At 39.2% G+C, this 144,179-nt stretch overlaps 4 protein-coding genes and 2 long non-coding RNA genes across 32 annotated transcripts in view; 5 read left to right on the top strand and 1 right to left on the bottom strand.

Moving 5' to 3' along the window:
• Positions 1 to 20,472, top strand: part of LOC129763392 (guanine nucleotide-releasing factor 2) — a 117,267-nt gene extending 96,795 nt beyond the window's left edge. For 5 of the 12 annotated variants that reach the window (XM_055762412.1, XM_055762404.1, XM_055762403.1 and 2 more), the window contains 11 exons: positions 4,236 to 4,259; positions 4,949 to 5,147; positions 5,232 to 6,093; positions 6,301 to 6,469; positions 6,785 to 6,808; positions 18,274 to 18,442; positions 18,510 to 18,878; positions 18,938 to 19,090; positions 19,156 to 19,281; positions 19,349 to 19,480; positions 19,554 to 20,472. In XM_055762412.1, coding sequence (XP_055618387.1) covers positions 4,236 to 4,259; positions 4,949 to 5,147; positions 5,232 to 6,093; positions 6,301 to 6,469; positions 6,785 to 6,808; positions 18,274 to 18,442; positions 18,510 to 18,878; positions 18,938 to 19,090; positions 19,156 to 19,281; positions 19,349 to 19,480; positions 19,554 to 19,698 — 2,372 coding nt within the window. In that variant the 3' untranslated portion in view covers positions 19,699 to 20,472. The remainder of the gene's footprint in view (positions 1 to 4,235; positions 4,260 to 4,948; positions 5,148 to 5,231; positions 6,094 to 6,300; positions 6,470 to 6,784; positions 6,809 to 18,273; positions 18,443 to 18,509; positions 18,879 to 18,937; positions 19,091 to 19,155; positions 19,282 to 19,348; positions 19,481 to 19,553) is intronic. The other 7 variants (XM_055762406.1, XM_055762408.1, XM_055762413.1 and 4 more) reach the window with 6 other exon arrangements.
• Positions 20,473 to 34,958: 14,486 nt separating this feature from the next.
• Positions 34,959 to 35,610, top strand: LOC129761907 (UPF0729 protein AAEL015238). Its single transcript, XM_055759751.1, has one exon. It carries the CDS (start codon positions 35,072 to 35,074, stop codon positions 35,366 to 35,368), a length of 297 nt encoding a protein of 98 aa, XP_055615726.1. The 5' UTR covers positions 34,959 to 35,071; the 3' UTR covers positions 35,369 to 35,610.
• Positions 35,611 to 45,178: 9,568 nt separating this feature from the next.
• LOC129763485 (uncharacterized) lies at positions 45,179 to 45,820 on the bottom strand. The gene is made up of 3 exons (XR_008740939.1): positions 45,645 to 45,820; positions 45,419 to 45,592; positions 45,179 to 45,347 (listed from the first exon to the last, which is right to left on the bottom strand). It is a non-coding gene; the product is annotated as an uncharacterized LOC129763485 (long non-coding RNA).
• A 6,110-nt stretch (positions 45,821 to 51,930) lies between these two features.
• Positions 51,931 to 97,887, top strand: LOC129763483 (coronin-7). Of its 13 annotated transcripts, none has more exons than XM_055762594.1 (13): positions 51,931 to 52,097; positions 69,863 to 70,092; positions 80,980 to 81,540; positions 81,611 to 82,164; positions 82,225 to 82,377; positions 82,583 to 83,083; positions 86,697 to 86,990; positions 87,083 to 87,100; positions 87,170 to 87,351; positions 87,416 to 88,327; positions 88,388 to 88,869; positions 88,937 to 89,073; positions 96,168 to 97,887. In XM_055762594.1, exons 3-13 carry the CDS (start codon positions 81,045 to 81,047, stop codon positions 96,258 to 96,260), a joined length of 3,822 nt encoding a protein of 1,273 aa, XP_055618569.1. In that variant the 5' UTR covers positions 51,931 to 52,097; positions 69,863 to 70,092; positions 80,980 to 81,044; the 3' UTR covers positions 96,261 to 97,887. The 13 variants fall into 13 exon arrangements, with proteins under 13 accessions (XP_055618569.1, XP_055618568.1, XP_055618566.1 ...); XM_055762593.1 differs by having other exon boundaries at positions 69,767 to 70,092; XM_055762591.1 differs by having other exon boundaries at positions 69,697 to 70,092.
• Positions 97,888 to 100,302: 2,415 nt separating this feature from the next.
• Positions 100,303 to 102,807, top strand: LOC129761934 (uncharacterized). Of its 4 annotated transcripts, none has more exons than XR_008740509.1 (8): positions 100,303 to 100,435; positions 100,516 to 100,670; positions 100,926 to 100,948; positions 101,006 to 101,253; positions 101,322 to 101,403; positions 101,580 to 101,759; positions 101,832 to 102,101; positions 102,170 to 102,807. It is a non-coding gene; the product is annotated as an uncharacterized LOC129761934 (long non-coding RNA). The 4 variants fall into 4 exon arrangements; XR_008740508.1 differs by having other exon boundaries at positions 101,322 to 101,525; XR_008740510.1 differs by having other exon boundaries at positions 101,322 to 101,759; positions 102,170 to 102,340; positions 102,408 to 102,807.
• A 10,986-nt stretch (positions 102,808 to 113,793) lies between these two features.
• On the top strand, positions 113,794 to 134,281 carry LOC129762373 (protein cramped). Its single transcript, XM_055760599.1, has 6 exons — positions 113,794 to 114,038; positions 127,731 to 129,314; positions 129,376 to 130,200; positions 130,264 to 130,371; positions 133,019 to 133,642; positions 133,708 to 134,281. The coding sequence occupies exons 2-6, from the start codon at positions 127,731 to 127,733 to the stop codon at positions 133,816 to 133,818; spliced, it is 3,252 nt and encodes a 1,083-aa protein (XP_055616574.1). The 5' UTR covers positions 113,794 to 114,038; the 3' UTR covers positions 133,819 to 134,281.
• The last annotated feature ends 9,898 nt before the right edge of the window (positions 134,282 to 144,179 follow it).

Below are 144,179 nucleotides of genomic sequence, written 5' to 3'. Positions count from 1 at the left end.
CGACAATTGACTATGTGATCAAATACAAAATACCTCCAGCCAGGTATGCTCCTTCACCGATCAAAAAGCTCTGATAGTGGGAAATTGTCTCATCACGACCGAGCGCAAGGTTGAAGTCGAGGAAAAAGGGAGAACATGGAAGAGCTTGAAATCCGGTGGCGATTCTAGACTCGTCAGCGAGGAAGTTTCAGCAGCTGAATGACATGGTGGCAATTCGTTTCTTTTAATATGCATAATAAGGAAATTGCTGCGATGCTTTGAAGCAATCGAACAACACGTGCATGAATACTTCAGGGGACTCTACCTGGCGAACTACGTTTCAATGGCAGGAATAAACACTGAAGATATTTATAAATCGATAAGCAACAGCAGTGACAGCGATGGGATGGAGCGAATGATCTACTGACTGAATTTCACAAGAGAACTTTTGATGTAATCCACAGAGAGCTGAATCTGAACGATTTGCGTCTGAGCTGCTGATTATCGGTCATTCTAATCAAGTTTTACCATTGCATGATAAGAGTTGTTATCACAAAAATGGCTCTAAAAAGAATAGTTTTTCATTTTTTTTTGCACTCAAAAAATCAGGCATGTTGCTGTTGCTATCAAAACTAGTTACCACATAAGGCCAGAAGTGATAATTTATTGTTAAAGAAGAGAAAAAAAATCGTTGGTGGCAATATACAGGGTGGGCCATTTAAAGTGGAAGGATTTGTTTTTGCAATAGCAAAGTAAAGAAGTGGAATTTTGATTTTTTTTTTTTGAAATTCATTTATTTTGGTCCAAGGAGATTTGTTCTAGCTACTTTTTGATTATGATATCTCGTAAATGACCGCCTCTGGCCTTGACCGCAAAATGTGCCCTTTTTTCGGCATTTTCCATCACTTTGCCCAATGTTTCGGCCGATATGGCAGCAATTTCTTGTCTTTCAGCGCAGCCAGGGTCCTTGATTTACCAGTGTATACCTTGGATTTTAAATATCCCCATAAAAAAAAGTCAGGAGGCGTCAAATCAGGTGATCTCGGTGGCCAGTCATAATCGCCGTTTTTCGATATTAATCTTCCGGGGAACATTTCGCGCAATAATTTGGTCGTGGCAGCCGCTGTACGGCATGTAGCGCCGTCCTGTTGGAACCAGTAATTGTCCAATTCATTTTCACGAACAAATGGCAATAAAAAATCGGTTATCATTGTCCGATAACGCTCCCAATTCACGGTTACTGTTGCTCCATTTTCGTTTTCAAAGAAGTACGGGCCGATGACTTTATCGGCATAAATGCCACACCACACAGTAACTTTTTGGTCGTAAAGAGGTTGCGTTTCGATGAATTGAGGGTTTTCAGTAGCATAAAACCGACAATTTTGTTTATTCACTCCTCCATTCAAGTTGAATTGCGCCTCATCAGACATTATGATTTTTTGCCAAAAGCCACGTTCATTTTTGGCCATTTCGATGGTCCATTTCGCAAAATCAAGTCGACGTGGTAAGTCAGATGGGTTAAGTTGTTGAGCCATTTGAATTTTATACGGAAACATTTTCAAATCAACACGAATTATGCGTCGGAGAGTGGTTCGAGCGATGCCTAACTCTTGCGAACGATGGCGACCTGATGTCGATGGAGTCTCTGCAACACTGGCTCGAATGGCATCAATATTCTCGTCGAAACGTCTTGATCGTTGTCTGGACAGATGACTGGCATTGCCAACACTACCAGACGATATAAATTTGGCATATAATCGACGTATAGTGTTGTCTCCAGGCGATGTTTTAACTTTATTTTTATTTTTCCACGCACGTTTAGTTAACACAATTGAGAAGTTATTTTGAATGTACAGCTGAACAATTTCAGCGCGTTGTTTAGGTGTGTATTGTTCCATGGTTAAAATTGTACTGAAATGACGCTTCCAACGCGGTATGACATTTGTTAATCTGACATCTCTGTCAAAAGTTATGGGGTTGCCAGATGCTTCCACTTTAAATGGCCCACCCTGTAGTTGTCACTACCCGCAAAAGGGGTAATTGTAACGCTATCAATGCGCGAATCGGTTCGTGGGATTGGACGGAACTTCTTGACTTCTCCGATATTGATGCAGCCGTATTTGAGGGGTTTAGAATGAAAGGGGTGTAAGTGATTCGATCGATTTCTCTACATCGACTCTCTCTTTTGGTCATAACTTAGCTGCAAACTCATTCCCGGCTGTATTTGACAATGTGGAAGGTAGTTCAGAACCTCATATACCGGATTCTATAAAAAACTCAAATTGGAACACTTTGGTAGTTGAGTTATTAATCACAGAAAAAGTTGACGAAGAGAAATCGATCAAGTCACTTACACCCCTTGCATTCTAAGCCCCTCATTTGTCTTCTGATAATCCAAGCTATCCAAGTTACCGTTCTCGTTAAGAGACGTAAGCCTTCTCCAACCTTCACCCAGCCATTGTGAAATTCACAACTACGTAATCTCCGTAACTGTCTGCGATTAGCTCGAAACGTGGTTTCTGCTCCAAAATAGCTGCGAATACGTTCGTTGTGCAGTGAGCCTAAGCCTAGTGCGATGTATTACATGAAATTCGTTTTCGACAGTACATTGACAATTTGCGAGCATTTTCGAGGAAAATCCATAATTTTTTGGGATTTCGTAAGTTCTTAGGAAGACTCAGGTCGTTTTCCAGTGAACACACACACTGTAGCCAAAGCTCTTCTGACGTTGCTACCTTTGCCCATTTCCGGATCGATTTTCTCCTTCTTTCATTAAAAATTACTCCGATCTTCAAGGCTAGCAACATTCACAGCGTGGAAAATTATCGTCCACTCTCGATACCGAACTGTTTGGCGAAAATTCTAGAGAGCTTACCTCACGATGAACTGGTCTCGGCAGTCCGACCGTTTATCTCGGAGTTTCGGTACGGGTTTATAAGGAAACGCCCCACCATCACCCATCTAAGAACCTTCACTAAGACTCCGGTTCGTTCAGTCGAGAAGCGTCTACAAGTTGATGCCGTGTACATCGAATTCCCCAAGGCGTTTGATAATGCTTTCGTACAAAGTTCGTGAACTGTTCGCTAGATAGACTCCCACCTTGTGAATGTGCAGGAGGATGCGTTTGTTCTACCGTCCGGGGTTCTCCAGGGTATTCCTTTGACCTCGGTTCTATCATCTTCACTCTGTCGATAAATGATGTGTGCAATCGTCTAAGCTGCTGCAAGCTTTTGTCTGCAGATGATTTAATAGAGTTTCAAATTATCATATCGGTTGTTGATTGCCACGCTCTGCAAGCTGATATTGAACGGCTGTCATCGTGGTCTAAAATAAATAGAATAATGGCAAGATGTAAGGAAAAATGCAAGATAATAAGATTTAGCTGAAGGAAATCATCAGTCCGAGTATTCGATGAATGAATCACCGCTTGTAAGAGTAAGGTCTAAAAAGGACCTTGGACAGCTTTTACACAGGAAAGTAAGATATCGGTGACAAACGTTGAAGCAAACCCTGTGCTTGACTTCCTACCCTATATTACGGTAATTTGATAACGTACGTGTCGTCGTGTGTTTGTCGATGTATGAAGTCACTGCACTGCTCTCTCGTTCGCAGTGTAGTGGAGTATGGAGCGCAAATTTGGGCTTCGTGTCATGGTGTGTACGTAACATGTATAGATAGTTGAAGTCCAAAAACGTTTGGTGAAAAATACGTTGTAGCGGCTCTCATAGGCAAACCTCGACAATCCATTGCCTTACGAACATCGTTGCGCGCTCATCGGACTTAATACTTTTTCGAGCCGGAGTAGCTTCCTGCAGAGACTGTTCATCTATGTCGTCCTGAGTAGCAACATCGATTGCAGTAATGCATCACATACGGATATAAGAAATCTCTAGAAAAAAGAATTGTGGAGATTATTTGAAAAATAACAAAAACATCGAGAAAATACAGAAAAATCCGACGGGAGATATTCAATTCTATGATTTTTTTTTATATATTGAACATTTGACATCTGTGGAAGTTCTCCATCATGCTATTCATACCAATTGCACGTCCCATTCGAAGATGAAAATACATGTTTAACACCCATACGAAATGGTAGAAGGATCGAAAATTCACAAACGCATGATTATCTTTCATTATACCATCATAAATCACCTAGCGAATCCAACCGTTACCGTAAAACACATTCTAAATCCTCCTTTAGAAAAGATTCCCTGAACAGCTTCTAATCTAGTTTTATATGTTACACACTTCAGTGTTTCAAAGTGTGGCCTATTCAGGTAAGTTACCCGAGTATCAGTCGGTCGACCGGACAGGAGCAGCTCTGTTGGCTGTCGCTGTGGCGGTCTGTGTTGTTCTTTGAAATCTGTGTTGTTTCGTTTGTTTGTTTTCCTCTCTTAGTGATGGAATTGAATCTATCAACTCAGTGACATCTTTTGCTACAAAACAGACGACGCACATTATTCCCACAGTCTGTAACGCCACAAACAACACAGATGCGTGCACACATACACCGTACCCAACAACACAATGATTGTTTGCCTTTGATTATGGATTGAATCTCTCTATCCAGTAGATGACGATGATGATGATTTTGCTTGAACAATTATGTCCCCATAGTTTCTGAACTGATACAAAACTATAATTCGGCCACACTCGATCATCCAACCAAAAAAGAAGCTTCTCTAAACTAACCTAAACACACTCCAACCTTTGTATTTTTCCCTGAATATAATGTACCTATCTCCGGTAGAGTTATATTGTTTAATTTCATTCATATCGCTGTGGCTATTTTAGTTTCCAACGCTTCTCAAGAGCTTCCAAATTCAATGTTTTCTTTGTACGCAATCTGCCGTTTTGATTTTCGGTTTCCAGTTTTTGGGTTTCTCTGAGTGATTCTTGCCAATATGGTTGAGTTCTATCTAGTAAAAGTTTTTTTCCGTCTTGTATCTGTCCTTAATCTCTCCAGTTATGGCTTACATGGAGATCTTCGGAAGCGCTACCCAGAACCAGTCGGAGTTTATGCGACATTCGGTGCACACGTACAATCTGTCACATCACTCCAGTGAACAGCAGCACCACCAGTTTCACCAGCAGCAACATCATCAGGCGGTATCGATGACGAGCGGAGCCAGCAGCAACAGTATCACCCACAGTCAGACTATGAGGTACGCATACAAATGATCTATCCCGGCTAACCAGAAGTGTCCAACGATTTGTTTTTTTTTTCATCTTGCTTTTCTAACGCACAGTTTGTCACCCTCCCGTATTGGGCCACCCCCCGTGTCACCGCCAAGCTCGCCCTGTTTGAACGTGAAACCGCCAGCATTACCACCGAAGCGCCAGCGCATCAACAGCAAGACCCCGAGTATAACCTCCACGCCGCCACCTAGTCCGAAAATATTTGGCACCGATCAGCCATCCCAATCGTCACCATCACCCTCGCAGCATCACAGCTGTTCGTCCCCGTCGCCATCGTCATCCTCCGTGGGCACGCTACTACCAACGCCTCCGCCAAAGAATCAAACCGCCCTAAATTCCGCCGCTAACAGCACGTCCCCGACTAACAACCATTACGAGAGCCAGCAGCCGTCTGCAGCCGTGACCAAAATCAAGGTATCCCCGGTTTCTGGGGACGATCAGCTTTTAGCTTCTAACTCTAGTACTATCCCGAACACTACCACTTCTCCAACCCTCCTGCATCACGTGCAGTATAACAGTTTCAATAATCTTAACCACAACAACAACAACAACAACAGCAGCAGCAGCAGTAATACTAAGTTAGCTTGCAATAACATCGGCACTGGTAAGCCATCCGAAGGGGAATACCTCCACCTGTGCGATTCCGTGTCGAACTCCCTGCCACACTATCAAAACATGCACTCCTTAGCGGATATCAGTGGCATGACATCAGCGATGACGATGACGAATCTCAATAGTTCTATCGATAATAACCTTCTAGTCAACAAAAGCAACAACAACAACAACAACAACAACAACAACAATAATCGTAACCCAGATACCGAAGTGGCGGCCGCCGACGTCCGGGAGGCCAACTTCACCAGCCAGCCGGAGGACGACGAGGTTGAGGTGGTACTTAGGCGCAATAACAAGGTGCTTAGCACAATTCTTGATCTCTCTAACACATATCGGCGTGATGGGTTCCACTAATCATATCTTCAGCTTAGCTTAGATTTTATTTTCTTTCAAACCGTAGCTCTCAGCTCTGTGAGAATCATAGCATTTGTGCCACGTTTTTGTTCCATCGATGATTCCTGATGGCCACTGAAACATTAACCATTTTCCTCCGTGTGTTCACAGAACGGAATCACACTGATCGAGCAACAGCAGCCCGCCCATTTGATGGACGAACTGGATGTTAGCAATTATCTGGTGTTCAAGAAGGACAACGAGGACGGTCCGGACGTGAAGGGGGGTCATCCGGATGCGCTCATCATACACGCAACCAAAGTGCAGAAGATTTCCGATGGTAAGTGCGCCCCGCGCCGCTTGAGCGCAGCTCAACAGTTCTTGTGATCTAATTTTACGTCAATAATCCACAAAGTTGAAGCACAATAGTTTGATAGATTTCGTTTTCTCAAATGTGTTTTTTTTCTGTCTCATTTCTTCTACCTTCGCTCACTCGCTAACCACCGATAACGGTTGATTTGCACACAAACGCGTGCACTGTTTTTCTCTGTTGGTTTTGAACAATGGGCACCATTGTTTACATACTAATAACACGATGTCACCAACATTTTGCTCACGTTAAATGATTCACCCACTGTTTCATCAACATAAATAGTCACTGATGAGTTTTTAGAGGATGGTAAGCGATCCCTTTCACAGGAATAAACTCATTAATGGAGAAGAACTATGAAAAAATAGCCTGTAGAGAGTAGATGTGTGGTCGTCTGTTATATTAATTTCGAAGAAGTTTGCACATAATGGATGCATGCGAATTTAGATTTTGTTATGAAACGTTTTGATTTTTCTCTTGCATTATTGCTTGTTATTATGTTTTGAAACAAAAAAATCTACTATCCTTGCTCAACGTAACCGAAATTAATAGTATCACAATTTAAATACAGCGTGCGTTCAAAGAGTTTCATGACTGTATTCTTCTGAGTAGAAGAGCGCGCGTTGACTCGTTCCACCTTCAGAAAGAAGTTGTGGAAATCGCTAGTGGAGTAGGATGTGTTTTTTTTGTGATAAATCAACTGCTATTGATTTATCTATCTCCTCACACAACTTCTCCTCCCAGTTACCCTGGAAGGTCCTTGTTGATTTTACCTGTGAACCGCTGTCCAACACTTGAGGATTTTGATATATCACTTTTTGATATCGGTCATAAACACATTCCCGGAATTAGCGGTTCGCCTGGTAAAAAAAACAGTTTCTTGGTAGGCACTCGAAGTGCAGACAACGATAAGATCGCATCGCAGAAAACTTTTAACTCTTCAAAAATTGGCACAGATAGAGGGAATGAACTCAACAGCTCAGTCAGAGTTTAAAGCTGCTGAATCGTATGAATATTTATGGAGACTTATGTGTTGTGCAGTGTTTGACGCTTGACCGTTTCACTGAATAATTCGCTCTCGTTTGTTCAAATATGATTTCACAAAAATCATGTCCCACAGTGGCATTCTTTTGATTCTACGTGTTACGAATCATGGCACAAAAGAGAACCAGACAACTCTGCTTCGGTTCGCCCATCATGATACACGAGCAAGCAATCCAAAACCGTCATGAACGGTTTCGTTACAGAAAGTTTATATTCTTCTTTGCCTCTAATTCATTACATGTCGAACCTCTCCATGCATCATGAAGCAGCAGGATCATGCGGACTATGCAAAGCGTATGATTCATACTCAATTAATGCATGAGTGTAAGAGAGCGCAAACTATGTGAATATTCAGCTAGATAGACGCTCAGTGAAGGCTAGTCAAATTATATTTTTCATTTTTAACCTATTTATTTTAACCTTTAAGCTATGCCTTGCAAAATATATATACAGTCAATCGCAAAATTAAATATACACCCGTTGTTCTAGTTACAATACTCAAGTGAATTTATATCAGTGTTCCCACACAATGTAACCATCTTGATTCCACCCAAATTCAAATCATTTTACTCTAAGTGTATGAAACAGAAATAAATCAGTTAATGTTTGAAAGCTCACGCGTACGGTTGTTTATTTGTTCACGCTGAGCCAAATTTCGGTTATACAGTCCACTCTCTCGGAGCTACAAGTTTGGTCCTTCGAGCCGGATTTGTGGCTGAACTCGAAAAATCGAATCGATCGTATTTCCTAGCGTGGAAATTGCGAAATCGGAATGTATTTTCGGACAAATTTTGAATTGAAAAAGAACGCCATTGAATCGGCGTATTCGTTTGATTGTTTCTCGGAACAAAAGGTACAAAAGTGGAGACAAAATGGCGCCTACTGCACATACTCCAAAGAGCGGCAAAAAGAAGGGAAAAAAGAGGGTTCGGTACCCACGCTTACCGTTGGTGAACAATTACTGCAACAGAAGTTAAAGGAATCGAACTGACAAAAGAAAGAGGAATTCGACGTGTTGCTAAAGAAAAAAGAATCGGTGGCAAGGAAGTTGACTCGCATACAAGTTTCGTTGGAAGAACCTGAGACAGCAGATAAACATTATTTGCAACTCCAGTTGAAAATGTTGGATTGTGCTTACAATGAATACTGTGATTTACAGAATCGCATATACGACCTAAACACAAGTGACGAAATACAGTGTGCGGAAGAAATGCGATTTATTGAGTTTGAACAGCTGTACAGTGCACTCTATGTACAGTTAATGAAAAAATTTGAAGCATCAGTAAAAAGTGAGATGAAACCAGTGGTAGTGCAACCCGTTCACAGTCAGTCGTCTGTTCCTCCTTTGAAGGTTCCGTTGCCAACATTCGACGGGAATTTCGAGAATTGGTTCGCGTTCAAAAATATGTTTGAGAACGTGATGGCACGCTATGACAATGAATCCCCGGCCATCAAGTTGTATCATTTGCGCAATTCATTAATTGGCGCAGCTGCCGGAGTGATAGACCAGGACATCATAAATAATAATGATTATGATGCTGCCTGGAAGACGCTACGTGAGCGTTTCGAAGATAAACAAGTGATCATTGATAAACATATCGATGCAATGTTCAACATACAAGCAATGACAAAGGAAAGCGCAGTAGGTCTTCGGAAGCTTATTGACACAGTTTCGAAAAACGTCGACGCTTTAAAGAATCTGGATTTGCCGGTGGAAGGATTGGGCGAAATGATGCTCTTGAACGTGCTTGTGAAAAAATTCGACCTTGAGACACGTAAAGCGTGGGGATTAAATCAAAGGGACAATGAGTTAGCGGATTATAATTCCACAATGGAATTTCTCAAAGAAAGGTATAAGGTGTATGAAAAAATAAGTCGTAGTAGCAAGGTGACAACAGAAGTGGTGAAACAATTACGTACCGCTGGAAAAACGGACACAAAGGTACACAGCCTTGTTACTACCAGTGAGAAGTGTTCGCACTGTAAGGGAGATCATGAAATCTGGAGGTGTGAAGTTTTTAAGAAAATACCAGTGAATGAAAAATACAATTCTCTACGCAAGAGTGGTTCCTGTTTCAACTGTTTGGAGAAGGGACTCGTCGTAGGAAAGTGTAAATTGGAGCGGTCGTGCAAGCAGTGTGGCAAACGTCATCATACGTGTGGTTTTTGAAGCTGCGTATCCATTTGCCAACGTTGGGATAGACTTTGCCGGGCCGTTTACGCTGAAAGCAGTTTCGACTATCAAAAAAAGTGTCACGACCAAAGGATATGTGTGTGTTTTCATTTGTATGGCTACACGGGCTATTCATTTGGAAGCAGTATCAAATCTCTCTACGGATGCATTTCTGGCTGCCCTTCAACGGTTCGTTAGTCGGAGGGGTCTACCAACGAGGATATTTTCAGACAATGCCACCAATTTTGTTGGTGCAAATAATGAACTAGTGAAACTTGCCAATCTATTTGAAACCGAGATGCACAAGAATAAGTTGAATGGATTCTGCGTTCAAAGAAATATTGACTGGTCCTTCATTCCTCCACGTAGTCCCCATTTTGGTGGAATATGGGATGCCGGAGTGAAGTCTGCCAAATTTCACCTACGCCCAATTTTAGCGGACCACAGACTCTCGTATGAGGAACTGACGACAGTGTTGGCACACATAGAGGCCATTTTGAATTCCCGCCCGTTGATTCCGTGTTCTGACGATCCCAATGATATGACAGCTATTAGGCCGGCTCATTTTTTGGTGGGCAGAGAGTTTCAAGCAGTTCTCGAACCATCGTATGAGCACATCAAACCCGGAAGGCTGGCCAGATGGCAGGTACTACAGGACCTGAAGCAGAAGTATTTGCGTACCTGGTCAGTAGATTATCTTCAAGAACTACAACGACGTCAACGGGATTTCAATATAACCAGATTCAAGGTGGGTGCATTAGTGCTCATCGTTGATGACAATCTTCCTCCACTTCAGTGAAGTCTTGCGCGTATTAAGGAGTTACACCCCGGGAGCGATGGCCACGTGAGAGTGGTAACATTGAAGACGAAGGATTCTATCATCAAACGAGCGATAAAGTACTTGTGTTTGTTGCCACTTGACGAGGAGGAGTCAACATCTGACGTTTGAAATGAGGCCATTTCAACGGCCGGGAGGATGTTCTAGTTACAATACTCAAGTGAATTTATATCAGTGTTCCCACACAATGTAACCATCTTGATTCCACCCAAATTCAAATCATTTTACTCTAAGTGTATGAAACAGAAATAAATCAGTTAATGTTTGAAAGCTCACGCGTACGGTTGTTTATTTGTTCACGCTGAGCCAAATTTCGGTTATACAGTCCACTCTCTCGGAGCTACACCCGTGTTGGCTTGTCATTTTTGAGTTTCTTCACTCGCGTACGATGAGATCAGTTTGCTCCGGGTCATTATCCTGTTGAAAGTAGTGATCACGGAAGAGACCCAATTTCTGCACGAGACACTGAAAGTTACGTTTCAGGATGTTCAATGAAGCCATCTTGTCCATCGCCGAATCGATAAACTCCATGGTTCCAGTTCCAGAAGTCGCCATCGTACCATACACCATCTGACCGTCGCCACCGTGTTTTACCGTAGGAACCAAATGCTGAATCTGGAGCACCGATCCTGGTTTTCTTCACACCATCTGTCCTCCATCCGATTTGAAGAGATTGGTTTTCATTTCATCTGTATAAAAGACCTTGTTCCAGAACTCCTTAGGTCTGTTAACATATGCCCAAGCAAACTGTAGTGGTTTTTTCATATTCACCATTGAGATGAAAGGCTTTACACGGCCAACACGACCTCTCAGATTGTTCCTGTATGCTCCTCTCCAGACAGTGCCTGTGCAGACAAGTCTTCCAATGGTGCCGGCTTCCTCTAACTTGCCATTTTGATAAAAACTTTTTCAAACATCAATAAAAAATAAAAACCAACACTGCCCAAGCAGTGGTTAAGTGTTGACACCAATCACTGACGAAAAATAAAATACGCTAATTCGCAATGATCTTACTTACAAGGCTAATTTGTTCGGAAAAATTTAAGGTGTACACCAATGTCCTGGAAAAAAAGGTAATGAAGATGGTCGGGTTTCAAGCGACATAGCATGCGCTGCCATAACTATTTCGCAAATAGTAACGTCAGTCGTTGTGTTTATCTTTGATTGCTCACCGCATCCATGTGAAAATGCTATTTTCAGGAAGTAATTTATCAATTAAAAACGTTCATTTTTGTAGAGCTCCCGCTGACTATGAGGCTAATGTGATAGCGTGGAGTGAATATTAGTGAAATCACGTCGAAAGAGACGGATAAAAGTGATATTTCCATGCGGCATTTTCACTCCCCCACCTTCATAGAAACAAACGAAGATTCATTATTTTACCGTGATGAAGTTGATTTTTCGAAGGCTCTCAGTGACGGTGTGTATGTTGTTAGATAATAATCGCCAACCAATCAAAATTTCACCGAAAATGTTACTGTTTTCGAGAACTAAGCATACGACTGCTCTCTCGACCCTTTTACCACATGAATAATCGAAATAAGACACGATATAATTGCCATCTGTTAAAAAAACAACCAGTTGAATAATTTCATGAGAATTTTGATTCAAATTGTCATGCAACCGTGAGTACTTTCAACATTGTTTTGTTTCTTTCATGCTATGCCTAGAATAGAGATTGTTTTTAATTTTTAAAGAATAAACAATTAGCAGGAAACTTTTCGCGGAATTTTATTGTAAGTACAGTTAGCTAAATGTGTGAGTAATTAATATGCATCAAAAGAATCGATGTATTCAAAATATTTTATACCAAATAAATAGAAAGTATCGTCGAGTAGCATTTGTACACTCAATTTTGTGATTTTGTGATTCATTTGGCGCAACAAAAGTCAATACTGTTATTCGGCCAAGTATTTGAATCATCTATCCATGTTACGGTTACGGTGGATTTAGGGATATATTCATGTGAAGAAATATGATGAGATTTATAGAAACCGCATCAACTGTTTACACTAGCCCGAACTTATATAATGAATATGTTCATATTTTCGGCGAATTTATTCGCCTGAAGTAGAACTGCATCCAACTTGAGTGATTTCTCACCAGTGAGAAATTCACAGTAATTCTATGTACCTCTAAGAAGTGTATCATAAATATTCTAACCCGTTTACATCTATTTTCGCGTCAATAAATCCATCTATAACTATAGATCTCCATAATGTAAACCCGCCTTTAGGTTATATATTCGTGAATGGTTACTTGCATGACATATTGTGTATATTTCAATATTTACAGATCTCCAAACACTGGTGTTGAATCATTTAGGAACATCATAAAATGGACATTCAATCGACGGTTGAACTAAAAATGTCATATGACATCTCGACATTTTTTCGTCAAATGACATTCAAACAACAACGAGAGACAGAGCGAGTGAGAGCGAGAGACAGCGAAAGAGAAAAAAACAAGAAAGAGAGCGCGAGAGAGAAAATGAAAGAGAGCGAGAGAGAGAGAATGAAAGAGAGCGAGAGAGAGAATGAAAGAGAACGAGAAAAAGAATGAAAGAGAGCGAGAGAGAAAGAACAAGAAAGAGAACGCGAGAGAGAGAATGAAAGAGAGCAAGAGAAAGTGGGCGAGAGAGAAAGATGAGACAGAGGGAGAGAGAGGGAGAAAGAGGAAAGAGAAAGAGAGAAAGAGGAGAGAGAGATAGAGAAAAAGGAGAGAGAGAGAGAGAGAAAGAGAAGAGAGAGAGGACAGAGAGAGAGCGAGACTTTCACAACGTTACGGAAAAAAAAACCCCTAGGTTTCGAATAACATCTTATAAAAGCAGCTGCATCGGTCAACCCGCCAGTTGTGACATGGAAAACTTACTTTTGTTGAATTTGACCAAGCTGTAAAAATTATTTTTCAACAAAAGCCATTGATGTACTTTTGATTATTGGCGTTACCGAAACCCCCAATCTTCAAGATTTTTTTCCGTTCTTCCGTTTTCCGGAAAATGTCAAAAAATCGAAAAAAAAAACATTGACAAAACCTCGTTTTGTACCTGTAGGAGGTTCAATTCAATGGTTCTTTCCTACATCACAATGTGTGATCTTTTATCAAAGTAATATTGTAGAAAAGTTTACATTTTTTGAACCTCACATAACCTAACAAAAACAAAGCCTTATTTTGTTAGGTTATGTGAGGTTATATACTTTTCGCATATAGTTGCTTTTAACCGAATTTATTGCCCCATAAAGTCATACAAAATTGAATGAAATCGAAAGTGAGTGCTAGCTAATAGACTAAGCTATCATTTAATGCCAAACCCCTACCATATGGTTACTTTCCAAAGCCATGAAAAATTATCAAAGTTGCTGTTCGATTTTTCGAAAATCCACGTAAAAAAACTCGTAAAAAACAGCGTTAAAAAACGCATAAAAATGGGTATACATCTCATTTGAACCCAAAAAAAGCATAAGCCAATTTCAAAGTAATACTCCTAATAAACTGACGCGGAAAATGCAGAGAAACCATTGAACAAATTAGATTTTCTTCATTCAAAACATTAAACCCAATAAGTAGAGAAGAGGTTGAAGAATCATTTTTTTCTAATATCTATAATGGCATTTTTTAAGTGCATCTGTAAAATTGGTTCTCAGCGTCTTCATTATCCATTATTCAAAGAAGACGGAACACAAATTAGGGCGTCTTTGTAGTCAAATTTTGTGCGAGTCCGCTCACAAAGCGAATGATCGTGGGACCCTCCAAAATTTTCAAACTTTAAAGTTCATCAGTCTCAAGACTAGAGACTGATTAATTTCAAAGTTCATAGTCCCTTCAATAAAAAACTATTAGAACATTGAGTTTGACTCCCAATCTAACTTGGAGTTATCGACGCGAATCCGTAGATTAGACTCTTGCCAAATTAAACAGTTTTGTTCGCATGGCTGCAACTAACGTTTGCATTAAAAAAATGCACTTTTTTCGGATGGTGGGTTTAGGATGCAGATAATTGAGGTTGATAAATTTCCCATGGAACTTAATTATATTAGCTTACAGTCAGCCGGAAAATTCGCCATGGCGGACGAAAACATGCGTGTAGGCATGTTTTTGAGTTCTTTATTCGTTTTTATTTATCAATTCCTTCTTAGTCTCAGCTTATCAGGGTTCGCCGACTTGGGTACCAAATCGATATTCAGCCGCTCCATCTCCTCTAACGATCGCTTCGAGCAGTGGGTCGACGCCAGATCCGGCCAGAACACCGCGTTTTCGCCCTTATAGTATTTCTTGATGAATAACGCAATTTCCGGCAGGCACTTCGTACTATAAATTTCCCCATTCACGGCCAGCCCGGAGCTGAAGAAGAGCGGCTTTGACACCCCCTTCTCGCTGATTGTCAGTCACAGCAGCACCTTCCTGGGGGACTTGGTGTGTGAAATAAACACTCACTTTCTTCGTGGGGGGAGTAAAATACGTAGTTCCCTGCCAGTCGTTGCCATCCAGTGTGAGATACGTCTCGTCGTCCATCACCACGTCACGATTCGCCGGGAAAATCGACTTGACCATCCTATCCAGCTGCTGCCGCTGTGTCATTGCCTGTAGCTCCGAGACCAGTGGACGGGACTTCCGTTTCCTGACATGTATGTCCATGTTCGTCAGGTACTTTTTCACTGTTTGGCCGGTTGCACCGACCTCCCGGGCAAGTGCACGCAGCGTTGTAACCACTTTTCCCTCGATCAGTCGCACTTTCTTTCGATGCTTTGATTGCTGTCCAATAGTGCCAAGATGTTATAGATACCGGAACGGGTGTATCCGGCGTCCACAAAGTGCCGCACGATGTCCGTTTTTGACGCGGCGGGGTACCGTTCTGTTCGACTGAGTTCGACCGATAGAGCTGTCAAATATTTTCTACTGACTCATGGGTTAGTAACGGCGAATTCGTTTTTGTTCAGTTTCAACCCCAGTGCCGCACTAACTGCTGTCAAAACGTTTTTTTATTCACTCAGTTTCGCACTCAGTGTCGCACTAGTTCGCCCCGAAAACTGTTAGTTTCGCACTGAGATGTTTCACGGGTTAGCACTCGGGTTCACCAATACAACTATACTGAACTGTCAAGTTCCGAATATTATTTTGGAAAATCTAAAAATAAAGACTAAAGGGTGTGTCACATCAAATTGCATCACGGAAAAAACGCTGTAGAAATCCGCCCAGTAGACCGATCCTTTTGAAAATTTTAGACAGTAAAATAAAAACTATTAAACAACTTTTGGCATTTTCTTTTTATTCATACTTCGAGCCCAAGCCCGTATGCTCGCACCTTCCTCTTTACCCCGTCCATAAGGTTCTGTACAACGTCAGGTTGTAGTTTTTTTTTGAACAGAAATCCATTTTCTCTTGAAGTCCGCCTCCGATTTGACAACTTTTGGGTTCTTCCGGAGGGCCTGCTTCATAATCGCCCAATATTTCTCTATTGGGCGAAGCTCCGGCGCGCTGGGAGGGTTCATTTCCTTTGGCACAAAGGTGACCCCGTTGGCTTCGTACCACTCCAACACGTCCTTTGAATAGTGGCACGAAGCGAGATCCGTGCTGCTTCAATAGTGGTAGTAAGCGCTTCTGTAGGCACTCCTTATGGTAAACCTGCCCGTTTACCGTGCCGGTCATCACGAAGGGGGCGCTCCGCTTTCCGCAAGAGCAGATCGCTTGCCACACCATGTACTTTTTGGCAAACTTGGATAGTTTCTGCTTGCGAATCTCCTCCGGAACGCTGATTTTGTCCTCTGCGGAGAAGAACAACAGGCCCGGCAGCTGACGAAAGTCCGCTTTGACGTAGGTTTCGTCGTCCATTACCAGGCAATGCGGCTTCGTCGGCATTTCGGTGTACAGCTTCCGGGCTCGCGTCTTCCCCACCATGTTTTGCCTTTCGTCGCGGTTAGGAGCCTTCTGAACCTTGTATGAACGCAGGCCCTCCCGCTGCTTGGTCCGCTGGACGAATGAACTTGACAAATTCAGCTTATTGGCGACATCCCGGACCGAAATTCTCGGATCACGTCTAAACTGCTTAACTACGCGCTTGTGATCTTTTTCACTGACGGAGCATCCATTTCGGCCGTTCTTCACCTTCCGGTCGATGGTTAGGTTCTCGAAGTATCGTTTTAGTACTCTGCTGACCGTGGATTGGACGATTCCCAGCATCTTACCGATGTCCCGATGTGACAACTCCGGATTCTCGAAATGAGTGCGCAGGATTAATTCACGACGTTCTTTTTCGTTCGACGACATTTTTCCAAATTTACGAAAAATTGACAGTGAAGCATGGCCAACGTGATCTATACACTCTTATCTGATTATAAGCGAAAGCTGAAGATATAATTCCTAAAAATTAAATTTCTACAGCGTTTTTTCCGTGATGCAATTTGATGTGACACACCCTTTATGAAAATGGAAAACCTGCTGCTTTTGCTTTTGTATTATTGGAAGCGTAATCCAATTCGGATTCTGATTTTGAAGAGTATATTCGAGTAGACGGTATTAAGCTACGTGTGCTTTCATTGGGAGGTGAAAATAATGATGGATATTCAGGTGGAATAAATTTCAAAATCAAAATTATGAATGAAAATTTACTTTAACGTATCGAATATTTATTTTATGTGATTAAATAAGAGGATTTTTCCGATATCGCAGAAACATATTGAACGAAAACTGTGTCTAATGATGATTTTATATTATAATAGTAATTATTTGTGGAACAAACAGGAAATGCATCGACAAATGGTTAAGTGAGTGTCAGAACTACATGTGTTAGGTAATCGAACAATATGAAGTACAAATTTTCATTCAAACTTTTATATGTTTACACTGCACTTGGCCCCTTGGAGAACAATTTACCTCCCAAGCACTAATATCACCACCAGACGTCGACACTGTACATTTGCCGTCGTAAATATAAACAAATCAGACTATATAACGTACACCAACAAAACAACGCATTCGTGAAACTGAAAACGTTTTTTTATTACAGAGTCAGTTTGGCACTGACTCAGTTTTAAAAACGAATTCGCTATATGATTGATACTGCATGGGTAGTTTCGTCAGTGCGTGTGAAGGTAAACACACGAAAAATCGGCAATTTTTGTCCATTTTTTTTATGCAAACGTTAGTAAAAGTCACGTACAGTGAAAACTTGCTGCTTAAGAACGCATCGCTGTGTGTGACGTGTTTCATTCACATCCTATTTTAGAGCCGGCACTGCCACGGTTACCGTACGAGCCAAAACCGTCAAGTCTGCCATAGTCTCTGATCTGTACATGTATTGACCATGGATTAAATTTTGTTAAGTTAAGACGGTATGACTATTTTGGTGATTTATTTTTGTTATCAATATTTAAAAGGATTTGAAATTCATTGTAGTGTATTACTCAGTTTAGAAGCATGAAAAAAGTTAGCTATATCTGTCATTTAATTTTGCACGCCATTCAACCAAAAATTAGCATGTGTAACTGCCCAATGACCTTCGAAAATATTGCGCCTGTTATATTCCGACGATTAAGACAAGATTCGGTACCCCTAGTTGGGTTGGAATTAGTGCAGATGACAACTAGGGACAATCACAATATAAGTTATTGACTCAGTGTGATTAGCTTTTCGATAATCGATTGAAATTTTCCCATTTCCGCATTATTTTCTTCGTATCTGATACTAACACTTGTTCATTCTATTCTATCCGGAAACCCTTAGCCTACGGAGAAGCATTTATCACAACGTTCCGTACCTTCATCTCTCCGTTGGAGCTGATCCAAAAACTAACCAGCCGGTACTCGCTGTTTCACTGTCAGATGATTGATGCGAAGCAGAAAGCCGCCAAAGAGTCCTTCTCACTTCTGGTACGAGTCGTCAACGACCTAACGTAAGTAGTTGACCCCCGGTCGAAAATCACCAGACAGATTGTAGCATATGTCCCCAACTACTTGTAGATGCCCTGATCTATCCCGCCGGCTGCTGGAGATCCTGATGAACTTCGTCTACCAGCTGGTCTGCGCTGGCCACCTCACGATGGCCAAGCTACTGCGGGTGAAGCTCATCGAGAAGGTGTCCCTCTACAAGCAGAAACAACCCAAGGAACCAAGTTCGCTGGCCCTATCGTTCCGAGCAGTCATGACCTCCCCGCCGACTCTGCTGGATCTGAAATCGGCAGAAATAGCCGAGCAGATGACCCTGCTCGACGCGGAGCTGTTCCACAAGATCGAAATCCCCGAGGTGTTGATCTGGGCCCAGGAACAGAACGAGGAACGTTCGCCCAACCTGACGACGTTCACCGAGCATTTCAACAAGATGTCCTACTGGTAAGGGAAAGCTTTCAAGCATGAAGCTTGGCGTGAGCGTTAATTTTATATATTTGCAGGGCACGTTCGCAAATTCTTAGACAAGAAGATGCCAAAGATAGGGAAAAACATGTGATTAAGTTTATTAAGATAATGAAACATTTGCGGAAGATTAACAATTACAACTCGTACTTGGCGTTGCTGTCGGCGCTCGATTCCGCACCAATCAGACGGTAAGAAGCAAATCTGGATCTGTAATGCTAGAATCAAATATGAATATGAATTGCCTCTTTTGTAGACTCGAATGGCATCGCACTATTACCGAGGGACTGAAAGAGTATTGCGCGTTGATCGATTCGAGTTCCAGTTTTCGAGCCTATCGCCAGGCGCTAGCCGAAACGAATCCTCCCTGCATACCTTACATGTAAGTGAAAAAAAAATCCTCCGCAGATTATTTTCCGTTACTAATTTTTTATGTTTATTTTGGACAGCGGTCTAGTTCTACAGGATCTCACCTTCGTGCACATCGGCAATCCGGATCTGCTCGCGGATGGCTCCATAAATTTCTCCAAACGCTGGCAACAGTACCACATTGTGGTAAACATGAAGCGTTTCAAGAAAGGGTAAGTTTCCAACGAAATTCCGCGCAACACGAGATAACACACCCAACTTGTTTTTTGTTTGTTTTATTTTCAGCAGATCGTATCAGTTCAAGAAAAACGAGAAAATTATCGGCTTTTTCGATAACTTCGAGAACTACCTGGACGAGGACGCCATGTGGCAGATTTCGGAAAGCATCAAGCCGCGGGGCGGACGAAAGCCGAACACTACCAGCAATTAGTATAAGCTGAACTGTCTCAAGGGCAGCGATGAACACGAGCAGCAGATGGTGGCGGTAGCGCAGCAGCGGAAATCCCAACAACAATCCCCGGCAGTGGTAGCGGTGGTAACGGACCAACAGCGCCAAGGTGGCGCCCGGTAAAATGTGCATCCCATACCACATTTGAGTTCCAATGATTCGTTTGGAGGGGGGAGGTATCGTTTCAAATGCCAAAAATGCTTTTTACGTGTATAAGTTAGTTGTTTTTTTTGTATTATTTTCAAACTGTTCGCAAATCCCTTTTGACGAAGCGATCAGACAGCATTTGGTTCGCATTTTGTTTTTCCTGTAAACCAAAATGCTCTTTCTTATGTGGCAAATGTGTTATTTTAGTTCTTACGTCGTATTTTTTTAATACTATCAGAGATTAAAAGTTCGTCCCTAGTTTATTCTTGTAAGGCACACATACCCAAACACAGACAAACACAGCAAAGGAAGAAAAGATAATTTTATTTATATTCAACACCCTATTCTCTAGCATAGTGTGGCTTCGGCGGGCTGAATCTAGCGAGGCAAATTGTAAATAAAACTATGTGTTATATGGTAGCGAGCGCCATAGGAAGCAAACACTACATTATGAAACAAACAGAAACACTAGAACGAACACAGACAAACACACAAACTGTAATGTTAAATCTCTCCAAGCGCAAACAAAAATATACAGTCCTACACATACACTACCGAATAACCACACAAAGAATCTGAATAAATTTTCATTCAACCTATTTAATTTCATTCAGTTGGGATTACTTTCATTTCAAATCTGAAACTTCCCTATTATTGGTATGGTTTGTTGTTGATTTTCGTTCTCACAATATGAAGCTACGACAATTACACAACGTTAAACTTAACTTGCGACATATACAAGTAAATAAATACCAACATTAAACCGTATCTGTGCAATGAACATCTCAAACAACGAATCAAACATTAAACGTATGCAACAGTAGTAACAACCGACTACTACTAGTTAATGAAAGCAAAACAAAACAACATAACAAAAAAAACACATTCGCACATACTGTTTTAATCGAAATAATCGTTACAATAACACACCATCAATAGTGATATAGATGTTATAACCAATCAACAAATTTCAGCTGTATTACTTAAACTGGGTGTCAACAACAACAACAACAAAAAATGTCCTTCTACGGCGTTAACAGTTACTCAAACACTTCTACTGCTAATAGTCGAGAAACAATCTGCCGTGTGTACCGTGAAGCTCCCTTATATCAGCCAGTGCATAATTCCACCCACTTTACATGAAATACTGTTTTTCACACTAGCTATCTTATTTCTTCTGATAAAATGTTTTTGTGTATACTTGCAAAACTATAACTATATGAAAAATTGGCAACAAAGTACTATTGATTAAGCTTAACGATATAAATTTCAGCTAATATCGTTCGTCGACCTGTAATCCGCCATTTTTGTTGTTTTCCTTAGTAAAGTGGCTAAGAGCATTGTCCACAGTTGTTATCAATTTACAAAGTGTAAACGATTGAAAATCTCCGGAAAGTAATAAAAACTGAACAATACAGGTTCGCTGCATTGATTTATTAGTTTTTTTCACATCTTTTCGTTGCAAATTCGATCGGTTATCTCCAAAACAAACATGGTTGGAACAAGGACACCCCTATTTCTACTTGTTTTTTATTTCGCACAACAGATTTCATTTACTATAATGCGATGAGTACAACGAACGCCAGTCAGAAACGCAAGCAATAGGATAGGTCGAAAATAGCGACGCTGTGAAAATGGCGAGAACCGGATTTCCCTTTCGAAAGCACGGAATTCCGTATCCAACACTGCGCGAGAAGGTCTTGGGAAAGTATTTCAGACCACGCCCTGGAAAAGCAACCGTTCTCGATGTCACAGAAGGATGAATAGTTGAATGGCTGTTAGTCAAAGCAAAAGCTGGATTCCCCGTGAACACAAAGAGATTACTGTTAAGCATAGCATATTAAGTGAGAAAATCAGTACGTTCCAATCCATTTAAAAACGGGATACCGGCTCGTAAATGGATCAATGGGCTCATTAAATGGCATCCAGGAATATTGAAACGGGTGCCAAGCGTATTGTCAAAGCATCATGCAGCTATTTCCAAGCAACAAATCAGGAGCTGGTTTCACGAAATCCATGAGTATTTCGAAGAAGAAGCGCTGGCCAATATGTTGAAATTTTCAGAACAGATGTTCAATTTGGATGAAACAGCAGTACGTACAATACCTACAAAGAAGCTGATTCCGGCAAAAAAAAAAAACGTCCAGGCAAAGGTAGCTAACACCGATCGAGAATCTTACACTGCTTTGTGGAAACGCAGCCGTGCAGTTAGCGGCAACGTTGCTTTTATATCCGTACAAATTTAGGATGCCAAAAGAAATCTGTCAAAGCTTGGCCGCAGCAAGAACGGGATCGGGTTGGATGTCCCGGATCGTTCCTGTTTCTCAAGGATGTTTTTTACCCTTGGCTTGTCCAGCAGAAAATATTGTTCCCAAAGTTGACATAGGTCACATGTCTCTTATGAGACTGCTATGCACGGAGAAGAAGCATAATCCTGGTTTACCTTCCACAAAATTCCACTCAAATCATTTAGCTGCTGGACGTCAGCTTTTTCAGAACACTCAAAAGCTGTGGATAGAAGGACGAACCTACAATCGACATTGATCAACGGTTTCCGGCGATGTGGATTGTATACGTTAGATCCTGGTGCTGTTAATTTCTCAGGTCTTATTGGAAAATCCAGTAAAGCATCTCCATCACAAGCTGTGTTGCCAATACGTAATATGCCAAACGACATATTACTACTGTAATTCATTCGATTATTGATTTCCATTTAGGACCAAAAGGTGCAAAATATTTTCCATCATTACGGCAACGCTCTCATCCGTATGTTTATCAGTAGTGGAACAAATACCAGGCAAGTAGCACATTTAAGAACATTATATACGCGTAAGTAGTAATTTTTAGAGTACACCAACTTAGCTGAGCTTCACGGTACCCATTATCGGGAAATTCATGGAGAGTATATGTTCGCGAAGGGAGACAAACTTTTCGACGAAATTGTCAAGATGAAACTTGAAATATTTTGAACCCGGAATCATTGTACATTTTATGGCAACGGTCGTAGTAGGCGTATCTGAAATCTTTGGTAGCAAATTGTTTGGGAAACTTGTATATTTTAACGGTAAAAATTTCACGTTGATTCGTTTTGTTTTGAAAAAGTTGTGCAGTATGGAATCCGAGAGAAGAAATTTAATTTTGGACACCCACAATGAAAATCCGGTGTTTCGGTACTTAAATCGCAAAATCGCTGAAAGTGGCTAAATCGACCAAGTACATATGATGTGTTGAAACTTTTCCGCGAACGTACAACTGTACTGTTCGAACGCCTCGCAAGGACGCGTCGTAGTGGAACTTACGAGCGGTAGCTGAGTTGGAAGGTATTGAGAACAATTAAGGCCAACCAGGGACTCTCGGACTACGACATCGTCAAAACTCAACTCTCACCAAAGTACCATCCGGAGAATCCGTATGCGAAAAGGTTATCGCAATTCTCGTATTGCAAGCAACCAAACAGAATGCTGAAGCGAAATCTATTGGTTTGCAGCAAATGCTCTGATTTGGGCGCGGAAGCATATCTGTAGAACGCTTCAAAAACGTAGGATTTAAGGGAAATTTGTTCTATTGAATTGATTTATGTAGATTTTTCATTCGCCATCCGAAATTAGTGCATGTTAATGTTCAAAGTCAAGCCCTACATTCGGAAGAATATCCACTTCAACTTCTTCCGGAGCATCCAGTTTAACCAACGCACCACGTAATACTTTAGCGAAAAATGAAAAACTAAAGTAAAAACAAACAATTTCTAACTTTTCATGGCTGCTGTCTAAGACACAACCGCATTGTTGTCGTATAACAACGAAATTATTCTTATACATTTCTTTTTTTATCACTTCGGATACTATGTTATATTATATGAGCGCATCTATAGTACTTTGATGCAATCACCGAGTAACTATTTTAGATTTTGAATAACTTCTTCTTTAATGTTTTATGAAAAGTGGAACCATTTGCGACATTTGGCTGAGCGCCATGCTACTGTACAATGTTTTCAAAACTCTGTGCAAAGTAATCCTTGATTTAACACAAGAGAAGATCGACGCGACTCTCCGGCGGCATTATGCTGATTTCCATGACGAAAAATCTTGTGTACTCTTCTGGAGTAAGTCAATAAATTCCGAAAGCCCCTCTATTCGAAAGTCATTGACTATGCAAAAGCTTATGACCGATGATGTTATTAGTTGCAAATTAACTACATAATAATACATTAAAAAGTTTATTATCAGGACTTCATGAATATTTTGCAGGCTGCAAAATATTAATAATTTTGTTATACCTTCCAATGTAGATTAAATTTTATACCATTTTCGGATATACTCTCCATGAATCCCCATCGAAAAACCTTTTCTACCAAACCATAATCCATATAGTATACCCCAACTAAACGAACAACGACTTCACAATATACTACTTTCCACGCTTATACCACACGCTACATAAACGATCGAACTCCACTGTCGAATCCAGGAACACTAGACAACGCTGGACCAAATCTATCAATGTTTACCGAGAAATATTAGTGGAATCAGAAACGACGAGCAAAACTGGGTGTGGTGATCCTTAATTTCTCTGCTGCGCTAAGTAAACTGCAATTTTAAACATTTAGAATTGGAAAGCAACACATGCGAAGGATCAACTAACATTAACATATATACACACACATATCAACCGGATCTATGCTATCGAGTGTGGTGCCCTAACTGAAATTTAAAGCCAAAAGGAGCTAAACGGGAATAAGAAATGAAACCATTAGGAGTGTCTTCGCGGAGCGAAGGTTTGTAGACTAGACAGCGAGTGCTAGTTTTTTTTAATAAAAACGCTATAACGAAACTGCTTTCTTACTCGTAAATGTGCTGAAAACATTAACTGAAAATAATCATCTAGCTGAAGGAAAATAGACTAGAGCAAAATAAATAAATAAATAAATAAATAAGAGGAGGGCGCGAATGAGCGCCCTCCCTTCAAATCAGTGAGATTGAACGCAATTATCTATTTGAAAAGTAGAGTTAAGATACAATGGCTTGAAAGAAGGTGAACAACAATAAGAAATGCACAAGCAAAGAAGAAATATTTTACATAAAAAAAACAGAAAAATGGTGATGTTGGCACAACTTATACACAGAGATGTGAGAAGCGAGAAAGCGAACTATACAGAGCAACTAAATGTGTGATCATGATCTATAGTCGCGAAAAGATTGCTATTCAGAGGATCTGTGCTTGGGAAAGTGGTGCAACGGTGTAATACGGTATATCAATATTAATACTGACATTATTACTATTTGAAAGGAAGCAAAAATAACAAATATTACCAAAAACAACAACAACAACTAAACAATATATTACATAAGAAATAATGGTGAATAAAAATTGATGTGATACAATACTTTTACTGTAAAACGATATTTAGCAAATATTAAACAAATAAATCTTAATAGTTGCGTAATAAAACTAATATTTTAAAATGGTATTCCTATGTTATTCCCTTTACAATATACAGGGTGTAATAGTGAAAATGACACATTGTATTCATATCACAAAGGTAAAACAGATAAACATTTTTCCTCTTGTTCTTTTCTATTACAATAGTAAAATACTGAAGCTACAGCGGAATTGGTTCAGCTCAAATCTTTCGCCTTTGTATTCGATTACGGCCCGTAAACGCTCACAAGCTGCACGACTTCGATTGGCATTTCGTCCAAGATCTAATATTCCTGGCATGTCTGAAGCCCAGTAAATTTGAATCGAGAACGCTGCGGATGATCCAGATGTGCTGATGCACATCCATGGTTGGCAGCGAAACGTGGTTTTCAAATAGCCTTTGTCGAGGCCAAGAGACCAAATTTCAAATTGGTCCTTCTCAAGGCTAGAGGCGAATGAGCTGAAAAAGTCCAAAGTCTCTATGAGTCAAGACGAAAGAACCGCATGATTTTTTATCTCCGTGAACAAAGAAAAGAAGACGAACAATCTATCTTACAGCAATTTTTCATTGCAATATTTCTGAATAATCAATGTGCTGTGACTCTTCTCTTTATTGAAAGTTCCATTTCTGTGTAGCAATAAAACAATTATGTTCAAGGAGTTTTACACGTATATATATAGATTTATTTCACGGAACTCTTTCCTGTGTCGATCACTTCGTCACACCCACTCTAACTGACTGTCCTTCCTGTCCACACTCAGGGATATTAATATTAATTATAAGATAGGTTCAGCTCCGTATCCAGGGGAAAACCCTACAACCCCCCTTTTACAATATTTATTTTATGAGTGCTCAATGAGGTAGATAATCCTTGAACTTAGATGGTACAACACGGTTTCGTTTTTCCATAATGTTACTATCCTGCTCTGGCTGGGGCTGCATCCTCGTTAAAGTAGTTCTTGTAGATGATTCAATATCACAGCTGTTTGTTGGAATTGTTCCCGTTGTCTTCTCCGGTTCAGAATCTCCTGCGTTCGCTGGTTTGTCGATACCGTCTAGTAACTTCTTCAGATGAGCAACATTTCTGCGATACTCTTTTCCATTGGTAAGTGATTTTATTGTTACATCAGCACCAGCTTTCCTGGTTACCTCGAATTCCTCAGGTTCATAATTCGTACTCAACTTGTTCTCTTTCCGCATCCGTTTAACAATAACGCGATCTCCTACTGTGATTTCACTAAACCGGGCTTTGCGCTTCGCATCAGTATACTCCTTTCCCTTTTCTTTTTGAAGTTTGTCGTGATCTCGGTGTTCTTCATTGACTCGAGTGATTGTTGGTACTTCAGGTAGCTTTGTCCTGATTCTTCGACCGAACATAAGTTCTGACGGCGCACGCCCAGTTGTAGGATGAGTTGTGGCATGATACGATAGAAGAAATTGTGATAAAACTTTTCTCCAATCCTGTCCAAGTTGTTGTGCTATCTTCAATCTTTTTAGAATTGAACGGTTCTGTCGTTCAACCTCCCCATTTTGTTGCGGCCAGTAGGGAATTGTGTTTATCAGCTGTACTCCTAGATCATCACAAAATGCTTGAAATTATTCACAATTCGCATTGAATTGAGGTCCATTATCAGCACGTAATGTTAACGGAACGCCATATCGACTGAATATCGTTGACAACTGGTTGATTGTTTCTTTAGACGTAGTATAATTCATTTCGCAGACTTCGATATATCGACTGTAGTAATCTACCACAACTAACAAAGTTTGTCCGTCTGGTAAAGGCCCAAGGAAATCAATGGCAATTTCTTGCCAGGCCCCATTCGGCATCTCTTTGCGTACCATAGGTTCTGGAGGTTCCGGCGCAGCGACCAAAATACATCCACGACACCTTTTAACAAAAGATTCCACCGCCGCATCCATTTTCGGCCACCAGACCGAACTGCGAAGATGCATTTTCATCATTCGAATTCCAATGTGGCCTTCGTGTGCAATCTGAAGCACTTTTTCTCGTAAAGATTGTGGGATAACAATTCGGTCTGTTCGCAATAAAATATCCTCACATCGACACAGTTCATTTGCCACGATGCGAAATTGCAACGGCAAATCATGAGACTTTCCGTTTTCCAGACATTTGAGAACTTGTTGAATTTCTACATCTTTCTGAGACTCCCGTACAATATCATCCCATTTTAAAACTGCGGTGGTGGCAGAGCACAAAGCGATACTTTTGATTACAAGTTCCTCGTTGGAATCGAACGGTACAGCAGGTAGAGTTGTGAGGCGGGACAAGACATCCGCAAGATTTTTATTACCAGGAATGTGGATAACACGATAGTCGAAGGCTTGAAGCCGAAGAACCCATCGTTCAATTCTGGCACAAGGTCTCGAACGATCAGTGAAAAGGAATTCTAAAGCTTTGCAATCTGTCAAAATATTGAATATACTACCATATAGATACGCTTGAAATCGCTCTACACTCCATACCACAGCCAAAGCTTCCTTCTCTGTTTGACAGTAACGCTTTTCGGTATCTGTCAAAGACTTAGACGCACAACTCACCACTCGACATTCACCTTTTTTTATCAGTCTGGATCAATAAGGCTCCTAACCCAAATGGGCTAGCATCAGCCATCACCGAGGTTAAGTCACGTTTATTGAAAAACCCTAGCTCTTGGGCTTCAGCTATAGCTTTTTTTATGTTTTCAAACGATTTCTGTTGATCTTCGGTCCATTTAAAATCAGAATCTTTCCTTAGCAGCGTACGCAAAGGTTCATCAAGTGTTGCTAGATTCGGTATGAATTTGTTGAGGTAATTCGCCAGCCCCAAAAAACTACGTATTTCTGCTTCATTTTCTGGTCGCCGGAACGACATGATTGAGCCCCTTTTGGACTCAGATGGATAGATACCTTTATCTGTTATTTTGTGACCCAAAAATTCAACCTCACTAACATGGAATACGCATTTTTCCCAATTCAATTCAACTTTCCGCTGCTTGAATCTCTTTAGTACCTAAGATAAATGAAAAAAAAAGTTTTTTTTTTTTTTTTTAAATATGGCAAAGAATTCGCACATGTTATATTTATTCTTTATGTATCATCATCATCAAAATGTTAAGCTTTTACAATCATACCTCTTCCAAACGGTTATCATGTTCTTTACGGTCACGACCTTCAATGATAACATCGTCTAAGTACCAGTAGGTTCCTTGACACCCAGCCAAAATTTGATCCATGACCTTTTGAAACAATTCCGGAGCAGTTACAAGGCCGAACGGAAGGCGTTTGAATCTGTAGAGTCCCTTGCTGCTGATAAAAGTAGTGACATTTCTAGACTCGGGTGCGAGCTCGATTTGTAAGAACGCCTCCTTGATGTCTAATTTGCTCCAGAATCTTCCTTCCCCTAACCTAGCCAGGTAATCGTCCACAGTGGGCATTGGATGTCGTTCTCTGAGAACTGCTTCGTTGACACGACGCAAATCAAGGCATATTCTCGGTTCTCCGTTCGTTTTTCCCACCACTACCAGCGGAGATACCCATGATGCAGGTCCTTCTTTCACCTCAATAATGTCCCTTAGCAAGAGCTGCTCCAATTTTCTGTTTACCGCATCTTCTAGCGGCATGGGAACCCTTCTAAGGGGCTGGAATACAGGTTTAATAGCAGGATCCATGTGTATTTGAACCTGGATGTCTTTGATCTTTGAGAACGTTGTCACTTGAGTAGTAATATTCTGAATTTCTAAGCCAACCTTCAAAACTCCTAGATCTTTAGAGGTTTGATCGCCTAAAAGACAACGCTGGCCTCCCTTGATTACGTAGAACAACGCTCGAGTGGAAAGTTTCCCTAGTTTTACGTCTGCAACGAATGTTCCCATTATTGGCAGTGAGATGTCACTAGCGTATCCCTTCAGCACTCTAGAGCTTCCTTTTGTACTTTGATGAACTACTATTTCACCTTTCTTTAATGTTTCCCACGCTTGATCTGTGATAAGATTGGCATCTGATCCGGAATCTATCAACATATCTAGTCTTACTCCACCGATTTCACATACAACAACGTTTGTTTCGTTCCCAGAATAAAAGGCATAGTAAGTCTTTCCTGACTCCGATTCAACTCCAGTATCATTGAATGTTTCCGAATTCGATTGAGTATTACGGTGTTCAATCATTCGAACCTTATTAGAACTCTTCTCTTGGAATTTCCGGAATCTACATCGCGATCCAAAATGACCCACTCGTCTACAGGAATAGCAGATTTTACCTTTTGCTGGACATACGTCGTTATTAGTTTGATGATCCCGATGACCACAGTTCAGACAAACAAGAGATCTTTGTTCGGATGTAAATGGTTTCTTACCGGTGAATTTCTTCAGAGATAGGTCATTTCGCTTGTTGAATTTGAACACAGGTTTACTGCTGACTTCGAGAACTTTGTGATCACCAATTTGATCTTTAGATTTCACTCCGAAATCCTGTACTTGAGTTTCGACACTTTCGAGAGCTGCACCTAATGATTCAATTTCACTAAGTGAACAATCTTTCTGGAGGATACGTCGCCGAAGCTCCGAAGACAAACATCCCTCTATAATTACGTCTATGATAAAGATTTCAGTAAGGACAGCCCTGGTTTCATCTGAATATTTATCAAAACCGCAGTCGGTGGCTTGTTGACGGAGGCGAAGTACGAAGTCAGCAAACCTTTCCCCCTCCTTTTGCCTCTTTCTCAAACCTATTCCTCAAACGGTGTCTCTCAAGACAGTCTTGCTTGCAAGGTTGAAAGAATTCATCCAACGCGTTTATCGCAACATCGTACCACTGCTTCTCGGTAGATACCAATGGAAACTTCTCACAATCCGGAAGATTTTGGAACACTCGTTGCAATTGCGGTCCACCCAAGTGCAAGAGTTTGGCCCTTTTCGTTTTTTGATCCACCACATCGAATGCATCAAAAAAAACATTGAAGTGCCCCTTTCCAAATTCGCCACTCTTTGTACAGCTTGTTTCTCTCTATGTCATCGCATCGAAACTGAGAAACAGGACGGCTATCTTCCATCTATAAAAAAAATGAAGAAATTTCCAAATGAAAATTAAAAAAAAAAAAAAAACACGTGCGACATTGAGGTTTATAATAACAGTATTTAAATACAAGTATAATACACTCATCTCGCTTCCCATATCTTAATTAAATGTATTTTCTAATTCGATACGTCAAATCATACCGTGAACAATCAATACTAAATTATCGGTTTGATCGCTTATATACAGTGTTTTTCATCAGTAATCCATTCTCATCAATAGGTTTTAGTTTAGGCTCATCATAATCATACAATATTTGCTTGTAATTAATACAAATTTTTATGGAACAATCCACGTTCATGTTTACGTTATGTAATCCATACATGACGTTTTTGCTCAATAATAACTATTATTATCATAGTCACATGCAATATTTACATCCTACAATCAAACAGGTGAACAATCCATGTTCATTTATTTTTGTTTACGTTCTGTAATCCATACAGAAAATTTTCGTGAGCAATCCATGCTTACACGCTGTAATCCATACAGGTGAACAATCCATGTTCATTTTTGTTCACGTTCTGTAATCCATACAGAATATTTTCGTTAGCAATCCATACTTACACCCTGTAATCCATACAGGTGAACAATCCATGTTCATTTTTTTCACGTTCTGTAATCCATACAGAATATTTTCGTTAGCAATCCATGCTTACACCCTGTAATCCATATAGGTGAACAATCCATGTTAATTTTTGTTCACGTTCTGTAATCCATACAGAATATTTTCGCAAGCAATCCATGCTTTCAACCTGTAATTCATACAGATAATAACCTATGTTCATTTATTTTTATTTACGATCTGTAATCCATACAGATAGTTTTCGTGAGCAATCCATGCTACACCCTGTAATCCATACAGGTGAACAACTCATGCTCATTATTTTTGTTTATCTGTTTTCATTTCCAAGCATTCAAGTTTAATCTTTCCTTCTCGCTTCCCCACGGAGAAGGGTATCGTTCTCACCAACACCAATATAAGCTGTATGACGAAGCGTTACGAATTTTTCTCTACAGATTCAACTCACAAGACCGCCATATTTTTTTTCAATTTGGAGAACTAAATATCGCCAAAAAAAAAACTCCAATTTTCCTCATTTTTCCAATTGAAATTTTGACTCACCTCGAATGTTTACCCTCGTCGCCAGATTTGTAGCAATAAAACAATTATGTTCAAGGAGTTTTACACGTATATATATAGATTTATTTCACGGAACTCTTTCCTGTGTCGATCACTTCGTCACACCCACTCTAACTGACTGTCCTTCCTGTCCACACTACAGGGCCACACTCAGGGATATTAATATTAATTATAAGATAGGTTCAGCTCCGTATCCAGGGGAAAACCCTACATTCTGAGGTTCTTTGTTAATATGTTCTGCATACAGTTATGTTCATACTCATATGCGCCATTTTTCTTACCGAACGGCCATGAATTCGCCGGATGTGTTCCTTGGCCGCTGCAGTCTGCAAACTTCGTTTTTATGTGGTTTCTATTTAGGAACAACTGTGCCAGTCACCTTGAAACGTTACTACAACAGAGAAGGCGGCAATATGGAGTTGTCACAAGAAGCCGGAATCGATTGAGTGCCGGGAAATTTCGGACATCATCTCCCGGCAACAATGAAGTAGCACTAGCTAGTTTTAGTAATGCTGATTGGGCGTTGGAAGTGATGGATCGAGAACTTGTGAGAGATACAGTAAGTTACATTTAATACAGTAAAACCTGTTTTTGTGTGATTTTCTGTTCTGTGCGGTTTTTTTGTGCGATTTTTTCTGTGCGGTGTATGAAAAGAAGCATATTTGACGAAGTTATCGTCCATTTAGTTTCGATGGTTTATATGCATTTCAGTGCGAAAAAAGCATAATTGCGTCTCAATTATCCACTTCTGAAATCATTCCCCTCCTCTCATCAAATGCTCTAAGTTTTTCTAAGTTTTTGCATTACATGATTTCTAACAGCAACACATTTCGACATGCAACTAAAAGCACAAAACAGCCTCCAATGCGACACTGAGTGGTGCCTCGGCATTTCGCATTGAATCTAAATTACTATATTACCTTCGTCCAGTGAAACTGACAGTCTCAAGCACAGTTACATTTGAAGGACAGTGGCTGGAAGGAAATTGAAAAATTGGACAAAGATCGTTATGAAAGATTTGATTGTTATTTTTGAGACAATCAAGGCTACTTCGCGAAGACCAAAAATACTGAACGCAAACGTGTAAAGCATATGGACATCAAGCATCATTCTATAAGAGATCACATCAACAACATAAAAATACACTAAATAGTAAACTGAACATATCAGGATAACTGATCATTTAGCAGGTATTTTCACAAAAGGATTAGGATTGACCAATTAAAATAGCCGATCCGGTGAAACTATTCATGGGAAACGTTACCAAAAATAGTTGATCGAATTGAACCGTGTTCTGCGCCAAAAACGATCGGAATATCAGAAAAGACAATACAAAATTATTTCCCATGATGACAATGCCCCATCACACCGGGCAAGACCGACCAAAGAAACGGTTGAGCTATTGTAATCAACTAGGGGAAATCAGGGTAAAACCGACACCCCCTGATTTTTCCAGTTAGAAGCAATTTGTAGCAAATTTCCCGATGTCACCTGTACACACCTGTCATTTCTTACGTTCCGAGTCACTCTGCAGCTGCGGAAGTCGCTTTGCCGTTAAACTAAACAACAAAACAGGATCGGTCAGCAAACAGGAGTTAGTCCGTGTAAAATTTCGGTAAAGGAATTTAAGTGCTTTTGTCGGAAAATTTTGGAAAATTCGCTACTTTTGGGAGCCTAATTCATCTTAGATCATTGTTCAGCGTATTTAGTGAGACGGTGGGTGGTTTCGTTGCTTATCGATGCTCGAAAATTTTGATTAACAATTTCGAGTCTGTTCGGGGTAACACCGACACCTTCAGTCAGGCTAGAACCAACACCAGGGTATGTGTCTCACTGACAGGAAAAGTTCGCCCTTACTTTTAGTAGAGCCTGTAGATTCCTTGTGTTATATTTGGAAGACAAAACAAAGAGCTGGACTGATAAATAGCCAAAGAATGAATGTATGAATCGGGTATGTCATCAAAAAAGCCAGGCAGAGCTTCAACGCTCATCAGCACATCTCCCGTGGATGCTCCCCCTAGCTCGGACATGAAGCTGGCTGAGATTTCTAAACCGGAATCCGAACATTCATTCCGCAAACCTAAGACTGCATCAGCGGCGAGAGCTTTGGGGTTCGACCGCAGTTGTAATATATGAATTTGTTTGATTTTTTACTATTCGAAATGTGAGCAATTTGTAACTATCTACCCTCTTCTCTCTTGAAGTGTCCAAATAGTATATAGATAGTTTCTTGATATTTTGAAATTATTGTAAACATTCGTTTCTCTAAAGATGTCGGTTTTACCCGACAGGGTGTCGATCTTTTTTTCACCTGAAAACATCAATTTTTATATTCTACCAAAATTCGAGTTCTACTAAAAAAATGATAATCAGATACTGTAGAATGGTTCGTGCGTAGTTGAAGAGAAGTTCTGTAACCAAATGAAGTCGAAGAAACATGAGATGTCTTTGAAATATATGGAAATCCTAGGGTGTCGGTTCTACCCTGATTTCCTCTACCGCATGCGGCTCATTCACCAATCTTGGCACCTTCTATTTTCTTTTCTTCTATTTTTTGAAAATATACGTAAATGGCTCGATTGTTGGTTTTGCTCAGAGTTTTTTTGCGGTGCATTCATGAACTCCCTGAAAGGTGGGAAAGATGTGCTGTTTCTAATGTTCATTGCTTTGAATATTGAGCTATTGTTCTGAATCATATTTCGGACGCTTAAGGCATATGATGCAGAGAACAGATCTAAACTTAATGTACAGGTATTATTTGGTTGATATTTTTAATAAATTAGTTCAATATGCTTTTAAGCTTCCTACTTTGGTACCTATTTGATTAAAAACATCATCAAAAACATCAAAAATCATCGAATAAAATGCCTTTCAATTGAAGCGAATAAGAATCAACGGGTAAATTCTACGTGCTCACACTAAGGAAACGTCAAACACAAACGATTATGAGTAGTGTTGTAAGAATTCTGCCGATTATGTTATAATTTAAATGTAGTTCTCAATTGAAATGATAGTGAAACCAAGGGATTACTCTAAAGAAACAATTGTGATATTAATTTGATAGTTATATCATCAGTACATTAAGCATTTAAAGATATTAGAACAAAGTGTCTGAAATATGATTCAGAACGGTATTCTAGAACAATAAATGCGTATGTTTAATGAAATCTTCAGTTTTATATTCACACTCCTGACAAATGGTGATATATTGTGCTGCAACGCTTACACAAATGTTTTTAACTAGTTGTAGTGGCATTTGATCTTAATTATTAAAAAAAGATGAGTCTAACAAACTTTTGAACTAATAAAACTTATATAAAAAAATATTTTCATTTTGGTACACTTTTACCCCCATTTACGGCAGAATGACAACAATATTCATTTTGCTCACGCAAGGTTCATCGTGTTCATCATAATTTTTTTTCGTTGTAAATATTTACCTACATTCAACTGACAGTTCTCAAAGTCCGAACACCGAACCATCTCTGCTATCGCAATTATCAATTCCAAAGTAATCCACCAAAAAATTTGACCTCGCCGAGAGAACACATCCCAATCCATCGCCCGAAATGGTTTGCGTTCCGTGTTTCATCATTCCGGTGCTGCTGTTTCTGTGGCACAAATTCGTCCAGCCGATCGTGCTGCGCTTCTGGAATCCGTGGGAGAAAAAGGACAAGGACGGTAAAGTGATCAAAGCTGGCCCCGAGTTTCCCTTCGAGTGCAAAGGTGGCGTGTGTCCGTTCCCTGGAAAGGATAAGAACAAAACTGAGGCAGGAGCTAATACAATTGGGACGACGGCTGCAGAAAGCGGAATAGCTACTGGTGCTCCGGTGATAGCAGGAGAGGAAAGCAAAAAAAGTCAATAGGTAAATCTAGAAGGACGTTATGGAATTCAGTCTGATTTGTGCTGCTATGAATTGAAAGAAATAGTATTGTAGGAAGGCGGTATTATTTTATTTTCAAAAGATTTTTTTGAAACAATACGGACGAAATCAATGTACACGCTCCATGCTATGAAAAAAATATAGATTCATGAGTTGCTTAAAGAATATCTTATTTTTCAACTAACAAATAAACGATAAAAAACAAATTTACAGAATTCTTCATACTTCAATCATTTCATTTTCATTCATTTTGTTTTTTGACGAATTGTTCACTTTAAAATCAAATTTGTACGTTTTTTTTATTACAGGAAGAAAGTAATTGAGCAAATCGGTTGAGCCAGTTTTATCATTTACCTTATATTGAAATATACAAAGTGGATAGAGGTTTTAGAAAATTGCGAAAAGTCCTGAGCAAAGCAGAATTTAGCAGTCTTCCTCTGGATATGAACCTTATTGTATATTCAAAAAAACAAGGCCACCGTTTAATTAAAAGATTCTTTTATATGAGTGGTCATTAATAATTCGAAAAATAGATTGGAGTACGGAACTAATTATGGACAAAAGGTTGTTACTCCCCTCTAATGAGTTAGAGGCAAATGAACTGCAAAGTTTGAAGCCTCCTAGAACAAAGAAAAAGACCTTCCTCTGCCTTCATACTGATTAATCCATAAAGCGCACTGTTGAATTTAACTCTGGTACGTTGGCACACTTGTTGAGAAAGTACGAAACTCCCAGTTGGTCAGCTTGACCTTCATTCCTCCATCTCTGCAGCATCTTCTATTACATTGGCACTCTTTCTCAGCTTCCGTTTAACATTTGCTATTTATTTCTTGATTGGCTGAAATTAAGGACAATTGTATGAGTTGGGGTCTTTTCGGAGGAATTGGCATGATCATGAACGCCATTTCACGTGAAAACTTTTTGTACATTTCATTTCGTTTTCACCGTGGAGTGGGGTTCGTGATGATTAACTCCGTTGTCGTGGTACCACCGAAGTTTACAGCAACTTTTGAGGAATCTTGTGTGCTTTTATGTACGGAAACACGCGTTTTCCAGGCACTCTACTTACAAATGTTGGAGCGTATAGACTGATTTGTAAGCTGTGAGCTAAAGATGGAAGGAGAAACAGTTCCCTTTCGCTGGCATTAATTACATCTGTTATGAAAATGCACCTGTTGCGCTTCATATTTATTATGGGCTTCCTTGCACTTCAAATTATATTATGATTCCATTGCCGGCCCTGGTTACTAAGCTGGGTCCGTAACACGAACTTTAAATAGTCAATAATGACGCTGTTCACGTCCTTACATTCACCATTCCCCTGGTGAATGTTAACATGACATTCACGGTCAGAAGGATCGTCTCCATAGCTTGGTTCCCTTGCGTTTATAATGGAAGGAAAAATTGTTAGTGGGAATGGGTAAGAAGGATCAGGATCCACAGTGGTGAGTGAAGTGATTCTAAAAACGCGAACTCTCTTCCGTTCGGCGAAACGAGATTTCGAAAACAACATCCATTCCAAACGGTACGGTACATTTCGTTATTCATCGTGCGTAGAACGTATGTATTTTTTCTGACCTGAGAAAACTCCTTCAAAAACTCTCAAAATATGTATATTTTTATTCATCACTCGTATTACATTTCAAAATATTATTTTTGGCAACCTGAGATGGTGGCCGTGAAATTTGTTTAATATTCCTCGAATAGACGATATCTTTTTCAACCTGAAAAGGGTACAGATGAAATTCCTGGCTTAGGAGTTTATCGATTTCTTTCTTTACATAATAACCATGGGTAACAGCCATTGCAACAATCCTTCCTAGGTGCTTTGGACTCACTGTTCTGGTTCTCAATAGTATCAGGATCTTTTTCGGACATACTACTATAAAAATTCGTCATTCACAGGCGTAGTTGTCTAATTCTGCTTGCTTGACACAAAATACTCTATTTCACACTATTCAGTTGATTTCTTCCGGTAAATTATTTTTGCGCAAAACTATAGCGATTCGAAAAATTGTCAAAATTGAGAACAGTATTTTATGTCATAAAAAACGAAATTTGGCACTGATTGGATAAGGGAGCATTATGGTATTTCTTTCGTGTTAGTGAGGTTTCCTGGAGGTACGAAAAATATGAATGAGCTCCTGTTTGCCAAAAAAGACTACTACAAACTTATTTCTTGGACTTACCTTGCCGACGTTGACGTTTTTTTTTTCATCCAAAATATATATTTTTATTAAGGCTCATATGGCGTCAACCTGACGGGGCCGGGAGTTCAATATTTCGACAATGTTTGCCTTATAACTATGTTAGTAATATGTAACCGATTACTCGCGGTTGGCTCGAGGTTAGTATTACAAGTGTTTTCGTAATTGTGATGTTGCTGTCTCCAATGCTCTGTACCTGTGCCCGACACGGGATACTTCCGTTTGGGATGCAGTTGACCATTAATCAGCAACGCCCCCTTAGTCTGTACCCCATATCTAGCGTGGTGCGTCTTCTCGACTCGAAGAATCCCACGACGTTGACGTTGTCGTTGATGGTTTTTGTGAATGCGGTTTCCTCCACGGAAAAATATTTAATGCTACTTTTTTCTGTATTATAGTGACTTTCAACACTTTTAGCCGGTACGCCACTTTACTTCCATTTTTGAAGGAATGTCGGGAGTGATAACTGAACTCGTTACCCTTAGCGTGAGAGTTATGGCGGGTTTACATTAGGGAGATCTATAGCTATAGATGGATTTATTCACGTGAAATAGGTGTAAACGGGTGAGAATAAATATGATACACTTATTCGAGGTATATATAACTTGAATAAATTCAGCATATGTAAACGCTTGTGAATTTCTCACTGGTGAGAAATCACTAAAGTTGGATGCAGTTCTACTCCAGGTGAATAAATTCACCGAAGATATGAATATATTCATTATAGAAGTTCACACTAGTGTAAACGGTTGATGCGATTTCTATAAATCTCATCATATTTCTTCATTTGAATATATCACTAGTCTAAACCCACCCTTACGAATGTTACCACTACACTCAAAATTAATTTTAAGCGCATATTTTGGCATCCCAATTACATAGCACCAGTGGCTATGTGGCTAACGTGGTCCTGTAAAACAGCCTTGCATTCCAGCCGGCCTTGGTTCCTGATGTGTCCATTTGGAAGCATGATCTACTTTGGAACATAGTAAGGAAGCATAGAAAACTGTCAATTTTTGCACGAATATGATCTAATTTATATGAATGACTTCATCAGAGTTGGAATTTCAACATTTTTCAATGGCAAACAGAAGCAGTTTCAGCTGCTCCCATGGACTAGAATTAGCGTGATGTTTACCAATATGAGGACTTTGAATTCGATTTCCATTCTGGTCAGAAAATATTTCCTCAAAAATCCTTTGCCGGCTTTTATTGGTGTTGAAAAAATTACAAAAAGTAACAAATCCTGATAAAACATTGTGATTTTGCACTCTGTCTTGTCTGGGTAAGCGTTTTCATGACAATGGTGAAATAGCACACCTGCAATAAATGACTAACACTTTGGCACTAGATGAAATTTGGTCAATCCAGTACCTCATCTCAAAATTCACTGTCCGCAAAGACAAATGTACAGTGTTGACATCTGGTGACAACATTCGTTTCTGTGACACAAATTACTCATTATCAAGGAACGTGAAGTGGAAGGTAAAACGTAATGTCAGAATTGCCGTTCGGACGTATCCCGTAAGTTTGAACTTATTTGTTGGATACCATTCATCCAAACAACACTAAACATTGACTACAGTTTCGCCGGCACGGTTGATTGCCGTTATGAACCAGCACAAAAAACAAAGCTGCAAATTATGCGCTAGTGGCGGTACCACGATCGAAGCATTCCCTGAATCACATTAGCCGAGCCAGCTGGCGGAAGCATATGCATAAAGGTTGCTAGGTTACTATTTTCAACGACAACTGTTTATTTATTATACTGCTTCAAATACCTTCGACGAAATCAAATGTAACCATACCAACGTAAGTAATAACATAAACAAATCCAAACTTTTCGTCTTGCCATTCCTCATACGTCTTTTCTAAATAGTGTAAATTACGAGCCACCTGTTAACTTCACCATCTTGCTCTTTATCAGATTGGCGATCTAATACCATGGACAGACATACAACTGTACTAGCGCTGTACGTGTACAGCGTTGTACAGGTACCACGATAGCATGACACACATACTTTGGTTGTACATTGTACCGCATGTCAGACTAACTATCGACTAAACTATCGAACACAACAAATATGTTTCAATCTGAGTTATTAACTCAAGAGAAAGTCAATGAAAAGAATGTATACCAAATGTTTTGATTCGTTTTGTTCATGCTACCCACCACTAACCGTCTATGGCGCTGCGCACAGTACAACTGTAGCCATGTACAGCGGAAAAATAGGTCGGTACAGGTACAGCGATTGTACCGAGTTGCTTGCATGGTTCTAGCGCTGTACATGGTGACAGACATGCAATTTTCGAAGTACAACGCAAGTACAGCTGTATGTCTGTCATAAGTATAATACTTGCAAAATTTTAAAAGAACATGTTGAAATCGAAAAGCAATTTTTATCAGTGCAAAATGTCTCCACTGATACTCTTCTCTTCTTTCTATCGCGGTGCAGCGGTGCTTATGACTGCTGGCTCACCATCACGTTTGTTTTGATATAGTTTTAGTGCCATCGACAGAAATATCAGTTCATTCTCGATGTCAGTGAATGCTCAAGCCGAAAATATCACCTTTCATTGCGTCCTGATGAAATTTTCGTTGGTCATACACCCATAAACTCAGTACTCGAATTCGCCGTTGCCCATCGATGTGTGTGCAATAAGCGGCACAAAAATGGAACCGGGGCTAGCAACATACCAGGAAAACATACACACGAACACGCTTTTAACCCTCCTGTACTCGCGTGCAAAATCATAACACGTATACTCCCGCACGGTGTCACAGACCGAAAATTAAACTTCTGTGTAATGTTGCCATTGTGTATTTTTCAGGCTTTATAGACATTTAATTGAAGAAGAGGGTATGATTGAATGAAAAAACTCCAAAAATATGTTTTCTTCGTCTTCATTATGTTTTTATAGTCATCTAATTCAGCCTCATCAAAACAGAGAAATTTTTGATACTCCAACACAAATAACGAAACTCGAAGTTTCCACTGTTATTAATTAAAAGTAAGCAACTAAATATAATTCATGGAAGTATAAAGAGCTATACATAAACATAAAAACGTATTCATTGATTGTGGTTTCATTGGAGAAAGAATCGGAACATAGCTTGACTGCATGCTCGAAGCAAACCTATTTTTTACATTTCATGCAGTTGTTCCGTGTTTTTTGTTTTTTTTTATCAAAGAGAAGAATGTATAACCTATTCTAGATAATTACCAGATGATAAAAGTTCTGGAATATAAAGTTTGCATATTTCTAATATTCTTTGTCTCTGTATTCTTGGTAAACTAAGAATTAATGTTTTTTTAGATGGGGCATAAAAAGATTTTATAAAAGGATTTCTAGGAACTTCCTTTTTTTCTTGTTTTCTTGTAGATATTGTCCATCATAAAAAAATATCCCCGAAACTGTAACTGTTAAAAATTACCATAAGCCACCGATTAGTTTATAGTTTACTGTTTACAATTCTTCCACAAGTGAAATTCTTTCAAAAGTGTGTATATGTATGACCATTATATTTAGCGAATAACTATACGAAAGCCAAACATTCATATTCTGCTTTTGAACGTTTGAATCTAACGACGAATATATCGACGAAAAGTTATTATATGGATCCGTTCAATCCAGTTACAAAAGGGACTGAAATCAAATAAGAATAGTCTGGTAATGATCTTATGCATTATATTCAATTAATATTCCACGTCGCTAACTTTAATTTATACATTTCATTCTACAATATTCTAGAATATGAAAAATGGCACTTGTCAAAAAAAGTTCCTCCTATACTCGCGTCGGTGTGTCAGACCGAAAGTGTTAAAAAAGTGGCACACGTCCCCTTTGTACCAACACATGCGATACGCTAAACGATGACGAACGACGAATAACGAAGCTAGAGAGAATCGCAAAGTCGTAGTGTTGATATTTTCTGAGAAATGAACGAATTATTGATTTCTCGGTCTGACAGACCAATGCGCGAGTATAGGAGTGTTAAACGTCTGACGCGGTGTCAGTGAGATGATATTTCTCTTGATACACTGAGAGGAAAATTTAGTAAATATGACGAATTTTTTGGTACATGTTACCAATTCTCTGTGCTCCCGTGGCCGAGTGGTTAGCGTCATAACTAACATGCCGGGTGTTCGGGTTCGATTCCCGTTCTGGTAGGGGGAATTTTTCGTCAAAGAAATTTCCTCCGACTTGCACTGTGATCACGCGTATTCTAGAGCTTGCCACTCAGAATGCATTCAAGGCGTGTTATTTGGCATAGAAATATCAACTAAGTACTAATAAAAATGACGCAAGTAATACTACGTTGAGACGGCGAAGTTCCTCTAGGAACGTTAGTGCCATTGAAGAAGAAGAAGAACCAATTCTCTAGTCATTTTCTACCCTACTAATCATTGGTACATATTACAAAAAAAAGAATGGTAGGAACATATGTCAAACAAACTACAAATTGTTGGTCCAACATTGGTGCAATAACAGTGAAAATTTTGCTTCATATTTGTGAGAGGTAATCATCAGGGATAATGACAATATTTTTTGATAATTATTTTTAATTTAAAAAATTGTATTTGATTGCGTTTAATTCTACTACTATACTTAGAATACATTATACTAATAACTTATTCTATAAACAACATCAATAATTCTCGTTGGAATCATTCTATAAACTGCGTACAAGAGGCAAATTTTAATCGCAGCTTCAACCACCTCAATTTGATGAGCATTTCCAAAGCAAGTTCCCGTTCCTCTTCCTGCTGTATCGCTCTGATTTGCATTAGCTGATTAGCAGAGTGAAGGTAGAATTAGCATGTTTCATCCGTATTTTGTTCTCTCGTGTCCCTATGAAGAAAAGAAATACATATGTTAATGATATTAAATATGCAATAAATTATGTATGTTCACCTTGAGTTTTTTACGGTCGATGATGTGTTGAAGAAAGATTCCAATCTTAAGGCCCATTTATACGTTGCTAGTAGCTGACTTCACAATGAGCAGCTACTGACCCGGTGAACTCGCTTGACAAATGGTTGACTCGCCTTGTCCGTTCACACAATGTGAGCTGCTGACAAGAAACCAGATACCACGACACGGGTTTACCAGAGATGCCAGGCGATTTTTCAAATGTCCATCAAATAGTCAGAAACAGCAATCAGGTCCGAATTTGTCAGATGATTGATCCGAAATCGGCTTCTTTATTGGCAGTTTTCATCTTAGGTTTTCAGTTGGATTTATCATTACACAATTTTATAGCGAAACACACGCTGGCCGTGTTTAAAAATACTTTGTGCTGAATTTATTTTATACTGAAGGTACTATCCGAAAAAAGCAGAAAGAAAAAAGGATTCGGGCCAGAAATTGGATGCAAAGAAAAGAAGCAACAAATACAATATTGAAGTAACTCTACAATGATGATCTCCGAGAGTACAGAGCAGTGTTGAGAATAACACCTGAAAAAGTGAGAAAACTGTTGGATTTAATTGCTCCACAAATATAACGCCAAGATACACTCATGAAGGATGCTAAACCTACAAGAGTGAAACTAGAAATGATGTGCCTTTCTTCTGGAATATCGTTCAGATTATTGTCGAAATTTTTTAAAATCTCGAAAGCATCCATAGCTAAAATAATTCCGAAAGTATGTGGTGCTCCAAATGGCAGTCTAAAAGATTTTTCAAAATTTGATTTATTTCGCCTTGACAGCAGCTTCGTGTACCAATTTGTGAAATAAAAATGTTAGTAGATTTGCAGGAGCAATTAATACGCCTCAAAAACTAAAATAATGAATGAAAATCTACTTTTTCTAAATCGAATATGTATTCTGTTTCTTAGAACAATACTTTTTTGCAAGTTTTGAGTGAATTTTGAATTAAAATCGTGCCCGATAATGATTTTATATTTAGATCCCCAAGAAAACTATTTTTAAAAAACGTGCCCCGTCAGCGTGCAAAACTAAATAATAACGATTCCGTTTAGAAACTATGAGGGTTTAATTTGTTCTTCCAATAATTTTCAAGTCTATAAATATCTTCGCATATTTTCAAATATCTTAAAAATAGAGAAATGTAAAGACAATGTCAAGATTTGGCATCCCTGATTCGAGCGCTAAAATCTGTTTTTGACGTTTTGAGGGATGCGAGTGCGAGTAAATTCAAAAAACTTTGAAGTAGCTCGCACACCGAATCACACATGACACTAGCTGGCATGATGTGTTCACACGGTGTGAGTAGCTGCACTGCAGTAACTGACTAGACCGACTCGTATGTTTACTCGCACCGTCTGAACCCGGCTTTAGCGACAAACTCGCCGTTACCTTCAATCCCATAGCTTGGATGGTTTTTGGTAAACAAGTATTACGAGTCTGGGATCATGCCAGCTGTAAAGACAAGGAAAAAGGTCAATAGTGTTGTAATGTCAGAAAATAACTGATGTTTATCCTTGGCGGGAATATGAAAATAGTTTCCCGACCGAGGTGACTGATGTAATGATGTAAGAAAAACGAATACTTAGCTCCGATTTGTTTATGATGAATGATTGTACTGCATATAATTTTAAGGCCAACTAAAAAAGAAAAAAATGGTATTAGGTCAATTATGTTAATATGGATCAAAATTTCTTGTGATATTTTCCCCGCCGAAAATATGAAAACAAATTCTCGGGGGAGATGAATACATAATTGAATTCAATAAAAACAAAGTGCTTACCTCCGAATCGCTTCGTCTCCAAAAGACAAATGGCGATTGCAAAGTGCGCACATCACAGTTGTTAGGTATGACAATCAAAACAAACTTACTAAATATACGAATTCCTGGTAGGAACATTCATTGCGTCTAACATCTTTTTTACGCAATTTTTGTAATATTTACAAAAAATGTGTATATTTTACCAATGTTTTTGCTACTAAAGATTTGGTAGCTGCTTTTACTAAACTATTTCTCCAGTGCAGTACAAATAAATATATGGCACCACTGAAACTGCCTGGCATTTCGATTTCACACAAATGTCAAATATGACGCACTGTTTGGAAGCAATTGTCATTTATCTATTGGCGCCAGTATCTAGAAAATTTTCTATTCGCTGGCGTGGCCAATTATTTGTGCGATACTTGCGCAAGTAACTGGAGCCGGGTGTTTACATGGCTCTAATAACTAGACTCTAGTGATTGGATTCTTCTACAAGCGCGTTGACTGGCACCATCTAAATCAGCCTTAAACCTTCTGATCGACTGCACCTTCAGGATAGTTCAAAACAGTCTGATGTGTATCCCTCTGTAGAAGCATTATTTCCACAAGGAAGCACATCTTCATATACACTGAGAGAAATCTTTAGTAAATATGACCAATTTTTTGGTACATGTTACCAATTCTTTAGTGATTTTCGACCCTACTAATCATTGGTACATTTTACGAAAAACAATTGGTAGGCAAATATGTCAAGCAAAAATTACGATTTGTTATACCGATATTGGATCAATATTGGTCGAACAAAAGCGATTCGTCGGTTTAATAATGACAGATTTATTGGTCCACGGATTCAAATTTATATTTAATGAAAACAAAATACTTACCTCCGAATTCCAAATTGCACATAAGCAATTATACTGTTGTCCAGCTGTTGTCTAGCAAATCTCCTCGGAGTCAGATTTCTCCATCCCAGCTGTACGCCGCTTCCTGAGGGGTTAAAATAGTGAAAGAATTTTGTCTTTCGGTACTCCCTTGTGTGGTGTTTTCGCTAGAGTACTTCTGTAGAAATGAAGAAGTGGCGGATTTTAGCAAAAGAGGCTTGTTTATAATTGTATCATGAACCTGTTTACCTGAAAAATTCGATCGCGAGGAAGTGCTGTTGGTGAAATCCTTACGAACAAGCGGAGCACGGATTTTATTTTTGTTGATTAATTTTAGTTTTTCCACTCATTGATTTTCTTTACTGTTACGCTGCTCCAACGTGCCATACAATATGTAAATAAATTGTTATCTACGCTTAGAAGCTGAAAAAAGATATTTAGATATAGTGAATCAGAGCAAAAACAAAACGTTTACCTCCAAATCGCTTCGCTTCTAGTAGAAAAAAGGCGACTGCACACACATTTGCTAGGCATGAAAACACACAAGGTTACAAATGCTATGTAGTAAAATATACGAATCTTTGGTAGGAATGTACTTTGCATCTGACATCAGTTTTACCGAAGATTGGTAATATGTACAAAAAATGTGTACATTTTACCAATGTTTCAACTACTAAAGATTTGGTAGCTGCATTTACTAAAGTTTTTCTCCAGTGTAGATATTTGTTCCCTTCCACTGTCAGCTGATCGAAGATGCGTATGAAAAATTCGGGTGTTCATTCTCAGTGAGACAATGAAACGAATGAGTGTGGGGAATAATGCAAAAACCAGCCGTATGACACCCGCCATGTTTTTGATGCCAACATCTCACCAGGGGTACGACTAAAACGTCAAATCCCTCATATTGCCAGTGTACCCAATATTGCTGCGGTTCACTGACATTTTGGTTCTATCAATTACTGTTGTTTACAACTCGGTCCGGTTATATAGTCGAATAGTGGCTAACTTCAAACTCCATGATAATGTGAACACCTCCATGTGAAACCGAAATATGAAAATCGCTCATGCAGTTAGAATAAAGCAGCGCATTTTTCGATTTCAATCCTCGTAAATGATATGTTGATAAATAAATGACGCCATATTGATTTTGATTTTGGGTAGCCTATATTCAATTGATGTCTAACCCCTGCATCTCACACGTTAAGGCCCATTTATACGTTGCTAGTAGCTGGCTTCACAATGAGCAGCTACTGACCCGGTGAACTCGCTTGACAAATGGTTGACTCGCCTTGTCCGTTCACACAATGTGAGCTGCTGGCAAGAAACTAGATACTACGGCACAGGTTTTCCAGAGATGCCAGGCGGTTTTTCAAATGTCCATCAAATCGTCAGAAACAGCAATCAGATCCGAATTTGTCAGATGATTGATCCGAAATCGACTTCTTTATTGGCAGTTTTCGTCTTAGATTTTCAGTTGAATTTATCATTACACAATTTTATCGCTAAACACACACTGGCCGTGTTTAAAAATACTTTGTGCTGAATTTCTTTGAACTGAAGGTACTATCCGGAAAAAGCAGAAAGAAAAAAGGATTCGGTCCAGGAATTGGATGCAAAAAAAAGGAGCAACAAATACAATATTGAAGTAACTCTACGATGATGATCCCCGAGAGTACAGAGCAGTGTTGAGAATAACACCTGAAAAAGTGAAAAAACTGTTGGATTTAATTGCTCCACAAATACAACGCAAGATACACTCATGAGGGATGCTATACCTACATAAGTGAAACTAGAAATGTTGTACCTTTCTTCTGGAATATCGTTCAGATTATTGTCGATATTTTTTTAGAATCTCGAAAGCATCCATAGCTAAAATAATTCCGAAAGTATGTAGTGCTACAAATGGCAGTCTAAAAGATTTTTCAAATTTTGAATTATTTCGCCTTGACAGCAGCTTCGTGTACCAATTTGTGAAATGAAAATGATAGTAGATTTGCAGGAGGAATAAATACGCCTCAAAAACTAAAATAATGAATAAAAATCTACTTTTTTAAATGGAATATGTATTCTGTTTTTTAGAACAATACTTTTTTTGGAAGTTGTGAGTGAATTTCGAATGAAAATTGTGCCCGATAATGATTTTATATTTAGAATCCCAAGAAAACTATCTCAAAAAGAAAACGTGCCCCACCAGCGTGCAAAACAAAATAAAATGAGTAAAAAAACTTTTTAAGTTAAACGGTTTATTTGTGATTAAACATAATAATGTACTAAAAGGTAGAGAAAATAATTAGGCAAGTTGCAGTTAGTAGTTATCACACCTCTCCTTCATTAGTCTAGGGCATTGATAAGACTAAAATAAAATAGTGGGACATATGATGAAATCACTAATTGTGGATAATGAAAATGAATGGATTTTATAATTTAAAAAGTTTTTGTTTACTCATTTTATTTTCTAGTTTTTAGTACATTATCTGTTTCATTAGAATATTTCTCTACAATAAAGGCATTGTACTGTATTCTATCAGTCAAAAAATTTCATTTGATACCGATATTGAGTAGATTGCAGAAAATACATAGTGTGTTCTCCAAGTCAAGTTCGTTGGTTTGATACACATATCTCAATCAACCTTTTTTTTGAGATGATATGGAATCAGCGATTTTGAGCGGAGGCCAAATTGGATTTTTCAAGATAAGCAGTTTTAAAATGACAGCAGTTCCTATCCGGTCAGTTCCTATTGGTCAAATTTCTATTACTGTGGGACAATCCTACAGACATACATACATACATACGAACAGTTCAAGCTAAATAAAACCGTTTAATAAAGTATATTGCTATTTTGTGATTGCGGCCATCTTGGATTTTAATTTTTCATGATCTACTGTGATCTACTATTCAAGCCCTTTCATTTGATACCCATATTAATGGTGTTTTGACATAATATGTAGTCCGCCATTTGGTAGAATTTTGATGGATTTGCATTTTTCACAAATAACCGTGTTCTGCTAGTCAATCCCTTTCATTTGATACCCATTGTTACGGGGGTTTCGGAGGTTCTATTCAGCACGCGTTTTTATCAATGTATAGCGAGCTCAAAGCTGTATTTATTAAGAGAAACAATAATTAAACAAGAACTTTACATTATTAGGTTTTACCTACATTTGATCTCCTCGTTTTAAATTCAAAGCACGACAGGATGATTCAATTATTTAACAATTTGGGAATTCAACTTTATTTTGGGTTCTATCTCTACTTCTTTTTTGTGATTAGCAAAGAATGTGTGGTACGAGAGAAGTTTTCAGAATGACAGTGATGACAGCTAGCTGTCAATGATTGTCTGGGTGCGTCATGGAGTGGCACCGTCCGGATGCGCAGGTTCAGATCAAGTCATCAGTGGCGTAGTTTGCTTCCCCCCAACACCCATATTAATGAAGTTTTGGGAAACTATGTAGTCCGCCATTTAGTAGTGGCAGCCATCTTGGATTTGCATTTTTCTTAAATAACTGTATTCTGCTAGTCAAGCCCTTTCATTTGATACCCATATTGATGGGGTTTTGGAAAACCCACATTGATGAGGTTTTGAGGAAGAAAGGGATCCGCCATTTTGTAGCGGCCTCTATCTTGGATTTACAAGATAATGAAATACGCAGTTTTGTAATGACTACAGAGATAAAGGTGTGTTCCAAATTTCAGATCAATCGGTCAACAAGAAGGGGGTCAAATTTCTACTAATGTGGGACATGTTACAAACATACAAACAGATTACAGGGCAAGCTAAATAAAACCGTTTAATAACAACGATTCCGCTTAGAAACTATGAGGGTTTTATTTGTTTTTTCAATAATTTTCAAGTCTATAATAATCTTCGCATATTTTCAAATATCTTAAAAATAGGGACATGTAAAGACAATGTAAAGATTTGGCCTCCCTGATTCGAGCGCTAAATTCTGTTTTTGACGTTTTGAGGGATGCGAGTGCGAGTAAATTCAAAAAAATTTGAAGTAGCTCGCACGCCGAATCACACATGACACTAACTGGCATGATGTGTTCACACGGTGTGAGTAGCTGTACTGCAGTAACTGACTAGACCGACTCGTATGCTTACTCGCACCGTCTGAACCCGGCTTTAGAAGTATTTGTTTTCTTCAAAACAGCGATCCGCGATGACGGCAGTGAGCTTCGTTTACTAGTTTAGGGGAGCGTCAAAGAACAGCTGATTTTCAGTCGGAGTGAACGTTTTCAAAATTAAAATTATGAATGAAAATTAGCTTTCCCATACCAAATTAGTATTCTGTTTAAATAAAAAACATTTTTGTTTGCAGGTGGGGGAAAAGTCTCATACGAAAATGGTTTATGAAGACAACTTTATATTATAAAGAAAAAAATCAGCAACAATGTTGGAATTGTATGACCATATGGTTGAATGAAAGTCAGAAATACGTGTTTCTAATAATTAAATAACATAATGTGAAAATTTTCTTTCAAATTTTAAAATTTGAAAACCGGCTTCGTGTCTTCTAATCTGGTAGAGATTACACTAACGATTTTGGGACCCAAATTATGACTCAAACTTGAAGTCGCCACCAGACGTCGACGTTATCGCGAATTACCAATTTACCACCATCTGACATATCGTGATGATGAACTCTTACAGCAGAGGAATAGTGAGATAGGCGGTGACGGTAGGTAGAGTGAGATGGCGATAATCGTGTCATACACCTGGCAAAAACCAAATGTTCCACGTGACGGAGTGTCGGTTGCATGTAATTAAGTTCGGTTCATTTGTCATGAACTGCAGGGGCATTGGTGATTGAATTTAATGTTGTCTCAATATCTCGCGCTGTCAGTAAAATGAGTGTGAGATTTTGCTACTCTGTTCCAAGGCGCTTGTATAAATGTATAACAGGTGAAGCAACATCATCACTTCAATGAGAAGGGGATTACGGTTTGTGGAGCGGGGGTTGTTTGTTTTGTTATTGCTAGGATACGCCATTTTTGTATTTTCACATGCGAGAGTAGTGGATGAACTGGATGAGAATGAAATTCTACAAAATCATTCCTTCCTTTTTAATAAAAATTCGCATAAGCCGAACATAGTAGACATCGTTCGAATAAGCGTCGTAGCAGTTTGTAGAGAGCCGCCGGCAGCGTTCGGATGCTGTTTGTAAACAATACCGACAGCAATTCCAATATGGCTGAAGGTGCATTTCATATGACTGTTTCACCTGGTATATATAGAGGCGCCTTGCTCTGTTCGTGACGGCTTCGTGCATCCGATGGGACTTCGGCTTCGTGCGCCCGATGGGGCGTCCACATTACACAACGAACCGAATATTGTGCGATTCACATAGCACGTTACGGAGAAGAACGTCTACGTTCCGTCAACGTCTCCACCAATTCACACATGCAGTCAATGCTTCCACCAGCACCGTCACGTCAAATGCCAAACGAATGATTTATTTAATTTTATTCATGGTGTCGCCACCTACAACAATTTTAAATTGCAATGCCCTCTTTCAAATCTGCATGCCTAGAATCAGTTCTAAATTTTGAAAAATTCAATGAGAATCATTAAATTCAATTATTTAAATGCTTAAACCCCGTAGTCCGACCCTTATGCAATAATAATAATAAATAGAATAATTCTTTCAACTAGTCGCGAATGATTTTCACTCCGAAATTTGGAGCTAAGAGATATGTTGGCATAAAAAATACAGTAAGTTACTTATAAAGCGATATGCTGGGGTACCACTCAGTGTCGCATTGGAGTCGGTTTTGACCAGTAATTGGACATTTGCGACTGGTGGCGACTTTCGATGTGGGGCCATAATTTGGGCCCCGAACTCAATGTTTACAAAAATGTCCAACTAGAGGTAAAAATGTCTAATTAAACGTGTTGCATCACAGATCTGTTCAATTAGCTTAATGTCGAAGTAGATGTAAATTACTGTATAACCAAATCAAAACAAAAGCCGAGACACAAGGCCCAGACAAGAACCAAACGAGCCGTCCGTCTCCGTCAATTATTCTTTTCTACAAACCCTGCCGGTCGTTTTCGTTGAACGTATGCTGACGGGTCGTTCCGTTGCTGGTGTATGTGAATGTTTTCATGAGAATTGCATGGTAGAATCATTGACGTATCGTGACGTGACGGGACGTGAACGTGACGTGTATGTTGTATGTAAATTGCACTTATGCCGCCTGGTACAGGCCGATCGGCATCATTCGTCATAATGTGGACGCACCTTTACAATTCGAATGAAAATTTTCACTTTGTGTCGTTTGATTACTAAAAACTAGTAGTAATGAGTCCACTTAACCTTTTTTTTCTAAATTAGCTAATATTTTTACTAAAATGCATTATTATAATATGAAATTGTTATCAGACACAATTTTCGTTCATGGTTCCTTCACGACTTGCAAAAAATGTGTTACTCTATTACATAGAGTGTTTACCTGGTAAGGAAAAGTTATTTTTCATTCATAATTTTTATCTTGAAAATGTGTTTAGTCAGACTTTAGTCGCCTCACCGAGCACACAGTCAACGCGAAAAATGCTTTGGTCGTTTATTTTGTTCGCTCTACGCTAATCTAGTACTGGTCAAAGAGAATCGTATGTTTTCTTATGCTGAAGCGCCAACTCATTCACACAAGCAAACGCTCGCATCTCTCTCTCTCCGATTGCACTATGTGGCGATGAAGCGCCTCTCCGAAGGGATGGATAGGCAAGCCTGCTGCGACAAAACCAGTACAACTTCACTTTCCAGCAAATGTAGACCGAAAACTCCGGTGTAGCGAGACCGTACCGTACCGCGGAAAGCACAGTGAAAAAAAAAAAAGAAATTGTCAAGATAGTAACTGTCTTCTACTAGGGGATATACGTTTCTTTTTTTTCGCTCCTTCACGTTGTCGCCGGTGGAAAGTAAAGTGAGTTTCAGTGGTGTCTCGAAGTGCGTGACTCGAATTCCGGTTTAAGTGTGTGACGGAACCGGCCGGTTTTCTACACATTCGATTTTATTTTCTGCCACAAACAAAAGCAGGATACGGTGTGTTGCAGTGGGAGCCGCAAAAAGGAAAAAAAAAAACGTAAGGACGTGAGTGGAGTGCAATGGACGACTTCAGGTTGTGAGATTTTGGGATTTAAAATGTGTGTTGAATACTGGGCGGCAAATGCAACTTACGCATCAGTGACAAATTGAGAAATTGTGTGTACTAAAGGTAGTGGGAAGTTTTCTTGCTTCCATTTGGGATGGTCAGCCTCTTTGTCGAATGGTTTTTTCCATAGCTAGAGTACACACTCCCTTTCCAGCTGTCCTGCTCAGGCGCCTACCGAGCAGCATAAAAAAGGAACGAGAGCGAGAAGAGTTTGTACGCCGAGTAAAATAGGGATGATAAAGGAGCAACATTAAAAAGCACAGCCGTTTGCTTGGTAGTTGTTTTATGTCGATATCCTGTTTGCCCTGACGTATCCGTGCGTATGTGTGTGTTATGTTGTGGCTTTGGAAGGTAAATCGTTGCCTCCTTGGTCGCACTATTCCTTATTGGAAAACGGAGTTTATTGCGCTAGTGATTTGTTTTTCGCCGTCAATGCAATAACCATATGAGCGAGACAAAGCGTTATCATTTCAAAACAAAGCTCGTCACCCACTGGGATGACACGTACGGAAGTACCAGGAAATAGTATGAGTCGTCGCCGAACTCGGTTGAGTAACTTTTTTTTCTGCCAATGACAGCGCTTATCGAAGGCGACCGAGGTTTGCGCCGCTGCCCATAAAGCAAATTTGGCGTTGATACCTTTCGAGACAATAAAAACACGGAACGCGAGACATCGCCGTGTGCGTGTGTATGCGTCGGGAGGAAACTACGTGCGCAAGTCATCACGTCTGGCGCGATGTGTTGGTAAGCAGAAGAAAAGAGTCTCGGCGAATGGCTGTGAAACTCCCGCGACTCTGAATGTTGGGAACTTCTCGATTCGCCGTATGTTTGATTACAAACAAAAGCTGGAAGTTGTCACAACATAGTGGTGCTTTGACAAATCGAGACGGATGAGTGAGTGTGTGTGTGGGCAGTTCTCTGTTATCAACGGGTTGCCAAAGCTGTTCGGTACACACTCTTCAGGGCGTAACACCTTGGGTGGAGGCAAGAACCGAATATATATATGTTATTAGCTACGTTTCAATTGGATGACTCCGAGCAGTGGGAGGAAGAATCATGCGTTGTAGCTCTGCTCGCCGCTCCATGAACATAAGCGCAATTACATGCGTTTAGCCTCATGGAAAGCACATTGTTCCTAAATTGGTAGTGAACAGATTGAAGGAAAAGAAGAGGCACACGGGAAGATTTTAAATTTTGGAGCGGTTAGTCACCGGCTTGATTATCTAATGACTCTGACGCTCAGATACTCACCATTAATTCTAATAATCTGATCTAATCAAAACGCAGTCATCGGATGGAGGCACTGTTAATGACATCATTGCTGCTCGCTGCTTGAATTTAGAGATGGATCATACGAGAGATGTGACTCTAACTGTCTGGTACCGAGTTAGCTATTCAACAGTTGAAAATGGATAATTAAGCAAACGTTTTGGGACATTACTTCTCACTGAAAAATTTGTTGTTTTGCTATGTAGCTTTGTCACCGTAACAGTTACGGGTGCTGACTCAGCTATTCCTTGGGAGTGATTGAATTCATAGTAGTTCGCAGGTGCATCATCTGACTGATTTAAATCAGCTATATTTCACAGAGAATGATCTGAGTGCGGCTCAGAATACATTTTGTTAAATATATCCCAAGAATTTGAAACCTTAAATCTTCTCGATGAGCATTCTTCATTTTTTTTAAGTTGGTACTACTATCAGTGTTCTTAATGGTAATCCTTTGCGATCGTTTGTCTGCTCTCAGCCAGCTCAGCAAGGAAGTATACTAATCTTGCACTCTATGCAACAATATATCAGTTCACATTTTTTTAAAAGAATTTTAATGTGAATCTGTTCACACATCCAAACGGTGCTCCTATGAATAATACATAACGGTACTGAGTATAAACAGAAGTTGTCACCCGAGCTTGAGGAAAGGCTTAATGGAAAACTTCATGTATTGTGGCAAAGAGCATTGTGCCGTATGTTCAAACAGAAAGGTAAAAGGCGGGAGACGCTAAACTAATTATTTTGGTGACTAGCGGCCCAATTCTATGTTTTAATAAGTTTACCGCAAAGTCATTGGAATAGCTTTGCTGTTGCACTCAAACAGACTCTCGCAACTTATTTTCTTTTCTTTTATTCAATGTTTCTTTTTTAGTCCAAATATCTCTATGTCTCGAACATCTACTCTATCTCTGCGATCAATTGTTGCTCTTCCAATTTTGACTTTGAATTTCAACTCTCTACTCTTCATTTCCTACTATCTACTCTATACTTTGTTCTCTCTTCTCTCTACTCTCTGCTCTTTATTTTAAACTTTCCACTTTCTCTCCACTCTCACTACTCTCTACTCTCTACTCTTTCTACTCTCTACTCTTTCTACTCTCTACTTTCTCTAATCTCTTTACTCTCTACTCACTCTATTATCTACTCTCTACTCTCTACTCTCTCTACTCTATCTAATCTATCTACTGTCTACTCTATCTACTTTCTACTCTCTCTACTCTCTCTATTCTCCTTACTCTCTACTCTCTCTACTCTCTCTACTCTCCCTACTCTCTACTATCTCTACTCTCTACTCTGTACCGTCTCTACTCTCTACTCTCTCTACTCTTCACTCTCTCTACTCTCTACTCTCTCCACTCTCTACTTTCTACTATCTCTACTCTCTCTACTCTCTACTCTCTCTATTCTCTACTATCTCTACTCTCTACTCTGTACTCTCTCTACTCTCTCTACTCTCTACTTTCTACTCTCTCTACTCTCTACACTCTCTACTCTCTACTCTCTACTATCTCTACTCTCTACTCTGTACTCTCTCTACTCTCTACTTTCTACTCTCTCTACTCTCTACTCAGCACTCTCTCTACTCTGTACTCTCTCTACTCTCTCTCTACTCTCTACTCTCTACTCCCTACTCTCTACTCTCTACTCTCTACTCCCTACTCTCTACTCTGTACTCTCTCTACTCTCTCTCTCTACTCTCTACTCTCTACTCCCTACTCTCTACTCTCTACTCCCTACTCTCTACTCTTCCTTCCCTCTACTCTCTACTCTTCCTACCCTCCCTACTTTCTACTCTCTCTATTCTCTACTCTGTACTCTCTCTACTCTCTACTCTCTCTACTCTCTCTACTCTCTACTCTCTCAACTCTTTACTCTCTTTACTCTCTTTACTTTCTACTCTCTACTATCTCTACTCTCTACTCTGTGCTCTCTCTACTCTCCCTACTCTCTCATCTCTCTACTCTCTCTACTCTCCCTATTTTCTACTCTCTCTACTCTCTATTCTCTCTACTTTCTACTCATTCTACTCTCCTTACTCTCTACTCTCTCCACTCTCTCCACTCTCTCTTCACTCCTCATACTCTCCCTACTCTCTACTCTCATTACTCTCTATACTCTCTACTCTCTACTCTCTACTCTCTACTCTCCACTCTCTCTACTCTCTTTACTTTCTACTCTCTACTGTCTCTACTCTCTACTCTGTGCTCTCTCTACTCTCCCTACTCTCTCATCTCTCTACTCTCTCTATTTTCTACTCTCTCTACTATCTATTCTCTCTACTTTCTACTCATTCTACTCTCCTTACTCTCTACTATCTCCACTCTCTCTACTCTTTCTTCACTCCTCATACTCTCCCTACTCTCTACTCTCTATACTCTCTCTACTCTCTACTCTCTCTACTCTCTACTCTCTCTACTCTTTACTCTCTCTACTCTCTTTACTTTCTACTCTCTACTATCTCTACTCTCTACTATCAGGTCAATCACGGAGAGCAACTACGAATTGTACAGTCTACCCAAGCTCAAGCTCAAGTTCTACTATCTCTACTCTCTACTCTGTGCTCTCTCTACTCTCCCTACTTCCTCATCTCTCTACTCTCTCTACTCTCCCTATTTTTACTCTCTCTACTCTCTATTCTCTCTACTTTCTACTCATTCTACTCTCCTTACTCTCTACTCTCTCCACTCTCTCTTCACTCCTCATACTCTCCCTACTCTCTACTCTCTATACTCTCTACTCTCTACTCTCTACTCTCTCTACTCTCTACTCTCTACTCTCTCTACTCTCCACTCTCTACTCTGTGCTCTCTCTACTCTCTACTCTCTCTACTCTCTACTCTCTCTACTCTCCACTCTCTCTACTCTCTTCACTTTCTACTCTCTACTCTGTGCTCTCTCTACTCTCCCTACTCTCTAATCTCTCTACTCTCTCTACTCTCCCTATTTTCTACTCTCTCTACTCTCTATTCTCTCTACTTTCTACTCATTCTACTCTCCTTACTCTCCACTCTCTCTTCACTCCTCATACTCTCCCTACTCTCTACTCTCTCTACTCTCTCTACTCTCTACTCTCTGCTCTCTACTCTCTACTCTCTACTCTCTACTCTCTACTCTCTCTCTACTCTCTTTACTTTCTACTCTCTACTATCTCTACTCTCTACTCTGTGCTCTCTCTACTCTCTACTCTCTCTACTCTCTCTACTCTCTACTCTCTCTACTCTCCACTCTCTCTACTCTCTTCACTTTCTACTCTCTACTCTCTACTCTGTGCTCTCTCTACTCTCCCTACTCTCTAATCTCTCTACTCTCTCTACTCTCCCTATTTTCTACTCTCTCTACTCTCTATTCTCTCTACTTTCTACTCATTCTACTCTCCTTACTCTCTACTCTCTCTTCACTCCTCATACTCTCCCTACTCTCTACTCTCTCTACTCTCTACTCTCTACTCTCTACTCTCTCCTCCCTACTCTCTCTACTCTCTACTGTCTCTACTCTCTACTCTCTCCTGTCTCTACTCTCTCCTCTCTCCTTTCTACTCTCTCCTTTCCACTCTCTCTACTCTCTACTCGCTGCTCTAAAAAAACGCATACACAAACACATACACGCACATGCACGCACAAATGAACACATGTCCACACGCAGACGCGCACAGTCTCACACACAAAAAAACGCATCGCAGCTGCTGACTGCTCACTCTCTCACACTGTTTTTGATTACATCAACCAATCAACTAACCAAAACACACACTCCCGCAAACGCACACGCACACGTACATGCAAACACACACACACACACACGCACACACAAACACATACACGCAAATGTACACGCAAACGAACACACGCAGACGCACACACTCTCTCACACAAAAAACGCATCGCAGCTGCTCACTGCTCACTCTCTCACTATGTTTGTGTTTACGTCAAGATCACTATGTTTGTGTTTACGTCAAGAATACGAACATTTACGACCGTTTACGACTGTTCACGACGACCGCGCTTTATTTTTTAGCGATTTTATTTATAGTAAGATTATTTATAGTAAGATACATGCGAAAACCTGAACTGCATTTTGAGGACTGTTTCGAAAGATATACGAATTATAGCATATATTTTTTTTATATTGAAACAACGCATTAAATACATTCCCTGTTATTCTACGCGGTGAGTGACGTGAGATAGCAAAGTTCTTCGCTTCATTGTTGAAGCTACATTACTTTTCAACTTCTTTTTGATACCCGAGTCGATAACATATGAGGATACGACTTCAAATCTACCCTAGTGACAAACTATAGTCACGCCATTCGCCTACGGGAATGCAGTGACTTGAGCCATCTCACCTCATTCGCCGCGCGGAATAAAGGGGATTGTTTGGTAAATACTCATCTAAAGTTTACATAACAATAAGTAAATCTTGTTCATCCTTCATAATCTCGCAAGTTATACATATTCTGCATATAATCTCACAAAGTGATACAGCGCGGACTCGATTATATACAGTTTCTGATTCCTTTTCACTGTATATAATCGAGTTAAAAAAAATTTTTTTAATTAGTTTTTTTTTGCTGTATTTTTCGTTTTTTGAATATAAAAGAAAAATTTGATTTTTGATTCATCCCCTTGAAGTCAGAATTTCTCACATGTAAAGAATAAATTTATGCAGATTCTCTCAGTAGGTGATAGACGATCATATTTGAGGGGCTTAGAATGAAAGAGGTGTAAGTGATTTGATCGATTTCTCTACATCGACTCTGTCTTTTGGTCATAACTTAGCTCCAAACTCATTCCCAGCTGTATTTAACAATGTGGAAGATGGGTCAAAACCTCATCTATCGGATTCTATAGTAAATTCAAATTGGAACGTTTTTGTAGTTGAGTTATTAACTGAAAGAAAAGTTGATGAAGAGAAATCGATCAAGTCACTTACACATTCTAAGCCCCTCATTTATGAAAAAAATCTTCTACGCATATTTTCGAATTTCAACAATGACAGAGTTATAGAACTTTTTACTTGTTTCGGACTTTGTTGTCTCAAACTGGGTCTACATTACAAAGTACGCTACGAAAGACGATTCTGTTGCTTTCATTTGAAAGACGAGAAAATATACTACAGGATATAGTAGTGGAACATCTAAATTAGTGGATTTTAATAACATTTTGGAAGTGAAAAACTTAAAAGTTAATAATTTTTAATGTGTTATTAATAATTTCATCCAGCAAATTTGTATTAAACTAGATTGTTCCTATCAACTAAATTGAAGCTCTCTAACAGCTCTACGATTTGTTCTTTGACGCCTAACTTCTATCATTCTTTATTTGGCTGCAATATCGATCAAAACAATTCCTGGTGAAAATTCAAGCAAAATCTTCAAAGATCTCGGTTTTTACCCCACTGTACATGTAATAGCCACTTAAATTACATTTTAGCGTTGAAAGGTTACATTTCTTCTTGAAGTAGGACATATATATAATCTTGTTGTGGCCTTCGACGTTCAGCTTTTAAAAAACGTTTATTATAATCAACATACAGTTTATTATCTAAATATCATTTATTAAGCAAACGTGGACGGTCACGGAAAGAATTTGAATGAGAACTGAACGGCGTCGTGGGTTCTGCTGCTGGTATATATCGATGAGTAATGCTGATGCAGCGGAACGATGGCTATTGGCTGGCCGCGATCGTACGATGTTTGGAATGTGCTGATCGTGGTCCTTTGGTGTGCATATCATAACGTGATTCATCGGGGGGGTGAAAAAGTGTCGTCCTCGGCACTTGGTTGGTTATTCTGAATTCCTGGCAGGATGTTGTTGAGTTCGAGGTTTATCAACTTCTGGCGTTTCCTTGATTTCCTTTGTTGAGTAGCTTTCAGATGATAATAGATTAAAAATAGAATAATAATCAATAGAGTTGAGGACAGGGATGTCCCTCCTACTAGACTCCATTTCCATTTTTGGTCGGATTCTTGTTGAAGGAATACTTTGTCTAAATGTTTCCTGTTCGAGAGTGCTACTTCTTCTATTTTTGCCACATCGTGATCGTTTATGATTTGCTTTTTAATGGAAAGGTCATGAAGAGCTCCTTGGAATGTTTCAACTTCGCTAATTTTGTCGATTGAAGTAAAGTTGCGTTCCATGTAGGTAACCGTGCAGTTCGAGAAAGATATTATGAAACTTCCGGAAAGATGTCTGTTACTAGGTCCGCAATCGGAACGTAACTCCTGGTCTTTTGCATTAGTGATCAGGACCTTGTTATTAGCTATTAATTTTGCAGATGTTTCTTCACTTTTTTCCATCACACAATGCGGATCGTTGCCCATTATAAGTGGGTAAATGCATGAGTCTTTGAACTCTTTTGTGTAAATGTTTAATTGGACGTAGTTTTCTGGTTCCGTTGTGGTAAGGAGTTGTCTACCTTGTTTGATTACGAATTGGGGATATTCTTTTATAACAATACCGTTCTGATTTATTGGGTATATACGGATAATTGTTGATTCTTCCGGTTCCATTTCTGGGACGTGGATAATGTACAGTAAAGTATTTTCGCTAGTGGCTATTTTTGGGGTCACTAGATTGAGTGCTTCTTCAGGTATGTCCATTTGAATTCCTTGATTGTTGAGGATGGTTTTTATCAGGTTAATTTCTTTGCTGGATAATATTCTGCTATTGGTAACTCGCATTTTAGAGAAGAGTACTGCTTCTTGAATGTTGATTAGAATTTTGTTGATAGTGTCGATGTTCAGAATTGTTGTAATTATGTCGATATCGTCGAGGATGATTTGATTGATATGCTGTTTCTCAATTATTTGATTAATTGCGGTTGTTAATTCAGAGATACTGTTGCCAATCTGTTCGTTGATTTTGATTTGATGATTGTTCTCGCTGACTAGTTGGTTCAAGCTCCTGTTGATGATTCGTAGGTCTTGGGCGTCGGGGCTGCCGGCGATCCATTTCCATGCTGTGCCTATGATGTCCCATCTTCTGGTCCTCTTATGAATAGTTGGTTTAATTTGTAGAAAATTAGAATACAATTCGCGTATTTTATGCTTGCTAATCTGATTAAGTACGTTATTATTCTTTTGATTATTGTATACCAAACTTGTAAGTTGGTTGATTGTTGACTCTAGGTCTGTAAGATTAATTGGATGTATTATCCTAATATTTCCCGTTTGGATTTTGCAAGAACCAATCTTCTGCATTAATATAAGATCGTTATGAAGATTTCTTATGGTGAGCTCCTGACATGAAATTCTTGAGATGACGATGATGATTCCTATGTATGAGATGAGCATCTGTAATACAATGTGAGATAGAAAGAGAAAAGTTATCTTTTTTTTGGTCTTTTAATTTTATTTTTGTGTCTTTTTATTTCGCAGTTATTTTTGAATGTGCGATCTGTTACTTCGTTAGCATTGGTTTTGTTGGCTCTAGCTTGTTTTTTGGTACGGATGTTGGGAATAACAAAAACTTCCTGTTTATCATTAATAATTGGAGGTTCCTCTTTCTTTGAATTTTGTTTTACAATTTGTTTTTGTGATTTTTCCATATTTAACTTAGCTTTGAGGAATAATTCTTGTGCGTCTTTAATTATTTCTTGAGGGTTAACAATATTATTTTGGTTAAAGAGAATTTCGTTTGGTGTGTATTGTGTTGAAGAATGTACAGTGTTATTATATAATGCTACAGATAATTTAACAATTGATTTTGTGCCCATAGTTCTGAATTTATGCTTGTTTGTATTAAATATTTCAATAATGGTAGAATGTGCACGTTCTATTTGTCCGTTGGATTCGGAAGATGCTGCGTAGTCTATCTGTGTTCCTAGTTGGCTGAGAAAGTCTTTAAGATGAATAGATCTGAATGTTGTTTCATGATCTGTTATGATTTGTCTGGGCACTCCAAATGTACTTATGTATTTTCCTAGTGCTTTTTGAACATGTACTAAATTCTTTGATTTTATAAATATCATTTGAAGATGTTTTGAAAATGAATCAATAAGTGACAAAAAGGAATGTTTATCTATTATGAATATATCCATGTGTATTCTTTCTAATGGTTTTTCGGTAATGGGCCTAGGAGAAATTTTTATGTTGAATGGTTTCCTCTCATATTTATGGGTATTACATATTTCACAAGAGTTTATAAATTTTCTCACTTTTATGCACATGTTGGGGAAAAAATAAGATCTTTTAATTTGAGCTTCAACTTCGGTAATACCGCGATGTGCCCTTTCATGTTCTTTTGCAATTAATTGGTCCTGTCTATTTTCATTTTGAACATCTTCTACCATTCGGTCTGTGAAAACAAAATGGCCTTTCTGACTAAAGTTTTCCTTGTAAGATTCCTGGATAGTTTGGATGAGGTTTTCTGGAGCCATGAGAGCAGTTTGTCTACCGTTATGAAAGAGTTTGAGAAAGTGTGTAACTTGATCTTTATCGAAAGAATTTTGAGATACTATAGTTCTGTGATAATTTTGGAATAGGGTTTCTTGTATTATGGTATCCAGTCGAGAAATTCTGAAAATCATTTGGTTACGGAAATAATTTAACGGGCGTTCGGAGAAATGGATGAAATAGTTGGAGGAGTCGTCGGCAGAGTGAATTGTTTGGGAATCGGAAAGGTTTGGATGGTTCTCGGGATTGTCCGATTGTGGGGGATTATTGGTGACAGATGCTTCACCGTCCTCTTGGTCTCTAGGATCTGAAATATTAGAAGATGTGTTATTATTTGTGATACAAACATTTGCTTCAATTGGCATTCTGCTTAAGGCGTCTGCTACAACATTGGATTTTCCTTCCTTGTATTTAATCTCGTAGTCGTAATTCTCTAGGTCTAGGCGCCATCGTAAGATTTTAGAATTCTTATCAGAAGTTTTGATAAACGTTAGAGGCTTATGGTCCGTAACAAGAGTGAATTTTTGACCATACAGGTAAGGTTTAAATTTATTTACCGCCCATATTATGGCTAATGCTTCTTTCTCATTTGTGGCGTATCGTGACTCGGTATCCGAAAGTGTTCGTGATGCAAATGCGATTGGCCTTTCGACATTGTCCTGTATCTGTGATAGGACAGCTCCTAATGCAAAGCCAGATGCATCCGTAGTTAAAATGAAGGGATGATCAAATTGCGGATATGCCAGTACTTGGTCTGTGGATAGTATTTTTTTAAGAGTATTAAAGGAATTTATGTATGAAGTGTCTTGTAATTCAATTGTCGAGTCTTTCTTTAAATACTTCGACATGGGTCGTGTGATTTTTGAAAAATCCTTAATAAATCTTCTGTAATAACCGATTAAACCTAGAAATTGTTTAATTTCTTTTTGATTTTTCGGTAAAGGCCATTGAAGAATTTTTTCAATTTTTTCGGGATTTGGTTTTACTCCTTCGGATGTTATGATGTGTCCTAAAAATTCTGTTTGCCTTTTCAAAAACTCGCATTTATCTAATTGAATTTTTAAATTGAAATCGGATAAACGCTTTAAAATTAATTGAAGGTTTTCTAAGTGGTTCTCTAGATTATATCCAATAATAATTATATCGTCAAGATACACGTAGCACTTCGTTCCAATATAATCACCGAGGATATCATTCATTGCTCTCTGAAAGGTTGCGGGAGCATTTTTAAGCCCAAAAGGCATTCTAGTGAATTCAAAATGCCCTTTGTCTGTAGAAAAAGCTGTTTTCTCGATATGTTTCGGGTCCATTGGAATTTGGTGGAATCCCGATTTTAAATCAAGAGTTGTGAAATATTCAGATTTTCCTAGGGAATCCAAAATTTCTTCAATTTGAGGCATAGGATATTTATCGTCTATAGTATGTTCGTTAAGCTTCCTATAATCGATTACGACTCGTACTTTTTTCTTTCCAGATGCGTCTGTTTTTTTTGGGACCACCCATATGGGTGAGGAGTACGGACTTTTGGAAGGTCGAATTATTCCATTATCTAACATTTCTTGTATTTGTTCATGAACATCTAGTTTGAAATGATGTGGGTACCGATAATTTTTTGTGTAAATCGTTAGTGGTTAAAATTTTATGTTTAGTGGCTGATGTGGATGTGAGTTTTTCCCCCTTTTTAGATACAACTGCTTGATGTTGGTGAAGAATTTGAATTAATTTGGTTTTTTCTAATGATGAAAGATGATTTGTTCTAATGATGTCATTAATTTCATTTTCAGAAATACATTCTGAGTGTTTTATTAGGAAGGGAGAAATGGTTTCAAAATTGTTAACTGTTAATCCAATTTTCGGGATATTTATGGGGTTTCTACATGTGGAAATTACATTGACGGTTGTTTTATTATTTTCTGCTCTATAGAGTCCAGGATTAATAAAGATATTTTTGTAAAGTTTTTGATAAGAGGGGACAAGCCAATCACCGTTATTTGTGGTCTCAATTGTTACAAAATGATTGTAAAGTTGTTTGGTGGGGTAAAATTTGGCATATGAAAATTGTTTGTCTAATAGTGTTAGTGTTTCGTCTTCGTAATTGATGCGTGCTTTGAGTTCTGCCAATGTTTCCGATCCTATTAAGCCGTCGAAAAAGTTGTGAAATTTCAAGACGTAAAACGTGAAGGGTTTGAAAGCGCCGTTAAACAAAGCAATTTTTCCTTTTTCGGTTACACTGTTGGTTCCACACACGTTTTTTATTTTCGTATTTGGTACGGTGCTAGTTTTTCCCAAGATTCCTGGTGCAATAATATTTTTGTTTGCTCCAGAATCTATCAAAATATTTAGGGTTTGATTATTTTTAGGATGTTTAATTTTGAGATAGGGTAAGTAATTTAAGTTGGATTTAGATTTGTGTATCCCAAGTGAAAATTTAGATCAAGATCATCTTCAGATTCAGTGTCTGATTTTGCAATATCATCCTCAGGATCATCTTTGACTGTCTCATGGTTATTTATTGTTTTCCTATTTATTGTCAGACGGCTCTGTGTAGTAGTAGCGTCCATCGGTTCAATTTCATTTCGCTCTCTTTTTTGATCCAATTTGAAGGGTTTCTGATTTTTATTCAATTGAGGATTTTTACTGCTTGATTTGTTATCGAAATCTTTGTTCTTCTGATACTTTTTTGGAGAATAATCAAAAGTCATGTTTTGTGCTGTTATTTCTTTTGATTTGAATTTACATAGAAATGCATAGGCATCTTCTATATCTTTCGGCCTTGCGGCTTGAGCATAGCCAAAATATGGTTCGATTAGTCCGGCGATGAAAGCAGCCAAGGCGTCTTCTTCTATAAAATCGTTTATGACTTCCCAGTTGTTACGGTATTTTTCTGTTTGTTTCGCCAAGGTCTTAATATTTTGAATAATATTTTTTGATTTATTGTAGTATCTCGAAATACTCATATTTTCAGTCATTTTACATTGCCATAACTGGCATTTATACGTGGAAAGTTCTTGACGATCGCCGAGAGCATTTGTCAGAACTTCCGAAATTTGCTCAAAATTGTCTGGGTTACCGGCAAGACATATTATGTCTTTTGCTTTCCCTTGGATTTTATGTATTACTGCAGTGGTATACATTTTAAATTGCACTGGCGTAACGTGCTCTTTGAAAGCATTGAGTGTTTCCTGAGCAGTTGTTAGCCACGCATTCAATTGTTTCGAATTGCCGTCGAATGTTGGAATCATTTTGATTGGATCCGGAATTCTGCATAGCATCTCAAAACTGGTTGTTGGTTGGTGATATTCGTATATTACCGGTTGTGCAGTAGGTTGTTCTGCTGGCGTTGTTCCATTTAAATGCGATTCAATTTGCAGGAACATGGCGTCATGTTCCTTTTGTTTGGTGGAAAATGCGTCCATCATCTCCATCATTTTCTGGAGTTGCGCGCCGATTTGCTCCATATCTGAGCTTTCTTCAATTAATAAATTTTCCAATGAGGGGGGATTCTCAATTGGGATGTGTGCCAAGTCTCCTGAGTCAACGGATGAAATGGTTTCTTCTGAGTCCGAAGAGTCGCAATTGCTGTGATTAATGCTTTTCCACAAGCTGCGAGTTTTCTTCAGAGCACTTTTTGGTGTTTTTGGCATTAATGAAGCCTTGCACCGTTTACACAAATTTGTTAATTTTTAAGCACACACGTTCGCTTAGAACTCGTGTGGCTTCTGGAAGTGTGCTTCGCTTAGAATTCACAATTCCAGGTGGAGTAAAACTTCTCTTAGAACACTTTTACTCCACGCGGTAAGTAATAATTAAAATTGCGTCCGAGTCTCTCTCTTAGAACGGACTTCGATGCACAACAAAAAAAATCACTGACCGGGGCGAGTTTTATTTCACTTAGAATGTGGGGGCGTAGAAAGAAGAGAGAAAAAAAAACTTACCGTTTGCAATCGTGTGTGCGGGGTTCTTCGGTTCTTCCAGTGGTGGGGTGCGGTGTGCGGTGGAACCTCAACTCTTTCGTCACTTTGATAGCGGCGTCAGATGCTAGCACTTTCTACAGTTCGTATTAATGTTTCGCGGATTCACTCTAATCGGATTTACCAATCCTGATTATAACACTGTTTTTTCACACTCGTTACTATTCCACTCACTGAAACCGCACGGCTGCGCCAATCTTGTTGTGGCCTTCGACGTTCAGCTTTTAAAAAACGTTTATTATAATCAACATACAGTTTATTATCTAAATATCATTTATTAAGCAAACGTGGACGGTCACGGAAAGAATTTGAATGAGAACTGAACGGCGTCGTGGGTTCTGCTGCTGGTATATATCGATGAGTAATGCTGATGCAGCGGAACGATGGCTATTGGCTGGCCGCGATCGTACGATGTTTGGAATGTGCTGATCGTGGTCCTTTGGTGTGCATATCATAACGTGATTATATGTTTTTCCAAACTGTATATAATCGAGTCCAAAATTGTATATAATTGAATCACATATAATCGAGTCCGACCTGTACCTAGCTGCTTTTTTCAAGCTGCTTTCATTCAAAATAATTTCGATCGCGAAGGGTTAAGTTTGAACGTGATTTGTCATTCAGTTTGTTTACAGTGTTATTAGGGTTATTAAGGACATGTTAACTTTTTTTGCTCGGCGTTTTTTGATATGAGCGATTGTGTTGGTCAATGATATTGCGTAAAATTTTGTGTTGCAAATGAAATTTCTCATGCCGAACGTTGTAAATAATGCAGAATACTTTTGGTGATTTGAGGCAGTATTCTAGTCTAGAAATTTGGAAAAAAATATTTTTTTTACTTCATATTTCTATACTTTAGGCATTCAAGAATATACTCTAGAAATGACTTATCGAAAATCCTATTATTTACCGAATAAGACCCATTTTAGTGATGCGGTATTTAACCTGGTACTGCCATAACAATGAACTCCAAATGCGTTTTTTTTCTTGAAACTAGTTTTTTTTTTCAAACTGGCGTACACAATATCTCAAGTTCTACTGAACCGATTCATATCGATATATTTATATGGACACAATCTGCAGGCATCTCTCTATCGCATGAACCTTTAAAAATGATATTTTTTCAATTTTACTATTTTTAAAATATCGGGAAACTAAAGAAAAAAACGTTTAAGCCGCATTTTGTTTTTCAAACGGCCGTCATTTTGTCAAAAAATATGTTTTTGACTTGTCCGAGGTTCATGCGATAGCGGCATCTTTACTGATTCAGAACCTGTTCGATTTTTTTAGTTTCAGATAACTAGAAGGGCTGGAGTCGTGTCCGCCATGGAACAACTTTGTTTTCAACCCCCTCACTTCATCAGCTCTTCGCTTCACATTGTTGAAAGATAGATAAACAAATAATGATATAATGGATAGTAAAAACTTTAACTTTTTTTCGAGCTCCGTAAAAATAAAACAAGGAATTTTTACGGAGCTCGACAAAAAGTCAGAAATTCGTGTACACTAGAATAATACGCATTGTCTGTTACCGTTCTGCGAAAAATGGTGCAAACAATTCATTCTTAAATTGCTATAATGTTTATTCTCGCTGACAATGATCCGTTTCGTAATCCTACGTCAACCATGTGATCGTGCCTTGTATACCACTCTTCTATTTTTTTAAGTGCATATTTTCATGAAGCCTTATTATCTCGTCTTGACAATCAAAGGTTTGCCAGGTACAATTTTCAATTAAAAGTTCATGCGTAAAATGCGCAAGCAAGTAGTTTTATAGGATATCTTTGAGGGTTCACATGTTTTAAAGGATTATAAAATCCACCTTCTGTTGGAGTCAATGCGCTCCTCGTTTGAGTTAACTAATTTATTTATCTAAATCATGCAATTAAAGCAGTATCTTAGAATATCTTAGAATATTCACGAGTAACGAATGTAATTTTTTTCAGTGTAAATGAATTTTTTTCAGCTTGAAACACACTGCCCTCATTATATTGATGACAATAACAAACGAGTTCATTTTGTTCAGATCGCTGATGCATGTATAAATTTGTTATAATGAATGAATGCGGCATTGAGGGAGGTACATAACTTCGCTGTTATTTATACTTTGAATATCGAAAGCAACAGATTGATATTCATCACATTCGAAACGATATTCGTTCTGGTATTGATTTTGAGTCAAAATTCAAAAATAAAAAAAATAGTCAGGTTGGACCATTTAGAGAACAAAAACGCCAGAGTTCGATGAAACAAACTTTGCAAGAAATCGCGCAGAATTTAGTCTGGCGAGACGGTAACAGCGGCATAAATAAAAACCAACGGCACACAGCTGCCTCAGGTTGAAGGTAAACAACAGCTGATATGGCTAAAATGAATTTCAATTGGGGCATCTCGAATAATCAAGATGAAAATGACACTGGGTGGAAAAATAAACTTCAAAACATATTGAAGAACAAACGTTCATTTGACAACCAGTGAATTGTTTGGATCCGTCATTTTGATTTTCGTTTGGAATATATAGGTTTTCAATGCAACCTACCCCGAAAATGTATGCATTTGAACTTAGCGAAAATGATTTTTTTTTTCAACACTGAATTAAAGCAGCGCGATGACCTTAATCCTGATCATGGATTGTCCGATTCCCTGATGTCGGTTTGCCCACATGATTACTACGCAACCGCTTGGCGCGCTGCAGTTTGTTTAATTTATAGTATACCTTGTGCGTAGTAGAAATAAAATTGTTGAATGTTCACCTTTAAAATGCCCAAGAAATAGCAATATTCTGAAGAAAGTCTGAATTTTGAATGGATCAATATGATGACAGTAAACTTGAGCAATGAGAAAAGCAATATCTACTTGAAAATTCGATTTTATTTTTCATTCAAGAATGGTGATTTCTAGAACCGGACAAACCATGATTATTTTTCGGACATACCATAATCAGAGGTGGGCAAACCATGATCATAATTTCTGTTTGAAGAAATGAAGAAGATCGATGAAAAACATAAAAAATTGAATAATTTGAACGTCTGATGGTATAATTAGCAAACTCGAGACTTGGGGCTTTTCAACTGACCCAAACTCGTCTTGATTACATGAGATTTTCATGAAGAAAAATCGATTTGCATTTACTAGTTGCGTGAAAACACACAAAATCGGACAAACCAAAATCATTTACGCTATAATTTCCGTGTCAAAAAAATCCTTGCACTCTTAGAAAATACTAAACAATCTGAGTGCGTGTGCGAATGCGTCGATAATTCCAACGGTTCGACGAATTCAAACAATTACATTAGCAGAAAACCATTACGTTTTGTCCATTCCTGTACTCGGTGTTTCAAACGTATACTAATGAATTCCAATCGGTATAGCGATCCCTACAGCCTAACGGTTTGTATCCCCGTAAATCACAATGAGTGAAAAGCAAAGCAACAAATCCACCCGTACACAAGTCCAATTAGTACGATAGTTCAAGTCCCCAATTAGCCACTGTTTACTGAAGGTGATTTTTCAATCAGTTTCCAGTTCTTCTCTTCAGTTTCCTCTTTTTTTGAACGATATATAATATATATATATATATGCGAAATTCGCTTTTGTACAGCCCAGCGCTCAAGAAGGAAGCTGGAACCTGTTCTACTCTGCCGCCCGTATATTCGTGAATCACGAATATCCCGAAGGCTGCATACTGCTCGAGCTTGAGCGCCAACGAACAAACCCCTCCTGACGTGTGGTATCCGTAGTAGCAACCACAACAAACAAAACAAAAAAAAAATCGGCGATTGCATTTGCCCTATCCGCTGTCTGCTCCAGGAAGTGATAAGTGATACTCGACTGATGTGATAGAGAAAAAAAAACAAAAAAAAAGTGAAGACATACAAGTAACCCAGAGCTGTGCTCAATCTTTAGAAAAGCGGTTCCGGTGCAGTGCGGAGACTCCTTTCTCACATACACATACACACACACACACATAGCAGTGAAGAGTAGAAGAGAGACGAATAAAGGGAGCCTCTTTTGAAAGTGTAATCAAGTGAATTAATCAGGCGTGTTTTTCCGCTGTGTAAGTGCTTGATGTGCGCCTGAGCTCGCCAAGTGGAAACGTGATCGACCGTGGAATAGTGCAAGCGGAATTTGCATCGGTAAGTCACAAATTGATAGATATCAGCTGGGAGGGACCCATCGGTGGGTAAGATCTGTGTTGTGATTTGCCAGCGGAATAGTTCTGGCGGTTGGATTGGTACGCGAACGGTTCCACACGCGTTGGTTGTAATCGCTCGCTCTGATTGGAAAATTTGACGATTTGGGGATATTCAGGTAATGATACCCAATCAGCAAAGTTTTAAATGCACATAATATATTTTCAGTTTCTGGCAGATTGAATGATATTTCAGTGTTTTTTTACACTTTTTAATTAGAATTCCTAGCTGCCTAAGGGTATTCTATACCAGTCCTTATTACGGTTGTCACTTTCACTTTTAGGTCATTTTATCTATCTATAGCTTTTATCGGTGTCACCTAAAGTTGCGTGATAAAATGAACTCCGTTAAGTGAAAGAGAGGGTGAAGTGATTGACTGATTTCATCTGGAACCTTGAAAACGGCCAATTAGAAGTGAGGAGATTGAAGTTTCCTGGGATCGAATTACGATCGTTCGATCAGTAAGTGGTCGTGCAATTATGTGGTTGCGAACACCCCATTGATAATAAATGCTCCATTCTATTTTCAACATCTGAAAGTATTGTCAAAAATAACTTTTTTTTTACTCTGGTTGAAGAGCTTGTTTTGACGAATTTCATGCCAATTGTTTTAGGAATTGGCAGCACCATCTCAGATAGTAGTGAAACGTTGTGGGTGTAAAGACATGGGTCATTTAACCAACTTTGCATACTTCAAATATTCGAAAAACAATTAGACTACTTTTTGGAAAAAGCCAAATTTTTTTTCTTAATTTTTTACAAAAATCTATAACTTAAAAACTATGACACCTATAAAATTCATGTCGAAGAATATTATGTAGGAAATTGTTTAAATTTTCACAAAAAAAAACCAAAAAAATTTTGGAAAAAAATTTTGTTGACAAAAAAGTTATTTTAAAAATTAAAATTCATTTTTCTCAAAAACGTATTTTTTTAAAACTTCCAAAAATATACATATATGAATAGTCCATAGAATTTCCAACAAGTCGTCCATACATCGGAAGATGGACACTTTTACAGGGAAAAAGTTTTTCGAACAACAACTTTTTCATGTTTTCTTTGAAAAAAATACAACTTATTCTAATTTTGTTCAAAGTCAGGATAGCGATATAGTGTATACGACCAATTTTTAGATCTTGTTAAAATATAAACTTTTGTCGAAGACACTATAGTTTTTGGAATATATGCCATTTTTGTATGAAGACCCCTGAAAAAAATTATGTTTTGCTCGTAACTCTTTTGTGTATAAATTCTTACGTTTGACATGTTTCCAAATGGGGAAAAGTTAGCAGAGCATTTAAAATGCGATAATTTATACAAAAAAAATGTTACGAATTGAACATTAATAGCATTTTTTCTAAGAAAACATGGAAAAGTTGTTGTTCGAAAAACTTTTTCCATGTAAATGTGCCCATCGTCCGATTTATGGAAAACTTGTTGGAAATTTTAAGGCCTATTTATATCTATTTCTCTCAGAATTTTGAAAGCATATGGTTTCGAGAAAAATGAATTTTAGTTTTCAAAATATTTTTTTTTCAATGAAATTTTTTTCTAAAAAATGTTTTGATAATTTTTAATGAAAACCGAAATAATTTCCTACATTACATTCATTGACTAAAATTTTGTAGGTCTGATATTTTTTTGTAGGCTTTTTTTAAAAATTTTGAGTTTTTTCAACTTTTTTTTCGAAAAATCTTTATTTAAAAACTAGAACATCTACAAAAAGATGGTCAGAAAATGAAACGTAGGAAAATACTTAGGTTTTCAATAAAAATTATCAAAGAATTTTTGGAAAAAATTGAAAATAAAAGTATTTTGAAAATTAAAATTCATTTTTCTCGAAAACATGGTTCTAAAATTCTGAAAAAATAGATATAAATAGCCCTTAGAATTTCCAACAAGTTTTCCATACATCGAACGATGGGCACATTTACATGGAAAAGTTTTTCGAACAACAACTTTTTAAATTTTTTTCTTTGAAAAAAAATATATGAATTTTTAATTCGTAAAATTTTTATGTATAAATTATCGCGATTTAAATGCTATGCTAACTTTTCTCTATTTGGAATCATGTCAAACGTGAGAATTTACACACACAAATGTTACCAGCAAAACATTATTTTTTTTCAGGAGTCTTCATACAAAAATGACTTATATTCCAAAAACTGTAACAGATAGAAAGTTGACGTCTTCGACAAAAGTTCACATTTTAATAAGATCTAAAACTTTGTCGAATACACTATATCGCTATCTTGACTTTAAACAAAATTAGGATAAGTTGTATTTTTTTTTTCAAAGAAAATATAAAAAAGTTGTTAGAAAAACTTTTTCCCTGTAAAAGTGTCCATCTTCCGATGTATGGACGACTTGTTGGAAATTTTAAGGGCTATTCATATATACATTTTTGGGAATTAAAAAAAAATACGTTTTTGAGAAAAATGAATTTTAATTTTTAAAATTTTTTTAATTGGTTTTTCAGCGAAAATTTTTGGCATTTATTTGTAAAAAATTGAACAATTTCCTACATTCCATCCTTTGACATGAATTTTGTAGGAATCATAGTTTTAATGTTGGGGGTCTCCGTAGCCACATTGGTTGCGCGTTCGCTTAGTAAGCGATCGATCGTGAGTTCAAAACTCAGGGCCCCCATTGACCATCTTTGTGTTGTTACAGAATAACTACGTCCACGCAACAATCATCAGCGATGGAGATCGATCCACGGTCGAAATAAGATCGATTCATCCATACAACTGCCCTGCTCTGCAAGAAACATCGGGCTGCTGTTCTATAAATAACTCAACAATAGATCAACGACTGTCTCCGCTGTCCAGTCTTAACTGGATAATGGAAGAACAGATAGAAAACTCTTACGCCTAAATGGCTACTGTGTAAATTTGTACCATTTGCAATGATATAGAAGGGAATACTCTAACGCCGAAAAATGGCAACTGTGTAATGTGCTAATTATAGATATGATAAATATGTGACATGTACACAATTAAAATTAGGCTCTGTAACAGCTAAAATGCCAATGAGCCTAAAATAAACAAAAAGGGATAAAAAAATAGTTTTAAAGTTATAAATTTATGGGAAAATTTAAGAAAAAAAAATTGGCTTTTTCCAAAAAGCTGTCTATTTATTTTTCGCATATCCTTTTTTTTAGCACTGAAGTTTTACCCAGGAATGATAAAAAATATATAAATTATTAACTAGGAACGTTAGTGCCATTGAAAAGCATATGTCTTAATTTGATTAACACGTTGAGTGCCACGCGGTTTTATAGCGACTTTCCCGTCAGGCCACGCACTGACATCGTAGTACACCCAGTTTTTTTTACGCGGGAGATATGTACATCGTAAAAAAACCGCGTTACTTGGAAAATCCGCGTAAAAATACCGCGTTAATTCTTACGTTGAACGGAAGTAAAAAGTTGAGTGTTGCTCGCTTCCGAAAGTCCGTAGTATGTTCCTGCAATTTCGTTGGTTACTGGTAGCTATAGTTCGGTTTCCTCATGAATGAGGTCATCTGCTGTTGCTAGAAGATTCCCTTGTGATTTGTACACTCTACTGCCGATGCTAGGGGCAGTACCACTGTTGGACCGTCCAGAGCTAAGTGGACAGGGAAGAACATTCACGAATCACTGCCCGAGAAACCGAGAATCGTGATTAGGTGCGGCACTAATTTCCTCCATAAGCGTGTATAAAAGAGAAATGTAAGCTGAGGGATAGATGTGATATTGCACTAGCCATTTAAAAAAAAACGCGTCAATTGGAAAATCCGAGTAAAAAAACCGCGCAATGCGAAGCGCAATACTGGAAACTTAGAATTTATTCGATGGAAATTTTTGAACGTATTAGAACCATCGTGATGTTTATCGTAAGAAGGTATTTCTGCTCGGAAGCTGTAAAATTTCTATGAAAAAAATAAATAATTTTCTACCTTTATCATCATAGTTTTTACTGTCAGTCGCAGGTGACTGACGCGGCCTGAATGGAAGGCTCGGTGTCAGTCATCGTGTTAAATGTCTTTCGATTTGTTGATTATCCTTTGACTTTATGTCCTGATTGTATTTCCGAGTGATAATACTTTGATCCTGTTTCGTCCCGACTAGTGTCACCCAGAATCAACGGATTATTCCTTTGTAGCGCCTTCACATAAAAACTATATTTATAACTGCGAGCGGGAATTATACGTTACTCACCTGAACGAACAAATGAATAAATCCTATGTAATCCACCTAAGTGGATTTGTTGTTGACAAATGTTGGTTAGGAAAGACGAGGAACGGGGGTGTAGAATTGTGTATCGGGAAAATCAAGTATACTCAACCTTATTACAGCGGTTACCTTGATATCGAAGCGCGGGAAAACTGAATGTTTTTTTCAAGTTCAACTCTCACTTTTAGCAGGCTCTAACAGCTCGTACTAGAAAATCGGTATTGATGTATGTATTATATTTATAAGCTCAACTTTTAAGCATAATCAAGTAATACCATCGCGTTTCAACCATTGCATGAAGAGCTTCTCTTTGGTTGTGTCGTTGGACCCAGCAGTCCCAATGGGTCGAATATTTGAGCGATGTATGATATCACTTTTCGCTTGGTGAGAATGGGAGAGGCAATTCGACCTTGAATCGTAGCGAATCGGCCATGGGTTCCCAAAGTAGGTCGAGTGTGGAAATTGTGTTATCATTCTGCACATCGTGGAGAGGTTGAACGGCTCGATCTTCCGGAGGAACATCCTCTAGGACCTCCTGGACGTTTGATGCCCACTTCTTGAGCGTGAATCCAGCGGAGTTGAGCATAGCGGTGATTTCTTTTCGCAGGGTGATGGCAGATTCCACGTTCGATGTCCCTGACATACCGAATAGAGGTCTTGTTGAACCACAGGTCCAACTAGCAGTGTGTCGTTCAAGAATAGCCTGACGAGGTCTTGCATGGAGCGTTGAAGTATTCCTTGAATACGACGTGATGAGGAATGTAGCAGTGCTGAATATGATCATCAACAGGCTCTTCTACCTTCTTCATGTATCCAAGCATCAAATACTCCTTCATGAAGCGATGATACAAGTCATTGGTTGCAGGATCTCGTTCGAGTCGACGTTCCAGGCTCAGGAGGCGTCTGTCCGCGATTGATTTCGATTCTCCGAGGATGACTGAAGGATCTTCAACTCTCGGTAGACGGTAGATGTACCTTCCAGACGAATCGCGCGTTGTCGTTGCAGCATACAGCTCTTCGCAACGACTTTCTTAGGTAGAATGAACCGGTGCTGATGGGATTGTTTCCATTTCCCAAAATTTTCTCAACATCGTCTCCAGTCGATCATCTGTCGTGGAGAGATAACAGAACCGTGGAATACAGGTAGCCGTGTGAGATGCGGGACCAGTGACCGCCCAACCAAGAGATGTTTCGACTACCCAAGGAAGATTTTCGCCAAAATAACAGAGGACCCTTTCATCCCCTTTGTGACTTGTGCGAGGTTCGCAATTCAGTCGAACACATCCTCTGTATTTGCCCAAAGTATGAGAACCTCCGGAACTCACACGGGATCAGCGGGAGCATTCGAGATGTGCTTGGCGACGACCCTTCACAAACTACTGCACTGCTCTGTTTTTTGAAAGATGCCGATCTGTACTTTAAAATTTGACCAAAAACTTGTGATTAAATCGAAGATCCTTGTTCCTTCCCCTTCGCGATAAGGGGAACAAGAACAGTCGGCATCTTCGAGTGGCGCGGATTCCCCATCTGTGGCCTGGGGCCATGGCAAGCGGACATCCTCGTCAAACCAGGGGAAAAAAAAGCTCAAATGCGTAGAAATTCTTGTGACGAAATCTGTTTTTGTTTTATTGTTTTATTGTTAATTGCTTGTCCGTATGTGCATGTAAAATGGATAGTAAGCGCACTTTGCGGCATGGTTTCGGCCGTTTTTACTGAGACGAACCAGCCCAGGAGGCTGAAAGTCTCAAAAATAAAGAAAACAAAAAAAAAATATTTCGCCAAAATGGTCCTCAAATGGGGATCAACACTAGGGTAGGAGCCTACCTGTTGGTCTCAAATGTTCCTATCTCACGCCTCCACGAAGATCATATGACGACATTTTCAGATCGGGCGTGAACTGGAAACACACACCTGGTCTTGGCTCCGAGAACGGGTGTCGAAAGTGGCTAAGCGAGGGGGTGCGAGCGAGTCAGAGCGCTATATCTCTCCCGGGGAAGGCCTCCCGGGTCATGGAGGCCTTGCCAACCGCTGTCTCCCGGGCAAAGGAGATACACCCAGACAATGGAGCTAAGGTCAAGACGAATACTACGAATGCGATCACCCGAGGAGGGTCCCCGAACTGGAGCTGGTCCTGGAACGAACGTAAGAGCGAGCGGCCAGCGGCTGGAGGGCGATGTGCAAGAGCGGGCCACCAGCCGGGTTCAACCCGAAGAGCTACCGCCACACGGAAACAGCAGCCATCGACATCACCCAAGAAACGCTGCGCCTACGAGACGTGTTGCGACTGCCAGACGACAGTCGTCCACACTTGTGGGTACCACTAGGCGCCGGATCATGTGGACACACGAAATGAATGAATTCGTGATCCGCGCCTATTACATCTGCACTGCTTTGGAGACGGACATGAGCGGTCGCCCTCGAATACTAACAATGTTCGAGGAAGCGTATCCAGAGTTCGTCGGGAGGCTTGATCAGAACGCGATGAACGCGAGGCGTAGAGCGATAGTACGCAACAACATGCTCTCCCAAACGCAAATCGACGAGATCAAGCAGCAGGTGCAGAGAGAACTAAGCTCCAGAACAAGCAGAGCAAGCGATGTGTCGAGACGAAGTTCAGTACGGCTGAGCAATTCATTCGCGAGTGGGGCACGCGAATCAGCACCAGTGGAGGCCACAGTACAACAACCCCCTGAGCCGGAAGATCCACAGCCAGATCAACAACTACTACGCGATCTGGTCTTCTACTACGACGAGGCGATCTCACAGTTCCGCGACACAGACCCATTGTCGCGCCCCAGGATCCCGAAGTTGCAGCATTCCCGTAGGCTGACAAGTGCAGTAAAGCTCATGAACGAGCACGTTCTTCCGCTGCACTTGGTTGATGCTGAGAACATGGAGGAGCTGCAACTGTGCTGCTGTGGCGACCGCCAAAAGTTTAGGATACCGTATCAGGCCAAGAGACGGACTGCTCCAACATCTCCGTGAAAGGCGTGAGCCTCCATGGCGAAGGAGATTGGAGCAACGGATCCTAAACAAGCGCGCCGCAATTGGAAGACTGATGGCGTACAAAAGAGGCAGCAGATCGGCGAAATTATGTCGCCAAGTTGCTGTGATCGTGCGGCCTACTGAACTTCGCCAGCTGGGAGCTCACCAGCTGACGGAAAAACTCGACACACTGGTACAGCAATTGAGCGTCTAACTAAACGGCTGAAACGTTACTCTGACTCTGCAAAGCGCCAGGAACAAAATCGGATGTTCAGAGATAACGAAAAAGCGTTCTACGACCACATTAGCGACGAGAAGCCCGACTACCGCGAAGGTTTGCCAGATATTAGCGATGTGACGAACTTCTGGGCTGGTATTTGGGAAACCCCAGTACAACATCGCGAAGGGCAAATGTGGTTAAGACGGGAGGAGGAGAGTTGTGGTGAAATTGGAGAGATGCCAGCTATCATCGTCGGAGAGAACGATGTCCGCGAAGCTTCGCGGTACCAGAGGAACTGGGCAGCACCGGGCCCCGATGGTGTTCAGAACTTCTGGCACAAGAAGCTGACCGTCGCACATCAAAAGATAGCTGAGTGCTTCAACAAGGTGCTACGTGACCCACACAACCTCCCTGAATTCACCACCCGTGGCGTCACATTCCTCCTCCCGAAAGACAGCAACACATTGAACCCATCAAAGTACAGGCCGATAACGTGCCTATCGAGTCTGTACAAGATATTAAGCAGCATCATAACCGCCAAAGTTTCTGCCCACTGTGAACAACACCATATCATCGCAGAAGAGCAGAAAGGATGCAGAAAAAATACGCATGGCTGCAAAGACCAGGCCATCATCGACGCAGCCATAGTCAGCCAGGCGGTTTATAACCAGCGGAACCTAAGCATGGCCTATATCGATTATAGGAAGGCTTATGACTCCATACCTCACTCGTTTCTCGTCCGGGTATTGGAGCTCTACAAAATTGATCCCGTCGTCGTTAGGTTCCTGCAGCATGCGATGAGGCAGTGGAGCACGTCTCTGCACCTTAGTGATGGGGAAAATGTGTTGCAGTCTAGAACGCTGCAGATAAAGAGGGGGATATTCCAAGGCGACTCTTTCAGCCCGCTTTGGTTTAGTCTGGCACTGAACCCCCTCAGTAGGACGCTCAATAGAAACGGTCATGGCTATAAAATAAGGTATGGCGACGGCGCCCACGAAGAAGTGACCCATACCTTTTACATGGACGATCTCAAGGTCTACGCTGATTCACGTCAGCGTCTAGGTGTAGCTATCCGTGTTGTCGAAGAAATAAGCAGGGACATCTGCATGGAGTTCGGCCTCGACAAGTGTCGCTGTGTCCACCTGCTGAAAGGACAACTTACCGAATCCGGAGGCTACGAGGTCTATGACGGCGAGTTTATAAGAGACATGGTTCGTGGCGAATCCTATAAATATCTAGGATTCCGACAGCTCACCGGGATTCGCCACTCCGACATCAAGACGGAGCTGCGAGACAAGTTCTTGAGTCGAGTGAACTGTGTCCTGAGGACTTTCCTCAACGCGGGGAACAAGGTACGCGCGATCAACACATTCGCGGTTCCCCTGCTGACCTTCAGTTTTGGTGTAGTCAAATGGAGCAAAACTGACCTAGAGGACCTTGAGAGGAGGATGAGGAAAGCATTCAAAGAGGCCGGAATGCACCATCCTCAATCGGCACTGGAGAGAGTTTCACTGCCACGCAAAGAAGGGGGACTTGGAATAGTCGACATATCTGCACTGTGTGTTGCCCAGGTACGACAACTGCGCGAGTACTTCGCAGAACGCGCCAACCAAAACGCGCTATACCGGGCTGTCTGCGCCGCCGACAGAGGATACAGCGCTCTGCACTTGGCGCAAGCGGAGTACCAACTCAACTGCAATCTGCAGACAGTGGAGGAGAAGATTGCAGCTTGGAAGCAGAAGGCAGTGCATGGTGCCCACCCCCATCAACTGGATCGGCCACACGTCGACAAGGCCGCATCTAATCTGTGGCTAACGCGTGGTGAACTCTCTTCAGTAGTAGAAGCCGACATGATAGCCATCCAGGACAGGATAATGCCGACGAGAAACTGCAGGCGGTACGTCTGGCATCAAGACGTTGATGACATTTGCCGGATGTGCCATCAACCAGGTGAAAACATAGAGCACATTATGGGAGGCTGTCCCGTTTTGGCCAACGCAGCCTACACCGAGCGCCACAACAACGTGGCCCGTATTGTTCATCGACAACTGGCGCTCCAATGTGCTCTGCTGGAAGACAACGTACCAAACTACCGGTACCTGCCTGCACCTGTCCTGGAAAATGACCGTTTCAAGCTGTACTGGGATCGCACTGTTCTGACCGACCTCTCGATCCACCACAACCGCCCAGATATAATGGTTTACGACAAGAGCGACCGCAAAGTCACCATCATCGATGTCGCTATTCCACTGAACCAGAATCTGGAGGAGACCCATGGTCGCAAAATCTGCAAGTACCGACCATTGGCCGTGGAGCTCAAGGAACTGTGGGGGCTAAGGGAGGTCCCAAGAATTGTTCCAGTCGTTCTCTCTGGAACTGGAATTGTCCCGAAGACACTTCTGGAAGCGCTAAAGGTGTTGAACATGGAGAAGGAATTGGCCGGCATCCAAAAGTCGGTCATCCTTAGCACCTGCGCGATTGTCCGACAATTTCTCGGTCAGGACTGAAACAACACGAGCATGCAGATACGTGCATTCCGCAGAGCCTAGTCCCCCTTTGGCATTCAGAAGCCCTGGGGCAGGTAAAAATTCTGGCTAGGTTTGCCTAGTTAAGAAGTGAGATAAGTCCGCCAAAATATATCTTCCTACCCGTGTGGAGTTCCCAGTAGCTATCGCTGCCGATGAACAGCGAACATTGAATAAAAAATCTGCTAGCATCACATTCGGCATCTTCCATGCCGAAATGTCAAACGATTAGTTGGCAGCTCGACTGAAGGATGCCTCAGGACCAAAAATTTTAATTTCATCTTATTTCTTATGCCAAATAACACACCTTGAAGGTATTCTGAGTGGCAAGCTCCAGAATACGCACAACCACAGTGCAAGTTGGAAGAATTTTCATTGACGAAAAATCTGCCGGCCAGAACGAGAATCGGACCCGAAACCCCGGCATGATAATGTGTAACGCTAACCATTCGGCCACAGGAGCACTGAGCTTTGAGTCATTCACATTGTACACAAATTGCCATTAAGAAAAATAAATTTGTTATGTATTTGCTAGAGACGAATGAACTCTCAGAGTTTAAAGTCTCTCTAATTCATTACCTGTTACCTGTATTTGCTTGTATTTTGGTCGTTCTTCTCACAACGCACGACACAAACCAAAATCAATCGCATCCGATACAGTTTCAGACATTTGATCAGAATATGCCCAAACTCTCTAAAAGTGCAAAAATTCATTGTTTTCACTAAAACCACTGATAACAGCCGGAGGCATTTTCGAAAAACAGAAAACGGACCGAACAAATGTGTATTCTCTTTAGTTATTATATTTGTTTTACATTTATAAAGTGTTAAATACGATAATGGTTTGAACAATGCATTAAAACAATATTTTTCCGATTTTTACAGACCCTCAGACTCGGCGCGGTCAAAATCAACCCACCCAGTGCACCGGGAAGCTCCGCCGCGGAAGCATGGCATGGCGATTTAAAGCATCGAAGTACAAGAACGCCGCCCCGATCGTACCAAAGCCGGAGACCTGCATTCGGGACATTTGCGTGGGCTCCTACCAGACCTATGGGAACAATATTGCCGCCTCGGCCGCCTTCATCGCCTTCAACTGGGAACACGCGGGCTCCAGCTTAGCCGTGCTGCCGATCGATGACTGCGGCCGGAAGAGCAAAACCATGCCGTTGCTGCACGCGCACTCGGACACGGTAACTTATCTGGACTTCTCGCCCTTTCACGATGGATTGTTGGCGACTGGCTCGCAAGATTGTCTCGTGAAGGTGTGGCACATTCCGGAGAAGGGTCTGGAGAGTTCGATTTCGAATCCGGAATGCACCTTTTCCACCAAGCAGCGCCGGGTGGAAACGGTTGGGTTTCATCCCACGGCCGATTGTCTGCTGTACTCGACCGCGGTGGGTTGTGTGACCTTGTGGGATTTGACCAGCCAGCAGGAATCGTTCTGTGAGTAAAAATTCTTTCACCGCTCTTGCCGTGACTGTCTAACTGATTGAATTGTTTTTTTTTTGGACAGCTAACAACCAACATCCAGAGGTTATTCAGTCTCTTAGTTGGAAACAGGATGGAGCGCTTTGCGCCACCAGCTGTAAGGACAAGATGGTTCGGATTTTGGATCCTCGGGCGGAAACGCCTATCATGATGATCGCGGAAAGTCACCAAAGCATCAAGGATTCTCGGGTGGTGTGGTTGGGCGATCAGAATCGAATTCTCACAACCGGATTCGATGCGGCTCGGTTGAGACAAGTGTTGATTCGGGATTTGAGAAACTTTTCCACACCCGAGAAGACCCTGGAACTGGATTGCTCCACCGGAATACTGATGCCGCTTTACGATCCCGACACCAACATGTTGTTCCTGGCGGGGAAAGGTGACACCACGATAACGTACTTGGAGGTGACGGATAAGGATCCGTATCTGATCGAGGGCATCCGACATTCCGGCGAGCAGACGAAGGGAGCATGTTTAGTACCAAAGAGGGCACTGCGTGTGATGGAGGGCGAGGTAAACCGCATTATGCAGCTGACGTCCAATTCGGTGATACCAATTATGTACCAGGTGCCGAGAAAGGTGAGAAAGGTGAAAGATAACTTTTGTTTCACTTGATAATTGTTTATTGGTAAATTTTAGACCTATCGTGATTTTCACGGTGACCTCTACCCAGACACCGTGGGATTCAAAACCGAACTGACGTCAACCCAGTGGCTAAATGGAGTCAATATGGCCGTTCCAAAGATTAGCTTGGATCCCGCTAAGCGAGAGCTGGGCGAACAACCGATTATCGTAAGTTTTTTTTTCAACATAGATTCAATGAGTATGACAAGTCGAACCCCAAGTTCAATGTTTGTACCTCTCTTACTATTTTTGAAACTAATCCAATGGTTAAGTGTACATACAGACGCATCTCATCTATTTCTTCCATTCTTCATATGCTATCTCGCTGGGGCTCTCCTCGTTAAAATACATTGTTCCTAAAAAAATAATACAGATCCTCAGGGGCAACCTGACGGAGGTGGTCAAGAATATTGCCAATAAATCGAAGAACGTGGCAAAGACAGACAGTTGCACTGCGGCAAAAATCGACAAGGAAGCGATTGTCAAGCCAGCTTTCGTACCCATCAAGGATAAGATCAAACAGATGGAGCAGCAGTCGATAAGCGAAAAAAGTGAGTTCGAGCAGAAGTTTAAGGAGGTTATGTCGAGTAAAGATAATAAAAACGCAGAAAACGCTAACACCATCATCGATCCGACGAAGGCATGCTATGAGCACGAAAGCAACGGTAACCATCCGAACCAAACAAGCCAGGACGATGATGGAAGCGTCGAGGAGTCAGATCAACCGGGCGAAATGACACCTCCGAAGCCTATGCCGCGAACGTCCCGAAACAATTCGGTTTCCGAGCAGCTTTCCGGGGCGGGCGACGAGATACAAGTCGTTCCTGCTCCGCGCCCGATCGCTAGACCTAGAACTACCTCCACCGGATACAAGGTTTGCTACCAGATGTTGGCGTTAGTCGTTGTTTTGAATTATTCACTCGCAGTTTTTAGTGTATGTTGTTTAGTCGTTTTGTTCCCCAGGTTTTAGACAGGTACTATACCCCCCTCCTGCACGTTTAATACTCTAGGATTTCGGTTGATTTCAGCTGTGCACTTCTTCAGTTTCATTTGCTGTTTTTTTCGTTGATATCATGCACTCAAAAAATCTACATGTTGATTGTATGCGATTCGTACAGATGTTAATCAGAATCAATTCAAATAATGAACTCATGAACCAATGAATTTCACGTTGTAGTTACATGACTTCTCTTGTACCTTATTCATCGGAGTGATCGGAATTTTATTTGCTGTCATTATTTCAATAATTGCATTATGTTCCAATCTTTCTATCACTCATTAAAATGACTAATTGAAAAATAACGCAACTACTGAAATAAACATTAAAAAATGCAACAGAACAAACAATGTACAATATTTTATTACAAGCTATTACATACATAGACTATACAGCATTAAAATTAAAATCTTTATCTCGGAAATTAATTCTAGACCAGTGGTACCCAATCTTTTTTCAGAAGAAACAAAGAAACACGTGTTAGTCATGGTCTGTAAAAAACAATAAAGAAGGGTGGTGTCCAAGATACGACAGCATTGTTGAAATAGGGCTACGAAATTATAACCGGAGAAAAATTAACATTATTAAAATTCAAGAATGAAACTCTTTAGTACAAACATTTGCTTGCACTGTCAAGGACCGATGAATGAACGCAATTTGAGCAGATTTTAAAATTACCTCCCTGAATTAGCATGTATTGTTGATTGCTGTCTAAAGCGATACTGAAACACTGAACGGAAACAGAAAACCCGAACCGAATCGACTGTATGGTGCGATGGCGGCATTGACGGCAATCGCTGTGGAACAAATTTTCATTTCAGTTTTCACCGAGTTCTTCACCACTGAAAAATACCTTCTTTACATCCGGCTTGAAATGCGCTGCACTTTGATGTCACTTTTAATCCGGAAACAAAGCTCGAATTCACGAACATCAATTGAACGATCGGAAAATGTCATCAATAGGTCATTCACGATTTATTAGTTATCCTGCTAGCGATCAGATAGCAGCGGTAGCGAGGCTTCCTAAATGGTCTTTCTCAAGGCCGAGTGATAAGTTTAGTTTTCCAAATTGGGCTTTTTTTAAGGCTAGAGGCGAATGAACTAAGAAAATCTGAGAGTCTGATAAATTTCTCATAATTCTCATAATCATAATTTCTGAAACTGAAATTATGATTCGAAACATCATCATCACATCACACCAATATGTATTTGACACTTAATATGCACTCAATATCACGGTTATTCTTCTCACAGTGCGGTCCGAGGCCATTATATGTTCTGTTCCCGTCACACAATCACATGTTTTTACGATATCGCATAAAATCAACAATTCGTACGTGTGATTCAATAATACACAACCAATATCGACAAAATGGCATCAAAAGCGACGTAGTACGTTCTATTTAATATTTCTCTTCTACTATACTTTTGTTCGTCAGTGTCTGCACTATGCTTATTTTGCGCATATTCTGAAAATCAATTCCAAGGCGTAAAATTTAGCACGTCATTTCAACACTGTAGCAAAATAGAAACTGAGGTTGGAGCACAATATTTATAGTGCTTTCACAGCCATCCGACGACATACACCAACCGTTGATCAATCTTGATTACGAAAGATTTTCAAGCTAATTTATAGATTTTTGTGATTTCAATAGTTCGCAGTTTTTGAGCTAAAAAAATATTTGTTTGGGTTGATAAATAACAAACATCACACAGCTGGGTTCAGCGTCAGCTAAGTATTTTTTTTATTTTTTTTTCATAAACACACTACATTGCATCACAGAGATTCTAACAGGAATCCTGAAAATGATTTCAGTTCCAACAGAAATCATCAACTGGCGGCTAGCGGTAGGAGAAAGCTGATAGTGTTTGGAAGTGGAAAATTATCAGTTAAAGAGAGTGAAAGGGACAAATAATAAAAATTAGAGTGCAATAGAATCGTGAATCAATCTCTGAAATATAACTTAATTCCAAAAATTTAAATCTAATATTTGAGATCCAAAACATAAAACATAACGTAAAATCATAGATCATAAATCATGAATCGTATGTTGTTATAAATCGCTAACAATGATCATCGTGAATCGTATAGTTTCGTAGAAATCATTAATTTCTGAGATACTCAAGGATATCCTTCATAGCCGGATGTTCAATCTTGTGAAATGTAGGTTTTTTCTCGCTGGTAAATTATCGTCGGTCCGATCCACTGCTGAAGTGTAGGGTTTTCCATAGTCTAAATTGCTGTGCTCGCGAACAGTCGTGGATTCAATCCCACGACCCTCCATTGGTTGATTGGCCTTTCCCAAGGCTAGAAACGAGTGAACTTTGTAGTTTGAACCCTATTCAATATATAAAATTAATCAAGTTCCGTACCTAAAGAAGATTACTAATTTGTTGGAGAGGAACTTCAGTTGTCTTTCTAGGCTACCCTTCTACATTGTCCGGCGCGTGTTGAGATGATAGAGTAATACACGCGATAATTTAGAAATATAACATTGGTCCGTTTATTTTAAAGGGTTTCTCCAAGTTACCTTCTAAGGTCACCCTTTGATATTCTTCTCTCCCACCGTGTTCATACATTTGATCTTAGGCATTTCATACCGACAATTGGTTAAGAGTTCGCGTTTATAGAATCAGATCACTTACCGCAGTGAATCTTGATTCTCGACCTATCCCACTAACACGTATCCCCTCCATGATAAACACTGTGGAACCACGCTTCAGAGGCGACCGTTCTGGCTTTCGGGCGGCGAATATCATACTAACATTCCTTCCCTTCCTCTGGTGACTGTAAGGACGTGGCCGGCGTCGTTATTGACTGTTTAAAGTTGCAATCACCGAAACTTTCACAGTGAGAATGGTTTACTACACCCAACTACCATTCAGTGTGTTCTCTGTGCAATTTCGCTAGTTCAGGTCAATCACGAAGAGCAACTACGAATTGTACAGTCTACCCAAGCTCAAGCTCAAGCTAATAAGTAACAAACATCACACATACACTTTTTATCTTTCGAAAGTGATTGCCATATCCAGAGATTTCAACATTCCTGATTTTTCAGGATTTCCCAGACTTTTTGGCACGTTCCCTGTTATTCGGGTGAACACACAGTTTTGCTTGATTTTTCGAAAATGATCCTGATTTTTTCTGATTTTTGTTCTCTTTACTTTATCAGAATGAAAATTATCCGAAAAAAATATACTAGGATCCCTGTCAATGTTTTCTTATTTGAAAATGAGAACGGTAATAATAGTTCGGCGGTCTGCACATGTACAATGCTTACATGAAATTAAATTCTGGCAAGAAAACGTGAATGTTTGAAGATATTGATAACAAAAAAAAAATCATTTTGGGCGGAACGAAGTTTGCCGGGTCAGCTAGTTTTCACATAAATTTAGCGTGTAGATTTTTTTTAGTGTGTGTGCTAACGTATTCGCTCAGAGTTTCGTGTGACACCAATAACAATCAGGACAAAAACTCTTATCATTACAGCCGCGTCTCGGCCCAAAGCCCTTCTGCAGTACGGGTTCGTCTAGCGATTTCTCGTTCGATAAAGTGTTCAACGTGCCGCAGGCTCCCGGCTCGGAGAATGGCGATTCGTTGAAGGACTCCAATGACAACACCCAGGAAAACAGTTTGGCATCGAATGGGAGCAGCGAAGAGGCCCACGAGAATGGTAACTGTAAGGATCAAGATGGCGATGGTGTAGAGGAGGTCATGCTGCGACACAAGGCTTCCGATGAGGAGGACAATCAACGGATCATTTCCACCGCCGAGCGAAGGAAGGTAATTAGCTGTTGCGAATAGATTGGAGCACATAATATCGAACTAATCAACTTTCTATACCTCTCTAACGCACACTAACCACTGTTCTGTAGTCTGGGGACCGTGAAAAGGTTATTACAATAATATATAACCGTAACACGTTGAGACCGATTAATGAAATAACATTTTGTGATCAACAGATTTTCGAATCGAAACTGTCCACCGAATCGGAGGATCAATTCGACGCTGGACCTGATGATAAAGTAAATCAATTCGAACGGTTGAGCGGACAGAGAACGAGCATCGCCGAGCGGCGTCGGATGTACGAGAATCGATCGCAAAGTGTGCAGGAGGAAAAGCCAGCGTCACCCGTTCCTCTCAGGTATGTTGATTCAGATTCACGAATCTTCCGAAGCTCGTTCTAAGTGCCATTCCCTCTTATACAGACGTCGTGAATCGCTCAAAGTTCGTGGCGAACAAAAGACAGACGAAGAAGCGATGCCTCCCCCAGCCAGTGTAGAATTCATCCGCAATCGAAGCGATCTCTGCAAGGATAACATTCCGTCGGATATCAGCAAGCGAGGAGGAGGAGGAGGTAATAGCAATAACAGTTCCACGACGACTACTTCCAAGCGCACTTCGACCGTTTTTGGACGTGTCTCCAAGTTCCGTCATCTGAAGGGAACTCCTGGGCACAAATCGACCCACATTGAGAACATTCGTAACTTAAGCCGACAGATACCGGGCGAATGTGATGGCTTCCAGGCGAATCCGGAGCGTGCTGCAGTACCGATTGCCGGGGCCGGGGGCAAGATCGCTATATTTGAGCTTAGCAAGCCAGGACGTCTTCCGGACGGTGTGATTCCCTCGCTGGTGAATGGGAACAACATCATGGACTTCCAGTGGGACCCATTCGATAACAAGCGTCTAGCGGTGGCTTGTGATGATGGTACGGTGAAGATTTGGGCTATCCCCGAGGGGGGTCTCACCGAGCCCACGAATGAACCGGAGAAGGAACTGTTCGCCCATTCGGACAAAATTTACATCATCAGATACCACCCGTTGGCGAAAAATGTCTTCCTCACGGCGAGCTACGATATGACGCTGAAAATTTGGGACTTGGATACTTTAGCGGAGAAATATTGTCTGAAGGGACACACAGATCAGATCTTCAGCTTCGCTTGGAGCCCTTGTGGAACGTACGGAGCAACTGTGTCGAAGGACGGGAAGATTCGGGTGTATAATCCACGAAAGTCGGAGAATCCCATCCGCGAGGGGAATGGCCCAGTGGGAACTCGTGGCGCGCGCTTGGTTTGGGCGATTGAAGGAGACTACATTGTGGTAACTGGATTCGATAAGTATGATCCTGTAGCACATGATTTATCTAAGTTGTATACCTAACTAACGTTCTATTGCAGAGTATCGGAACGACAGATCTATGTGTATAAATCGACAGATTTGAATGCTCCTCTGGGAATGGTCGGCTTGGATGTCTCTCCCGCGATTCTCATCCCCTTCTACGACGAAGATAGCTCGACCATTTTTGCCACTGGGAAGGGCGATTCGACCATATACTGCTTCGAAATAACCGAAGAATCACCCTTCATCTGTCCCCTCTCTCATCATCGCTGCTCCTCGCTAACGCAGGGACTCACCTTCTTCCCCAAGAACCAATGCGACGTCGCATCGGTCGAATTTGCCAAAGCACAAAGACTTACCAATGGTACGATTGAGCCATTGAGCTTCACGGTGCCCCGCATCAAGAGTGAACTGTTCCAGGATGACCTTTTCCCTCCCACCAAGGTGTTGTGGGAGCCGACCCTCAGTGCGGCTGAATGGTTCAACGGCAAAGACAAACCAGTCGCTCGGGTCAGTCTACAACCGGAGGGCATGGATACATGTGGGTTACATTTCAACAGTCGGTGGAAATCATGAAAATAATAATTGTGTTCTCTTCTCGTTTTCAGTGTCATCTATCCAGCCGAACGTGGCGGCGCAAACGCCGGCGAAAAAAGGAGGAGACAACATCAACCAAATAATAGGGCAGCAAACGCAGTTCAATAAAGCCTGGAGCGCGGATTTGGTACGATCGAAGCAGGATGAGGTTAGTTTGATACATACTTGTTGGTAGTTTCGAAGGAGTCATGTTACGGTGGGTTTAGACTAGTGATATATTCAAGTGGAGAAATATGATGAGATTTATAGAAATCGCATCAACCGTTCGCACTAGCGCGAACATATATAATTAATATATTCATATTTTCGGTGAAATTATTCGCCTGAAGTAAAACTGCATGCAACTTTAGTGATTTCTTACCAGTGAGAAATTCACCAGCGTTTACATATGCCTGAATTTATTCTATTCATAGTGGTGATATATACCTCGAAGAAGTGTATGATATATATTCTCACCCGTTTACATCTATTTTCGCGTGAATAAATCCGTCTATAGCTATAGATCTCCCTAATGTAAACCTGCCATTAGACTACCGAATGAATTGATCAGGAATCTCAGTCACCTATCGGTTTAGTTCATTGGTACCGTAAACGGGGTGACTGATAATTGTTTTGATCTTTGTTGAATATTCCAAAAATATTTTGACTGTATTTCTAAATCATTCGAAGCGCTCAAAATTTTGTAGATGTGTGAAACGACTTACATCACGTAAGGGGGCAAATATGGACTGCACAAAAACTATTTATGGGTCTTTTCGTTAACCCTTTCCCGTACAAAATCGAGTCTCACTCGTGGTGTACTTGGATAACATAGGCGCTGGAACGCTCAGCAGAGTAGTGAATTAACTTGATGTGTGACGTATTAAATAAAACGGGAAGGGGTTAATGATGTGAAATTGAACGAAATTAACCCCACCCGGTTAACCGGTTATCATACACGATTTTGTCTCTTAACCCTTTCCCGTACAGCATCGAGTCTCACTCGTGGGTACTTGAATAACATAGGGCGCTAGAACGCTCAGCAGGCTAGTGAAATCACTTGATGTGTGACGCAATAAATAATACGGGAAGGGGTTAACAGCAAAACCATCGTTCTCTACAACCTTTTTATGGTCAGTCCACAATTTTTAACCATCATGATCTAAAACAATAATTATCAAGCACTGCACATTCTGTTTTGAAGTGATTTTAGAACAAATCTAGCTAGAGTTATTATTTGAACTAAAGTTAAACAATTATTTCCCTACCTAGAACGCAAGATATACCCATGTGTTTCAACATCTAAAAGAGCAGGTCATACGACTAACGGTAATATTCGGTGGTATCAACGGTAATATTAGTTTGCGAAACATAAGGTTTGATTCAGATAGAATCCGGAATCACTATTTATTTTATAGCAGCAGTCATAGTAGGCGTTTCTGAGATGTTCCGACAGCAAATTGCTGGGATAATCTGTATCTTTTGGCGGTAAAAAGTCCACGTTGATCCGTTTTGTTTTGGAAAAGTTGTGCAGTATGGAAGCACAACTAAAATCAGATACTAAAATCATTGTTGAAGATACCTTTGCACTGGTTCACTTATTAAAACAAGTCTACTTGAAGTTGTGAGCTTAACAATCCGGAATTTACTTTATAACTTTGAACTTATATTTCATTGATTGACAAACGGATGCTGCATGCTAGTACATGCGAATATAGTGAATGCTTATACACGACTAACTTCTAATCTGAGTCGACTGTATCTTTATCGGCTTTGAAGCGGAAACAGTGAGTAATCGGGAGAGTGATGAAACTAATTTGAATTCACCACTGTTATTGCTCTTCGTCCCCGGGGTCACTAAACGCGAGTTAGTGAACTTTCAGTGGATTCCGTTTTATAGCAAATAATTTTGCTAACTTCAACAATCATGAAATCGCTGAAGGTGGCTTCATCGATCGTGTATGATGTGCTGAAACGTTTCCGTTAACGTACATCTGTTATTTGGATGAATCAGGGGATGCGTCTCAGTGGAACTCACGATCGGAAGCTAAGGTTGAAGGTAACGATTAAGGCAAAAACCCGGGGCTTTCGGACTATGACATAGCCAAAAAACACAACTCTAACCAATGTACAATCCGGAGAATCCATATGCGAGACGGTTATCGCAATTTACGTGCCTGCAAACAATCAAACAGGGCGCTGATGCAGAATCTGGTGGCCAAAAGACGCGCTCGAAAGCTGTACAACAAGGATTTGACGAAGTACAAAGGATGCATGCTGAAGGATGACGAAACGGACGTGAAGATGGATTTTGGACAGCTCCCAGGCCTGAAACCCCGTAACGCCACTGCCAGAGGAGATGTTCCCAGCAAATTTAATTTCGTTAATTTTGCCAGAAGCTCTTGGTGTGGCAAAGGATTTACTGCTTTGGACAGAAAATCAAGGTTCTCGTCTAGGATTGGGCGATCTTTAGAAAAAGATCGATCTTGACGAATCGATTTTCTAAACGGCGTAGGGATCGATTTACTGATTAAATCTGTATCAGAGAATCGATCCTTGCTAAATCAATCTTCGAAAAAATGAATGCCCTTTTCCATTTTTTACTATTCTACACAAGTGTCGTCTTTTCTTTAAACATGAAATGAACATTTCATATTTCTATTCAAATATCAGAGGCATTTTATTTAGATTATCAGCATGAAGTTAACAAAAAAATCTTGAAAGTCATTCATCTTGTACCGTCATAGAATCAGCTCTCTAACCGCTCTACAATTTGTTCTTTGACACCCAACTTCTATCTTTCTTAATTTGGCTGCAATATCGGTGTAAACAATTCCAGGTAAAAATTCAAGCAAAATCTTCACAAATCACGATGTTTACCCCACTGTACATGAAATAGCCACTTAAATTATACCTTGACGTTGAAAGGTTACATTTCTTCTTGAGATAATTCATATTTGAAATATTAAAAAAAATATTTCTTTTTTCAAACTGTATATAAAACTAGCTGACCCGGCAAACGTTGTTCTGCCATATAATGTATTCCAAGAGAATAATTTGGGTGGTAAAAATAACGAATATATTTCAAGAGAGTTTGTATGTTATCGTTCAGATCTGTAAAATTGATCTAAATGATGATTTTCACAGGGAAACATATGCGTACTTCTTATTTTCGATTTTTCCCTTTTTATTTTAAATATCCTTCTTATATATAAAAATATGCATAGTCAATTTTTTCGAATTTTTCTAATCATCTCAAATATCTTCCAAAGTACTCTATCATTGTAATTTGGGTGAAGATCAGGGATGGTAAAAAATCACACTCAACGATCAATGAATAAGTATATCCCTCTAGTCGGATGTTTTTAAATCACCCCCAGCAGGCGATGCTCTTTTATTCTTCATATGTACACAGAGAGAATACTTGGAACGGTGAGCTACCAAGATCTCAAAAAAGCAATATGAAAGCGGAAACCCCACTGCTTGCACTCTCGAAGCATTACTTCTACTACTCAAGTTTTATCGTGAGCCACAAGCCACAAACGATTAATCCCATTCCATAGAGCGGACGATGAGTTCTTGATCGGAAAGTGTAACAAGAGACGATCAACTGAAATCTTACGACACTCATCGAGGGATTTTTAATTCTCTATTGCACAGACCGCAGTGAGTGGCTGACTCAGTCTCGTGTCGATTTTATTTTGCTGTCGTCTCCCGCCCGATAAACAGCAGACGGGTAATGGATGCAATTGATTTATTTTATTACCAGCAGATTTGGGCGAATCTCATCCCGCCCAAAATCGTTTTATAGATTCCAATAATTCTGAACATTCACATTTCTCTCCAAATAATTTTTCCAATAGTAATTCAATTAGTGACTTCACGAAACACCTTTCGAATTCGATTGAATTTCAGACCCTTTTTTATTTTGTAGATAAAACGGATCACATATTTGATTAATTCAATTCTGTGTGGTTACGTTCTTCGTTGTGAATAAATGTAATGAATTAGTATGGACGTATGTTATTCATATATCGTGGACTTCCGACATATGTGGCAGTAGATTTATCGAACGACTAATGTTTTTTTTATATCCCTTCAGACTTGTTGCATCTCTCAAGTGTACATACTGCTTTGACCGCAGATTTGCATGGTTGAATCTGGTTAATTTCAGGTATTCAGTCTTCATATTGTCGAATGAATACTGTTGGAACAATAGGTATCGCAGCAAATGATTATCAACATCCTACCTTATCATCAAACGGTATGCGAAGAATTTCAGTGAACTGACGGCATTGGAATATATGCTTTGTGAGGACCACACAATTATTATCAGAGCGAATAAACGTCCGACTGGAAGTCATGAACATCAATTCAATGTGCCCAAGATAAATTTATCCTTTGAAGGTCATTAACCTTTCTAAAGATGATCAGATGGAATATATTCCAATGTCGTCTGGAATAACCTGTCCAACACCTTATGATCGTAATATTGTTTTTGCTATTATTCTGATGTTTCATAACACGGCACTCTATTGATTATTCGCCGAAAATGAATAAAAAATATCCTTGAAGTTAGCCTACGGTTTTAGTAGCAGTGCAATATGGTGAGCCAGTCTCAGGATAAGAAAACATTTAAAAATAAAGCTTTTTTTTTTTGAATATATCGATAGTAAAACAAAACGACAAAAAAATTCTCAGCTTTGTGATAGCAGATAATCATTATCCATTTGAGTTGTATGAGTATTCCCCCCCCACAAACTGTGGATAGTCTATCTGCATACAAATTATGTAGAGTTCCACAATCCAAAAAAATTATGAGCAAATATTTACGTGCTTACACAAAAAACACATGTTGACATATTTGCGCTAATTTATGTTTTTTGATTAATTCAAGGTAATCAAGGTCTTTTCTAGCCACCAGTTTACTCGGGCCCGAAAAAAGAGGTCTGTATTTGAGCTGGCGGAAAAATATATTTCGCAAGACCACGAGTTCGATGTCGTAATAACCTTGGCCAATGACGCATTTACATTAAATCATAAAATTAGTGATTTGAGGGGGATTATTGTTTGTAGTCTCTTGTAGATTAATTTAAACACCATCTGAGAAATCCTCTGTGAAACATGAAACATTAAAGTCGTCCTATCTGCTGTAGCGCATTTTTTTATTTTACCCCGTTTCATCGAAGTAAACGCACTCGGAAAGGAAAATTGAACGCCCGGACGAGAGAGCGAGAATCGTAAAGCGTACGTCATAGAGACACTCATTCCCATGGAGCAAATTCTTGTTAGGAGTTGAAAACAAAACGAGGAAGGAGAGTAACTCAATTATTCGAACTAGTTTCAGTCTAGCAATGCTTTGGTCAACTCAGAGTTACCAAGAGAAAATCATTTGGTTATGATGGGTGAGGATTAATAGTTAGTCGCAGTTTGCACAGATTGCGATCTGTGCAGTTTGCGATTAATCGTAAATCACATCATGCTCCCTTGTTTTCCATCCTTGGTGAAGACAAACTCACAAAAAATATGGACGACGTAGATCTGATCAGCCGTTCTCCCGTGATGATGTATACGTACGTGGGAAAAAGTCTCTTTTATATATAAAGATTGTATATAATCGAATCACATATAATCGAGTCTGTATATAATCGAGTCCGACCTGTAATACCATAAGGCGTTCAAATTATGAAGTGAAGTGCATATAACCTTGCATACAAATCATTCAGTTTTCACCGTGAAGTGAAGTTCGTGATCAGGCCCATAATTTCTCTTTGAAGAAAATCTTTAAAAAACAAAAACATTTTGATAATTTGAACGCCTAATGGTATAATTAGCAACTCATGGGTTGTCCACCTCTGATCATGGTTTGTCCGGTTTTAGAAATCACCATTTTTGAATGAAAAAAACAAAATAATCAAATTTTCAAGTAGATGTTGCATTTCTCGTTGTTCGAGTTTACTGTCATATTGATCCATTCATAATTTTGAATATTGCCATTTCTTGGGCATTTTAAAGGAGAACGTGGCTCAACACAGAGAAACCTTATTTGGATACCATGAACAAACTGCATGGCATCAAGCGGCTGGCATCGTAATCATGTGGACAAACCAGTGCATCCGACAAATCATGATCAGATATATAAATAGGTGCACCCGTGGCCGAGTGCTTGGCGTCTCACATTATCATGCCGGGTGTACGGGTTCGATTCCCGTTCTGGCCGGGGGATTTTTCGACAAAGAAATTTCGTTCGACTTGCACTGTGGTCACGCGTATTCTAGAGCTTGCCCCTCGGAATACATTCAAGGCGTGTTATTTGGTTTAAGAAATTTAACAAAAGTATTAGTAAATGACGCTAGTTAATGTATACGTTGAGACGGCAAAAGTTCCACAGGGGACGTTAACGCCATTCAAGAAAGAAAAAGATATATAAATCTGATACAAATGGTGTGCAAGCATGTGTACGATATTTGTAAGTGTTATAATCCAGAAGAGGTCTGAATATGTACCAAATAATCATCTGGTGATTGATCAAAAGTTAGCTCAAATGAGGGGCGCATTGATACCAATAGAAGGTGGATTTTATAAACTTTTAAAACATGTAAATCCTTAAAAATATCCTATAAAACGACAGTAAATCATGACAAAAACAATTTTATTTATATGTGTGGAAACATTTGTACACCATTCGAGAAAGTGGACAAACCTAAGATCATATTTTCGACAGGACAAACCAACATCACTTAACCTATAGCTGTCTCTCTCGTTTGATCCACGACAGCGCCCCCCAATTCCAGGTTACACTACTCTTCGAAAGCCTCCTAAATGCGATGGCCAGAAATGTGAAACCACCGAAAAATTTCAAGTGTTTGCAAACTTGAGAATCAATTTGAAAACATGATCAAAGGGAAAAACGTGCATCTTTGCGAAATTTCGTTGTAGGTATGCCACGCGAACCGCTCATCGGCGAATGGAAGCAAGAAATAATCACATAGATGGATTTACAATTTTATTATGTTTTAAATATGTTTTTATTAATTCATTGAAACAGTTTCTGTAGCATAATATTGTTTTGGATGTATGAAAATTCGTATCGCCCGATAGCGATGCTGTTTTGTCTTGATGGATAGAATGAAACAAGCGACATGCCCTCGAATATAGAATTTGAATTTGGGAATCGATAAAGTTACATTTAGAAATTCAATGAAATTAAGATCTCCTTTGGAACGAAATAGTAAAAGCCTCCTATTATGCTCTTTTTTGCAGATTAAAAACTCCGTCAGCTCTCGTATGCCGGTCAACCGAAAGCTCGAACAGGACGACATGGAAGGCGTGGACGAGAAGGAATGGGAGGAGTAAAACCAACAAACCACTGTATAATACGCTAAACCTAAAGACTATGGGAACTAGTAGCCGATACGTTATAAGTAAAGGAAAATCTTTCTTACACACATTTTATACACATCTAACAAGCATGACAAAGCTGAAACCCATGACCACCACCACATCATCATAAACTGGAAAGTCAAATATTTTAAACTGTAGCAGCATCAGCAGCAAATCACCATCCCATCTCTCGACCCTCTAGCATAGACTGTTTGAATGTGACAAATCCAACCAACTGCCAATCAAAAGATGACTTTACTGACCAAAAAGCACTGCTCTTTCGTTGATATTACTTGTAGGCAGAAAACCGATTGACTTGCCTCTTTTTATATCAGACACCATAAGATATGAGGCCAACATTTGTAGAACGATTCGACTTCGGTGAAGCTTTAAATTTTGTCAAGCCCACGCCCGCGTTAAGACACGTGACTAAACACACATACAGGAAGCTAGTCAAATGAGAATGCTCAAACCAATCTGCTGTAAGTGTAATGCTAATTATAGGAACGGTACCACATGCGCGTGTGTATCTCTCCACCTAGGCTAAATGGGAAGGGAAGTCGATAATTTGATGGTGGGCTGTGATTCGGCGAATGCACAAATTCTTACCGGAATGGACGGTATGCGGAGAAAAGGGAGAAAGCTCTAGATTGTGTTACGGCTGAACACGAATGAATGATAAGATGTGGGACGATACCTTAAATATGGCAATATTACTGACTGGAGGAAACGTAGTAGGCGTGAAAAAAAATTGCGCTGCATATTTATTTTCCACACAACAAAACAGTTAATTGAAATATTGTGATGATTTCTTATTTAAATTTAAATATTTAAGAATTGGGTATTGTTTATGTTTTTAACCAGTGCAGAAATTTATGTGTGCCATCGCTAATTCTGATTGTGCTTGTAATCTTACCGTCGAGGATCAAATAGGTACATTTTTATGGACAAAAATCAATTTTGATTTCAGTGTTTACAAACCACAAAACGAAGATTTCAGCTTTTTTCGATAGGTATAATGTATACACGTTTCGTACGCTATTCTATTTAATTCAGGAAACAAGCATTTGTGTCTGCATTTATTACCGTAACATCATATTGAGTGATCTCTGTCCCACTTAAAATTAAAACACAGTAATTATTTACAATACACACCGATGCGTGTGTATTGACGGTTCGAGCGAATCTAATTAAAAACATAACTGTATTTGTATCAAGTATTGTACAATTATTGGATCATTATTATATAGATATTATAGCGAGTCAACTAAAAGTAAAAAAAAAACTAGGTAAAATTCTCTATCACGTATATCAAACATGATTTGATTTTTCATTCAACAACATTTATGATTGTGCTCGCTCTAATGGGCATATTAGCTTTTGCGAGACGATAGCTGTGACGCTACTGGGGGCGTGGATGGGGTCCACCAGGACGCAGGAACGCATGAACGGAACGGTGTGTGCTCTGGGAACGTGACAAAAGCACAGCATTTTTTACAAGGACATAAACAGTAACAAAACAATAAGTATATATACAATATCATATGTACGTTGCTTAACGCAAAAATATGAGAAGATAAATATACAATTAATAATGAAACATGACGAGTTGGGCGATTTATTGTGAAAGAAACGTCTATGTAACCATGAGTTCAACATCGGTCCAGCACCAACAACGCAAAATGGGTGGGTTATATCTATGATATAATCGCAAGGTTAGTGTAGAGCTACCGTTGATTTAGTAATTATGTGTTTGTAATGATTAAATTATTGATTAAATAAAACAATTTCCGAATTCAATTAAATATAACATTTTTAGTTTAACACGTACCCGCCGGCGCTGTAATTCATAATCCTCGTCATCTTGCGGCTGCGCTAAAGTCCCCTCGGTCTGGAAAATCGAAAAAATCGGATTTTTATTTTTTGCCTTTTTGGGAAGCTTATCAGCCTCAGAAATGTTGTTCTAAAAAGATTTTTCGATATTTGATTTCGCTGGAAAGTTACAGCCAAATGTATGAAGCCACACCAGGGGATATAGTATTGCTGTACGAATTTTTAAACGCGTTTTTCTCGAAACCATGTTTTCCCAACTGGTCGTATCGATATCTCAGGATTTACCCGACCGATTCGGCTGAAATTTTTTATCAGCATGTCGAAATGAGTTATCTAAAGCGTTGCATAGCTGTCTTTTGATATCTAGTTTTTTTCGATTTCTTATGAGCTTCTAAACTGCGATTTTTTATTAAAAAAATAATTGTCAACAAAAATGGCAGCCATTTTGGCAATTTTCGATTTTTCAAAAACTCCTATATAACGCTTTAGGTATTGTCCTAAAGTTCCAGAATATTCATTGAGTTTCGTCCTGCGACACCCCGTTGCTTCAGAACCGATACCACCAGCAAGGTATCGATTTTCAGATAGCATCTACGTATCCAGCTGTTAACAGCGTAACAATCATTATTCGTGCACTCAAAAAATTGAAAATACATCTTTAAATATACCTTAAACAATAACCAAAATACCCGAACACTTTACTTTGGGGCTGATTCTGATGCGCGAATGTGAAGTGACAGCTCGGAAAAATTGCCTCACTCAATTCCCGAAGGCGGCTGTGGTGAGATTTTTACCTTGAGTGAACTCTCATGAACACTCACTCAATTCCCGTGGGCGATTGCAGTGGAAAAACATGCCATTTTGTGACTTTTGAAGTCGTATCCTCATTCGTTATCGACTAGTACCAGCAATGGTAGCCAAAAATATAATTAGGCATTTCCAAAGGATTTGAACGATCTCTAATAATTCGCCGTTCCAAACGGGCAATAGCTACTGCAGATTCAAAGATGAATTCATCATCTACTTTATGAAAATTACCGGAAAAAAATAGGCAATTTCGAATGCAATCCAGTTAAACTGTGAATTTTGAAATGATTTATATTTATTATTAACATGTAGACAGTTCAAGTATTTGGTATGCTATTACTAATGACGAGAATATACATCTTCTGCAGCCGCTATAACGCGGTACAAATTTAAATTGAAAGTTTACAATAGTTGACCCTAACTGATACGAGAAACTCAATTCAGCATACCGTTTCCTTTCTCCAAAAACACAAATCAGACTTTCAAAAATTACGAAAAGCTACTTAAGTAGTTAAAAACCGTATATGTTTAATCAACTTCTTCCATGTGTGGGGCATCCTCGGTGTCATCCACTAGTGGAGGAGCATCTTCATCAGTAGTTGCGGATGGAGTATCTGTGCTTATCCATTTCAAGACCCAGCTTGACCATAAGGTAGATGCGAGATGCGTGCTCACCGGGCTCATCCAGTGAGAATCCAAACGATAACAGCGCAGTTTCGGACAGTGGAATTACAAGATTCTTGACAGCTCTATCACTTTTATCGGCTAATTGTCTGTGAACAAAATTTAACTTCTAAATTTATTTGAATGCGATAATAAATATATCTTACCTTGATGACTTTTATGTGAGGCGACTATAACATTAATGTTCACTGTAATGTTATAAAGAATAGTCAACCTTCCGATAAACTTTTAGCAATAATTACGCTAAAATCAGCACCGGACACTAAGTCAAAAAACGAATGCGGAATCAAAACACGGATACGAAATCAAAACAATTGAAATAACATACACTCATATTAATGCAAAGGGACTATGCAAAAACAGATTTGAAAATATATTTTTATTTGTTTTCTTATGCCAGAGATATTATTTTTCATCAATTATAATAAGAGGAAAACATTTATAAAGATGAACGAAATTATTTCCTGTACATATTTGTAACAAGGAATGAAAATTTTTAAAATAAAAGAAATATATATTCATGAAACACATTAAATACATAGAGCCTTTGCAAAAAACACAAGCTTTGACATATATTTCAATGAACACTGCACCATTTGTAATTCATTGAGTATTTTACTCCAAAATGAACCTCTCAAGTCAGGGCAATCGCCTTCGGCGATACGGTGACCTGGGTCATGTGACTTTGAGGAGTTCATTGTTGTCACATTCCATTCGCGCTGGAGAATCAGGCCCTTTATTCATAACATCCGAAAAAAAAATCACGAAAGTTTACGATCTTCCACACAGGGGTCCCCCCTTAATGCTTTTTGCTCTATCGAACGGTACCTATTCCAGGCAGTGTTTGCCGACTGAACATTTTTCTGAATTATTCACCTTCGTTTGTTCAAATATGATCTTGCAGAAGACATTTTCCCCAGTGGCTTTCGTTTGTTGTTACATGCTAGACATAGTGATCCCTGATAATCGTTCGATTAATCGATTAATCGAATACTTCCTACAGAAATCGATTATTAATCGAACGAATACTGAACCAAGATGTATAGAAGTATTACTAAGGTGAGTCCGTATCTTCAGTAAGTTAGCGAGGGGAGTGGTGAGTAGCGAGGAGTGTGAGAGGGGATTGTTTACAAGAAAAAGGCGGGAGGGGGATAGCTGATTCGTATGTGCATATATACTGTCATAAGCGTTTGAATTTCTGTATCTTTCAATTTTCAACGCGTTTGATTTTAACGAAAATAAACATTTCTGGGCGTTTAACATTTTCATTTACGTGTTGTGCCTGGTGCTTGGGTGTTCATTTTTATAATTCAGTTTTACAAGCACTGATTTACGAGGTAAGTTGTTCAATATTCTAAGATGTACACTATTTGAAAAGCTTGTTTTCTTCATAGATGGCTTACTGTGCTGGTCATGGTTGCGGAACAACACGTTCGCAAAACAATAGAACAGCGCGAACTCGTCCAAATATACGCCCAACATCCTTCATCACAGTTCATAGCCGTTTCATGATCACGAGGTACACCAAGCTTAGTTTTATTGCCAACAGACCTTAGTTCATTAGGCAGAAGATTAGGTCCAGAGAGCCAGCTAACATCATCGAATTCAACGCACTACAGGCATGGAGAACAATTTAGTTCTGGTAAATCGAAGCTATTTGACATTTTCCTACAATGTAAGTACTAATCATCTTTTGTACACATTTTGTAGATGACACACATCACACCGTTCAGCTCTTTCCAATGCATCGGTTTTGCTGAATAAACTCAACCACCTATCGTATATGCTACAAGTAAAATACTTCACTACTTACCAAGGAAGACACAGATTTTTGTGTTTTAAATTCCATCTCTATTTCAATAAACCTGTTATATCTGTTCCAGTTGGAGCGTCTGATAGAATAAAAATCTTTTTGTAAGTATTGAGGTTGGTAAACTGAGTTAATTTTAGATTTTTTTCTACTTGCAGTAGGAGCAGCGGAAATCTCGTCAAGACAACATCTGGACAACATGAATTGTTCATCGCTGCTTTATGAACACGAGCCACACAGCTCGGTTTCATTGCCAACGAGCCGCAGTTCATGATGCAGACCATTGAAGACCCAGCTAGCATCATGCATTTTAGACGGGAAAACACAATCTAGTTTATGTAAATTAAAGCTCTTCGACATTTTCCCTACTTTTCCTACAATGTAAGCGCTAATTGTAATACATATTGTAGATGCCGCTAGTTTCATTACTTTCGAACCAGACATCGTTGCCAATGATCGTATCGCAACACGATGGCAAAGCAGCAGGTTCATCCAACCCTCAACCGTAGCGTGTACTTCAACAAATTTCCCAAGAGGCTCTCATGCTGCAACAAAGAATCAACGTGCAAATACCCTGCTAACATAAACAAATTCGACGCACTTTTTCTTCTGTGAAAGCTTTGAATCACTGCGACTACTAGTTTGATCTATTGTGATGATTCAAGGCACTTATATAAAATGTAAATTGTCGCTATTCGATATTGCCTTCCAATTTAAGCATTAATCATTTTTTAAAAATATTTTGTAGCTAACGCATGTTTCTTGCTACCGAATCTGAGCTGCATCCACCGCACAACCACAAGATATACATCAACAAGTTCGCCAAGTAATGATAATGTTTATCGATGAATCAACTGTAACAGTCAAATTTTACACAAGCAACTTCAGGCATTTCAGATAGAAAAGATAATCTTGATAAGTTAAGTCAGCTATCCGATACTACAATCCAATATTAGTACTAATCAGTTTTTGAAAACATTTTGTAGATACAAATCAACAAGGGTCGCCAATTGTCACGCAACATGTTTAAATAGTGATACAGTAGATGCACCCACCTGAGCAACATTATACACCTCAGTACATTTTCCAAAAAGCAGTCGGGTTCATTAATAATTAAAATACAAGGATTGTCACGATTGGTCATTCCGCCACGCACAACAGCATAACAGCTGTTCTCATTTTTTTTATTTAATGATATATTTATGTTTTTCTTTTTTTTTTGTATATTTTTCTTAAATTATGTACATTTTTATTGCCTGTTAAGACCATGGCGCATCAACTTATGAATGACAATGTAAAGGTAATAAATTAATATAGTTAGAAAACTACGATCAGTTCGTACAACAGAATATAAAATACTAAATTATTTAAAAAATAAAAACTATTCCTCGAAGAAAACATAACTTTTTTTATTGTTCATTTAGTCAATCACGATCAATGTATTTCGATTGAGTTTATCGATCGGATAGTATGGATATGGTACAGGGATACGACGGAGGAAACATCATTAAACGGCATCTGACATCGGCGTTTCTCAAGCACCACATTGTGCATGTTGTCCAAGTCTTTGAAAAATTCGATAGTGTCCACATCTGATGAATATAAATGCGTTATGGCACTAACCGCATGGCAACATTGTGCGATCACCGCTCCCTTATGCCATGTCTTGGCGATTTCACTTTTAACTACAACATACTGGACAAGTCTTGAAGCGTTGGACATTCTTTTTTAGTTTATTACTAACCAATCGATCAATGTATTTATTTATTAATATAATTATGTTTATTTATCTATGATGTTTCGCAAAATACTGGAATATATCAACATGTTGTTTATATATATTTTTTTTACTTTAATTTGTGTGTGTAAAATTTGGACAGTGCATATGTCTGCTCTTTTCCATCTAAACAGCAGCTCAATTATATTTTTGTTCATACCACTAATTGTGTATATAGTCGTGGATAGGTAGGTTTTTCGCTTCCCAGTGATTACACATGTAGTCTCCTTCATAGTCATCAGCATCACTTCCAGAAAGTCTGGAAGGATCTCCTGTGGCATGTAACCCAGCATGCCGCACATTCTATGCCGGCGATAAGCGCAGAGCCACTTGAAATTGGACAATTTCACGATGTCATTGTACGTCAGTGGAATTTTCTCCGGTTTCAGAACGCGATGAAGACAATTGTTTAGGTAGGAATGAATAGTTCAGAGCATCCGCACTCAATGAATATATTTTCTCGCTTTTTTCTCCTCAAACACAGTTGTTTCCAATAATTGTGTAAGCTGCGTCATTATTTGCGCATCCATTCGGAATGAAACGCATATCCGCGGAGGTTTGGACGGATCTGTGGACGATTTTATTTACTAACTTTGTAACATCAGATACAATCGATACCGTACCCGTAGCAAGGTTTTCTTCATCTGTTTTCTGAGTACCAGTTTGGCCGCAGCTTGTCGTAGAGACTGAGTCTGAGTGATATCTAGAATAACAGTCACGCCGAGAGTAAATTTCTTGAATTTTTTCACAGACAATAAGGAGGATAACACTCTTTCCTTAAGTTTACTTCAAGTGAAATCGGCTCCATAGTGGTCCAGCTGATTTATGCTGGTATTTATGGTGCTGCTGTTGTAGATACCGAATTGCTAATCTGTCCAGACTGTGCCTTTAAAATTATTATCCATATTTTTTCCTGCAATTATATTATTAGTCGGAGTCTTAACAATGTCGTTATTGTTAATTGATAAATTTCTCGAACAGTAAATAAGAATAATAAGAAATTTATGGTATTATTAGAATGATAGTGACTCAAGAATAATGATATCAAATTTAGAATATCGGTTGAAACTTTACAGTTTCGAACTCACATTTCGCTGTTTTACACTATTCGAAGGTGAAGATAGACATTGTGATATTGATAAGCGATCCACGACTGAAAAAATAAATGGAATGGTGAACGCGAAAATAAGAAGTAAAAAAATCTTACTTGACTGGATTTGTATCAACGGACTTTATGTTCGTCGAATGTGCTGGAAATGAGCCTGCATTCGCATGTCATACTGAATGACCCTTTCGGTAGGGCGGCTGGTATCGAAGCTAGAGTGTTGTTCATGTTTGTATTACATGGAGCCACGATCAAATTTTCTTTCATCATTACTGTTTCTACTTCTCCAATAGCACCAACTTAGTTTCTTCGTTGCAGAGTTCTTCCCGAAGTTTTCTCAAACGTTTCAGTTTCCAAACTTCTGCGACTGTTAATTATGATAGGATACACTGGTCATCCTCATATTTGGACAGTCCTGTGGCTGGGGCAGCTCGGTTCAGAGATGCAACACCCGTCTTCTGGGGATCGGAAAGGTACTGCCACATGTAGGTGGTGAGGTCACGGAGGGTGGAAGTGCCGGTGTAATCCAATCCAAAATTGTCCATTTAAACACGCAGATACCGAGCCGTTACGGGGATTATTGCAAATCGGTAGAAGCTGCAAATAGATGCACCACTCGTTGTGGACCCAGGTATAGAAACGAATATGAAGATGCCTGCAGGGCAAACAAATGTAAACATTATAAACCTTCACGAAGATGGCCAATAGCTACTTACTTCAACCGGGATTATTTCTTCAATTTCCAGTGAATCTGCTTCTCTATTCATGCTTGTGTCGTCGTGGACCGAAAAAGCCAGAATAAAAAAAATAAAGTTCAACGAGATCAATTTATTCTCACTGAAGAGACGTCTGTAATGCAAATGGCCGTATCGTATGGCAATTTGCTTATAAAAAGCGTATTGTGTTTTGTTTGTAAACAGAGCACAGTAGATTTCAAGATGGCGGCAGAGTGGTTTTAGCAGATTGGCCCACCTAGTAGTAATACTTCTATACATCTTGTACTGAACAACCAATAATCGAAGCGAACGTATAATTTACGTCGATTAATCGATCCAAGCCCAGAGCAAAAAAAACCAGATATATGCCCAGGTCGGAATCAAATGTTTAGACGAAAGTTCTTTATATGCGAGTAGTGACTTCGGAAGAACTTTCGACAAGTTAATAGAATTTCGAGCAAACAGAGATGGAAAATAATGCTCACATTTGTTGGGATTGGTGCTTTCAAACAATCTGGCGTTTAGCTGAGAAGACCATGAACTGGTAGAAATTGGCAGTTCCTGTCGTTACAATTCACTACCTGCAAAAGTGCAATACAGTGTATCAATACCTGTGATACTAACTCTGTACACTTAGCTGGTTTACTGTTAAATTAATAAATAAAAACAGAAAATAATCTACAGAGAGCAGCTCGATGTAAATTTTCGATAAGATAAGATAAGATAAGGTTCTCATTGTTATCGAATAATTTTTTGGGGTTATTTTTCGCTATATGAGTGTTTTACCATCACTTCTCTTCCAATGTATCGAATCAGCGGTGAAGTTTTATCATTTTTACTCCAGAAATATTTATGAAAACAAAATACTAATCAAGTCGTGTAAGACGGACACTCCACCGACTAAAGATGAACATTTCGTTTTTGAAACAAACTGATTATCTCCTCCTTCTTTGTTTAACAGATGCCCACTAACTACGTTTGCAAGTGCAACCAGATATCATGGACGAATAAGCAGAGCGGTTTTTAAAACCTCATCCGAATTTGTCATTCCGAATGCCGGAAGCTATTTTGGACATGGAAAAATGATACAAATTGCAAGCCTTTTAGGTGATTTTAGTCTAGCCTTTTTGTTCGATCATTTTTAAAGCCTATTTGAAGACCACCAAAACTTATCAAGTACATGAACTTGAATTTTCAGATAGTGGTCATCTTTCCCACCTCAGGTGTCCGTCTTTCCCGCCAAGTGTCCGTCTTTCCCGACTCAATCTTTTTCTAAAAAAAAGTCGGACAAATTCATTTTGCAAAATTTCAGCCTCAAAGACCAATTTTATTATAAAAAGAGACCTAGACTATCAATTTGAGGTGTAATAGCTATATATTTTTTGTGAAGTAAAATAAATCAACGTTTACTTAAGGTATCCGTCTTTACCATCCTTCCCCTATATTCTGCTTTGACGGGACATTCATTGATCGCTAGGTTATTCCACAAATCAGCTAACGATTCCCCTGCATACTAAAAATGTTTTATTTCCAATTCCGGGTCCCTTGTTTCGAGTTTTTATCCATGAGAGATCCCTCATGATCACGAGGACGTATTTAACCTGCCGGAAAAAGAGACAATCCTACTCAGTTGAATGCACTGCGTGCTGAAGAATTTGTAGCAACTAATATTGCATCAAAATTCAATTGATTAAAATAATAGATCGAAAATATCTATGACCTTTTTAAAACGAGGGTTCTCGTCTGGTCCTCCATCCACATTTATAATGGTTACTGGCTTGATTATTCTTCGGTACCGAATAATCTCGAATTCAGGCAGCATACATACATACTTTGAAAATCGATCCCATGAGGTATTGTGTTCGAAGAACAGTGTCTTCCTGAACAAACTGCAACGTATATTGGAACACTGCATAGAACAACTTCAGCAAAATCGAGGTGCCCTAACTTTATTTTGCATCCTGCGATAACAGACGGAATATCATGGCTTGTTTTCCAGCCATGACAAAATCATGATTCGGTAGATTAACGCAATATTCGAGATGCATTAAGCGGTGCCTGCTTACTGCCCATTAAAGCACGTGTTGTATCATTTTGGCTCAGGAAACACACCTCTTTTGGTCTCAGAATCGAAGCTAGGGGCGCGTGAATTTATTCAGGAATAAAAATGGAATTTTGTTACGTAACGATCACGGCTACCCCCTCTCTCCCTTTGTCACATTAAGTAACGAAACCTCGACCCCCCTCCCATCCCCTACTCGCGTTGCACGACGCCTCATTGGCGCTCCCCTAAACTCGTAAACGAAGCTCAATGCTGTCAACACGAATTGAGCTTTCTTTACGAGTTTAGGGGAACGTAAAAGATAATAATTGATTTTCAGGCGGGATGAACACTTTTTTGTTTCCAGATGGCTTCCTAACAAATGAGAAATATCTAACTGTCTAACTAATTATTTCTCTCAGTATGACGATTAATCGATTAATCGATTATTTGAGGCGATTAATCGTATCGAATTACAAACTGCTGAAAAGTATTCGATTAGTGGATGAACGATTAATTTCAAAAATCGGGTATCACTAGCTACACAATGGGGGTTATTCTGGGAGTCATGTCGGTAAAAGTAAGATTTTTCAAGACAAGTTTAGGTAGAAAAAGTGGTCAAAACTTCCGAAAAAAAATCTGGTTTGACAGGCGATTTGCATCCGTGAGCAGAAAAGCGAAACATTCGAGAACCAAGCCATTTATAAAAGGGATATTCGCTTGTTATCGTAAAAAAACTCTCGTGGTTTTTTATGAAGGAGTTTGTTCCAAGATGTTCTGAATAGACCTCCTTTCAGGGGAAACGACTTAGGAATCAATTATTCTAATACAAATTCAATCAGATCGGTTCCAAATTTATTATTGTGCGTCTATTCCCTAACTGGACACGACGGCTAGAAATAGTCGCGCTTCAAACGGTCGTAAAAATATTGGCGTTTACTGTTGACAGATAAATATGTCAAGAATGACAAATATGATTATCGTGTTTGCTTATTATTTTGCGAGTATTTTCGTGAAATTTAAAGATTGTATGAGAAAATCAATTCCTGTAAACGTACATTGGGCCAATATCAATACAAAATATCATTGCTTGTACGGCTACTACTTCCTGGGATTATCACGATCACATATCAATACAAGCTACAAGAAGATCAATTCAACCATTGGTTCCTGGATCGTGGATTATGAACTAGAAGGAACAAAAACTTTCAGCAAACGGCATAGAACCTTTCGGAAGTTAGATGTACAAAAACGAATATGTTTGATAATCCTGTTCCCGAACAATCCTATCTCTTATCTCAACGAAGCTCTTCAACAGTACGCCCTGCTGTATGGGGTCTCAATCAGCCCATCCCCAATTTTTCGAATATTTTATGGACATCGTAATGTTATTGATTCAATCAATGGATCCCAATCAAATCATCTCTTGTTTCTTTGACGATGTTGTCTTTGCAAATAAAGAGATCTGGTTCAACCAAAAATACGGAATTATTTAATGTTTAGAGAAAATTTTTACGAAAACCAAGTGCCTCTGGGTAGGCTGGCAAAGTAGAGAGTATGGAAACAGAGGACATTGCATTGTTTTTAGTTTGTATTTTTGATATTTGAAATAAAGTTGAAGGGGTGATCAGTGAGGTTTCTCCATGAATTCAATCACCCCTCGTAAAAAGCGACGAATCAAATAGGAAGCTGAAATGACCTCAGAATCCAATAGTCAAGTAAATTCACAATAAGTTAAACATAAACATAAAACATACATAACATATAATACAACATACATACATAAAAACCAACAATAACCTATAAACAAAAATGAAACAACTTCATGTTATATAGAATATTTGTATGTATACATACAAAATGTTTTTGTTGCTTAAGTTATTGTCTCGCGAATATTTTTTCACTTCTGTGCAAAAGGAATGTTTGAACCAATCCTCAAAAGTTTTTTGCCGTTATAACGAGACATTTTAGGCCGTAAATCGAAAACGTGCCATAATTGAAGAGGGCCGTTATAGCGAAATGTCGTATAAAGAGCGGCCGTATAGCGAGGTATGGGTGTACAAACAAACGATCCAAGTAGAATCACAAATCTTAGCAATTCCGAAAGGCAGGATGTGGAATCAGGAAAATATGACCAAAAAAGAGTTCAGACCGGGGAAAACTGTTAGAGAGAGATGAGTGTCATATTGTCAAAAAGCTTCAAATACAACGATGAGTTGCTTGTAAATTCGAGCCGAACTTAAGTTGGACGCTTTAGTTCCGGTGGTTTGGCGACCATTCAAACGTTCCCAAGACATTATGCGATCAAAAATGGTTGATGCATCACGTTTGTTACCTCGGCACAAAGAAGCAAGGCTAGTATTCGCACGCCGAAACATGTCTCAAGATTGGAAAAAGGTATGAGTTCTTTAGTGTTCGTATCATTTTGAAAAGACGTTTATCCGAAAAATGAATCATTTTAAACTATCACTCTTACAATAAAATAAATCAATTCTGAAATTGAAACGCATGTTTTAGAAGTATTACAGTTCTTATCGAAGCAATAATATCAACATACGTTAATAAAACAGCTGCCGTGTCGTGTTTCACAATTTTCAGGTAATATTTCGATCGTTACCAATCACGTAACTCTTTCTTCATCCTCATTTGGTAGCAAAAACACAAAACGAAGTTTCAATATATGACTAAGGGGCTGTCCACATACCACGGGGGTAAGAAAATGTCCACGGAGAGGGGGAGGGGGTATAGACTGAGTCCACGTGGACAGGAAGATTTTTTTTTTAATATAACCATAGATTAAAAATTAAATTAAGAAACACATATTGAAGAATTTCTCTGTATTTATCAATAAACGGATTGAGCCGCCTGAGAGTGCTGCCCAGTCAAACGTTCATATATTTTTTCTCATACCATTGATCCTCTTCAGTGAAATCTGTATTATAAAAGCATCTGACGTGAATGACCAAACTATTTCCTTTGATCGAACTTTCATAGTTACGGTGTATAGATCCTCATTAGGGTGGCAGCCATGTCAAATTTCAAAAACCGACCATGTACATTTTGTTTATTGGCCCAAAAAAAACGTTTGCTCAATCGGACATGAGTTAGGGGTACCTCAAAGCGCTTAAAGTTTTGATTTTTTGATCCTCAAAAATCTTACAAGGGGGGAGTAAAGGAAGATTAGAAAATCGATTTTTTTAACGATGCCAAATGACTTCTCGATCTCGAATAAAAATTTTTGGCCGAAAATCGACCTTTTGGGCCTAGCCTGAGAGGCAATGAAGGTGTGGAAAAAAATAATTGTGGAATTTAAAGAACCGACCATCTACATTTCGTTTATTAACCCAAAAAGTTTATTAGTCCCAAAAGGTCAATTTTAAGCCAAAATTTTTTTTAGAGATGACGCCAGATCTCGTTTCATGCATTTTTGAGTCATTTGGTATCAAAAATGAATTTTCGATTTTCCAAATTTTCTTTACCTTGGAAGATTTTCGAGGATCTAAAAATCAAAGCTTTGAGCGCTTTGAGGAACCCCTAAATCATGTCCGATTGAGCTGAAACTTTGCACAGGTCATTATAATATAATTATACATTATAATAATATAATTTATAACTATAATTTTCTATACATTTTGTAATATCTCGAGAACAGTTAGTTAGGATAATTATGTCTGTATAATTTTTCATACAGAATTGCGTGTAAAATTATTTTTCCATTGTATTTTCATTTCATCAATTTCTAGAAATGAATCCATGCACTAATAGTCATCTTAAAACAATTGAGCGAGTGTTCTGATAAAAATATACATGCAATTAGGTAGCTGATTCGGAATATTCTGGGAGGTGATGGAGGATCATATTTGATGGAAAACTCCTACGCATATGGTCAACTCTCAAGAAGGATATTGCTGAACTTTTCTTAGGCCTAATTTTATGTCTTCAATTGACTCTCATTTAGAAAGCACGCTACTTAGAATAATTATACTGTTCTTTCGAAAGATAAGGAAATTGTGCGTAGAATGCTACTTAGACACTCAATGCAGAATGGTCAATAAGCAATTGAAAAAATATACATATTGAAAATATTTTTAATACGCTATTAGTACTCTCTGAAAATTCCCCGAACTATTGCGGAAAAGGTTTCGTATTACGCTGGCGACTAAAAGTGAATCGAGTGTGTAAATAAACCGACTGTGACCGATCGTATTCCGAAGTGGGCAAAGAACTACACTCGACGAAAAAATACAGAAGCAAAATGCGACATCGAAAGTTTTGAGTGATTTTTGAAACGTTGTAGCTCTGTTATAACATAATGCATTCGTCAAAGCAAAAAATGGACCTTGTATAACATATTTTCAAGTTTGCGATGGGTAGATTTGACTATCGATTTGCTGTGCGTTCATTATTTCATTAAATATTCTCAATTCAAAATTAAAGGAGAATTTTTCGTTCGATAGAGAATACCTCTGTAGTAAATATTTTTACTGAAACTTTCTATGAATCAAATGGAAGCGAAATAACCAGGTTGGTCGAAATGTTATTGGGAATACATTTTCAAAATCTATAGAAGCTTTGAAGGCAAACCAAAAACGCTTTATTTTTTCTTGAAATTATTTCTAATTGATAAAAAAATAATCTCTGTATATAAAATTGTTCTGTTCGTTACAAAAACTCGAAAAGTTCGGCACTGATGGAAGAAAAAAGGATAACATCGTGCTTTTTCAGTCCACGTGGTATGTGGACTGCCCCTAATATATTAAATGTTAGTAAGTTAATCCCCCGTGTGTCTTAAGGTGGCTGTACACTGTTTGCCCGGAGGTCAAATATTTGATATTTTTTGACAGATAAGGTTTGATTTGATATTTGTACAAACACTATTTTGTTTGCCACTCTTCAATTTTAAACAGTAGTAAACAATATCAAACACCGAACATGGAAAAAAATCAACTGAAATATCCGAGGTAACCTAACCATGTACCGACAGGTTCGAAGAACAGACTGAAAAAATATTTTAGGCATCCAATAATTGATTATTTGCTTGTCGTGTTTTGTGTAGAATATATTTGATCAGTACACGTTGACCAAATTTTATCTGTCAAAAAGAGTCAAATATTTGGCTTCGGTCAAACAGTGTATGAGCACCCTTATTAGAATAATATTAATAATGAGCCACCTATCAATTCCAGCATCTTGGATTCAAGCTAATGCATTATATCGGCTAGCATCTAGTGCGCTACAAATGTCAACGAACGCTTTGTTTATGTACGTATCAGTGGTCTTTCCCTTGTTTAGAAATGAACTAATTCGGGAAGAGTGAACCAAGACGGGTTTATGGTACTAGGTGAGGCCGTTTCGTCACTTAGTGGGTTAGGGGAGCGGTATATGAAAACAGTACGGAAGAAAGCAGAAGGGGAATTATTTGCTTGTAGCGTGAAAGAGACAGACTGATCACGAGCGAGCTTCGGCACTAGCGTATTGTGTTTTGTTTACAAACAAAACACAGTAGACTTCCAAGATGGCTGAAAAGTGGTTTTAGCAAGTTGACCCACCTTAGGATATACTTCTAGGCGCCTTGGAGTGAACATTGTTCTTTGTACGGTGTTCAATTTTTTTGGCTTAAGGTGCGCTTACACTGGAATATAATATATCGCCGAGATTTAATTCGGGCTGCTTTTATGTAACATGTGGCCTGCGACTTTTGCTTTCCATACAGTCATTCCCATCGAAGCAACATCCACGACAATCCAACTACTCTACATTATTGACATGTAGAAAAATGTTGTCTAGTATACGACAGTTAGTGCAACTTGTCGTTCAGTTTTGCCTCAGTGGGATCTGATTTAACATTTACACACTTTCGTCATATATCGTAATAGTTGACCAATAATTACGACAAACTGTTCTCATGTATTTTTATCATTTTTTGATGTGTTATCCATTCATTGCATTGATCACACATTCATATCCACACTCAAGTTGAGTGGAATAGATATATGGGTTCAGTAGTTTCCGATTCTTCATTGCTACATATTCGTAAATCGGTATTGGCAATATTATTGCAAATATACTTCTGGCTTCGAATGTGCTCCCAACGCAGTGAGTGTTTTTGAAGGTATAAAACTTGCGGTTAACGACCCTTTTGATATGTCCATTTTACGATGGACAGATTCACCCATCAAAGTAATTATTTCGAGAAACCCATAATCGCTCGTGTACCATTTGTACTGTGCATAATACCACCATCGTCAGGAACGTACTACGCTTGGTGCGCTTTAGAGGAAGATGGAACCATAGCTTCGTTTTTTTTTTAAATGATGCCGACCAGAACGCAATCGATACTGGTAACTGCTACAGGGTGCAATACGCCACACAGTTTGGTTTGAGGCGATGTTTGGTGAACGGAATTTGAATTAAACTTAAAAATCATGCGAATAATTATCTTTCGAATAAAGCCAAATTGCGATTAATATAGTTTATTTGTATTGTTTAATACTGATAAAAATAGCAATTAAAATTTCAAAGTTTAGATTATTGAGTACTGTTCATATTTTTTTAGAAAACGTTCAACACAGTTCCGCCGAGCGATTGTTGGTGTTCATTCGACGCAATTCATTGCCAGCGTCCCTGGGAGCGGGTGTAAAGGCAGGTAGAAAGCACGCAAGCACGACGCAAGGAGCAATATGACAGATACCAAAACAACCGAGTGTCTGCCTCCGTGGATGAATGCAAACAAGACAGTGGTGAACACAAGTCACAGTCGTGCAGTGGCAGAGCGGAGGAAAACCTGACTGCGATCGTTGGTGTTGTGCGAGTGCGACGATTATTATTTATCTAAAGGAGTGTCCGAAGCTGTTGAGATTTTGTGTGCTCGCTTTGGGTGATTTGCTCCCCTTCGATAGAAAGCGGCGGGCGGATTGTTTTGTTTCTGGAGCATAAGCGCGACATCGGTGGTGATCGAATCGATCGAAATCGGCTCAGGTACGTACGGAGCAGATTTGTTTTTAAAAATAAAATCGTTGCTTCCATTCAACACAGCCGCGGAAAGATGTGGTGACTCGAAAAGTACTCACCGCCATTTTTGTGAAAAAATAGGTCGTAAATTTTTCTACTTAAAAGGGAAAAGTATGTCCCCAAACGGGCGGCAAAAGACGATTTGAAGGCCCCTTCTCGCAAATCTGTGGTTTATTCCACGTTAAATCCTATAAGATGTTGATAATGGACCGAAATAGGCAGTCTAGTTCGACCTAGAAAATTCCTATACAGTAAACCTTTTTCGTAATATTAATTTATGCCATGTTCACGTAGCTAAGTGAAATCGGGAAATACACGGTCTTTCTATTAGATTTATTTTAGATTATACTGTATTCACCAAACTTCATAGTTTTTTTTTCTTGTAAAATCCAGAGAAATTTCTCAAAATACGAAGAGAATATCGAACATAAAATTGCGTCTTCGAAGACCAAAGTGTTGGTGAACAAGTAAAATTGGGATTCGCACAAAATAAGTTTATATTCGAAAGATTTTTCTATGGCGCAATTCTCTGACAGTTTTGACCACTAAAATATATGTTCTACTAACTATCGGTGGAAAGATGTATATTCTAGAGACGAAACTTATCCAGGCATAATCATTCCCGACGCCATTTTTGTGTCATCCTAATCACCCGTAGTTACAATTCCTTATGCTTTAATAAAATCTCCGTCTGGAAATAACAGCGGTTACGTCACTGAATGCTACCGATAGTAAAATATTTGCCGTGATAATAGGTGATAATAATTAGAATATATGTTGGGGCTCCGTTAAAAAATGTTACAATCATCGGTGGGCCCCGCCGCAGTTTCAGCCGTGTTCAATGGGTGCGATTATATCTGAATCGCAATATTTTGGACTCAATGATTTCAGTTTTTTTTAATCCTGCTTTGATCTGCAGAATGTGCCCAGAATTTTTGTTCATATCTTTGGTTGTTCCCGATTTTAAGAAATCTCGAACTGTGAATGAGAATGAAATCAAATGCGAACGATGCTAAATAATTAACGTACTTGTTGCCATCTATTTTACTTTTCTTACTATTTCACGTAGTTCTCTATTAATGGTAATATCTAGTTACGAAGATATTCTGAAAAATTAACTGGGAAACTGGGAGGGGTTGTCATTATCATCATTCCTTATTTATCATTATTCTGATTATGACAACTCATAAGATTTTTTTCGCGACCTTTCAATTGCTCGATGTTCCTAAGCTGCCCATTTTTATATAGGAGACGTAAGCGACAAAATGAACAAAATCGACTTTTTCGCCGTTTTGCATTCTACGCAATGTAAATCGTTTGCCCAACATGCGAACAAACATTTTTTTTTCTAAAACATTTGAGCAATTTCGAAAAAACGTTTCCGAAAAATCACTATTTGTCCGCATAACAGACGTAGTTCCATACGGCTTTCATACATCGTTCGAAAATCGACAATTATCAGTATTATGTGCTACATTTGAATTACATTCTTTGTAGAGTCCAAACATGTCTGTCACGATAGTGTCTTATTGCTTAGTGTTTCCTAATAGATTAATATAAGAAAACCATTGAAACACCGCTAATAGAATTACTATTTTCTGTGCAGTACACTGCGATGAACTAGAGAACCAATTGTGCTTTTTAATGTTATAATTAACTAAATTTCTCCATTTGAATCTTCAAGTAGATAATGAAACCACCAGATCAGTATGACAATTAAAATAATATTGGTTCATAACATTATAACTCCTCGGATCCAACAACGAATTATTCCACATAGTCAGAATTTACTCATACCGTTGGTGTAAGTCATTCCACCATCTTTATGCGATTGATCGTGATATCGGTAAATCATGTTGCTAAAATTACCCACATTGCAGATTGCCTTTTTTACAAACTCAATTAATTGAAAAAACACGAATCTGCTGTTCTTATCATATCCCAGAGTATTCAGGAAAAAGTACTATCATAGACTCGCAAAAAATCCAGAGCACATTTTCCAGACATTTCACTTAATTTCTTCCAAATCTTTTTGATTTTATCCGTTAACAACTGAAACTATCGACGGAGACGTTTTGACTATTATCGGAAACGTAAATACTAACGCTACAGACAGTGCAACCTGGTGATCACGTCTAGCTAAGCGAACAAATGTCCATTGAAACGATTGATTGGGGGCTTCGGACCCTCTGCTCTGGTTCTCTATAGTTTCAGGTTCTTTTTCGGACATGCTACTACAGTCAACTCTCCCTAACTCGGTATCCAAGAGGACCATCGAGTAAGGGAGGTATCGAGATACAGAACATTCTTTCATATTTTTTTATGTCCCAATCATGGAATGAATTTGAATTTTCGATTCATCCTCTTAAAGTCAGAAACACATATCTCACATGAAAAAACAGGAAGTGGGTTATATCTATGGTATAACCGCAAGGGTGACGTAGGACTATCGTTGATTTAGAGATCATTTGTTTGAAGTTGAATCTAAATCCATCCTGAATGAATGAATAAATAAATATTTGGGTGACTTCAAAAACGAGAGTGTTACTTTGAAGACTCAAGGTTTTATGCATCCAATATTGGATACAAAAAACCATGTTCTGAAGAATAATCTTCAGAAGCTTTCCTGTTAACTGCACTTGATTGACAAATCACAAAACCAACTGTATGTGGTCGCAGTATTATATGGATAGAAAACATTAAAATAAACTCGCTTGAATGTAATTTTCAATTCCAAGGGGAACTGGCAGATTATTTTTCAGCAACGATCATTTCTTTCCAGGTTTCCTCTCGATAACCAGCAAACGAAAAGAGTTGCGCGCGTGTATGTGTGTGTGTGTGGCGGCTGCTTCTATGTCTTCCCGAGGAACCGTATTTCGATGCTGATACTCTCTTGGTCACCTTCTCTTCTCCTTCTGATCGATCGGCTTTTCTGCGCTCCCTCACAGTTAAAACAAACTGATTGCATTTCAGGTCAGGTCAAGCCAGGTAATGAATACCTCGATCCCTCGCCGTTCAGCTCGTTCAGTAACGATGTTGTCTTGTCGATGTCCTCAGGCGTCGTGCACAAATTACGTAACGCAAAAATCCGGATTTTGAACCTCCCCCCCCTTTCGTAACGCAATTTCCTATCTCTAATAAACAGAAAGTAACGCAACATCTAACCCCTCCCCCCTTATCGCGTTACGTAATTTGTGCACGACGCCTCACGAAAAATGAATGGGATTCACCACCAGAATATCATTTCAGTATGCTTTTCGTGCGTGATTGAATCGAGAGAAGGTGTGGTTTACGATGGCAATTTGGAAGGCAAACTAGAGGAGAATGAACTCTCTGAGTATGAAAATTTCGGCGACTGAGCAATAATCGATTGAAAATTATATAATTTTGGCGATACGAAACATTTTCCGTTTTTCATGTTATGCATCCATTATTGGATACGAAAATATCCTACTGATGGGAAAGAATAATCTTCAGAAGCTTTCCAGCTAATTACACTTGATTGAAAAATTACGAAATCAAATGTATTTGGTCGCTGTGTTCGCCATATAATTAGAAAACATTAAAATAAACTCTTTCGCATGGATGTATTCTTCAATTCCCAGGGAACTGGCAGATTATTTTTCAGCGATTAGATCTTTCCGGAATTTTCTCGATGCTGTATGGCATCCAAACGAAAATTCTCGTTTCAGTTTGGCCTGTAAAAAACTTTTCTGAACTCTAATCCATCAAATTTGGAGCCCTGAAAAGGGCCGTTGATTATATGCTAAGTTAATATAGCACCCTCTCCTTGGATTCGACGGGCCAGCTGAATGTCCTTGGGCATGATGTGACGCGTTTTACGTGGATAGCACACAAATTTGTATCTTCGAATAAGCCTCCTGCAGCGTCATAACCGCGGAACTTTGGAAGCGCAAGTCGGTTTTGAAGCCCTGAGCAATTCGACGATCCAAAAGCTGCAAAGGTAGCTTGCGGATCAGCAATTCGGTCGACTTCTGATAGCGACGAATTTCACGCAAAGTTCCCGGTCGATAGCGATGTGGCTTCTTCACCTATCCTGCGGCTGGTGCGCTTATCCGAGCTGCTTTCGTCTGCCTTACCACTGAAAGACTATCCTGCTATCTGCTTGGTCCCAAACAAACGAGTCGTCACGGTGCGAGAGTAGAGTAAGAAATGAACGAAAGCAAAGGAAGCGTCATTTTATAACCTGTTTTCGAAGCTATCATTAAGCTATTGAAACAATTTTCCGACTCAATAAATAGCAATCATATAACTCTTGGACATTTTATCTTTTGTATGAAATGATTATCACTGTTCCGTTGATCCGAAGCAGAATGAATCACGCTTAAAGAAGGAATGGATTTTTTCTTGGAATTTACTCAGCAAAAATAATGCCCTTTCACAACACTTAAAAACGACAAACGGTAAACAGTTTCATCAAAGTGATTTCTTCGATATGGGGATATATTCACTACATCATGTCATGTATTTCATATTCTTCATTATGAAATCCATACCCATGGCACCTATCGGTATCGAATTATCATCGACACCACGATTTTCGCTAAATGCTCCTTTCAGTTCGGCCTGTAAAAAACTTTTCTAAACTCTAATCCATCAAATTTGGAGCCCTGAAAAGGGCTATTGATTATATGCTAAGCTAATATAGCACGCTCTCCTCGGATACGATAGGCTAGCTGGATGTCCTTGGGCATGATGTGACGCGTTTTGCATGGATAGCACACAAATTGGTATCTTCGAATAAGCCTCCTGCAGTGTCATAACCGCGGAACTTTGGAAGCGCAAGTCGGTTTTGAAGTCCTGAGCAATTCCACGAACCAAATGCTAGCTTGCGGATCAGCAATTCGGTCGACTTCTGATAGCGACGAATTTCATGCGAAGTTCCCGGTCGATAGCGATGTGGCTTCTTCACGCTTCCTGCGGCTGGTGCGCTTATCCGAGCTGCTTTCGTGGTGCCTTACCACCGAAGGACTAACGAGCTGTCTGCTTAGTCCCGATGAAACGAGTCCTCACGGTGCGAGAGTAGAGTAAGAAATGAACGAAAGCAAGGGAAGTGTCATTTTATAAAACATAAAAGAATCGAATGTAAACCCCACCCTCTTTATTGTATAAGCTTACTGTATACTCACGAATATAATAAGGGTGGGATTTAGATTCTATACTTTTATGGTTTATAAAATGACGCTTCCTTTGCTTTCGTTCATTTCTTACTCTACTCTCGCACCGTGAGGACTCGAGCTCGTTAGTCTTTCGCAGACAGCTCGTTAGTCATTCGGTGGTAAGGCACACGAAGTCAGCTCGGATAAGCGCACCAGTAGCAGGATAGGTGGGGAAGCCACATCGCTATCGACCGGGAACTTTGCGTGAAATTCATCGCTATCAGAAGTCGACCGAATTGCTGATCCGCAGCTACCTTTGCAGCATTTGGATCGTGGAATTGCTCAGGACTTCAAAACCGACTTGCGCTTCCAAAGTTCCGCGGCTATGACGCTGCAGGAGGCTTATTCGAAGATACCAATTTGTGTGCTATCCATGCAAAACGCGTCACATCATGCCCAAGGACATCCAGCTGGCCTATCGTATCCGAGGAGAGCGTGCTATATTAGCTTAGCATATAATCAACAGCCCTTTTCAGGGCTCCAAATTTGATGGATTAGAGTACAGAAAAGTTTTTTACAGGCCGAACTGAAAGGAGCATTTAGCGAAAATCGTGGTTTCGATAATAATTCGTTACCGATAGGTGCCATGGATATGGATTTCATAATGAAGAATATGAAATACATGACATGATGTAGTGAATATATCCGAAGAAATCACTTTGGTGAAACTGCATTATAAAATTATTTGTGTACGAATGCCGCAATCGATAGTCGACTCTAATTTGCGCTGGGTAATTTCCTCGGAGGACTCGATTCCTCCTTTGAACATTAATAATCTCTTTCTGGCAAAACGATGTGGTATGAATCACATTATTTGAATGATAGAATGAAGAAGTTTTCTGCCAATTTCCTTCAACCTCCAAACGTATCTTTCTCCCGTTTGTCGTTTTCGCGTTCGCTAATCCTTTCTCACAACACCCATTTCTCGTTTGAGAAATTGTTGAGTACACATTGTTTGCCAGTGCGCGTAGAGCGGGAATTCCTAAAGATTCATTGCACCTCTAATAAATTGCCGAAAGACGTGGTCTTAGGTTGATCGCACTTGATTGAAAAAATCCAAAACGAAATGTATTTGGTCGCAGCATTATATGAGTAGAAAGCAAATAATCGCTCGAAAATGACTTGATTTTCGCGATGTGAAACATTTTCCGTTTTTCATGTTATGCATCCAATATTGGATACGAAAATTTCCACTGATGGGGAAAAAATATTCAGAAGCTTTCCTGTTAATTGCGATTGATTGAAAAATAACAAAACCAAATGTATTTGGTCACAGTGTTATATGGATAGAAAACATTAAAATAAACTATTTCGCATGAATGTATTTTTCAATTCCCAGGGGAACTGGCAGATTATTTTTCAGCAACGATGATAGCAACGAGAATTCCGCGCGTGTATGTGTGTGTGTGTGTGTGTGGCGGCTGCTCCGATGTTTCAAGCGGAACCGTGGCATCACTCTCCTCCTGATGGATTCCCTTTTGGCCTTAGGTGCACAAACAGGCTCTTAGTGACACCGTTCATCAGCGCTTTCATGATAAACGAATTAGCTTCACAACAACAGCGACAACATGCTCCAATCGCTGTTCAATCATAACTGAGTGGGTTTACGAGCGGCGCTCGCTTATATACCGATTGGTGATTTCAATAGCCTGTTTTGAAAGCAATTTTAAGACTATTGAAACAAGTTTTTGGATCAAAAAGTAACAAGTATATGACGCGTAGACATTTTATCTTTCAAATGAAGTGTTTATCAAACCATTTCGTTCAGTTGTTTAAGAGCTATTAACGCTCAAAATCTCGGTCTCCAGCGTAACGCTTTCGTTCTCGAAACTTTGGTTTTACACCCCGGTATAGAAATGAAAGACGTAGTCCTACGTCAAAAAATGTTTTGACGTGACGAAAACCTAAACACAGAACATGTAGGAAAAAATGGATCGGAAAGATGTTTGCATCAATTGATAGGGAATATTTCTACGCTTCTATCGCAATTAATAAAATGTTATTTTTCATTAAATAAACAATTAAATAACTGTTAAATGTTAAGTGTTATCTAAACGCCCTAACTGCCTCGTGTTGATTGGCCCGATTTACGGTTTCCCCAACACAGCCATTTAAACCAAGCAGCCTTGGGGAAATCGGTATTGCAAATACATGGAAGTACGGGGACTTTTGTTCTCACCGAAATGTTTTCCCTAACACAGTCTTCAAAACCCCAACACAGACTGCAGAACCAAGGTGTCTGAGGAAATTGGCATTGCAAATTCACGCAGGTCGGGGGTATTTTGACGTGGGACTACATCTAGCCGGAGTATATGGGGGGTAAAATGAAAACCTAAACACAGAACATGCAGGAAAAAATGAAAGATTCCGGATGCTTATAACTCGAACATTTCTTATTGGATCGGAAAGAAGTTTGCATCAATTGATGGGAATATACACGCTTCTATCGCAATTAATAAAATGTTATTTTTCATTAAATAAACAATAGAAAAACTGTAAAATGCTAAGCGTTATCTAAACGCGCTAACTGCCTCGTTTTGATTGGCCCGGTTCACGGTTTCCATAACACAGCCATCAAAACCAAGCAGCCTTGGAGAAATCGGCATTGCAAATACATGAATGCTTATAACTTGGGGGTATTTTTGTTCCGACTGATATGTGTTTCCCCAACACAGACATCATAACCAAGGTGTCCGAGGAAATTGGCATTGCAAATTCATACAAGTCGGGAGCATTTCTGTTCCGACTGATATCAGGGACGAATGACCTTCGGGTTAAAGTCCCTTAAAAATAAGAACAGAACATCCGACTGATATGTTTGCCTAAAACAGACTTTAAAACCAAGATGTCTGGGGAAATCGGCTTTGCAAATAAATGCAAACTGCGAGTACTTTTGCACTCGCATGCCTTTGTGCAAACTAAAATATGTTTCCTTAACATGGTCTCCTAAACATAGGGACCTGAAAAAATGGTACAGACACTAGAGGAGAATGAACTTTTAGGTTTAAATCCTCTATAGTATAAAAAGTAGAAGTTGAAGTTGTTGATTCATGCAAGCCGGAGATATTTCTGCACCCGCATGTTTCCCGAAAAAAAAACTCCGAAAAGTGGTTGACACGTGCTAACACGGATTACAAGAACGGGTACGAACATAACGCTTTGGCTCGGTTATTCAAGATTGCATTGAAGGTTATGTGTTCATATCTTCTGCTCCCTGAAATGATTGCTAAACTTAAGTAGTCCCACGTAGAGGTGTGCAAATCAGCTCATCATGATGAACAGCTCTGATCATATCAGCTCATCTAAATGAGCTGTTCGTATGAACAGCTCTTCAGCTCAGTTGTCAGTGCCGACTTTCAATTTGGGTCCCAAACTCGATAGCCACGAAGCCAGTTTGAAAATGTTAAAATTCAAATGAAATTTTTCACACCATATTATTAATTACTTGAAACACGTATTCCAGACTATTATTTACAACAGACTCGGCGAGTACAACATTTCCGACATTTTTACTGAGGCTTTACATTACAATAGAAAGTTTTCTTCAAAAAAAAAAATCTTATGAGATTTTTGCACCGCCTGCAAACAAAGTGTTTTTCATTGAAATAGAATACTCATTTGATACACAGAAGTTAATTTTCATTAATAATTTGAATTTTAAAAACGTGTTCATTCTGCCTGAGAGCCAATTATTATTTTTGGCGCCCCCTAAACTGGTAAACAAAGCTCAATGCCGTCAACGCGAATAGAACAGTTGAAAAGACGAGGGACAAATGAAACTAAACTGATGTCTTAACACGAAGAGCGAGAGACGGTCAGTTCATTTGAATCTTACAGCTCACACACTCTCTTCAATTCTACAGCTCTTTTCTCTCCTTCATCATCATCAAAGTGAGCTGAAGAGTTGTTTGATTTTTTTTGCGAGCTGTTCCGCGTCAACTCACTTCAAAGAGTCGATTCTTCGGAACAGCTCATGAGCGGATGGCACATCTCTAGTCCCACGTCAACCTTGTTGTTATATTATAGATATAACCCACCCATTTTTTCCAGAATCTCTCAGGAGGTGATGGACGGTTATATGACGATAAAAAATCCTTCAACGCATATGTTCGTATTTCAACGATGACAGAGTTGTAGAACTTTTTTTCTTGTTTCATTTGAAATATGAGGAAATTTAGTACAGGATATAGTAGTGGAACATCTAAATTAGTGGATTTAAATAACATTTTGTAGGTGGAATATTTAAAAGTTAGTAATTTTTAATGTGTAATTATAATTTCAATCCCAAAAATTCATACTAACTTGTTTGTTTCTATCAACCAAGTTAAAGCTCTCTAACCACTCTACAATTTATTCTTTGACACCCAACTTCTTTTCTTTGGAAATTTTTTCTCAAGTTGCATGATCTATTTCTTGAAAAGCATTGAGGCCATCCAGGCCTTGGTGTTGCTTTCGTATATCATTGGTAATGACTTCTTCTTTTTGAAGCATACCAGTGGGTTTTTACTCTTTCCGTTGACCAGCAACGGTAGTTTATCGCTTCCGTCCATGTTGGTTGTGCTTTAAAGCTGAAAATTCACATGTTCTGGACAAATTCGCAAGCCTTCTCCCGAAAAATAGAACCTGAGAGAGGTAAATTATTCTCTCTGGCTTGATAAGACGAAAAATCCATTTGCCGCTCCAGCTTTTCGATTCCGACCAACCTTGTATGTTTTTTGTCTAGATTCAATTTTCTCTTCCGGTTCCATTTTTTTCTTTAGCTTGAATAGTGTGGATACCGTACTTTGTGCAATACTGAAATCATTTGCAGCTTCAGACCCCCTTCAGAACCCCATACTTTTAGAACTGCTCGATGTTCGGTTGAAAGATTTTTCGCGGTTTTCCATACTTGAAAAGAAACTCCTCGATGACACAAACACTTCGTCTTCACTTTCAAGAGCAATTGAAAACATGTACGCGAAAATCAATTGACCTAAGGTTCAGCCCCCTTAAGTCGATTGATTTTTTTTTTCCATGGAAACATGAATCAAAATCCATTCGGGACATCGAAGCTGAGTTCGACAGCCAGTTTATATGAAGCAAAGATAAACAAAACGCAAAGCAAAAAGTGGTGGATTTGAACAAGTAGTTTCACAACTATAGTGAATTGATTTTAATAATGGTGAGCGTTGAATGGAAGAATAATGTTCTACAGAGCTAATTAGGTTGAAATATATACACTAGCAAAATAAGAAACATATTTTTATTGCTGTAGAAAATGACGCTTTCTCTGCGGCGGGAAAAATGAACACAGCTTCAGGAACAAAATTATCAATGAAAATCAAATTGTCCGTATCAAATGAATATTCTAAGTAAAAGTGTGACGAGTTTTGTACAAGTGATAAAAAAATCGTGAGCGAAAACAGTGTCTAGTAATGATTTTTTTCGCGTTTTTTCAGGAGCCATTATTGGGAGAAAACGCAACATGCAATGTATTCGTGGGCCTGGGAGATATTTTTAATTTCACTGTCGGAGGAAGTCGTTTGGTCGTCGAGGGTAATTTTATATACCTGGTGGAAAGAAATGCAACGCGTTGATATGAAGATTTCAGGTACGGTTGTTTATCAATGGCTCAATCTCCATCCTGAGCCGTTAAAGCCAGGTTTTATCGGTTTTCGATGAAAGGTTACACTATTCTGGGCCAATATCTTAATTTATAATCTGGAACGACTATACAAATCGAGCGACAGATAGATTCTGCGTTATGATCCATATTTTTCAGTATTACTAACAAAAGCAATTTCCTTATTGTAAAGGCAATTCGTTCAACTTATGAGGTCCACTTTTCAAAGGTTCTGGTGAAAAGATTAGGAGTTCTTCTAGTGATGATTATACACGGATCCGGACTATGTAACCTGGCCGTGCAAACAACATTTCAAATTAATTTTCATTCAATGTATGAAAATTTACAACTGCATTTGAGCATGCTAGTCTCAATGAAGGTACTCTTATTCAAATCTGTATTGTATGTCAACGCAATAAATAAACGGTTCCTGAAGTAAAACTGCTTTACTAAACTCTATACTAGTACTCTATAACAACGTATTCGTTTTTTTATAAACTACAAAAGAACTCGAGAAAAAATAGCACTCAATGTTCAGTTGAAAAACACACGGTTTGTTTACTTTTTCCTCATACATTCATAATATCCGCTAGATTGCGACAGCGTACCTTCTATGTCGCGAATAGAGTAAGGGTGGGTTTAGACTAGTGATATATTCGTGTGAAGAAATATGATGAGATTTATAGAAATCGCATCAACCGTTTACACTAGCGTGAACTTCTATAATGAATATATTCATATTTTCGGTGAATTTATTCACCTGAAGTAGAACTGCATCCAACTTTAGTGATTTCTCACCAGTGAGAAATTCACAAGCGTTTACATATGCTGAATTTATTCAAGTTATATGTACCTCGAATAAGTGTATCATATTTATTCTCACCCGTTTACACCTATTTTCACGTGAATAAATCCATCTATAGCTATAGATCTCCCTAATGTAAACCCGCCATAAGGAAGGTATCGTGTTATGGAAAGAAGAATGCTTGTAAAATCAAAGGTGCCATGAAAATCATCGAGTTAGAGAAAATATCGAGTTACAGAACATCGAGTAATACCATGGACAGACATACAACTGTACTAGCGCTGTACGTGTACAGCGTTGTACAGGTACCACGATAGCATGACACACATACTTTGGTTGTACATTGTACCGCATGTCAGACTGACAATCAGAAGTTTGAATTTATTGCATTGTATTTTCACCAATATTTCAATGAAAAAGGTTTTTATTTAGCGTCTAAACTATCGAACACAACAAATATGTTTCCAATCTGAGTTATTAATCAAGAGAAAGTCAATGAAAAGATTGTATACCAAATGTTTTGATTCGTTTTGTTCATGCTACCCACCACTAATCGTCTATGGCGCTGCGCACAGTACAACTGTAGCCATGTACAGCGGTAAAATAGGTTGGTACAGGTACAGCGATTGTACCGAGTTGCTTGCATGGTTCTAGCGCTGTACATGGTGACAGACATGCAATTTTCGAAGTACAACGCAAGTACAGCTGTATGTCTGTCATAAGTATAAGGGAGAGTTGACTGTATATAGATCCATCATCGCAGGCAGAGTTGCTCTTTGTGCTTTATTTCATGCTGCACAAATTTTGACATGTCTTATCGTATATAAAATTGGCAGTATTAGTATAAAATTGGCAATTCACAGTATTCTGTGCTTTAAATTGGATTTAACAAAACTAATATAACCAGTTACATACTCTTCAATAAGCTGATCTGAACACTAAATCTACCACAAGGGGTCAAATGACCCATTTTACTTTTTGTCAAAATTTTCTTGCAAATTACATTGTCACTACATCATTTCCCAACCAATTGAAGTTAGAAAATATTTGGTATTCTTTATCCACCTATACAAAAAAGTCAAATGTCAACTTTGGCGTTTACGTAACTTTGCGAGAAGGCGACCTGCCGATAGTTGAATGATCAGGTATGGGTATTACTAGGCCGTGCCTCCAAACCTCGGGAAATCCGTGTGTACTCCACAGGTCGTTAAAGATGCTGAGAAAGACGGACGTCCAAGTCTATAAAGCCACTGTCAGAGAAGATGTTCCCAACAAATTGAAGTTTTCGCTGAGAAATTTGCCAGGAAGTTCTTGATTTGGTATTTGCAGCAGTGGACAGAAAACCAAAGTTCTCGTCACAAACATGACAATGAACTAGAAAATGGAGAAAAGAGAAACGTATCCGTCCGGCTATTAAGGCTCACACAGGTCCGTTGAAATTTTGGGCGGATTTAGCAAGCTGCCACTACAGTCCAGAGGTGCTTTAGTGCGGTCGTTTACATTGAAAAAAATCACAGTTCTTCCAATTGCCCCCAATTTCACCCAATCGAAAAATATTCAGCAATTGTCAAGCGAAAACTGAAGAAGGGTGCCAGGGTGACTCGGGATAATGCAGATATGATGAGATCGTGGAATAAAATGGCCGCTGAGATTGACGAAAAAGTCCAAAGTTTGATGGAGGGTATCCAAAGAAAAGTACGAAAGGCGAACCAGCCCAGGAGGCTGAAAGCCTCTCAAATAAAGAAAAAAAAAAGAAAAGTACGAAAACATCATCAAAACTGTAACGGAATAATATTTTTTCTGAAAAGAACTATTAATTATTTGCATATTGATATAACACATATTTTGCCTTTAACCAATCCCTAGACACAATTGGTTTTGTGATTCCGGATTCTAAAAGTTTCGAGCTTTGCAAAAATTGTCGACGCTGCATGGAGTGAGTCCGGAGTTCTAGTTTTAATATGATTTATTTTAAATGTTGGAATGCACAATTCACATTGGAACTGAATACTGCTAGAATCTGGTAAACTGAACTATCTAATAAAACATCTACCCATCTTACTCTCTTCCAGATGGATGCGGCCTCCATCGGATGCTCGACAGAAATCATTGCTAACACACACAAGAATGACCTCAAAATCGTCGATGTCGAGCTCAAGCTGGCCAAAGCGGCGGACGATGGCAGCATTCCTTCGGCCGCCATAGTTTCATCCTCCGTGAACCTCCCACCGGTCGTCGATCTGCCTATTACTGCGGCGGGAGTCCAAACATCCAAACCAGCAACTGCAGCGGGTACAACGCAAGCACAAGGCCAAGTCCAGCCCCAAGCGAAACCAATCGCGAACAAACTGAACGATCCGAGCCTGAAGCAAATACCCACCGAAGAGCTGCTCGGATCGGTAACCACGTTCTACCCGAGTGGGGACGCGGAATGTGGCCACGCGTTGCGAACAAGTGCCCGCGTAATTCACAAAATGCGAATGGATTCAATTCGTGGCAATACACCACCGCCCCAGGATCGCAAGGAGGGTGGCACAGGCGTTGCGGCGGGGAAGGCTGGTTCGATGGGTTCGGCTGGGAGCCAGGTGAAAACACCGAACCAGCAGAAAGCGGTTCGTGTGGTGTGGAGCAATCAGGACAAGAACTTGTTCTTCGAGGCGCTCAACGAGTGTGGGAAGGATTTCGAAGGAATCGCAAACTACTTGAACACGAAGAAGCGCCGAAAGGATAGTAACAGCGAGCTGTTCAAGGTGAAGGATGTTCGCCATCTGTACTATCAGTTCAATCAGAAGGTGTCCAAATATTTGCACTTTTCCGATGATGTCAAAAAGGAGGCTCAAGAACTGTATGCTTTGATCAACTATGGCGAGATGCGGAAGAAGGTTCCGTTTCAGAACAAGAAATACTTTCACAAGCTGAAGGATTTGGTTTACAGGGGTTCCACAACGATTCGGGAGAAGGGTAGAAACATCCGGATCAAGACCCCATCGTGTCGAGCTTTGAGGAAACTGAATCAGTTGGAGGAGTGGCAAGAGGAGATAAAGCTTCCCCCGAGGGTGGATGTTATTCTGAGACCTGCCACGGTCGAAGCCTGGGGTCGGGTTCAGTCGCTGGCCCAAAATCCTCGCATCAAAACTACGGTAACGCTGCAGAAGCGGCTTTCGACGCTGCTGCAAATGTTACAACAGAAATGGCGCCACCAGGATGTGCGGCTGGTGGAACGAATCTCAAATCTTAAAAACTTAAGCGTAAACGTCACATCGAAAGCATCCCGCCAGAAGATGCAGCACGAGTTGGAGCTGTGTTCGCGCTTTACCACCAGCGACGACGACGACGATCAGAAAATTCTTCGCTTCACTCCACCGAAGACTGCGGTCATTCATAGGCCGATGATAAATTTGACGGAATTCCTGAGCAGCTACAGCATCTGCCTGAACTCGTACGAGCAGCGGATAGGGGCGAAAGTACGCGGCGAAGCGCTTTGTGTGGAGAAGTTAAACAGTTTCAAGGATCGATTGGGGGCGAATTCGAAGCGTCAGCGGCACGACAGTGGTTCGGAGAAGCACAGTCCCGACGGTAAGAAGGTCAAGCCCGAGCTGAAGGATGGCAAAGAGGAAAAAATTTTCGATGGAAACGCTGTTTCGAATCTGGCGGAGGTTGGTTTGTCAAAAATCGTTTCAATCTTTAGTTCCAAACTTTTATTTTTTCGTGTTGTAGGTATTCAAATCTCCCAATGCTTCGAACGAATCGATTGACATTCTGAAGGACATTGAAAACAGTGATAACGAATGTCACCTTCCAGCCAAGTCATTTACGGTTTCGGGATGTGACGATCCGGAGGTGAAGGGGGGCTCCGAATCGAATGATTCCCTCAAGCTATCTGGTCTGAGCAAGCTGAAGTTCGAGTTGGAAGCTGGTGGTATCGGGGGCGATAACTCCAACGATGGGGCCACATCCGAAAACGAGCAGCAACAGGCGAAAACCCAAAAAGTGGACGAGGGTGGCGATGTGTCCGCAAGCGATGATCTTATCAAGACGACCGTTAAGCGGAAAGAATCTAGAGAGAAATGCGGCAAACGCAAGGATTCGAAATCGGCCCTGTCGGGGCTAAGTAGTTTGCATTTTCGGCCATTGATCTCGGAGGAGGCGATCCAAAAGATAAGGGAAGGCTGGACGGTGCAAAGCGTTGGCGATTTGACGGTGGGTGATTTGTACATCATGTTCGGGGAGGAGAACAGACTTCATTTGGAGTATGCTTGGGTTGCGTCGAAGGACGAAAAGTCGGACAGCGTCGTCCATGGGGAGGAAGTCTGCACGGTTGAGTGTTCCGACGTTGAGGGAAATGAGAGGGTTACATCGTCGTCCACCAATGGAAGTCTGCAGATGGTTGGGCTGAATGGTGGCGGTGAAACTATTGATGAGATTTGTAACGAGATTAATCTCAGCGGGCGTCTTAGGCAATTGCTTCAGATTGCAAGCTTGAACGAAAAGACTGGAAAAAGAAGATGCCCTTGTGGGCACGTTTGCGATAGGAGAAATAAGGTAAGAAACCCATACAGATAACGGAACATTTCATTGTTTACATTAAGAACATCTGCTTTGCAGAATACCGAACCAAGTGCTTCCGCGATGAGCGATAGTCTCATTTTCAAACAACCTATGGCACCTCTCCGCAACAGTAACGTCGCCTCATTGGCGGGCGTTCAAAACAATGTAAGTATATTCTGGGCTGTGATGGAATTTCACTGTTTTGAAAACGAGAGCGTTACGTTGGGGAAACAATTTTTTTAGCGTTAATACCTCTTTGCCGACTGAACGAAATGGTACTCTAACCCATTCATTCGAAAGATAAAATGTCTACACGTTATATGTTTGTTACTTATTGATCCAAAAACATGTTCCAATAGGTCAAAAATTGATTTGAAAGCAAGCTATTGAAATCACATAAATCTGTATATAAGCGGGTGCCAGCTCGAAAATCCACTCAGTTATAATTTACAGCCCTTGGAGCATGTTATCGTTTCTAGCAGGTTCTCCAAAGGCCAAAAACGAGTCCACCGGAGAGAAGAATAATACCGATAAGAAGGTGACCAAGAAAGCGCCAGCATCGGAAATGGCTGCAATTTCCGGGGATAAGTGCAGGGCGTAGAAGACAGCCGCCGAGAAGAGGCCGAAAAATGTCATCGCTGCTGACAAATAATCTATCGGCTAAAGTCAGGTAGCTTTTGGTGTTTTTCCACCTAGCGAGCATTCTCTGAGCTTTTCCTACAAAATCTGTGCCGGCGTTCAAGCTGCGTAGCGTTTGCTGCAACCTGAAAGAGGTATCAACAAGCCGGGGCCTACCTGAATACCGAAGGACGTGAAAGCTTGGACTAGAACGGAGAACGTCTTCCCGATGACTCGCCGTCCAAACAATAATAAATTCAGAGACCAACTGTTTCTAGTACACTTCGTTCAGGGAAGACCCACCATCAACGCACTCATGAACATTCGACATTTGTTCCGTGTCATCGTGGCATGGGAGCTGTATCGTCTCCAGCATCGAGACGTCACACTGTACACGAACTGTCAAAGATCGGACACAGTGCTAAAAATGGTTCTATTCAATTTAACGTTTGCATTAAAAAAATTGAAAGAATTGCCGATTTTTAAAGGGTTTACTTTCACACGCACTGACGAAACTATCAATGCAGCATCAACCCAAGTAATCCATGAGTCAACAGGAAAAAATGGACAGCTCTATCAGTCGAACTCTAACCGTGATGACGAACAGTGAAGCTACTCCGTTCAAAAGTGTGTGCGTTCAAAGAAAGGTATCCCACGTCGAAAACGGACATCGTGCGGCACTTTGTGGACGCCAGATACATCCGTTCCGGCATCTACAACATCTTGGCACTGCTGGACAACAATCAGAGCATCGGAAGAAAGCCCGGTTCCAGACGGTCGACGACCTTGAGCGACAAGAAGCTCCAAAGAATGCTGAAGAGGAAGATCGAGGGAAAAGTGGCTACATCGCTTCGTGCGCTTGGCCGGTACCTGGCGAACATGGAAATACATGGAAGGAAGCGGGAGTCCCATCCACTGGCCTCGGAGCTGCAGGCACACCAAGTTCCCCAAGAAGGTGCTGCTGTGGCTGACAATCAGCGAGAAGGGGATGTTAAAGCCGCTCTTCTTCAGGTCCGGACTGGTCGTGGACGGGGAAATTTATAGTACGAAGTACCTGCCGGAAGTTGCGTCGTTCATCAAGAAATACCATAAGGGCGAAGACACGGTGTTCTGGCTGGATCTGGCGTCGGCCCACTACTCGAAGCGATCGTTAGAGGAGATGGAGCGGTTGAATATTGATCTGCAATTTCTGACTGTGTGTTGAAGAGTAAACTGAAGAAATGGGTAGACCGGGAAGTGATTGCCAATTGGAATGCTGTTCAACTTAACCAGTCAAAAGAAATTATCACACCGAGTATTAAAAATACTCAATAATTGCGGGCCTTAATAAGAAAGACTTCAGCACATTCACTGGTCTTATAACAGGACACTGTCCGAGTAAATACCATCTTAAAAACATAGGTTTAGCACAAGATGATACTTGTCGCTTTTGTAATGCCGAAAGCGAAACCTCGGAACATTTGCTCTGTAACTGCGGAGGCTTAACAAGACGCAGACTTCAATATCTTGATAAAGCTATTCTGGAGCCCAAGGAAGTTTGGTCTGTGTCGCCGATCGGGACTATAAATTTCATCAAACAGATAATTTCTGATTGGCACCTATCTCGCTATAGCTTTCAGTCTACTTCTTCCTCAATAAACTTGAAGCGTAGTAGATAAAAATAAGGCATACCACAATTGCTCAAAATAATGGACGCGACGGACGGACGAATTTTGGTCAAAGTGTGCGTCACGTACTAAATGGATGTCCGCATACAAGTTGTTCAACGCCGCTGTGTACAAAGCGATCGACAATCTTGCTCTTCTAGCCGTTTCTTGCATCATCCGCATAACAATAATGACTGAGATGATATTTCAAGTAGGTACCCTTAATTATAGATTTTTGTGATTCCAATAATTTGTTGTTGTTATCTTGAATTCCAGAGACCTAAAACTTCTTCAGTTCATTCGACTCTATCAATAGCTTGCTTCCAAAGCATTAAACTCGTAGATATTTTATCTTTCGAATGAAGTGATTCTCATGGTACTTCGTTCAGTCGACAAAGAAGTAACCCACACAAATGATTACTGAGCCAACGGTCGTTTTTCGTCAGCCTTGCGGTTATATCATAAATATAACCCACCGATAGCTTTTTTGTCACCGTTTCTAATTCTTCTTCCAAATTGCCAACTACATATTCAATCTTCTTGTACAGATTCTTTCCTCGCCGCATATGCGCTACAAAAACTCACGGTGGTGGCGAACGCGTGTCAATCGCCACCAGCTACCATCACAGCGGTCGTCGTTGCTTCCTAATGGGTCTGCCGGGTATGCCCCTGGAAGGAACAATAACAACAATTACACGAGTTCTGCCAAAGTAACAACAGCTGGCATCGGCCAACAAGTTCTCTCGTCGCAAGGTGTCGGAGCGGCCCGCAACGGTACCACCATTCGTAGCGCCGAAACCGAGGACAGTCTGACGAAGTTGCTTGAGGACAAAATAAGCAGCATCAGCAGCACTGGGAAAGCTAGCAGCAGCGCTTCGAAGTCTGTTGGTGCGGTTGCGGCGGATACCAATGACGATGGCAGTTGCATCAGTTTGTTCGATATCTCCCTGCCTTCAACTTCGTCGACACTGATAGCAGATTTGATGGGTACGGAGGCGGCCAGTGAAATTAGCAACTGTACAACTATTTCCGCCACTAAAATTCTGCAAGAGTTACCCGCCGACGGTAAGCTACCCCAGACAGACATCAACGATATATCGTTGAGTAGTTTCCTGGGACATTTGGACGCGGTATACGATAATGAGCCGACACATCGTAAAAAGGACACTGATGTAAGTTATCTAGCGTTGTTTTGGACACTTCTCTTTCAGAGTAACTTTAATTTTGTTTCCTCCAGCAACAGATGAACATCAGCATTATCAGCGAATCAAGCGTGGATTACATCGCTCGCTTCGAGGACATTGCTGCCGAGCTGCGGGCTCAAAACGGGCAACCGGATTCGGCTTAAAAAGCGCGAACAAACTTATCCGGACTATAAACACATACACTAAGCTTTATGGGGAGGAGAGCTGTCGAATATGATTTTATACATTTCACCGAAAAAGTTTGGAGTGGACTAAACAATTGATTTATTTTTTTGCTCGTTTTCAATCTGCAAATTTAATTACAAAACCGTTGCAAAACCTGTTATACTATCAAAGTTTTGAAAAGTTGTGTTTGTGTATCGCATTAAAAACAGAAAAAAAAACAATATCAGTTGAGGAAGTATATACACGAAACTTTCTCGTACACATATAGCTTAAAAGCGTTCATATTAACCGACAATGTGTTGACTCAATTTGACAAATGGATGGAAGATGCTTTAAAGACGTTGAATTTTGATTGAAATTTGAGTTTCCTCTACTGCAAACAAGCACAAACTACCTGTATCATTGAAACCACGAATACATCTGTTTGTCATTTTTTAAAAATTATTAGCTTTCGTTGTACGGATGTGATAATCTCACCGGCCCCTCAGATAGTTCAGTTTGTTCTACATCATTGTTACGATAACGTGCTCGGTAAAAAAGAGACTTTCTTCTGATTTACATACGGCGATCCTGTCAACTAGCGTCAAATCCTAAAATGCCATCTCAATCTATTTAGTTTGAAGTGTTTACATTCCGAATTTGAGAATGACACGAGTTGTTATCATTTCTGCTCACCTTACCAAGCCCCCTTCAAAAAACGGAACCATCCAACCCTTGATTCCGCCCCTCTCCTCTGATGTTCCCGTTCCAGCTTTCGTTCTCGTTCTATCCTTCTGTTGTTTCCAATTCCCGTATCAAAGCTTTTCCAGACATTGCACCTGGTATTGGCTAGTGGGTTGTATTCTTACCCTAACCGAATGGCCCACAAAAAATCCTTCTGATCATAAACTGAACCGAACAGACTGTGAGTTGTCGTGTCTAACCGAAAGCTTGTAAACGCGATTGTTGTCGACTTGCACTTTACGGTAGAGTATCGTGCCTACATTCCTTCCTAAGACGTAGAAATTACGAGGGTGGTATACGAAGCAGATCTGACGTGTGAAATTATAGCGAGTAAAGGGGATCTTGTTCTTCAATGACATAAACGTTTCAAGGAGAATGTCGTCGTTTTATTGTAGTATTGGCACAGCAGTGGAACTCCATACAATTCACTGACTAAAAAGTGTCCACATTTTCATCGCTTGTTTACGTGAAGAATATAATTTTTTCAGGCACACTTGATTTGAGAGTGTATGGATTTCTAGCTGTCTTGACGCAAGGTCTTTAATGAAAAATGAGAAGATGGGAAGGTTTATATAAACATGTTTATAATTACATAAGTTTATTCAAATATTAATATTGCCCTTATTTAACTATTCAGTGCAATTTTATCAAAATTTGAAAGAGAAATTAAAAAAGGAATGTTTTTTTTCAATATTTTTATGAGATTAATCTATTAAAAATCCATGATTACCTTTGCTTTATTATTTACCCCCCATTATTTGTTAATTTTTCCTGCTTTTCGTTCTTTGACCTATCATTTTGAGAGGTTTGAAATTGCGACAAGATAGAAATTTGGTGTGAAAGAGCGAATTGTAGAAAATTAAGTCGCAAATTCTCTAAACTTTATAATTAAAGTTTTTATGTAGTATTCAATTTTTGAGTTTGTTTGAATGACAGATTGAAGTTGATTCATAGAAGAATAAGATTTCATTTGATATTACGATTTTTGAAATCGACTCAATGGTTGTAAAATTATGACGTTTTGGAAGAAATCTTACTTATTTAATCAGCAAAAGGCCCACGTGGCATGTGCTGTACACAAAAATCGTCTCCATTCACATGAATTTTTTTTTCCAATTGTTAACTTTCATTCTCATATCAAGGAACAACATATCATATCTTTCCATTAATCCGCAAACATGCCTAGTAGTAACTTAAAAAAACAAACTCATAAACGACAAAACGAGTCTTCGTATATTTTTTATATATTTTTCACAGTTTTATAGTAGTTTTATAGCGCTTTTTTAGTTGGAGTGCCTTTTAATTGGCAGTTCGCCAGTTGGAGCACGCGTCAATCAAGAAGCAATCGTCCGTCATAATTGTATGTCAGTTTTACTCAGTTTTTCAATGCCATTTTTATTGAAGAGTCTTTGAACGTTAAAATCAAAAAATTAAGGCACAGTATAAAAGTATTTAGTTTTGCAGTTTGTTTGACAAATGTATTCGTTTGAAAATATTTATTATTATATATACATATATAAAGTGGATTATATCACATCCACTATTCAAGGAAGTTAATGATATTTTCTACCATCAATCCAAATGCAGTAATCTTAATTATTATTATGGCCGCACTAAAAGACATGAAAAACAACAAGAAAAACGCGAACTTTGAAATTTGTGAACTATTGCAGTATTACTGCAGTATTATTGCAGCCATTCCATGCCAAATTGATATAGTGGTTTTCAGATTTTCGTGAAAATTGGTAGCTTGTTTTCTTTATGGTAAAATATTGAACCTGTATTATTTTTTTGTTGGGTCCCAGCAAACAACCAAGACACATTTGTATGATATATGATGCATATAACTAGCATATACACGCAAAAGTGGAGGCTATATACGTATATGCCATATTGTGTACGCATATAAAGCCGTATATAATGATATGCGATGCTTTTTGGACTGATATGCGATTTGATCCGACAATATTACCACTCAATCCATCGATGACATGGAAAATCGTGTTTTTGCATTTTATGCGAGTTTAGATATACATGATCGATATTTTGATTGATATTTTATGCGATTGTGATTTGATACGAATTTATGTAACTTATCATATACAAAGTTATACGATTTAATGTTTGCTGGGGTGATTCGATTTTTTTCACTTTTTCCCAAAAATGACTTTTATCAAAAACTCATAACTTTTGAACCACTAAGCCGATTCAGATTATCGATACATCAAATTGAAGCTAATGAGCTAGTCTTTTTTGGAAAAAATGTCAAACTTGCAAGAAATTTGAATTTTTTTCTTGTGATTCTTGATTGTATCCGTTTTTACAGTTTACATGGTTTGGGGCCAACGGCGCTATATTTTTCTATATTTTTTCTTGAAAACTGAGGATTTTTAACTCAAAATTAGATATGTTCTTTTTTTTTTTTTTGAGTTATAATTTTTTTAAGTTAACCGATAATTCGGAATATTAATTTTTTCCCTTGTTCCTATTCTCAAAAATTCATAACATTTGAACTGTTAGAGCGATACAGATGATGGTTATATCAAATTAAAGCCTAGAATTTTTTGGAAAAAAAAGACGGGTGGGTAATGTCGGGGACATAACCGGAGTGACGTAGGACTATACAAAGGGGACAGCTTTTGCTAAATATATTTTTTAAATATATTGTTTTATTTTCTTCTCCTACGTGAATACCCACCTATCTACCTGAAAATGGATTAGTTTGCTGTTTACTCTTTTTGAACATGTTGGGGGTTCTGGAAAGAACCTTTTGTGTTGTGTTTTTGCTTTTTTTTTACAAACTTTCTCAATTTTTTCTCACTATCTCATAGTTGATTCTTGATTTTTTTCTGAAGGCTTTGTACTTATTAAATGTTCAACGCCGGGCATCTTTTGGCGTATGCACATATCGTACAATCAAAATGATGGCTGTGATAGGGAATGCATAGGTGGTTATCAGCTCATTCACTATCATATATTTCACTATTGAGCACATTACCGTACCTTAAACTGTGGTTTCGGAGACGAATGAATTGTAAGATTTGTATCTCCGCAAACAAAGTAAATAGAAATGAAAAAGAACTGAGGTTTTGGAGACGAACTCTACGATCTGTCGAGAATTAAACGAGCTATAAGCGTTCTGAAAAACCAACAGTAAATTAACACAGGATAAAAGTCCTTTAAAATAAGAACAGAGCAGCAGGAAATACATAGCTCTTCATGTTGCTCCTTAGTTATGTTTCTATACAATGCAGATGTAACGTCAGTCAATTTTCAACATCAGTTATCAATCAAAAAAAGCAGTTCTTGCTACCGAGAAAATTCGTTAATGCCATCCTGCATACAATGTGTTGTAATTTGAAGCCACTTTTAATTCGGAAACCATGCATGGGTTTGTGAAAACTGAATGATCAATTTAAAAGACCCCAAACCAATAAGTTCAAGAACAAGCATAAACATAATAAATCAGTTTATATTATATGTCATATTATGTCACTTTAGAATGCATTGGTATTGTGAAAAACTTTTAATAACTCTTCTTTGAAAGGTTTAATGGCCCTGAAAAGTGCCGTGTTTTACGGTGGCTAGTTTTGCCACCAAAACAGTCTGTATAAACAAACTTTTTACTTCTTCTACCTGCTGCCGTTTTGCGATTGCGTTTGCCACTCGCTGAAACTAGTTGTTGCCATCGAACCGAATGTGCTCTGTTCTGTAGGCTGGTTTTCTTATTGTCGTGAGCAGCTTTGCAAGCCAACTCGAGCACTCCGGCGGCCGAAATTCTATAACCGCTATTAGGTATACTTGTGGTCCGGAACCAATCCGTTGATGCGATGTGATGTGAAACAATGCCATACAACCACACTAATTTACGGTTTGAAAGAGAATGAGATATTTTTCAGCGGATCCGCGCATTTTGTACTTTAGCGGTACACGGTCACAGGATAGAGACAAATCGGCAGACTCAGCCAAAGGGGCGAGTCCAACGAGACGAACGAAAGAGCGTTAAAAGGCAGCGATGGCAGAAAAATACATTCATTACGATTTGTTCGCTCGTTGGATTCACATGCAGGCTAAAAAGGGTCCTTTTCAGGATCACAAAATTATCTTTAATTTAAAGAGTTTATTGTTTTGTTATCACTCGATATCCCCATCTTGTTCGACTAAACCTTCCTGTTTAACGATTGCGTTTACCACTCGCCACAGCTTTCACAGTTGGAAAATTTCTTCTCTTCCAGCTCGTGACATGTTGTACAGTAAATTATATTCAATGCGACGTGCCGAAGCACACCTCAGTGTCGCATTGGAGGCGATTTTAACCTGTAATTGAACATTTGCGATGACAGTGGTACAGTGTCGACTTTCAATGTGGGGTCATAATTTGGATCTCTATGTTTACAAAAATGTCCAACTAAATAAGTCGCATTACATGTCCGTCCAATTAGCTAAATTTCGAACTAATTGTAAATTACTGTACTTTCAATCTGGAAACAATTTAAGAATTGGTGAAAATTGAATAATCAGGAAAGTCCCCAACTATCAATAAGCTCAGAACAACTGCCAAATTCACATACTCATCATATCCTGGCAAACAAATTATGAAAAAATCAATTTGTGTTTTATTATTATTTTGGATATTGTTTTAGAAAGCATTGAATTGTATTTCCTAAACTCTTTTTTGGATGGTTTAATGGCCCTGAAAAGCGCCTTGTTTTATGGAATGGTTCCAATTTAGAAAACTTAGTACTCGTGGTTTTGAAAAAAAACCATTTCAAACGCCCTCGATGCCGCCTTGTTCTGGATTTGCCACCAAAGCAGTTTGTATAAAGAACAAACTTTTTTCTTCTGCTACCTGCTGCCGTTTTGCGATTGCGTTTGCCACTCGCCACTCGCTGCAACTGCCTGTTGTCTTGATGTCCACCGAACCGAATGTGTTCTGTTCCGAATACGGGTTTTCTTATCGTCGTGAGCAGCTTTACCAGCTAACTCGATCACTTCGGCGGCCGAAACTATATAACGCCGACTAGGTGGACTGGTGCACTGGTACTAACGCGCTCGGCCTAGCTACCCTTGCGGGGAACTCCAGATCAACACGGTTCGAGCGGGATTTTGCTTTTTCCTTCACTTTTCCTCCTTTGCCATGTCCAGACTTGGCTGCTTGGGTTGGTTTGTTGATGTGATGCGAAACGATGTGGTGTACGGTTTGAATGAGAATGATCGTTACGGCAGCGGAGCGGGGATTTTTAAGCTGACTGGCTGGCTCGAGAATTACGCATGTGTGAGACTGCGACCAATGTTTCGTTCATTTTTTTTCTTTTTCCTTTCCAATCGTGCTTCATTGTATTTCGCTGCTGCTCTGGTTGCCCGTTTTGGTCGGTACGATTTGAGGAGCACAAAATGGACCAATAAAAAATGGTCACATAGTGCATTTGGACAATGCTTGATATTTCACAATTATTCAATTATTTATCTGAAGAAAAATGAAATGTTATTCGTTATGATAGACGCGTAGATATATTTCCTATCAATTGATGCCAAATCCTTTGCGATCTATTGAGAAATGCTCGAGTTATAAGCGTTCCAAATCTTGCATTTTTTCCTACTTGTTCAGTGCCTAGATTTCCATTTCACCCCCTATATCTTCCGGTTAGACGTAGTCCTACGTCAAAAATAATTTTGTTTTCGTGATTAATAATTGTATGTTTTTTATAAATAAAAAAATATTTTTTTGCAAGTGTGAAATTATTGACTTAAATTAAGTATGTCGATTATCTGAATCGGTTCAGTAGATCAAAAGTTATGAAATTTTGAAAAACGTTAAAAGGAGAAAATGATTTTTTGAACCATCCATTGGGTAAATTTGAAAAATCATAATTTAAAAACGAAGAAGAACACATTTTTGGATATGTTATCTAAAAAATCCTCAGCTTTCGAGAAAAAATATAAAAAATATAGCGTTCTTGAATGAAACTATAAAGAACAAAAAAAAATTGTTTTGTCAGTATACTATTTTTTCATCTGAATCGGTTTAGTAGTTCAAAAGATATGAATTTTCGAACCACCCAAAAATGAAATGGGATCTAATATTTAACGATAAGGAACAAAAATACCAATTTACACGAAAATCTGAGAAACACTATGTCTTTTTGGCATGGAATATATATACTACTAAAAATATAGTTAGGTGTTAATTTCCCCGGCAACTAAAAAGCTGATTACTAGAAACTAATTGACGTTAACGTTTCATTACCTTGCAAATTCTAGATACAATACCAACATAGGGTATTTAAAAAAATTAAAATGGCATTTTACGGGATGTGTTCGAAACTGGAAAAAAAGAAATTTATTCAGGAATAATATTTTTATGTTGTTTTTTAAGCACACATACATTATTTAGTCGTGTATCATTCAATTTATTCCGATGAGAATGCTTTAAAATATTTCAACTGATGCTCTTACCACATTTTAATTTTTTCATTCAATGTTCAGTTTTTATGGCGCAGCTTCATTCGTAAATTACACATTTGTCATTATTGGTGGAATACGACCATAAATGTTGTTATGAATAGCATAGCAAGTTATGATTACAATACATATGGGTTTATTTTGATAATGCATTATACATAAACCTATAAAAATGCATTATAATATTTGTCCACAGCGTTTCAGCGTCTATATGTATATTTTATTCAATTTTCAGTTCGTAATTTCTATCCCATTCGCGTGTTCATCATGATGATGGTAACATTAATAACATTATATACGAAGCTCCCACCTTATATATATGATGTCTCCCACCCTTTTAGAGACATCTTAATGTTAGGGGCTGTCCACATACCACGTGGACAGAAAAAGCATGATTTTAGACACCCCCTCCCCCTCTGTGGACAAGTGTGGACATTTCTTATACCCCTCCTCCTGTTGTCCACGTGGACATTCCTATAGTTTTTGGAAAAAAAATCAAGAAAATTCTATTTTTTCGCTTAAATTTTATTTCAAGTTTGATTCTACTTTCTAATCCATGTTTTATTCATATAATCCATATTATATATGGATTCGCTGGCCCTAGACCAGTTAAAAAGCAGAATTTCGTAAACAATCGACGCCATATTCAAATGGAAGGATTGCTGTGGGGGAAATTCAATGTAATTTGAAATGTTATGAAAATTGAGATTATTTTCGCATGACAAAATATTGATTAAATTACAGAGAAATAATTTCTTCAAATTAAATTTCATACCAGTTGTCGCACTCAGTGCGAAACTTCCATTGGAATCTTTTTGTTCATCCAATTTCATGATCAACGCGAATCAAACAATTTATTGAAGTTCCACTCGATTTTATTTGACATTTAACATGTCGGACCAGTTAAAACGCGAATGTCGATAACTGGTCTTCCTTTTTCGCATAGTTAATGAATGTTTACTGTATAAGTCTCAGGTCTAGAAAAGAACGCTTCAGCTAACCCCGATGTAATCCAATTTCTTCACAATTTTTACTGCCAGCCTGGTTAGCACATTTAGGACCGCGCGTTTTGAGGCAAACTTGAACGCTTCATTTGTTCAGATTCAACGAATGAGATCGTTTCCTTCGAGGTGGATGAGACGAAGGCGAGTCATCGGTAGGCCTTGTTAGATTCTTGGCAAACCAAGGATTTAACCTTCAAGTGTAGAAAACACGGGTTATTTCGTGATCCATCCGCAGCAGACGGAACGCGAAACACGAGAAAACTCGTGAGTGGTCCGCAATGTGTTAATGTGATGGTGTTAATATAATTTGCGATCACTTGTTTTGTAATGACCAATCTTACAAAACAGCCATATCCTAAATCTACGACTTTGAAATTTGAAATATTTATGAAATTTGTCAGGTGGTTTTGGATGAGGTTAAAATCAATGTCCAATCAAAAACAAATTTACAAAAAAAAAAAAATATCTGCACTTAAAAAGATCGGAAATATCGAAAAAAAAGATCGATTTCCATGATTTTTGGAGTACAAATAATTAACCCAAAAAATCGGAAATCAGAGAGAAAAATATCGATATTCTGAACATAGATCCAAGAGCGCCCAATCCTAGTTGGAATTCATCGAGATTATTGGTTTGTTAAAAGCTCATAACACAGATTTGCTTCCAGGCCCACCAGACCCAGATCACGACTTCCTTCAGGCGAAAACCTGTTTTGGGATTCAATTCACATGCCTAAGATTTCTTTAATTCAACATAATTGTGATTGATTTGCCCTTCACAGTTCACTACAAATATGTATTTTCGTTGCGTTTAGGAAACGAATTGCACATTGAGATGCGTTTCGGGATCCGAATAGATTTGAAATTAGCACAATGTCGCATTCTTTAATCTGATTGAGTCAAATTCCATCGGGTTGTACGAATGTTGCAACCTTGGATTGCAGAATGCGAAAGTTGATCTCGTTCGGATTGCGATATGTTAAATCCGATCGGGATCCGGAATATGGGTTAGTAGGTAGTCCATACATTGAAGCGCTTTTCATACCCATGCTTCATCTGGTGCTCATGAACGATGGTTTTAGAGAACTGTAGCTAATCTACTAATACATGTGGCGTGTACCGAGGTTCAATCTTGATAAGTGTCTCGATTTGATTGTCATCCGTAGCATCATGAACTTTTCATACAACCTAATAGAATTATATTATAAAAATTGCCAGATATCAATAAAAAAAACATCATTGCATGAAATAGATCTCCAGAGATACGGTCCGTGCAGTGGCGTAGCGTGACCGGGTGACACATGACCTGAGACGGATGTCTTGGTTGTCATCCCTCCAATCAACCCTTGTTATCAAGTTTTTTGTGTGTTTTTAACACTGTAGGTAACGTTTCTTGGAAGATTTCATTATGATTTTCACTAGTCCAATGATTGGTATCGTCCACGTGATTTAAGGGGCATTCAAATACCTACGGAATATTGGTATCTCTAACAAAAACTCACTTTCTGAAACTTCGTCGTATTAATTTTCCAGTTGCAGAATCGACGTTTTTAGTTCACTATCAGATGTTAATAACAGGCGCCGAGCTTGAATGGCTTCAAAAATTCCGGCTACTTCTTTGGACGATTTTGACCGCTCCTGCATTTCCGATGAAACGACGAAGTACTCCAGCATTCACGCCTAATTTTTTTAGCCATTTTTAGTCTAGTTCTTCCGTCTAGCTTGTTTATCTGATGACGATTTTTCCTTTCAGCAGCGAACTCGTTATTATTGAATGGTCTTTTCGGCTGAATCGTGAATTGAAGGCGATCGAATTGTATGCCTAAAGAACGTGATTGTGGTGCTCGAAGATTACAATCGTAACAAAACCTCAGAGCCCCATAGAGAGATAGTGAGTTCTCGTCAAGTGGATCTTAAAGAAGACGCGGAAAACGACAGTTGATGAAGGAGGTCGTTACCCAAATCAGCAGTCTAATTTTCCATCTAAACAAAAATTGTTTTACATAGACCATACCATTTTCAATATTGACGTGTGGGACAATTTCAAATATTCGATAATTGTGCGATGCAACCAGGAGTACTGTCGAACATAATCCCATATTGTTTCGATGATCTATGTATTATACATAACTATTTCCTACTTTACATGAC

Source organism: Toxorhynchites rutilus, chromosome 1 (genome assembly GCF_029784135.1).
Source record: "Toxorhynchites rutilus septentrionalis strain SRP chromosome 1, ASM2978413v1, whole genome shotgun sequence".
Lineage (NCBI taxonomy): Eukaryota > Metazoa > Arthropoda > Insecta > Diptera > Culicidae > Toxorhynchites > Toxorhynchites rutilus.
The sequence above is the reverse complement of the archived record's forward strand: the minus strand, read 5'-3'. Positions and strand labels throughout refer to the sequence as shown.

Coding starts and splice junctions, on each gene's coding strand:
- LOC129763483 (XM_055762594.1), top strand. CDS start 81,045: ATGGCATGGCGATTTAAAGCATCGAAGTACAAGAACGCCGCCCCGATC. Junction 81,541..81,610: donor CAGCCAGCAGGAATCGTTCT/GTGAGTAAAAAT, acceptor TTTTTTGGACAG/CTAACAACCAACATCCAGAG. Junction 89,074..96,167: donor TACGATCGAAGCAGGATGAG/GTTAGTTTGATA, acceptor TCTTTTTTGCAG/ATTAAAAACTCCGTCAGCTC.
- LOC129762373 (XM_055760599.1), top strand. CDS start 127,731: ATGGATGCGGCCTCCATCGGATGCTCGACAGAAATCATTGCTAACACA. Junction 130,372..133,018: donor TGGCGGGCGTTCAAAACAAT/GTAAGTATATTC, acceptor CTTCTTGTACAG/ATTCTTTCCTCGCCGCATAT. Junction 133,643..133,707: donor ATCGTAAAAAGGACACTGAT/GTAAGTTATCTA, acceptor TGTTTCCTCCAG/CAACAGATGAACATCAGCAT.
- LOC129761907 (XM_055759751.1), top strand. CDS start 35,072: ATGGTTTGCGTTCCGTGTTTCATCATTCCGGTGCTGCTGTTTCTGTGG.